Source organism: Cynocephalus volans, chromosome 3, assembly GCF_027409185.1.
Source record: "Cynocephalus volans isolate mCynVol1 chromosome 3, mCynVol1.pri, whole genome shotgun sequence".
Lineage (NCBI taxonomy): Eukaryota > Metazoa > Chordata > Mammalia > Dermoptera > Cynocephalidae > Cynocephalus > Cynocephalus volans.
Window position 1 is genome coordinate 67,672,344 of NC_084462.1, and position 139,331 is coordinate 67,811,674.

The following is a 139,331-nucleotide window of genomic DNA, read 5'->3' on the forward strand; positions in this document are numbered from 1 at the left end:
TCAGAAAATATTTCTGGAAGGATGTTCAAAATGCTAAGTGCTTACTTCTAAAGAGGAAGACTGGGTAACAGTGGGACAGTGAGGAGAAGACTTTTTACTCTACACCTTTTGTACAATTTCAATTTTGTGCTAAAAGGACGTGTTACCTATTTCAATAATAGAGAAAAATAAAATCAAATTAAAAGTACATTACTATATCACTAGAATTGTGGTAAATGCTAAGAAGGAGAAATATAGAATAATGAGAGCATACAACAGGGGGATCTAATTTAGACTTGTTTGGATAGGGAAGTTTTCCCTGGGTAAGAGATGTTTAAAATGAGACCTAAAGGATAAGGCATTAGCTTGGAGAAGAGGACAAGGAAGTGTGCAGGCCAGGGAAAAATTCTAAGGCAAAGGAAGAACTTGTGCAGAGGCCCTGAGGATGGAAGAAGCTTGGCCAGTCTGCAGTACAGAAAGAAGACCAGTGTGGCTGGTAAAGAGAAAAGGGGGGAAAAGATTGGTTGCAATAGGTGAAGAGGTAGGAGAAACTAGTGGTGCAGATCTGCAGAGACCATATAAGGAATTTGATTGTAAGGGCATTGGGAAGGCACTAAAAAGTTCTGAGCAAGGAATAGTTAGAATAAACTTTTAAGTGTTCATGACAGCTAATGAATGGAGAAGGAGTTGGGAGGGTGACAAGACATGATAATATAGAGGAGACTAAAAGATACTGCAAATAGATGATGAAACAGTTCACTTGGACTAGAATGATGGCAAAAAAAATGAAGAAAAAGTAAGTGAATTCTGAAGAAATGTAGGTGGTAGAACAAACCTCTTATGGTGTAGAACTGTATGTGGGGGAACGAGGGTAAGGGAGATAGATGTCAAAGGAAGATTGCCAGGTTTTTAACTTTAAAAGCAACTGGATGAACGGTACAGCCAATTACTGAGAAGGGCAGTCTTAGGGAAGATGTTTATAGAAAGCTGATGAGACTGTTTCCCAATGTATAAAATCTCCCTGAAAGGGGTCCTGTGAGGAGTAAATGACATTCTTTATTCAATAAATAGAAGCTGTTACGTTTTTAAATCTCTCCTTTGACCCCAGATCTTAGGAGGAAGATAGAGCATTTTCTGTGCAAGGGCCTTTTCATAAGAAAGCGCATTGGTTTTTCAAATTGCAACCATCAGACTTAATGTGCTTTAATTAAATAAGTAATTAGAAAAATCTCCTCAAAAAACCTACTATCTTCACAGGAAAATCCCAGAAGTTACATAGAGCCTGATTCCTGTGTCACACGAGTCTTCATTTCCCTTAGAAAACCTTGAACATGACTGATTATCAGGACCATTCAAATCATACAGCTGCTCAAGGCATTTCACACAAAATGGCATTTATCTATTTTTATACTGGGGGCTGAGGAGGAGGAAAGGAATCAGGTGTAACTTTATTTTTGTTTTTACTCTTTTTATTCTGCTCATTAATGCTCTGGAAAAGGAAGATAGTAGAAAGAGGGTACAACCACAAGCCTCCAAAGAACCAAGGGTGCTGGCTTCAGCAACTTTTTAACATCCCCAATATATGTATAAAGAAGGAGCTACTGTTGAGTATCTACATTTTTAGTATTTTAATATGTCATTGCTATTCTGTTAGTGTCTACAACCAGCTTTGTTCCGATGCCACCTGCTGGGCAAGTCTCTAGCATCTTATGCCTCTTTTGAAGTGTCCAGTCCTCCCAAAACCCATATCACAAACTCATGAGAGTCCAGCCTACACTTTGGGAAACATCACTTCAAAATAATATGAAGCTCCAGCGACCTTCATGAAGCATTATAAATATACTCATATTGCTCTTGATACTACAGATACACTCAATGGTTATCAGTGGTGAATGTGGGCAAAGGCATATATACTACATTGTTTGTGAGAAAAAATACCGGAAACATCCAAACATCCATCACCACGGACTGTTTAAATAAACCGAGTTACATCCATACTAAGACATCATGCAGCCTGTAAACATCCTCAAGATGGTAAAATAGTTATGTAAAAGAAGGAAAGTGTAGAAAATATAATATGCTTCATTTGTGTTTTAAAAAAAATAAGGGGAGATATTTACATATTTTATAAATACAAGTTGGAGAAGAAAACACAGAAACTGGTAAGATATTTGTCTCTGTGGAGGGAGTAGAGGGATTAAGGGACCTAGCTTGAAAATGTGTTGCTTTTCATTATTTATGATTCTATAAAATTTAACTTTTTATTATCCATGTAGTTTTGTTTGGTTGGTTGGTTGGTTTTATCCGCTGGCCAGTACAGGGATCACACTGTAGATCTTGGTGTTATCAGCACCACACTCTAACCATACATGTAGTTTTAATTTTAAAAACTACATAATAAAATATATAAATAAAACCATTTTTTAAATTCCCGTTTCCGGAATTCACTACTGATTTGTATATAAAAAGTCACAAGAGAATCTAGCTCCAACCCTAGCAAACAACAGAAAAAGGCCAGATTAGCTAGATAATCAAAAATATTTTTAACCCATCAGAAAGCTGAGGACACGAAGAAACCTAAATGAACCAAACTCTAGAAAGTGCCAAGTCCTTTACAGGAAAGTAGAGACCCATGGTTGCTCATATTTCTAGTTGAACTATGCAAGGAAGAGGAATCCACCATAGGGGGAGTATCGAGAAACCTCATGAAATTTAATGAAATTTTAACAGCCCCACAGAGGCTAGCATGACATTAGAATCTGGAGGACCCAAATCCACAAAGAAAGCCAGCACCCACCCACCAATCTTACTTCTCTGATCGTAGTACACCAAAAGTGGGAGGTGGGTAAATAATAGAAGGAAAGCTGAGCGAGATCCCCCACCCTGAAGTAAGTGCAGCCTCTCCCAAGTGCAAGATACCCTTTTAAAATGAGGGGGCGGGGTTGGCCAGTTAGCTCAGTTGGTTATAGCGTGGTGCTGATACCACCGTCAAGGGTTTGGATCCCCGTACTGGCCAGCCGCCAAAACACACACACACACAACACACACACACACACACACACACACACACACACACACACACACACACACACACACACACACACCACACACACACACAAAACTGGCCAGCCGCCAAAACACACACACACACACACACACACACACACACACACACACACAACACACACACACACACACACAAAACTAAAGCTGCAATAAAGTCCATATCCAGGTCAAATATACATCAGATTGACTGAGCCACTACTCAACTAGTTGCCTGAAAGATAAATGGGCATGCCCCATTTTGGATGTAAATAATATTACTTCAGTCTCTCTCTCTCTTTTTTTTTTTTTGTATAAAATGTCTATCACGCAAGACGTGCAAAAGCTAGAAAATGAGACCTATGGTATGAGAGAGGAAGAGTTCAATAGAAGGAAAATTAGAGAAGAAGATCTGTATATTGAATTATCGGTTGAGATCTTTTTTTCTTTTTCTTTTTTTTGAGATCTTTAAAATAACTCTGATTAAAATGCTAAAAAATCTAGTGGAAAGTATGAACAACAAATATGAAGAAATGTGAAATTTTAGCAGAAAATGGTAACTATAAAAACATAATGAAATAATAGAAATAAATGCTATATCAGAAATGAATAATTCATTAGATGAATTTAACAGGTTAGTATTAGAAAGCATCAAAGAACTTAAAGACAGTTAAATGGAAAGTATCAAAATTAAAAACAAGATGCAAAAAGAGTTGGGGAAAAATCATCTCAGATCTGTAGGATAATATCAGATCATCTAATTAATATTTTAATTATATAGAGTTGTAAAAATTATATTCTAATATAATATTGTATAATAATGTAACTGGAGTCTCGGAAGTAGAGAAGCAAGAGAGTACGGGTAAGAAATACTTGAAGAGATAGTGGACAAGAAATATCCAATATTAATGAAAGACATCAACACAGATCCAGGAAGTTCAGTAAACTACATACTAAGGAAAACATACCTCAACATGTCATAGTCAACCTGCTGAAAACTAAAACTAAAGAGCAGATGCAACCATTGGGAAAAAACAGTACAGACAGGGAAACAAAAATTAAAATGATGGAATACTTCTCACCAGAAACAAATGAGACCTGGGTACAGTTAAATAACTTATTTAAAGCACTAAAAGAAGAAGGGGGAAAAAAGTCAACATGGAATTCTATATCCACTAAAATACCTCTCAAAATTAAAAGTAAAATAAAGACATTCTCTGAGAGATAAAAGATGCAAGATTTCATTCATCTCTCGAAAAACTGCAATAGAAGAATGCTAAAAGAAGTTCTTCAGACTGAGGGGGATTTATATCAGATGAAAACTTATATTTGCTGGAAAATATGGAGAGCAATAATATAGAAGTATTGTGGGATTTATAACCTATATAAGGAAAATACAAAATAACAAGAGCACAATATGTACCAGGATACTTCAAAAAGTTTGTGGGAAAATAGAAATAAAAGGTAATTTGAATCTTTCCATGAACTTTTTTTTTTTTTTTTTTTTTGTCTTTTTCGTGACCGGCACTCAGCCAGTGAGTGCACCGGCCAGTCCTATATAGGATCCGGATCCGAACCCGCGGCGGGAGCGTCGCCACGCTCCCAGCGCCGCGCTCTCCCGAGTGTGCCACGGGCTCGGTCCTTTCCATGAACTTTTTAAAGTACCCTCGTGTATTGTCACTTCTAGTGCTGTGCTGTCCAATACAGTACCCTCTAGCCATAAGTGGATATTTAGATTTAAATTAATCAAATAAAATTTAAAATCCAGTTACACTAACCACATCCAAGTGCTCAATAACCACCTATTACTTACCATATTGTAGTTTAGATATGGGATATTTCTATTATAATAGAAAGTTCCACACCAAGCAACCACTACACACACACAGACACACACACAGACACACACATACACACACACACACACACACACACACACACACACACAGAGAGAGAGAGAGAGAGAGAGCGCCAGACAGACAGTAAATACTTCAGACTTTGTAGACTACATATGGTCTCTGCCTCTTCTTTTTCTTCTTCTTATTCCTACTCTTCCTCCTCCTTTTTATGACCTTCTTAAAATGTAAAAAATTCTTAGCCTAGTCCATGGGCTGAATTTGGCCCATGGGCCATAGTCTGCTAACCCCTTGTAATATACTATTGTAACAAAATAAGAGAGAGAAACTATATGACAATCATATTAGAAGCAGAAAAAGCATCTGACAAAATTTAACAATCTTCCTAATAAAAATTCTCAGCAAACTAGGAATGGAAGGAAACTTCTTCAGGCTGGTAAAGGGCATCTATAAAAAACTTACAGTTAACATTATACTTAGTGGTGAAATATTAAAATCTTTACTCCTAAGATTGAGAAACAAGGCAAGGATGTCTGTTTTCTCACCACATTTAATTATTGTGCTAGATGTAGCCAGTGCAGAAAGGCAAGACAACAAAATAAAAGGCATAAAAATCAGAAAATAAGTAAAAATGTTATTTGCACACCACATTGTGTATGTATAAAACTGTATGGAATCAACAAGAACTATTTCTAGAACTAATATATGAATTTAGCAAGGTGGCAAGATTCACGATCAATATCCAAAAATCAATTGTATTTCTATATATGAGCAACAAACAATTGGAAAAATAAAATTTTTAAATTAGTATAAAAGTATCAAATACCTAAGAAAAAAATCTAATGAAAGACATGCAGATCTTATACAAGAGAAGCTACAAAACATTGCTGAGAAAAAAATTTTAAAACCTACCATCTTCATGTATTAACTGACTAAATACTATTAAAATGTTCATTTTTTTCCTAAATTGACCTATTGATTCAACACAACCCTTATCAAGATTCCAGCAGCCATTTTTGAAAAACAAGACAAGCTAGTTCTAAAACTTATATGGCAATGCAAAGAATCTAGGATACCGAAAGAAATCTTGAAAAAAAAAAAGTGAAGAATTTACTAATTTCAAGACTTACTAGAAACCTCCAGTAATCCAGAGTGTGATTTTGATGTAAGGATATACAATGAGATTAATGGAAAAGAACCAAAAATGTAGAAATAGCCACACACATATGATCAATTGATTTTCAGCCAAAGTATGAAGTCAGTCTAATGGGTGAAGGAAAATCTTTCTAAAAAAATGTTGCTGGAACACCTATATATCTGTGTTGGAATAAAATAAACCTCATTCTGTTCTCAGAAATTAATGTGAGATGGATCACATACTCAAATGTAAAACTCCAAACCATAAAACTTGTAGAAGAAAACATGTTTTTGTGACTTTGAGGTAATAGAACCATAAAAGATAAAATTGATAAAGTGGACCTTATCCAAATAAAAATTTCTGCTCATCAAAAGATGTCAATAAGAAAGTGAATAGAGAAGCCATAGTCTTCTAAAAAAAATCATAGCATATATATCTGTCAAGGACTTGTATCCAGAATACAAAGAATAATACCTACAATAAAGAGACAACCCAATTTTAAAATGAGAAAAGACATGAAAGATATACAAATCAAAGATAAGTATGAGAAAAAGTGCTCAACATCATTAATCATCAGAGAAATGTAATATAAATTAAAGCCACAGAGTTATTTTGTACCCACCAAAACGGCTAATATAAAGAACACTGATAACAGGAAATGTAATGTGGAGAGAGATGTGGAGCAACTGGAACTCTCATACATCACTGATAGGAGTACAAAATGGTAAAACTACTTTGGAGAAAAAGATGGCAGTTTTTAATAAAACTACACTTACCATATGACCCAACAATTTTCAAATCTTACATATTAATCCTGAGAAGTAAAAACATGCAAGGATACTTCAAAAAGCTCATGGAAAAATAGAATTAAAATACAAATAGTACCATCAACTTTTTGAAGTATCCTCATCTATTCACAAAATAACCAAAACCCAAAAAACCTTATGTAAGAATATCCATAGCAAAAAAATAAAAGAATATCTATAGCAGCCTTATTCATAATTGCTCCAAACTGAAAACAACCTAAAAGTCCATAAACAGGAGAATAGATAAACAAATTGTGGTATATTTATAGAAATACTAATCAGCAATAAAGAACAATCTACTGATCATACAATGGATGAGTGTTTAAAGCTTAAGAAAGAAGCCAGATGCAAAAGAGTACATATTGTAGGAATTCACTTACATAAAATCTAAAAGCAGGCAAAACAAATCTTCAGTAATAAAAATCAGCAAGTCATCACTGGAGTGGCAAGGGGCTCAGGGATGATTTTAAATGTACACAACAGAACTTTCTGGGTTAATGGTAATGTTCTATATCTCTTTTTTGGGTGGTTGTTACATAGGCGTATACAACTGTCAAAACATCAAACTGAACATTTAAGTTGTGTGCATTTTATTATATATTAATTTCTATATGAATTTAAAATAAAGGTGAGTAGAAGATCCCTATTCCAGGAGCATGTCTACAACCTTTTACTGACCTACTTATCTGATCTGTTCATTTCAGTGTTATTTCGGTGCTCTAATCTGTTCAGGGCTAGGCCCTTGATTATGGAATTTATCTTAAAGGGCACACAATACAGTGTCCCAAAGAAATAGCATTTAGAATCTGTGAAGCAATTTTGTGGAAGCAACAGTCTTTTATTTCCATGGGTAGCAACCATTTGACCATTGTAAGTCACTGACTTGTACTACTTTGATTTTTACATTAATACATGGTGGAGTTCTTTACAAGTACAATACTTAACCTACTTTATTGAAAACTAGTCAAAATAATAGGGTAAAAATGAATTCTTCAAAGGCATGCAGAACACTAGTACCCTTCACTAAGCCCATTCTCTGGCATTTGCTGCCATGACCTTTGCAATGCAACAAATTAGTATCAGGATTTTGGGATACAAAATCATTTCCTATCCAAAGCAGGCATCTTTTCCAAAGCAGGTGGACACTCAAGTCCTCCCTTACTAGAATACTCTTTAGTATTTGCCCTAGTTAGGTAGAAATAAACCACAAGTCAGGGTTTGCGGTGGGAATGTATTAACAAGCAAACAACTTTGTTCATACCAAAAAGACCAGCAATTAGTTTATAAATAACTTGAGAGCAGGTGCAAGAACTTAACAATTTTAGCGCATTCTATAAGAATGTCTATTTGCCCAAATAGGCCCACTGAAGTGCTCCATAAATGTTGGTTATCATTTAATGCTGCACTCCCTCTGAGACAATGATGTGACCTGCAGAGATGGGAGTATACACAGCAAGGGAGTCTCCCTGCAAGAGGAAGCTGGGAAATTCAAGTAGCGGTGTTTTGGGATAGGGTCCCAAAGAAAACTTAGGACGAATTCCTGCTGTGAGTGTTCGCTCAATCCTCAGATATCCCAGTTTGGCCAACTGATTCCAAAGAACTAGATCCTCACTGCACAAGCTCCAGATTCATAATTCTAATAGCCATGTATTGTGCACTGAAGTGGCTTTTAGGGCAGTGCTTTGTTATTATGCATACAGAAACAAATTTTAGTCATCAGAAGGAAGTATAAAATCTATAGAAACAAGTTTTCAGCCTAAAGAGCTTTCCCAGGAATAAACTGCCTGCTATAGGGAACCAGTTTTATATTTTTATAATCACCCTCCAGATTCTCACTCTGAAAGCAACTTGAATACTGCATGGCAAAAGGCAGGCGGCTTGAAGATAAATTCCAAACTCTCATACAGTTGTAGTCAGTGAAGAAGGATTTACAAGTGCCAAATGTTACTCAGGAAATGTCACTTTATGTATATAAAGCTAATGTTATTAGTTCAAAATAGGTAAGATGGGCCTATACAGGGAAGGGTTTGGAAATAGAGGGCTTGCTTCCTAACTCATTAAAATGCCAGGGAGGCTCTCAAATCTAAGGGGGAAAAAGGATACTTTGGGTCCTTCTTAGTAGTATAACTGAGGTTACCAACAAGAGGCATCTGTTTTGAACAGAGAAGAGCCAAAAATAAGAACTGGTCATTGAGTTTCTAGGACAGTCTAAGGTTGGAAGCCCCCTTATCAGTCTATGTAATTTAGCAGGTGCTTTTGGTAAGGCTGTTTTGAGATGCAGCTACATTGTGGTGAAAATAATATAGTGATCTTATTTACAGAATGGGCATGGTAAATATCTCATAGGATTGTGAGTTTAAATCAGAAGGACATGAAGCATTCAGTAAACACTAGTCAGCCATAATTATTATATACTAATTCTTTACATGTATTTAAAAATTTCAGGGCACTTCAGTTTTGTTGAAGACACTTTTTATGATGCATATCCAGCCAACCATGATCTCCAACATCTGCCTTCCAATCCACTGGCATAAGCCCCCAAGAGCCACGTTTGTATTGATGATCCTGACCCATGGATCTGATTGGCTCTGTCTCCCTGTGTCTGGAGCAGTTAACATGTCACACCTGGAGCTACAGGGTAATTGGTAAGAAAAGCAGAAGCTGGCCCGGCCCCATGGCTCACTCGCAAGAGTGTGGCGCTGGTAGTGCCAAGGCTGCGGGTTCGGATCCTATATAGGGATGGCCGGTGCGCTCACTGGCTGAGCGTGGTGTAGGCAACACCAAGCCAAGGGTTGCGATCCCCTTACTGGTCAAAAAAGAAAAGCAGAAGCTGTTAAAGAGAATGATACGGATGTACAGATGGCAGACAATGCCAGTTTAGGGTCCAATCTGATCCTGCCTTTGGGAGTCTGAGACAGCTGTGTGTCATTTTTTGACTAAGTTAGCACTGGTTGGCTTCTAATTCGTAACTAAGCTTTGTTTTCCCATTTTCTTTGATTGTCACAATATTCCTACAAAACAAGCAACATATTGGAATGAACATATGGAATCAGACAAGCATGACCCTGCTATAAACTCAATGTGTAACTTTTGAGAGAGTCTGTTCCTCATTTTAAAAATGAGACTGGCTGCAAAAAAAAAAAAAAAAAAAAAAAAAAAAAGGATAGCAGGGCTGGTTGGTTAGCTCATTTGGTTAGAGCATGGTGCTGATAATGCCAAGGTCCAGGGTTTGATCCCTGTACTAGCCGCTGCCAACCAACAAAAAAGATAAGATAGCAATACCTACTTTGTTTTAGGGCTGCTTAGAAGATAATGCAAGTAAGGCATATGGCAAGAAGCACTCAATAAATTATAGTTCCTATTAGTATCTCCATTTTACAAAAGGGAAAACTAAGGCTGAGAAATATTTTTTTCTACTACACCATACTAGGAATACAAACAGGAAAATCCACGGTCTTAACTACAAGTTTATCAAAAGAATAAAAAGTGAGAAACTTGTGAACTCTGAACTTAACTCTAAGTGATTAAGTGGCATTGTGCCTTGACTTGATGGAAATTGCTTAATGACAGCTTTTATAACTGCTCAACTTCCTTTGCTCATACCCTAATTTATTTTCCCGATACATCCCCCCCCCCCAGGAAAAAATGTATTGCCAGTTGAATATTCTACTCTGCTTGTCAGTTCTACTTCTCTATAAGGCTTTTTTGGTTTTGTGAATTGAACTATTTTCCCCAAGGTGGACCACTTAACAGAAAATTGACAAAAAACAAATTGAGTAGTCTACACTATACCATTAAGGAAGTACCATTCAGCTAGGACCTACCCTTGAACCTGTGAATTTGCCTTGAATCCTTCTGTCTCTTATGACCTACAGTTGCTCACCTATACTCCCTCTTTGCAACTGTATGTCAGTCTAGATCAATGGTCTCAACCTTGTTTGCACATTAGAATCAATGGAGTTAGGGCCTGGGGATGGGGAAAGGGCTTTAAAAAATGATGCCCAGAACAGAACCCAAAGCAATTTAATAATAATCTCAGTGGAGCAGGACTCAGACACTAACTAGTAGGAAGGTACTTCAACAAGTTCATGGACAAATTGAATTAAAAGTTATACATATCTTTCCATGAACTTCTCAAAGTACTCTTTTTTTTTTTTGAAGGCTTCTCAGTGATTGCATTGCCCAGACAAGTCTGAAAACCGCTGGTCTAGATAATGTCAGATTGGCAGTAGCTTCAAGTTGCAATCCAAGATTAATATGAGCTGGAAAATGAGAGCCCACGAGCGGTTTTTCTTTGGCCCACATTTAAAACTTATCTTAGCCAAAAGGCCAAGAAGCAATTTGGGCCCACATTTAAAAATATTGTAAATTAATCACCAAACATTTCAAAATTAAGAGAATTCACATAAAAGTCTGGATTTCACAGGCTCCTTCTCAAAGCCCACCTAGCTCAGGGTAGTCTATTCCTAAAATATTTACCTGGCTCCCGTTGACATCTGAGTTTGAGACTCCTGTATTACTACAGTAATAAGATTGTGCTTTCGGCATTGTTACAGCTGCTACATATCAATGTGTGATTGATTAATTAATCAGCTCCCACCTTGAAAATGGCCCTATATCAGCATGTCTATGACCCTGAATAAGAACATCATGGCCTGAAAACTGCTTTTCATAAGAATCTTCATATTATTTTTCCTATCCTAAATGCTATTGCATAGAGAAAAATCAATTGCTGTCTTAAAAACAATCTAATTCCACAAAAAGCAAAAAAGGAAAACCCAAAAGTGGTCTGTTTACTACCACAGTAGGCACTATCTGATTTCGAATTGAACATTTCTGAGTTGGCTATTTCATCTTGGATAATTAAGTAGAGAGGCAAATTCTTTAAACCAGATATACACCAATTTTATCCCCAAGAAACATGAAAAACCTGAGGAGCCCACATATTTTACTGTTTCTGAAGAGCCAAGATTTTCCATAAGGCTCACTGTTTATCATCTTCCTGAAGCCTCAAAGGTCGTCTAGTTCCAAGGATAAATGCTGAGATCAAATAAAGGCTGTTCTGTACATTTCCAGTTATTAGTTCAAAAAACTAGGCCAACAACCGTAAATTACTTGGGCACTAATTACCAAATCAAATCATGCTCAACCATTTACTCTCAACTGTCACATGATAGGCTTTACATAAGGATTGACTGCCCTAGTCTGCAAGATGATAAGAGCTTACTCTTCTACCCATGGCTGGTTTCTAACAATTAGGCAAAACACAGGGCCACATTAGTTGCAAAACTCTGCAAAAACAAAGATCAGAGACAGTATATAGCAATCCTCTAACAGTAGCAACGACAGGCATTGATATAGTCTTTGATGTGGTTTAAAAGTACAACACTATAGTTAAGAACCACCTTTCCTGGTACTGAGTGCCAGGTCATTCTAAGACAAGAATAAGAAAATATGATACAAAGAGGTAGTATGATGTTATTTGAGCCCCAGATTTAAAAAACTGTGAAATCTTGGGGAAGTTACTTAACCTCACTGAGCCTCATTTTCCTCCTTTGTAAAGCAGAGCAGTTTCTACTCCACTTGTTTTACACGGTAATACAAGTATGTTAAAGTGCTTTGAAGATGAAAGTGATAAATGAAATCTCAAAATAACAGATCCAAATAATACTAAATTAAATTGTCCTAAAATCTGGACTTGGCTAGAATATCAATGACAAATATCTCCAACTTTGGGAACTTCAAGACAATTCTCCCTTCACCCCTATGCGAGATAGATATCAGCTTCTAAGATTGAGCTAAATGGGAGTGATGAGGAGTTTTGAAGTTAACTGAGAATGACTTAAAATATTTTATCTTAAAAAAACTGAAATTCAAAGACCTATTGAGCATCTAATATGTATCATGGTTACAACACAAACAGCATTCTAAATTCCATGTTGGAGACAGAGAAATTGGAAAGCTTTCAAAAAATGCACAGGCTTCATTAACCAAGTTAAGTGTTGGGGATGGTCTCATTCACAGTTCCCTGTAAAGAAACTGAACCAAATGTTCACATTTTACATTAAGTAGGAACAGTGAATAAGGCACATAATACAGGTGACTGTTAGCCACCTATAGCTCATCTTTTTAAACTATAAAAATAAACATAGTAACTAATGGAATAACAAAATAAAAGTTTATTTTATTAGAATTAGGAATGTTCTTTCCCTCTGGGCAACCTGAACAGTCCAGTTACAATGAAAATCTAAGAACAGTTATTTCCACAGCACAGGGTGCTCTATGCACAAAATTACAGGGTTAGGAGCATTTAATCAATTTATCGATCTGATTGTCTCACCAACCCGCCCCATCCCATCCCCCAAGTGCTCTATACCAGGATTTGTAGCTAAAAGAATTTGTTACATTAAGTCCTTTTCGCTCTTGTACTAAATTTCAGTTCCTAATCATGGCTGAACCACATATTACACTGCAGATTCAACCATTTCAAATCAAGTCAGGCAGTCTTGGCTCTGTCATACATGTGTGTATGTATACACATGTGTATTTAATATATTTATTTAAACACACATAAAACACATACAATCTGGGTTGCAGCAAATTACATAGAATTTAGAGTCTGATGATATTATATGCTACTCAATTTTACCACTGCAGTTTGTGTCCTGAGCTTTGGATCAAAATTTTATTGTAAATCATTGGAAGTCCATCTGCTGCTCAAAGAATTGTTCAAATGAAACATGCAATTTTCAAAAGACAATGTAACCAACCTCAAGAAGTCAGGGAGACCCTGGTGCTTACTGTGAATAGAGCCCTCTGATAGAAAGACTAGGGTGAAATAGGAAAACTGTCATAGAAAATGGCTTGCCTATACCAGCTGGGGGCACTCAAGCTACTAACAATGAAAGCAATTAACTGTGGGAATTCTGTCAAATATGGTGATAGCTGTTAAAAGCTTGGAAGTAGAAAAGGCCAGTTCATCTTGATCCATACAAATTAAGGAATGCACCCACAACTGCAATACCCTCACAGGCAGTAGGCCAATACTGCAACCAGAAAGCATCTCTAAAAAGCACTGTTCCTCAACGGGTGGGGGCTGATATTATGAAGTGCACACACTGTTTCTGGATACCTGTTGAAGGGGAGCATATAAAGAGGATTTATGACACCCAAACCTAGATACAGCAAAGTTAACTGGTAAGATTTTTTAAAAACACCACACATATACAAAGCATTTTAAGGGAGCCACATACATCTATATAGCAACTCTGGCTGCTTTTCAAAGTTACCAGGGAAAGGAACTTACTCAAGCTTTCTAAAAAAAATCTCCTTAGTTTCGATAAATGTCTTTTAAGATTGATGCAGTCATTTAAAGTAAAATAAAGTCAAATGGATGATGGGAAAAGGGGAGGAGAAGAGAATACGGAAGCAGACACTGAGTTCAGATCTGCACCTGAGGTGGCAAGTGAGGGAAGGAGAAAAGGTACAGGTAAAGTTGATCCTAAAGCGACAAGTGGCTTAAGGAAGCAGCATAATATACTCAGCAAACATTCACTGATTTTTTGATGGGAAAAGAATAGTTGCAAGTACATCTCATGTAACAACCTTTTCTAAAAGGAAAAGTAGGGTTGATTCAGCAAAGCCTAACTTAGGCAAAAGGCCAGAGGAAAGTGAACCTACTTCCCAATGGAGTAATAAGATGTACAACGCAAGAGCAGACAAAGCTGCCTCACAAATGGTAAACACTCCCTAGGCACAAGACATTAAAGGAAGACAAAGAGGTCCTCAGCCAAAACTGTTATTTAATATTTAGACCTCTTAATCTAGTTGCCTAGTTTACTCTGCACTCCTGTATAAAACTGACAGATTTAGGGATGCTGATCTGTTGAAAAACACCACAGCCAGAAGGGCCTAAACAGGTATACAGTTAATAAAACCACCACCATCCTTTACTTTTAACATAGCTCTTAGTAGAAATTTCATAAAAACTGACATTACAGCTAAAATGCATTATTAATTCTCCTATCTGCTGACAACAGAAAAGAAGCAAACTCAGTGATTTCCACTTAAATGCACTAGATGGGAATATCATTTTCTAGGGGTGTTCTCCTTCAAACTGAACCCACAGCAACACATACAAGCAATTTCAGTATCCACCATTTTAAGTTCACAATCTGAGACTAAGTGAATGGCTATTTATTTATGTTTAAAGCAAAAACATTCTATCTGACACCCTAATGTAGAGAAGGGGTGAGAGAGACGAGCCATAACTAAAATCTTAAAAGGCTCAAAGCAGCAATTAAGGGAAAACAAAAACAGAAAAGGAGATTTTGAAATGCTTCCTCTGGATGTGATAGGGAGCCTAGGAAGTCCACAGCTGTGTACATGACATGGGCACACAAGGGCTTGGGTAGAGGCATGAGGCCATGGAGGGGAACTAGGTTGAGGACAGGATCATTTATGAACTGCAGCAACAAAATTCCCTGTTGCAGCCCTTATCAGGCCACAGCATTTAGTGAGAGCTTGACCTCCTTGTCCCTGATCAAGAGCTGGGAATTCTAGGTGTGTGGCCCATGGCCAGCAGCAGACATATCAAAACCATAAAGGGCAAAGTAACCCCAGGAAAGGGAAATCAAAGAGCTCTAGTTAGGTCTTCCAGAGGTGCTAAACCAACACACCTTTTATCCCAACCCCAACCCTGGAAAGATAAAGCAAACTGAAAGAAAATGCACAGCAAATAGACATAATCTTGAAGATTTTTAAAGAATAAATATTTTTTTGTAATTAAACATTATGCAAACACGTGCCACGCTTGCTTTGTCCATGCATATGCGCTATATACAATTTTGAAAAATACTGTGTTGTCCTTTTGTTTTAAAAGTCATATACAAAGTTTTTTTGTTTTTTGTTGGTTTGTTTGTTTAATCCTCTTGCTGCCTACCCCCTTCCCAGTCCCAAGAATTTTCTTTACAAGAAACTAATCTTCATTCATTCATGACACTGGGGTATGAGAGAAAGAGTCAGTCTGTGTGTGTGGGTGTGTTTGTATGTGTAGGGGAGGAAGGGGAAGAGGTCCTTTACCAAAGTACAACAAAATGGCTCGTTTGGACATGAAAAGCAGTGTCAAGGAACTTTGAAATTTTAACTGTACTACACTCAGGAAAAGGAAAAAGAAAAAGAAAAAAGTCAGCTTTGAGAATGAAGCTACGTTACAAGTTAAGTTGGAGGGCTTTTAGTGTGTCTGTCACACTTTTGTTGGCGGCCTAGAATACTGTTGTACAATGGTTTATCTACCTTTTTTATTACAATATAATTTACTTAAACTTTCCGTTAACAAACAGAATTCTGGTACTACAGACCAGTGGTGTCAGAATAGGCTTAGTGCCTCCTTGTTTGTGTTTGTTTTGTTTGTTTTAATTGCATGAGCACTCTAGATGGTAAAGTTTTCAGAGTTCATTTTATGCAGGGCCATTCTCAGTCCTCAATGTACTCCCACAGATCTTTTTCATAGCCTTCATGCACATGCTGTAACAAAACCCTTCGTCGACTCTCACAGTATCTGTAATCAAAGAGAAAAAAAACTTGTCAGCCTCCAATAAAAAATTTTTTAAAAAGAGGCATTTGCTTTTTTTTTTTTTTTTTAAGACACCTCTATAGTTTATCCAGACTTGGAAGCAAGCAACTAATAGGCACATTTTCTGGTCTAGATGTACAGATACATCAAACTGCTCCTAATGTTAAAAGAGTATTTTTTGAAAGTCATGAATTAATTTTAGAGCAGTAAAGTATTACAAATTCTGATGAGCCTAAGAAATCATGATCCAATCCCGTAGTTCTACAGATAGGTAAAAAGTTTCAGATAGAAGTAATTTCATGGGTTATTTCATATCTATAAAATCTTTGTCAACTATAAAAATACTATAAACATGATGTAGCAGTTACAAGCTGGCTAAGGGAAGTGAAAATATTAGTCAGGACTAAACTCCAAGTCTTCCAAACTCCCAAAGTTTTCTAGTACTACTAAAAAGATTAGCATTTGCCAAGAGAACACGTCAGGGAAAAGAACTTCACGTTGAGAAATCAAACATTTTGCATCTTTAGCCTAAGAGGTGGCATATCTTGAAGTATGGTCTACCCCTTGAACAAAATAAATCTCCCATCAGAGATAAAAAATCTAATAAAAACTCTAAAAACAGAACTACCATATGATCCAGTAATCTCTCCCTGGGTATATACCTAGAGGAATTGAAATCAATTATGTAGCTCACTTGTCAAGCCATGAGATATGGGATTCCCAGGTTAAGATCAACATCTTATTCTCACCCTTCATTCTAATGGCCATTTTTTCCTTTTTAGACTCTTTCTTCCTCATAGCACAGCAATTAAAGAGTTAAAGATGGATAGAAACCGAATCAGCCAGAGAGATAAATGGCTGAATTCCTCCTCTATGCTTGACCACTACTATTTGCAATTCATTGCCCAATGGACAGAAGCAATCGGCAAGAAAAATGGCAGAAGCTCAGTTACTGGATAAAACTGATTCACTATCACTTAAATTCACCACTAAGGCATACCAGACCAACACTGGCAGAAACGTTTGCTGAAGAGTTATTGAAAAATAATCTTACCTGTACTTATCTTGTACTTTCTGCTTTATATCCTGCAGAGAATCTTGGGAAATATCTCGTTCAAGGTAGCCTGAAAGTACCTCTGTGGCATTCTCTAGATCTGCTTGGTTGTTCTGCAAAAAGAATATATAGTAAATTTTGACTTCAAAATAAAGCTAAAACATAAACCATTTTGGCTGCTTTGTTGACTACAAACTGCTCTCAACACTGACTCCATAATTTTCAGATGGGGGCCGAGCCCGTGGCGCACTCGGTAGCGTGCTGCGCTAGCAGCACGGCGACGCTCCCGCCGCGGGTTCGGATCCTATATAGGAATGGCCGGTGCACTCACTGGCTGAGTGCCGGTCACGAAAAAGACATAATTTTCAGATGGTTTAACAGCACCTTTAATGCTGTGTGTGGCTTTTATCTCTAACAACTTATTCTCTTTTCCAGAACAATTTTTAAAATGTTAAAACAGCTGAAGATTCACCCACTATCTTTGGAAGACTACTGAGGACAATTTGAAAGGACTTAAAAAGTATTTTCAAATTTTCTAGTTCTGAGAGCTGCTCTTGGCTAAAAACCCAAAGGGAAACTTGAGGAAAAAATAGAAATCTGTTTTTGCTAATATCTGCTAGCACCTGTTTCTGATAAGAGAACACTGTATAGAAGATTAAAATTTTGTTATTCTTTACTACTATGACTAGTTCTGTACATAGTACCCTTCTAAATTCCCATCTGCTAGTCTTATTGTCTAGTCATCTATAGACATCAATGTGTCTCGCATCATTCTTTTTCGGGGGGGTAAACCGATACAAGGACCAAACACCAGATCTAGGTGTTATCAGCACCACGCTCTATACTGAGCTAACCAGTCAGCCAACATGCACGAATTTTAAATGAAATTTTACTTGAAAAACTTTCATTGCTAAAAGCCCCCTTTTCAGTCAGTACTTCTCTACCAATGGTAAACAGCATATTAACTTCTAATACCATAGTTTTGCCCAAATAAAGGCTTTTACTGAGAACTTATAATGTGCCAGGTGCTATATAAGCAATTTACATAGAATGTCTCACTTAAACCTGATAACGTCTTAGAAAGGTAACATGCCCATTTTAAATAAGAGAAATAGGAGCTAGCCCGTTGGCTCAGTTGCTTAGAGCATGATGTTATAACACTAAGGCCAAGGGTTCATATATCCCTGTACCAGCCAGCTGCCAAGTAAATAAATAAATTAAATAAAATACACAAATGAGAGGTGAAGTAATTTGCTCCAAATCAACAGAGCTAAAAGTGATGAAGTCAAGATTAAAATCTAGGGCTGACCCCAGAGCCTGCATGGCCAAACCACATCACTTTGAATGTAGTTTAGGACAAAAAAAAAAAATCAAATTTTTAAAATTTTCCTAATAAATACTATGTTTACTCACATTTTCTGAATAGACAGGAAACTTTAAAACTCTATATATCTTATCTATGAAAAGCCCAGTTGTCCTATGACACAAGGTGTGCTTTCTCCCCACCCAGGAACTACTCCTACCTCAAAGATAATGGACTGGTTATTCTTTTTGAGGTAGAAAGCGAAGACATAAGTGTACATGAGTGTGGCACGACACTGGCAGAGGACATCAACTGCTTTCTTCAGGAACTGCACCTCAATCCAGGACATGTTGTGCTGTTGCATCTCCTCCATTTTCTGCTTCACCTGAGCATATAACTTGTGCTCAAAGCGTAGACTCTGCATGTGGTTCATATAGCGATTACAGTAGAACAGGTACCTCTGCAGGGCTGCCCTAGATCGCTGTTCCATTAAGAAAAATAAAGGTCATAAAACATTATAATTATAACACATATTACACACAAAAGCTGATATCAAATTAAAACCAAAATGAGATACCATTTCACACCTGTTGGAATGGCTTTTATCAGAAAGACGAAAGTTAAGTGTTGGCAAGGATGCAGAGAAAAGGAAACTCTTGTACATTGTGGGAATGTAAATTGGTACAGCCATTACGGAAAACAGTATGGAGGTTCCTTAAAAAACTAAAAATAGAACTACCATATGATCCAGTAATCTCTCCCTGGGTATATACCCAGAGGAATTGAAATCAATTATGTCAAAGGGATATCTGCACTCCCATGTTCATTTCAGCATTATTTATAATAGCAAACACACGGAATGAACCTAAGTGTCCATCAACAGATAACCATTATAACCATGGATTTAAAAAATATTATATACATAAACAATGGATTACTATTCAGCCTTAAAAAATAAGGAAATTCTGTCATTTGGGACAAATGAGTGAACCTGGAGAATACCATGCTAAGTGAAATAAGACAGGCACAAAAAGACAAATACCACATGATCTCACTTACATGTGAGATCTAAAAAAGTTGAACCTATAGACGCAGACAGTAGAATAATGGTTACCAGAGGCTGGGGGGGCAGGGTGGGGGTGGGGTAAGGTGTGGTGGTTGGGAGAGGGAATGGGGAATTGTTGATTAAAGGGTACAAAGTTCCAGATAGACAGGAGGAATAAGTTTTGAGATCTATTGCACAAAAGGGGTGACTACAGTCAATAATAATATACTGTATATTTCAAAATAACAAGAGTAAATTTCAAATGTCTCACCATAAAGAATAATAGGCAGGACAGGTGATGAATATGTTAATTAGCATGAATATGTTAATTAGCATGATATAATCATTCCACATTATATACATATATCAAAAAATCACATGTACCCCATAAGTGTATATATAGTTATGATTTAGCAATTAAAAATATTAATAATCAAAAAGCTCATATATTTAACTGATGAAAAAGTATAGTAATTTAGGCTAAAGTCAGGAACAGATACCTATTTTTGTTATTTAGTACTGTTTTCAATGTCCTATAACTGTACTTTCTAATACAGCAGTCACGAGCCAATGTAATTATTTAAATTTAAGTTAATTAAAATAAAAAATTCAGTTCCTCAGTGCTCAATAGTCATACGTGGTTAGTGGCTACCAAATTGGACAATGGTGATGAAGAATATTCCCATAATGACAAAAAAGTTCTACTACATAGCAGTATTCTGCTGTATGTAATAAGATGAAGCAGAAATATTTTTAAGTAGAAAACTATAGTCATCCAGACATATATAACTTCTAATATAATGCAATAGAAAGTATGCAGTAATCAATTAAGTGTTCTCTGTCCCTCTCCACCTGCTGCCCTCCACCCCAACCACTGAGTCTGAATTTGATCAAGTTTCTAGACTTAACCACCAGCTTCAGGAAATACAGGGACAGAAGAACTGTTAAATTCAGTGCAATCAGCAAAATCCATAATGTGGGAAATTCTACAGGACCAAATGACCTAGTTTCCACAACAAATAAATGGCAAGGAAAAAAAAGGAGGGGGGAAGACCTATAGATTAGAGGAGACTTAATAGATATCAATCAAATCCAACCTGTGGACCTGTATGAATCCTGATTTAAACCCATTTAAAAAGAAAACTTATGAACTGGGGACATTTGAGCACTAGATAGTTTATACTAACAAAGCACTGCTTTAAAATATATATGTATATATTTATATAAAAATATAATGGTGGTATCACAGTTCTATTAAGTGTCTGTCTTTTAGAAATATACAAAATATTACCAAAGAAAATATGATATCTAGTCTAGATATGTGATTATTATAACATTGCAAAAATAATTTACATAAGGCCTCTCCCATTAAACTATAAATCTCTAGAGGGGATGAATTTTTTAAAAAGTAGTCTTGGTATCTCCAGTACCCTATATTCAGAAAATGAATAATAAATGCTTGTTACATGCAAGCACTACCAAAGGCTTTCTTGTCACACATATTTATTTTCTTTTACTCTCACCTCTTCTTCCTCCCTCCATACTTTAAAAGGCTACGAATAACACAGACACTAGTTGACACTATGGTTGGTCTTGTGCTTAGAAACACTAATTCTTAACCACATAATTAGCCAATCACATGACCCACTATCACACAACACTAAAACACCTGAAAAACCCAACACAAACCATGTTATTTCAAGAGTCAGGAAGGTAGCAAACCAATGCTTACAAACTGGAAAATTATCAATATAAAAAGATAATATGTGGAAAATAATCTGCTTCACATTTTATCTTTCCAAAAAGCACTAATATTTTTAAGCCTGTAGCTATGGATTAAAAGTGTCCCCCAAAAGTTCATGAAATGGAAACATGATTCCCATTTTAACAGTATTAAGAGGGTGGGAAACCAATTACAGTATTTGAAAGGTTATTAGATTGTGAGGACTGTGCCCTCATGAATGGACTGACCCATTCGCAGAGTAACAGGCACAGTTCTGACAGCTTTAAAAGGAGAGCAAGTGAGAAGGTTAGCTCTCTTGCTCAGCTGATTCTTGCCATGTGACACCCCGGTCACCCCAGGACGCTGTAGAGAATTCCCACCAAGAAGGTCCTCACCAGATGTGTTCCCTGGACCTTGGAGTTCCCAGCCTCCAAACTGTAAGAAAAAATTTCACTTCCTTATAAATTGTCCAGTTTCAGGTATTCTATTATAAGCAACAGAAACAGACTAAAACACCTGTCAAATTCCCAAAATGGAATGGAGGACCTAAATTACAATACTGAAATATATAATGCTAGATGACTTGATTAAATCTGACCAATAATTCTAAAACAGCTTTTCACTAAAATTCAACATAAAAGATGAAAACTCATATGTCCCTGCAAATGAGACAAAATTTCTCACCAAATGCCAGATTCTGGAATGAGAAATAGAATCAGTTACCTGAAAACAAGACAAAACAAAAAAACCCCCAAATCCCCAAACCTGACTGCTGAGAACAGAAGTAGGCAAACTCTGGCCTGCAAGCAACTCCAGCTGTTGCCTGTTTTAATCCAGCTGCCTTCTGATTTTGTAAATAAAGTTTACTTAGAACACTGTCATACCCATTCATTTAGGTATATGACTGCTTTAGCATTACAAGGGCAGAGGCAGAGCTGAATAGTCACAACAGACCAAATAGCCTGTGCAAAGCTGAAAAAATTTATTATCTGGCCCTTCACAGAAAAAGTGTGCTGACTCCTAGTCTAGAAGATGAGAAGATTCAATGTCCACCACTGTTGGCACTGTGGCACAGTATGTTAAGTCAAAAACTTTCTACAACACAGGTATATCTTTCCAAGGCATTTAAAGTACTATCTAGATGTTTCTGGACTGTGTGCCAATCTACCAGTACTTTTTAAAGACAACTCCCAGAGCACGGGCGTAGAGAAAGTGGAGAAAGATGAGAAAGCCAGATGGGCATGCAATGAATGGTGTGCTTCATTCGGGGAGGTGTGGCTCTCACTAAATAAACAAATAAATAAAGTCAGTGATATGAAATCTTTCCCTGTACTCCCACTGGATCAAAAGATTCTAGTTTAGTCCAACAGATATGAACTAGAAAAATAAGACATTCTAGCATTTAAAATCAAACATTAGAAACTGGCTTAGAAGCTATGCACAATAACCACCTCCTTGTAGATCTCAGAAAGGGATTCTACCTGTACCCAAAGGAAGACAAGGTGAGGTCAAGAATAATTCACATACTTCCTCTGTTGGTAAATACCATACCTGGCTACATCTAGCTATGCTACTCTTCATTCAGGATTAGTAAAAACTAAAAGCCCACCATGGTAATTAGGAAAAATATAATGCAGCATAAGAGAAAAAGAACATTTCTCTGTGAACTTGAGAATTATTATCAAAATTAGAAGAAAATTTTAGAAAAATGTATGGCCTCTTTCTTCAGTAGGATTAAAGATGATCGTAATTGATCATCTTAAGTCACATGAGATCATCTTCAGATTGATCATCTTAAACAGAAGCACAAGGCCATAAGGAAGAAAAGGCTAAGATAAAGAAACTAACAAACAAAAAAACAGAAGGCTGGCAATAAGCTCACTTGAGAGACGTGGTGCTGGGAATACCAAGGTCAAAGGTTCAAATTCCATACAGGTTGGCCGCCAAAATTAAATAAATAAATAAAACTGAACTAATAAAGAATGCAATAGTAGAATCAAGTCCAAACAGGAGGTTGGAAAAATCATAAGTGTCACTTTAAAACTTTTGTACAAAAAATATATAGGGTGATGTATCTTAAATTGGAATGTAAAGACCACCACCATATGGGAGTGAGGAAACCAAATGACCTGATCTTAGCAGACCATGAAATTTTTAAATATCTGAAAGATTTTAAGTGTGCTTAAGTATCTGAAGATAATCTAAAGAAAAAAATACACAAACACTCTAGATCCTCTAAATGAACTCCTTATAACTGTGGACAAGAATTTAATTTCAGTTCTCACATTTGTTTAATAGCTAAAATTGGCATCAAATATTACTTAAGCTGTACAGGCTAATAAGAAAAATAAGTGATAAGAGAGTACATCAATAATAAATTCTGGGCAAACCAAATCATGACACACTGTAGGAATGAATATTTGCAATCACTGAAATATAGAAAACTGGCAGGAAAACAAGTTTATCACATGACACTTAGTAGTATAGTAATAATAAATTGAAAACTTCCCCCCATAGTAAACTATCAATAGTAATTTAATTTCAGCAAGTGACATATCTGCCAAATTAAATAAATGTTAACAAGTTTCACTGATGTTGCAGTTCTCTTGGCTTGGTTGTATAGTCACATAAGAGCATAAGAATTTACAGCTGGTCTTATGTTTAGACACATTTAAGTAATATAATGAATATAATTTAAATCAACATTGGAATTTGTAGAGATTTTTTTTCCCTTAAAAATTACCCAGATATTGTGGTATCCGTGAAACACTCATTTATAATTATAAAATATAATTTTCCAGTCTTTTAAAACAGAGAGACAGAATTTGTACTTCTAACAATATGACAGAGTATATATATACATATACATACATACACACACACACACACACACACATATATATATATATTCATTCTTTTGTATTTTTGGTATTTCTTATTAGAAATAAGTTTTAAAGAAATGTTAATAAGTAAAACAATAAGAAATAGGTGCAAACCATGTTTTGGATTGCATCCTGGCTAGGAAAACCATTTGAAAAGAGTACTTCTGGGACAACGGGATAATTTCAATACGGAATGGATTAATGTTAAGAAGTACTAAATTCCAGGGTTCTAAAATTATGATAGAATGACCAGACTGAAAGGAACTGAAAGAGCTGTAGAATCTAATCCACCCCAAGTGTTTGAATCCCTTCTGTAACAGTGGGTCATTTCTCTGTGCAGTAATAGGAAACTTTCCAGCTCCTGAGACAATTCATTCCAAATCAGCTTGCCTATAATCATTAGAACTTCTTGATGAACAATCAGGTTTAAAAAAAAATTTTTTTTAAATAGTGAGATATTGCCTATAAATAGCAGGAGGGCCATTTAACAAATGCTGTTTTCTATTCTCCTTGCTTGGTGCAGAGGGCAGGGAGGAGATCTTGAAACCAAGACTCTGCTGAACTAAAACCTGAAATCGTGCTATGTGACTAAATAATTAAAAGAAAGCAAACAAACTTAAAAATGTTCCTAAAAAGCATTTCAGATAAGATTCTTTTTTATAATATAAATGCAAATAGATATCCAATATTTACTGAGGTGTCTTTCCACAAATCTTTCAGAACTGAAAATTTCTGCTAAATTATTCCCTAACCAACTGTTCCCTAGTGAATATACAACATGCATTCCTATTCACCTCCTATCCTGTGTTAAATGTACTTACCTCCTGCGCATCTCTTGCTGCCTTTGCATCATCCTCATTATAGCGGTTACAGTTGTACCTTAAAGTAAATTAAGAGGATTCCATAAAGTCATAAATCAATGAAAAGGGAACAAATCACAGAATGTCAACTGGGATTTAGAGATTACCCAGGACCAACATTCTTTTTTACAATAGATAAACCAATATGTTTAAGTACCCAGAATTCTACTGTTACAATGATAGAATTACGAGGCTGAAAGGAACTGAAAGTGTTGTCAATTCTAATCCACACCCAGTGTTTGAATCCTCTCTATAACAGTGGATCAGTTCCCTATCCAGTAATAGGGAATTCCCCACCTCTTGAGGCAGTCCATTCCACATCAGCTCACCTATTATAATTAGAAAACACTGTCATTCTAGAACTTCCATTTACTGACTGTAGTTTGAACTTCTAACTCAATTTTTGAAGGAAAAAAAACCCATTTTATCTCCTAGGTCATGTTATTTAGGCCAAATATTCCCAATTTTCCAGAGTTACTCACCTTCTTACCTGCTCTTTTATGTATCAAAGAAAGCCTACCATGTAATAGACACTATGCTATATGCTTTACATGCTATTATAGTTTATGAGTCATTGAAAACTGGGGGGGGAAGGAGGAACATGCCCAGAGAAGCCAGCTCAGAGTAGAGATGAGTAAGACTGGCAATTCCCTTGTCCTGGTTCCTATACCTCTTTATGGGAACCTACACTATGGGAGCAGCTATTTACTGAGTGCTTACTAAATACCATGCCCTTGCTGAGTACTTTAAACGTACCTTCACATTTAACCCCCTCCAACACCTTATGAAATATGTATTACCATTCTCATTGAGCAGATGAAGAATTAGACTTAGAAAGCATAAGTAACATAGGTCACATAACCAGAGTTTCAAAGCTGGGAATGAAATTTATGCCTGTCTGCCAACTGAGGCTCATGCTCTTAATCAGTGTGTATACTGTTCACATGCTGTTGTCATGTCTGAGACTCTTTTAACAAGTGCTCTTTTCAGATTTACAGTAATTTTGAATTTAATTTAAATCTTGTCAAATAGGAGCCACTGTTCCAGCTGGTCAAGTTCTTCAGGACTTTATTTTATTTATTTATTTTGTGGCTGGTTAGTACAGGGATCCAAATCAGTGACCTTGGTGTTACCAGCACCACACTCTCCCAACTGAGTCTTCAGAATTTTAATAGTCAATATATATTCAATATCTCTCTTTGATATTACCCCAAAATACATGTAAGATTATTATATTAGTTCAAGCAAGCCATCAATAAAAACTGACCAGGAAAGCAGTATATATTTAATACATTAAAAAAGAAAAAAGATGAGGACAAAACCTTTCAGCAAGCCTTTAAAGCATTCCATAAGGAAGACACAAGTCCATTATCTCTACTTAAGAAATGGTCAATCAATTCCAAATATCCCTATCTAAATTTATTGCCTAGGCCACAAACTTCTCAGTCCACACTGAAATACCTTGCTGAAATCTTGAAAACACCCCTTAATCCATCATCCTAGTGATACCATTTGATCCTGGAATTTCACATAAGAGAAAATTTAAGTTATGTGGTTCACAGGAAGTTTGTGGAATCAATCACAAATTTTGGAAATTCCGGATTACGTTTTATCTGCTTCCAATGTTTGGTACTTCTCTATTTCCCATAATTACTCAGTAATAACCAGCAATGGCCCACTGATCTCATCTTCAAGTTTCTGATGTAACTCAGATATCAAGTGGACATTTATTATTAATTTCCCCCTAGCTTGGATTATAGTCCTCTTTCGGCAATAATTGTTCTACTTAACCTAACCCCCAAATCTCCTCCCCTTGGCCTCTAATAGTTGGTCAACAATTAACACCTCTTCTTCCTATCTAATATATCCTTAAAAACTTTCCTTTTGATATTTTTTACATATTTATAAGACTCCCCTCATCCTGGGCTTTACTTTGCCAACATTATTAAGAATTTTAAGGTCAGAAAGACAAATATTTAGAATTCATCTATACTTCTAACTCAGATGACTGACAGTTCTAGTTGGAATGCTATTTTGAGGATTCTGAGGCATTTTCAGAAATAAATAGGAAAGCATAGCATGATTCACTTGCAATGTCAGCATAGTAAAGGCAAGACACAGGCAGCAATTCTGACACACCTGGTCCTTGCCATTCTTCATTCTTTTGTATCCAAGTGTTGTTTATGGTTTTCAGGTTTCAAAATAGCTCATTTAAAATCTGAGTTGTGATTAGAAATGTCATTACACAAACACAATAACTCTTATTCCCTACCCTCTTTCCCCTTCACTAGGCTTGTTTACAAAAGTATATGGTGAATTTAGTTTCTGGGAACACTCTAATCTTCCAGTTTACCTTCTTAAAATCTAGAGTACCTGTCTGGCTATACACTTCCTTGGCACTGGCAATGGCACAATTTCTTTATTTCCATTTAACCAATCGATTTTCACCTGGCTGAGATTAATTTCAGAGAAGTAATCTCTCTTACTATTCCTCTCATTAATGCAACTAATGAAAGTTCCAAAGGAACTAAAGGGAAGACTTGCCACTGTCCTAAGTTCAGATCCTCCTCATCTTGTCTTGAACCTGTAATCTCTTCTCTCCCATCCCCTCTCTGCAAAGCAGCCAGAATCATGAGATAATGAATGTAAAACATATAGTACAGAGCCTTCTCATCTAAATTAAAGCTCTAACCATGTCACTCACTCAAAATTCTTGTGATAATATCCAAACTACTTTAGGCCCCACTCTAGTTTCTAACTATTTTCCTATTCCCCACAACTTAGTAGAGGCCACAAACTCAAATGCCAGTAGGAGACACAAATAAGTGAACTGGGCCATTTACATATCATAACACTCAAATACTTTCACTTTTATCAGGAAACGTGCTAGCTCACTTTTCTCAAAACTCAAAGAATCCTTAGTCTAACTTCCATTTTCCCAAACTAATAAGAAATATGCATAGAACAAAGGTATGCATTGCTGCTAAATGAAAAACAATGCTGTCGTGCGATACATGCAAATGACATTAAGCTTCAGTCTTGGGGAAATATATCAAACTAGAAAGTAAAGGCCCCATCTAAAGGGCTGCTACCCAGTTGGGGATGATTGTTACCAAACAGGAATGCAGGCCTAATTCCTAAGTTTCAAAGAGAAGCTAAATATGGATTTTGTTGGGCAATTTTCCATTTTTTAAAGTTTGGGACAGACTTTTTATCTAATGATGTGGTGCAGAGTAAATAAAACACATCTGCAGGTTGCGTTTTGCCAAAAACCTCTAAGTTTCCAACTTTTGACTAGAGAGATATATTAGACAACATGAGTCTTCTCTGAAAAAAGTCATATAGTTTTTCGCATCACTCTACCTTTGTTAATGTTGCTCCTTTTCAACATGTATTTCCTACTACTTTTGGAACTAATGAATTCTTAGTTGGCCTTAAAGTTCATCTCAACTGTTACCTCCTCTGTGAAATATGCCTAACTAATCTCTCTTTGTGGATATCTTGCATATAACTCTCTTAGAACACTGATCGTACATTGTATTTATTTACTTAGCTCCCATATTAGACGGTTGTGTATATGAGGTAGAAACCTTATTCATAATCCGTGGCACATATCACATACTTATGTGAACACATTCTTCCCTTAATTTCCCCAACCTACCAGGCAGATCCATGTGGTTCCCAAGGGCCAAGACACACCCAGCAAAACTCTGCTTTACAGTTCTGGTTACGACAGACCATGTGATTACAACCGCCATCCTTCTCAATTGTAACATGGCATTTGGGACATTCCTATGAAGAGAAACTATAAAGTTGGTGTCAATGCTACACTAGGTTGTATTACTAACATTGAGGAGAAGCCAGTTCTAGATTTACTTTACTTTGAAATACCGTATTTATTTTGGTTAATACATGTAAAGTACTTAGAACAGTGTCAAACACTTAATAAATACTATTAAAAATGAGCTGCTATCATTATTATTATTTTAAGTGGAGTTGAGAAACAAACATTTCAAGTACATTTAATCATACATATAGAGTAATAGTAGTTTATAAAAAGTAAAATATTTTGTTTACGTAAATGTAATATATTCTAGTGTCATCTACAAGTAATTATTGAGTACTTCCTATATACCATGGACTGTTCTCAGTGTGTTATATCCATCAACTCATAATCCTTATAGCAGTGCTATTTCTATTCCCATTTGTCAGGTGAATAAACTAAGGGACAGAAAAATCATTAAAAAAAATAAAAAAATAAAATAAAAAAACTAGTCCAAGGTCAGACAGGTAGCAAATGGTAGAACCAGAATCCAAACCCAAATAATCTGGCCTCAAGAGTTAGGCAAGCTAGATATCAGGCCTTTATTGGTAAATTCACTTAGTGGCTACTGACTGAATTTCCCAACTTTCTTCCGCCAAATATCCCTGTTTTGAATTCTTTTCCTTGTGACTCAGTAGCAACTAAGCTGTAGAGATTATATTAGACTGTTTTTCCAAGTCCATGTCATTTTCTTGGTTGCTAGTGAGCCAAAGTCACTGCCCTGCAGCACACACACCCCCCCCCTTTTTTGGCTTCTGAAAAATCTAAAAAAAAATCAACCTTACTCATTATTTTTTACTAAAACTATAAATAAGACATAAAGCTCGTATTCTTGCTATATTTACATTTGATGTCTGTAACCTCTACAAGGGAGGAGGCATCATCCATTATATTATTATTTGCACAATTTTGACTTTGTGAAATGGACTGCACTGCTCATAACTATAATAATTCTAAATAAGCCAATATGACAATTTTTTATTATATATTTTAAAGCAAATTTTTGAAATCACTCATAAGAAATTTTACATCTTCCCAATGAGGCATATTTCAGGTAGAAAATGTTTCATTCTACATTTCTTGATTATAATTAACCAACTAGTATTAAGCCCTCAAATGTTAGGAAACCATCGACAATTTGCAAATCTGTTTAAGGAGCTAATAACAATGATAAGTAAATAAGAGCGCCTAAAGCCTCTCAAGAGAAAAACTCTTCAGGTTTCATTTCAAAACTACCGAGTAGCTAAATTTGTGTTATTACAAACTGCCATTCTTTCTTGGCAATCTACCTTCTAAACAAAGCCAAATATATCCAAGCCTATATTCTCTATTTTAAACATCTTGAAGGCTTAGAGTATTTGGGGGTTTCTCTAAATGTAGAAAGAAGGTTACTATTTAACCAAACTATTTACTGAAAATATAACTGCTCTATTCTAAATACTAGTTTTACAAAGCATTTTAAAGGATCCTGGGACTTTTCTGGTGAGGAAATCTCCAAATAAAAAAAAAAAGTTTGGCTGGGAAATTTTTTAAATTAACAAAAGTAACCACTTCCTAACATTAAAGAATATTTAGCAAGGTTTTCTTGAGTGACATGGGTTATACTGTTTATGATGGTTTTAAGAGCACTCAAAAATAGTAATTTCTAACATTTATTCCTTAAAGACTCAGGCATTTGTTTTATGTGACAGGATTCATTGTTTTCATTGCTAATACCTCCTGGGAGATAGAAATGTATGCTTAGGTTTTACATATAAATATGTAAGATGTATACCTAAAATCGTGTGTTGGCCTTTATCGCTTAAGCACACCTTACTCTTATCATTGACGTGTGACTAAGTGAGGTAACAGTACAAAGCTATAACTAATATTGGTCAAACAATTCAGCATTTTTTAAAGCATCATCTTCACATGTGAAATATGTGAAATACTAAAAATAAATAGCCCATGAATTACCCTATCATTCGTTACTCAAGTCACCTACTATATGGATAAAATATAAGATTGAATTAAAGAATGTGTATGAGGGTACTTCAGAAAGTTCGTGGAAAATTACAATTAAAAGATAATACGAATCTTTCCACAAACTTTTTGAAGTACCTTCTTATATAATTTTCTATTAAGAGACTAGCCGGGTACACAATTGGGATTCAAATACTTGCTTATCATTTAGTGACAGAGAAGAAGGATACACAAGATTACTTGCATTTGTAAGATATTTGTCTGGGGCTAAGGACGTGGTTCATGGTAATAAAGAGATTAAATTCTGAAACTAGTATCATGAGCAATGTACTTCAAAACAAAAAATTCAGAACCAAAAAGAAAAAGGGACACCCATATCACCCCCAAATTTCTATTTCTCAGGAGTCAAATCTCTTAATGAATTAAATTTTAGAAGTTTAACACGAAGTAGATTTGAAGAAACTGTTTTGTTAAGCCCAGTTCAATTACATAACAAAAACTTAACCACTGCTCAGTCACTGTGCTCAAATCCCGCCCCAAAAGAATAACTACTAAAAAGTAAAACCCTGAGGATTTAGGCAAAAAAGTAAATTAGCCTAATAGAACCAAGCTAGATGGAGTAAACTCTACAATACATTTCTATACTAAAAAGCAGCCCAGACTTGAAAAATTCCATCTTTTTCTTCTATAGGAAACAAATGCTTTTCCCACAGAAGAAAACTAAATCAAGAGCACCGTGCATACTGCACTACAGTCCTCAATACTCTTAAATAAACTCAAATACTAAAACAAAGGAAAATTATTAATAGACAAGTATCCTGGGGAAAAAACAATCTTGAAGGAGAAAAAGGTGAAACAAGGCCCGTAACTAGGTAAACTTACTGCTTTTGTTAATGCTGATGCACCTATCCTTTATCAGCTTTGTTACCAAGAATTATTGAAGAAAAACACCAACCTTTGTATTGGCTGCAATCCAGTTGGAGGTCTCACTGTCATCATCACACTTTTTAATCCACTTCTTTAACCACTGTTTGAAAACAACAACTGTTAGGGTACAACAAAATACTTAAAAAGAATAGCAAATTATTTCAGCACTTAACTGCAGTCAAACTTAAATGTAAAAGCCAACAAATAAGATTATCGCTAGGCTTGCTTCCTCTTACACAAGGGGAATCTGTAGTTGTAAAATCGAGTATTTATAAAAATCAACCAAAGGAGGATTTTCTCTGGCTGAAGCTGAGTGGGGAAGCTAGAGATTGAAAAAAGCGCAACTACGAGGTGTGTTATCCCCCTAACTACAAAGCTTGCCAAGAGAGGTGGTTTTACCATGGTTATCCTAAGATAATCAGGAGCTGAATGCTCTCTGAATACCTGCAATGATCATCTGAAATAAAAAGGGCAGAATAAAATCTTCTAACTACTAATGGACAGATAACAAAACCATTGGCTGTGATTTTCAGTCAAGTCTTAGAAGTGTTCCCTCACATTATTGTAAAATGAAAATGCCAGACAAACTCACCTTACATTTAACAGGATCATGCCAATTTTCTCCACAGTTAAAGCTGTTAAGTGACATAAATAGTTAATAGAATTAAGTGCTACCTACTTTAAGTAAGTAAATAAACCAACCCTTTCATGCTTTATAGTTCCGCAGTATTATAACCAGTTTCTAGTGACTGACAAATACAAGGGCAAGAACCATGTCAGTTTTATAGTAAATTACCTAGAATTTAGTTTTAGGACTAGAATGTAGCAGGTACTCAATAAGTGTGAAATGAAGAATGACTATAAACATAGAGATACACTTTGATGACAGTTTCATAATTGGTGCTAGGATGTCTCAGAATGTACTGAGAAGTTTCAACCAATGCTTCATTGGTGCATATTCAATCTTTTACTTAACACCACCAAACGAAGAGTAAAGTCTGTAGGTTAATTATATAATTTAAAACTAATACACAGTAAACAACATATGGGAAGCAAACATGTCACATCTTTGCATAATTTATATAAATGAACCTCAGTCAGGCCTATAGAGAAAAATAGTACTAGCCGAGGTATAAAGCAAAAGACTAAATATTTTCTAAATATACAACTAGCTGATCAAATAATTTAGGAATGCCCAAAAAATCCTTTGCCAAAGACAGGAACAAAGTATTATTGGTTTAAATGAAGTCAGGATAATGATTATTTCTGGAAAGGAAGATGGGGACTGAGATGGAGCAGGGACCCAAAGAGCTTCAAATATATGTGTCATGTTTTATTTCTTAACAAAAACAAAATACTAATTTTGGTTAAGCCGGGTTGCAGCTACATAGGTACTCATATTCATTGTAGTTATTCTCTATACTTTATGTTTGAAATGTTTCATACTAAAATACATTTGAAAGTAGGTATGAAATCAGACTCCACCCTCTCTCTACAGGATAAACTCTGAAATAATGCACATTTAATCTTTACCAAAATAGCATGTATTTTACACATTTAATCTCTGTGCATTAACCTGCTCTCTTTAGAAAGATTTATTATTATGATGTATAAGTCTACTTCAACAGATGTTTGGAGAAAAAAAAATACGGAATAGTGATAAAATATTTATTATTTGCTAGCTCTAGAGCCCCTTGGCTAGACTGGCTTCTCACTCCTAAAAATCCTCAAAGGAATGGAAAATCATCTAACTTCTTGTTATAGTCTGAATGTTTGTGTCCTCCCCCACCACCCCACAATTCAATGGTGACACAAAATTATCAGTGTGATAGCATTAGGAGGTGGGGCCTTTGGGTGGTGATTAGTTTTTAATGGGGTTATAAAAGAGGCCTCAGAGAACTCCCTTGTCCTTTCCACCATGTGAGGAGACAGCAAGAATGTACTATCTATGAACCAGAAAGCAGGCCTTCATCAGACAATGAATCTACTGGTGCCTTGATCTTGGACTTCCCAGCCTCCAAAACTGTGAGAAATAAACTTCTGTGGTTTATAAGCCACCCAATGTATAGTATTTTGTTATAGCAGTGTAAATGAACAAAGACAGAAAACTAGTACTAAGAAGTGAGCATGCTGTTTTCACAAAAGCTAAAATATGGAAGCTGATTCAGAACTGGGTAGTGGGTAGAGAAAGAGTGGAAGAGTTTGGAAGTACATGCTAAAAAAAGCCTCCATTACCATGAAAGAACTATTAAGGACAATTTTGGTGAGGACTCAAAAAGAGGAGAAGAGATGCAGAGAAAGCCTCAATTATTTTAGAGAATACCCAAACACGTGTGAAAAGAATGTTGGTAGAAATATGGACAGCAAGGGCCATTCTGATAAGGTCTCAGATGAAAACGAGCAACATGTTATTGGAAACTGGAGGAAAGGCCATCCTTGCTACAAAGTGGCAAAGAACTTGGCTGAATTGTATTTGTGTTCTACTGTTTTGTGGAAGGTATAATGTGTGAGCAACAAAACTGGATACTTGGCTGAGGAAATTTCTAAGCAAAGCACTGAAGATGCAGCTTGGCCTCCCTTGATTATTTATAGTAAAATGCAAGAAGAGAGAAATGACCTAACGATTAATTGTTAATCAAAAATCTAGAAAATTCTCGTGTTATCTACATTGGAGAAAGAAAAAAAAAAAAAAAAAAAGCTTGTTAAGTAATCTAAATGGACTAAGAGACTCCCTAACATGTGGCATTGGAAACTTCCTAGTAAGTCAAATGTAAAATTCAGAGCCTGGAGAGTATGCTACAGAACTCCAAAGGTCCAAATAACCAAAAGAGCTGGCCCAAGAGGAGCCATAGGAAAATTCTTAGTTCAAAAGCATCCCTAATCAAATTTACCTGCCCATTTTCTTCTTAGAAGATTAAAACTTGTCAGAGTAAAGGAAAAAAATTTTTAAATCCCATGTAATTTATTTCCTAAGAGATAATCTGAAAGGTTATAATCTCAAACCTAATTCAACAAAATAAGCAACCAACCAGAAATGAAAAGAACTGAGTTCTTGTCACAAGATCTATAAGGTTGCTCTCATATAAGTTACAGTGGAGCATATAGGAAAAATGTCATTACAGCTGCATTTTTCCCCCATAAAAAAAATACATCTAAAAGTTACAGCATCAATGAAAGAGCAAAAATGATTTAAAATATAATTTTTTCACCCAATTCTTAACTTAAAAGAAATATACACTGTTGTCAACCAATATCACTTATCTCTCTGCCTAAGGTAAATATTTTTTTCTACTATTTTACTACCAAGAATAAATAGAAGAAATAGAAAAGCTATGTGCACAATTCCAATTAAGGAAACCATTCCTTTACCAAAACTGGCGCCCACATTTGCAGCGAACAGGCTTAGCATCAGGGTACTGGACTTTAACAACATGGTGGCAATCTGGGGCAGGACACCACTTTAACAGTCGATTGCACTGAAACACAAGTTAGAAAATAAAAAATAACAGCAAATTAAATCAGATGCAAGATTTCCTAGTACACCAAGCAATTATTTATATTGCTTCCCTAGTGCAAAGGCAAAGTAGGGATCATAACACCAACATGCAAAAACCTGCTGTAGTCTTCTACACAATGCACTGTTTTTCTGATATTATTGATCCCTTGAAGACTTGGTTTTATAAAGCATATGAACTATCTCTTATTCTATCTTCAAAATCTCAATGAGAAACTTTAAATAATTATCCATTGTGTGACCATTAACAAGGAATTTATTTATGGTTCTATTTCAGGGCAATTCTCTCAGATGCAAGGAAACCAGATATGCTCCTAATCAGAGAAGGTGCGTAGATACTACAGAATAGTTTGTGATAGGCTAAAGGATATACACGCAATCTCTCCCTATGACTATAAAAGCAAAAGCCAGTAACTAAACTGCAGGCAAAGACTGCACTTTAGTTCCTCAAAAGGAAATATAACTTTTGAAGTATTTTTATTATGGAATAAAAAATGGCTCAAGTAACACTCTGTACCAGAATTCAAAAGTCCATTGACCATTTCAAAAAAAAAAAAACAACTATTTCTAAAACATGCTGTTTTTCCAATTTACTCTCTGGCAGAAAAAAATTATTTTCTACAATTAAAGTACTGAGTTAAACTGATGCTTTCAAACAGGGTCTGGCAAACTCCTTCTGCAAAGAGCCAAAGAGGAAAGATTTCTGGTTTTGCAGGCCATAATGGTCTCTGTAGCAACTACTTAACTCTGCCATTGTAGCACAAAAGCAGTCACAGAACAAATGGACATGGACATGATCCAATAAGCCTTTATTTACAAAAACAGGCAGGCTGTAATGTGCTGACCTCTGCTCTAAGGAAGAAATATGATAAAAACAACTAACTATAGCATTCTTCATTAACAAGACTGACTAGTAACAGAACCTAAAACAAGCAGAGAAACAGCAAGGTTAGAATCCCAAACATGATTAAACATGACATGATTAATAATCTACTACAATTCTCTGTTAGGGATAAAGAGGAATAAAGGAAAAATACTGTAAAAGTAATTTTATTATCAAAGCTCAAGATACACAATGAGAGATCTAGTTATTGGTTTCTCATATTCCTATTTTTGGTATGCTTCATAAATATGGTAAAGATGTTTTTTACTTTCAATAGATAGTATTTTTTAAAAGAAAAATTTCTATTAATAAACAGAATTCCTTTCATTAAAAGAAGGAAAACTTAAATCACTTACCTCTACAAAGCTATTTGTTATTAAATGCTGATACTTTAATTTAACTTTTGAGTCTGTGATCAGGCGCCTGAAAACAAGAATAGTTTATTAGAAAGTTTTCAGCCAAGAGTATTCTCCACATTTATAAAATACAATTTCCCCCATGTTCCTTATTTTTTTATATTCCATTTATAATCAGTTTGTATTACAATCTAATGACTTACCAACTAATGCCAAATTTAGGCCACTTTCAGAGCCTTCTGACTCTGATATACTGCCTTAAATAGTGACTCTCAGCTACCTTCCTTCAGATCCCCACCCAAATTGTGTGTGAAATGAGACAGATGTTGTTGGCAGAATGTTAAGGAACGGATCCAGGTCTTGAGATACTTAAAAGTTTATATAATTTGAGGATTGCTGACTTATGACAGCTGTTGGCAGTTTACCAGAATTGCTTACTGATTGCAACCTGGCTTCTCTTCCACCTAGAATGCGTTATAATTCACAATTTCTAGAACTCACATGAGCCCACAGAAGTGAAGAACCCTAAAACTTAAGTTTCATTAGTTTTATGGTAAATACCCCTCTGGGTGTGTTATAAGAAAATAGTGTTAAAGCATAAAAAAAGAAAAGAAAAAAAAAAACCAAAAAAAAACCTACCACTGACAAAGTCAGGAAGAACATGTATATAGGTCAACTCCATTAATGTTTTATTTTTTGTTTTCTTAGTTTTTAATTTTTTTTTATTGGCATATTCATTGCCATTAAAGTCTTTTAAATGAACAAAACAGTTCTGTACAGTCTGGTCTCATCTAACTCTCGAGCTTCATATCTACCTCTCTCCTTCCATAAGATGACACATCCTGTCTTGTGCCACTTTCAGTGTATTCCTGTCACATCTGTATTCTTATATTTCCTCAAAAATGGCTTTCCTCAGAGAGACTGCATAAGGCTGTCTTCCCTCAGAAAGGAAAAAGAAGTAGAATATCATGATGAGGCTCTGAGGTGGACAGCCTAGGTTTGGTTACTGGCTTCGGAACTCACTAGCTATTAACTGAGGGTAAGTTCTTTGACCCCTCCGTTCCTTGGGTTACTAATCTGTAAAGTATGTAGCAGAAATAAAGAGTTTGAGACTAGAAAAGTGCCTGGCAAACAGTAAACACTCAATAAATATTAGATGCTATTATTATTATTACTTTACACAGTTAAAACATATTGTTACTCCCTCAAGGGAGCCATTCCTAACAATTCCCCACACCAGTCTACATGTAGATCCCCTCTCAGTTCTCAAACAGCTCCTTTATAGAATTTACCATAATTTTAATTAGACAGTTATCTATATAATTATTTGTTTAATATCTGTCTTCCTGCTCCACTATTCCCAAACAAACAATGAACTCCATGAAATAATCCCGTGTTCAGCACAGTGCCGGTAGAAAGTGTTCAATAAATATGTTTTAAATGAGTAAATCTCTATTTCACAAATGTTGAAACTGAGGTCTAAAAATAGTGCATTTGGCAGTTCCTCAAGAAGCTAAAAAACAGCATCACCATATGACCCAGTAATTCTCCCTCCTAGGTATATATACGAAAGAGAATTAAAAACTGGGATTCAATAAAAAAACTTGTATACAAATATTCATATGTTCAGCTAACAACACAAATGACTCCACAAAAAAAGTGGAAACATCCATATAATGGAACATTATTCAGCAATAAAAAGGAATGAAATCTGATAAGAGCTACGTGAATGAACCTTGAAAACATTACACACTAAGTAAAAGAAGCTAGTCACAAACGACCACGTATTATATGATCCTATTTATATGAAATGTCCAGAACAAGCAAATCCAGAGACAGAAAGCAGATGAATGGCTGCTAGGGTCTAAGGGAAGGAGGAAATGGGGAGTGACTGCTTAATGGGTACAGGGTGATAAAACATATTCCGGAATTAGGTAGTGGTGATTGTTGCGAAACATTAAAAGCCACTGAATTATATATTTTAAATAATTTAAATGGTGAATTTTATGTGGATTTTACATCAATTAAAAAAATAAGGAAAGCACCAGACTCAACATCAGATGCCCTGATTCCCAAATAAACATCTATGACCCATAATGCTTCTCTGATATGACAAGTCATATGATTTCTTATAGTTGACCCTAGCCTAATAAGCTATCTAAATCTGGCATAGCCCAGCAGGAGTGGTAAGAACAAAGGTCAGCCATAGTTCTTAGGCCAAGGCTTCTACCTTAGTTTGACCTGATAGGGAAGTAAAGAAAGTAACCTCCCATCAATGAGAACAGGTACTCTCAAGAAGGTGGCAAGTGTTCATTCTGGTCATTAATAAGACAATTCTCTTGACAAAGACCTGTTGCCATCACTTATGTTGAAAATAGTTATTATGAAAAAGTTATCAACTTTCCTAGAGGAAGGCAGCTGTCTAGGTAAACAAAATGACTTCTACTTAATGCCCACTATACATGATGAACACAGTGTCAGATGCATTTAACTACCTTTGAGTTTGAGGATAATACCCCGTTTTAACAAATGATATAACTGGAGAGCTGTTTTTTGAAACCAGGTGACTTTAAACACAACTTATTTTTATTTTTTTTATTGCCAATTGCTAAACCATGCCTTATGCTTATAAAGCAACCTGAGTTAACTAACAATATTACACTTCAATTTAGGACTAATGATAAAAATATTTTCCTTTCAAAAGGTTTTTTTCCCCAACATACAAATTATAGAGAAGCATAAAGAAGGAAATAAAAATCATGCACAACTCCATCACCCAGGAGGAGTAAGCATGTGACATTTTGGGGGAATCTGAACTTTTTTTTCCTTTTTTGGGTAAATGTATGCTAATTTGGGGGGGGGGGGCTAGCCAGTATGGGGATCAGAACCCTTGACCTTGGTGTTATAACAACATATTCTAACCAACTAAGCTAACCAGCCAGCCCCTAACTTACTATGTATAATTTTTTCTTAGTTTTTTTCACTAACTTTATGATAGGCATTTTTCAGTGCCATTAAAATACTTCACAAACCATTTTTCATGGCTGTATTACATTCCATCTTCCCCTAATGCTGGGCATTTGTAGAATTATGACAATGTGATTAACATCTTTATAATAAATCTTTGCCCAAATTTCTGCTTATAAAAATTAATATAACATTTATTAAATCAGAAAGGTCAAAATGATCTTGCAGTCATCCCCAACATCTAACTCAGACTCTATCAGGACAATATATCCCAAATTTAACAACTTCTCATCATCTCCTCTGCTACCCAATCACCACCATCTCTCACACTGACTGCTATAATGTCTCCCAACCAATCTCCCTGTTCCCACTTACAGTCTTTAAAAAAAAAAAAAAAAAAAAAAAAAACCCACAGCAGTCAAAGCATTCCTTTCTAACCATGTCACTCCTCTGTCTCTGTCTTAGAATAAAAGCAGACAACCCTATAATGGCCTATCAGGCAGTGCTTACTCCACCCTCCCCTGCTCTTCCCCTGCCTACCTTCAATCTGTAAGTTTATATTTATAAGTTCAGTAACACTTAAATTACTAATTACTTATCAGCAATTTTTCCCTATCTATATACTTAACCTTATCAACCACTGAAAGTTGACAAATTATTTCATTTTACATTTCAATGAGACTAGGAAATTAATTCAATACAAACTTCAGTTCTGATCTCTTAAGTATAATACATTCTAAAACAAATAGTATACTATACCTCTGGTGTTAATTTCCTACTTAGAATACTAAAGTGAGTGCTTTCTATATTTCCCTGTGGAGAAATGACAGGGGGCATTCAACTTATTCCATTATGAGACATACAACTCTACAGTCACATTTTTATCAAGGCATTCTCTATAAACTCTCTGTTTTAAAATAAATACAATTTGGGGTGAGCAAAGATTTCTTAAATAGCAATTATCATAAATTGGGAAAAATGATGAATTAGACACAATTAAAATGAAAACTTTTGTTCATCAAAAGAAATCAGCTCTCTTTCAGAGAGAAAAGGCAAGCCATGCATTGGGAAAAAATAGCTGTAATACATATATCTAACCAAAGACTTGCATCAGAATATTTAAAAAATTCTAACGAAGTAACTGACAGACAAAATAACGAAAGGGTGGCTGGCCAGTATGAACCCTTGACCTTGGTGTTATCGGCACCATGTTCTAACTGACTGAGCTAACTGGCCAGCCCCAAAGTAACCAAATTTTTAGAATGGGCAAGTGACTTGAATGGGCACTTCATAAAGGAATATTCAAATAGCTAATAAATGTATGGGCAGATGTTCTATAACATTATCCACCAGGAAATCACAAATTAAAACCACATTAAGATAACCCTACATGCCCACCAGAATGGCTAAAATTTAAAAAGATAGGTGATGAAAGTATAGGCAAGGACTAGAGCACTCACACATAGCTAGGATTGTAGGTACAAACACTTAAGAAAACCATTTGGTAATATCTATAAAAGCTAGAAATGTCACTCCTAAGTATATACCCTAAAGAAATCAGTGCATACCTAGCAAATGACACAGAGGGGTCTTCAAAAAGTTCATAGAAAGATTCATATTATCTTTTAATACCATTTTTCCACAAACTTTTTAAAGTACCCTCATATAGAAATACTCCTCGTAGTTTTTCACACTAGCCAAAACCAAACAAAACCAACCATCTACTATCAGAAAAATGAAATACTATATAGCAATAACAAAAGCCACCCAAAACACAAATTTATTTAACAACATGCATGAATCTCAAAGGCATTATGTCAACTGAAACAGACATACACACACAAAAGAATACATGCTACATTATTCCATTTAAATGATATTCAAGAACTGGCAAAATTAACTGATGGTGAAGTCAAGATAGGTAGCAGAGGCGAGATGGATACTGACTGAAAAGGGGCACAAGGATGAACATTCTGGGTACTGAGGAAGTTCTATATACCTTGATCTGGGTGGTAATAAAATAAATATACTTTTAAGGTTAATGTACTTTACACACTCTACTGACTATATTTTAGAAATTAAAAAAGTAAAATAAAAATCCAATACATAGCAAATCAAGCCTATAATAATAAGAATAACATTTTTGCACTGTAAAAGATGAGATGCTCTACTGTAATGCAATTAACATATTCAAGTTTAGTTTGTCTCTTGCCTCAGATGGTACAAACTGTATGACCTCACTTAATTACTAAGGATCTAGGAAGCATACAATCCTATTTGTGATTCTTAAGGTACTGACAGAATGTAAAACATAATCATCTGACTTGGATGCTTGGAACATACTTCTTGGAGCAGCACAGAAGAGGATTACATCTACTTCTCTCTGAGTCCATTCAACTACTTGGTTCTACAATTAATATTTACATAGTTATACTATAATTTGTTTACAATTTTCTGAATCAACCTTCTGGAAAAGATGAAGGTGAAAGAGTCACCAATTTCTTAACTTTACGTAGTAAGAAGTTTAAGATATACTGCTTAAAATTGATGGAACAGGAAATATCTATTAAAGATATATATATCTCTGCCATTTTCAGACAAAGAGGGAATCAGCCAATAGAGGTATGCAATATCTACACCACGATCCTATGAATCATTTTTTAAAAAATCAGATGTATCAGTTAAGGCTTTTAAAAAAGTATTGAGCATAATTGACTCCTATAAGTGAGTGGCAATTATTTCCTGCCATCACCTGTTTCTAAAACACTTATATGAAAATAAATCATACTAATTTTTAGGCAATTCCAGATGTGTCACTGATTAGTCAAGATGAGACTAAATACACTACTTCAAGGTCTTGAAAGACTTTATAGATGCAAGCTTACATTTATTATTCCTAAGAGTACTAGAGAAGTTATATGTAATAAAGGAAGTTTAAGCCCTAAACAATTACATGACAAAAATCAAAAAACTATTAAGATGAACAAAAACAGATGAATATTTATTTGGTCACAAGTAATACAGAAGTTAGAGAAATAATTTTCATTAATCTCATGAAAGCATCAAGGATAAACCTTGTGACTAAGTTTTCAAAGTATATCATTAACCTTCATGTCTTTGGAAGTATGCTATATGAGGTGATTATCCAGGATAGACCCACTTAGCCTAATAGCCTTGATGATATTACAGCACAAGTCAGTCACTGAATGTTGCAGTGAAGACATATGTTTATGAAGGCAAGGAAAAATAATATATTTCCAGTTACTTACTCAAAGATGCATGTCTATTAAATACCAGTTGCTAAGAAATAAAAGGTGAATCCATTGAATTACCACTATTAAGAATTTAAGAGTCTAAAAAGTGTTGAGGCATCAATAAATAAATACTTTCAGTGTAGGGTTGCTAAGGTTACAGCCATATATTCTGAATGGAAATAAGCAAAGGAGTCAGTAAACATAACTAGGGTACCTGGGGTCATACAGCTTATAGCTTAAGAAAGAATACAGGCAACTACAAAAGTGAATGGTATGCAAAATATGAGGGAGCTAAGAAAAGGAGCTCATAGGATATCTGACTAAATCAAAGTTAAAATCTAAACTGAGCCCTGAAGAACAACTACGAGGATGAATAGGTTAAGAGAATTGAAAAATAAAACCAGGAAGAGTTGTTGTGAGAAAGACAAGAGGCAGTAGAGAAAAAAGTAAACTTTCGAACCAAACTGAACACAAAACACATCGTACTTACAAGAAACCAAGTTCTACATGGCTACAACACAGAATGTGAGAAAAGACAAAGCTGCACAAATAAGCAATGTTGAACAATGGAAGCCAATGTTGAACAATGGAACAATTTGTGAAGAAGAAATAGAAGGTGATGAAACTAGGTATAAATAAATCACTTAGTAGCCAGCTGTAGATTTCCAAAGAAAAGAAGATGATGGCAGTAGAAACAGAGAAAAGGAGGGTTTGAGGGTTATTATGGATGCAAAATTGACAGAATTGGGTGCAAGGGTGACTATGAAACAGGCAGAAGAGAATGAACCAGAGGAGAAAAACAAACCAGGGATCTCATCAAGGTTTTCTTTCCTTTTTTTTTTTTTTTTTTTTTTTTTACTGGTAAGGGGATCACAACCCTTGGCTTGGTGTTGCCTGCACCACGCTCAGCCAGTGAGCGCACCGGCCATCCCTATATAGGATCCAAACCCACGGCCTCAGCGCTACCAGTGCCGCACTCTCCCTAGTGAGCCATGGGGCCGGCCCCTCATCAAAGTTTTTAATTCAGGCAAGTCTTTAACACCTAGTGGTGTCATTCTTTGATAATGAGAAGCAAAAACAATGAGTCAGTTTGGTGATGATGGAGATGGTAGAGAGGGTTCCATAAGATAACGCCGGTAGAATAAGTGCAGATGCCTTATAGGCAGTGGGATATATAGTAAGGCCCAAGCTCAAAATAAAGATTTGATTTGGAGATATAAGTTTGGGAATTTCCAATGTATGTCTAGGGAAAGTATATCAAGTATATAGAGTGAGAAGAAATAGGGGGTTGAACAGACCCCAAGGAGCAACATTTTGGGAACATGAAGAAAAAAAGATGATTTTGCAAAGTCAGAGCAGACCTGGAGTAGGCCTACGATGATGGCCATAAGAGTAGGAAGCTGGGGTGAAGGTGATTTTACTAGAATGAGTAGATTAGGGAATTGAAAGACTCTGGCAGTGATTCTTCAAACATGTATGTCTAATAACCACACCAAAAGAGTTTATTGTTCAGATTGCTGGACTCTACCTCCAGAGTTTCTGATTTAGTAAGTCTGGGGTGGGGCCTGAGAATGTGCATTCTTAACAAGTCCCTAGGTGATGCTGTTCTGTCAATGACACTTTGGACCATACACTTGGGCAATGAAATCACTTTATGACAACAAGCCTTGAAAAAGAGAAAAGACACTGAGTTAGGTGTTAACACTATGAATAATTAAGCGGGAGTAACCAAGAAGTCAAATAGATAATAGAACTGTGATATAGCTGGATAATGCAAGCCTCAAATGATCTACTGAATTAAACTGAAGAGGAGAAATGGTCTGAAAACAGCATTTGCGACTGAGGAAGACAATGACTCCACCTTCTGACCATGAGGTATTAGGGAGAAAACCTCGCCTCAATTTCAGAGGGCTATAGGGGAATGTCTTCAGAAACAAATTGGGTTTCAGTTTCAATTTAAGTTTCAAATGAGTTTAATTCCAATTAAAACAAGAAACCACTTTTTAATCTATCCAATTGGAAACTTAAAAAACGAACTTTTCAAATTCTAAAAGAAAGAAATTATTTAAAAGAAATAAAATGGAAGACATATACAAATAATATACAAATATGTAAAGGGAAAAGTAAAAATCCCTCTTCTTCCTAATCCCCAATTTCCCAGCTGAAATCACTATTAAAATTCTCTCATGGGTACTCTCAACATTTTCTGTGCATGTACCAGCAGACTGCAATATTTTCCCTTTGCCATACCACTGGACATCTCTCTATATCAGACCACACAGCTCTACCTAATTGTTTATAATAGTTACCATTATATGGGTGTGTCATAATTTAACCAGTTATTTATATTGCTTGGGTTGTTGCCAATTTTAAAAAATGCTATAGTGAGTATCCTTATACATGTCTCTGCACATTTGGGTGTATATTTATCAGAAAAATTCCAAAGAATTTAATTGCTGGATGAACTCCCCCTTGTGTCCCCATCCCCAGTTACAGCTGGTGAGAACTAGTTTTTCCAAATTGGGGTTAACTACGAAAAAGAAGTGAACTTGTTTGGGGATGGAGAGTGAGAAGCCATGGCTTCCCTGGCTAAAAGTGGCAGACTCTGTTGGGAACAGATGAGGAAACCCACAGATTCCACAGACTTCCTAACCCAAGACTGTAGTCCTAGTTGTGGGCAAGTAGTGAACCAGTCAGAAACTTAACTGGGAGATCCAGGAAATGAAAGAATCAATAGAAGGACTCTCTACACATCCCAGGATGATTGGGAAACTACGCATATAAAGGTGAGACACAAGAGTCCAGTAAACAATGAAAGCCAAGGGAGACTGCAACTTTGAATACATTCCCTAACTTCTACCTCAGGGTGATCTGCAGAGATTGGAAGACTTATGAACTAAATGCGTTTTGAGTATAACTTGTTTCATACAGACACAAGAGTGACCCTTAGGAAGCCAGGTTAAAAAAATTTTAACTGAGGAGAATCATTAGCAGCTACACACTGCATGGGGATAAAGATACCATAGTTTAAGCTAAAAAAACAAAAATCAACAAGCCCAGAAAACAATGGAGAGTTTCTTTATTAACTAAAATGTTTATTTTCCACTAGAAATTACTAGACATACAAGGAAACAGGAAAGTGTGACCCATACTTAGGTAAAAAGCAGTCAGTAGAAACTCTTTGTGTGTGGGCCCAGATATTGAAGTTAGCAAAGATTTCTAAGCAGCTATTATAAATATGTTTGAAGAATTAAAAGAAATCATGTTGATAACTACAGAAAAATATGCTAACAATGAATCATCAAACAGGTAATCTCAATAAATAGAAACTAGAGAAAAGAACCAAATGGAAATTCTCGAACTGAAAAACATAATAACCGAAGTAAAAAAACTGACAAGAAGGATTTTAAGATGGAAAAAAAAAATCATAATCATCATCATCATCATCATCTGTGAACTCAAAGCCATCAACAAAAATCACCCAGTGTGAAGAGAGAAAAAAATACTGATGAAAATGAACAGAGCCTCCAAGACTGGTGAAGCAATGTCAATGTCAATATATACAATGGGATTGTCAGAAGGAGAGGAAAGGACAGAAATATTTTAAGAAATAATGGACAAAAAGTTCTCAAATTTTATGAAAAACATTAACTTTCATATCCAGAGAGCTCAATGAATTCCACATAAGATAAACACAAAGAGAAACACATCTAGACAAATTATAGTCAAACTGCTATAAGCCAAAGACACAGAAAATCTTGAAAGTACCAAATAGGAGAGCAACAGTGATTAATAGCTGACTCCTAGGAAACAACAGAGACAAGAAGGCAGTGTAATAAATGTATCTAATATGCTGAAACTATTGAATCAAAGGCCAAAGAGCATATAAAGTTTTAGAAGTTACCCAAATGGCCTTCCAAAAAGGTTCCAGTAGTTTATACTCCAGAGAGTACTATATTCTCACTCACATTAGACATTACACCAAATTCTTTAATCTTTACCAATCTGAAATGCTAAAAAAGTTTAAGTTAGAGTATCTAATTTTGATTTTTTTTTTTTGGCTTAATCTAGTTTTATTTATGTTGAAGGACCATTCATTTTTTTTTTTTTTTTAATTTTATTTTGTCAATATACATTGTGGCTGACTATTGCTCCCCATCACCAAAACCTCCCTGCTTGTCGTATCAACTTCAAGTAATTGTGGTTGTTATATCTTCTTCCCCCCCCCGTTTTTGTGTGTGTGTGTGTGTGTGTGTGTGTGTGTGTGTGTGAGTGAATTTATATATTAATTTTTAGCTCCCACCAATAAGTGAGAACATGTGGTATTTCTCTTTCTGTGCGTGACTTGTTTCACTTAATATAATTCTCTCAAGGTCCATACATGTTGTTGCAAATGGCAGTATTTCATTCGTTTTTATAGCTGAGTAGTATTCCATTGTGTAGATGTACCACATTTTCCATATCCACTCATCTGATGATGGACATTTGGGCTGGTTCCAACTCTTGGCTATTGTAAAGAGTGCTGCGAAGAACATTGGGGAACAGGTATACCTTCGACTTGATGATTTCCATTCCTCTGGGTATATTCCCAACAGTGGGATAGCTGGGTCGTATGGTAGATCTATCTTCAATTGTTTGAGGAACCTCCATACCATTTTCCATAGAGGCTGCACCATTTTGCAGTCCCACCAACAATGTATGAGAGTTCCTTTTTCTCCGCAACCTCGCCAGCATTTATCGTTCAGAGTCTTTTGGATTTTAGCCATCCTAACTGGGGTTAGATGGTATCTCAATGTGGTTTTGATTTGCATTTCCCGGATGCTGAGTGATGTTGAGCATTTTTTCATGTCTGTTGGCCATTTGTATATCTTCCTTAGAGAAATGCCTACTTAGCTCTTTTGCCCATTTTTTAATTGGGTTGCTTGTTTTCTTCTTCTAAAGTTGTTTGAGTTCCTTATATATTCTGGATATTAATCCTTTGTCAGATGTATATTTTGCAAATATTTTCTCCCACTCTGTTGGTTGTCTTTTAACTCTGTTAATTGTTTCTTTTGCTGTGCAGAAGCTTTTTAGTTTGATATAATCCCATTTGTTTATTTTTCCTTTGGTTGCCCGTGCTTTTGGGGTCGTATTCATGAAGTCTGTGCCCAGTCCTATTTCCTGAAGTGTTTCTCCTATGTTTTCTTTAAGAAGTTTTATTGTTTCAGGGTGTATATTTAAATCCTTAATCCATTTTGAGTTCATTTTAGTATATGGTGAGAGGTATGGATCTAGTTTCATTCTCCTGCATATGGATATCCAGTTATCCCAGCACCATTTGCTGAAGAGGCAGTCCCTTCCCCAGTGAATAGGCTTGGTGCCTTTGTCAAAGATCAGATGGAAGTAAGTGTGTGGGTTGATTTCTGGATTCTCTATTCTATTCCATTGGACAGTGTGTCTGTTTTTATGCCAGTACCATACTGTTTTGGTTATTACAGCTTTGTAGTATAGCTTAAAGTCAGGTAGTGTTATGCCTCCAGCTTTATTTTTTTGCTCAGCATTTGCTTTAGCTATGCGTGGTCTTTTATTGTTCCATATAAATGTCTGGATAGTTTTTTCCATTTCTGAGAAAAATGTCTGGAATTTTGATGGGGATTGCATTGAATTTGTATATCACTTTGGGTAGTATGGACATTTTCACTATGTTGATTCTTCCAATCCAAGAGCATGGGATATCTTTCCATCTTCTTGTATCCTCTCTGATTTCTCTCAGCAGTGGTTTGTAGTTCTCATACAGAGATTTTTCACCTCCTTGGTTAACTCAATTCCTAATATCTAATTTTTATTTACATTTATTTAACTCAGTATGATAGCTTATGTTTATGGCTATTTATAAACTTCTTTCACTGTGAACTGCTTGTTCATGTCCTTTACATATAGGATTATCTTTTTCCTATTGACTTGTAAGGGCCCTGTGATATCAAGGAAATTGACAACATTTGTTTTATGTGTTGGAAATATTTTGTCTATTTCCCATCTAGTTTTCCCCCAAATAGAACCTTCTCCAGAAACCCACTATATATATAAGATAAATATGAAACAAGTTCCTCTGGTTGAACCCAGAGGAAGGAGTCCCCCAAAGATCTCCTAAGTACCTCCAGGAAATGTATGGTATCATTGTGTACAGTTTAAAAAATAGGCTTACCACACTGTCAAAAGAATGACCTAAGAACACCTGAGTAAATTGTAAAAGATGTTAAACCTAATAAGCAGTGACCATATTTATGGGCTCAACTCAAATCAATTCTTCTTTAATTTACAAAGATGTTCTAAGTATCTAAGATGATATAAGTCAATATGTAACCCATTGGGGGTATAATCAAGAATTTCCCTCTCCCTAAAATACCATACTATTCTCCATTTTCCATTCATGCCTGAACTCACTGCAATGACTTTGACTTTCACCATTCTAGTAAAATTGCTTTTATGATGGGGAAATCCAATAGTCTCTTTTCAATGCTATTCTCTTTCATATTTCTGCAGGAAGTGACACCACTAGTAACTTCTCTTGCTGATATTCTCGACTCCCTTGGTTCCTATATTATTCTCTTAAAACATCACCTAAATGTCTTTCATTGACTCTTCTTCTACTTTCTCCTTAAATGTTAGTTTCTAAAATCATAGTCTTTCTTTTCTTCTACATCTTTCCAAGAGGGATGGCTTCCTCTCCTATTATCTGCACTGTTACTTTCTGTTACTGAGTTCCAAACCTGAAGGGCACTAGTTTCAACCTAATGGATAAAATTAAAAATTGAAGATTCATACTGGAGTTGTTTTAATATCCCTCAATCAATCTGTCTACAATTCTGTTTATTCTACTGGCTCTCCATTGGAATCGTAACTAGCACATTATCATCTTTAACCTAGACTATAATAATAGCCTTCTAACCAAGTCTCACTGCTCAAATGTCTCCTCACTCTAAATCATCCTCCTCTGTACCACCAAGGTCATACTTCTAAAATGCAAATCCTATTATCATAGTCTAAACAACCTTTTATAACAAAACTCATTATAAACTATCAAACTCTTTTCACCCTCATCTGTAATAACTTCCCACTCTGTGCGTTAGCCACCACAGAATACTTAATAAAGAAGTTTAGGACTTATTTTTAAAATACTGACATTCTTTCTTTAATCAATATTACCCTCCACTCCCTCAACCCCAATTTTTACTCCTTTTACTTTATTCCCTAAGTAAAGTCTCCCTAAACTCTTCAGGTGAAATAATTTGCTTATTTCTAATAGTACTTTTTTATTTTCATGTTTTGCAGCTGACTGGTATGGAGATCCGAGCGCTGCTTAGCCATGCTCTAGCCAACTGAGGAAACCAGCCAGCCCTCTAACAGTACTTTTCATACACCTTTATTTATAAAACTTAAACTCTTCCATTGTAGTTGTTACTGTGAACCTCTTGGGGGAAGGCCCTGTATCTTAATTTTTTTTGTTCCCCTGTGCACAGTAAATGTTTGTGAAATGGATGAAAGGATACAATGAACTGTACTGATGAAATATACTGATGAATCTATATTGATGAAAATGATATACTGATGAAAGAATATAAGGATCCAGAAGGCATCAGTGGACAAGATAAAGACAACTGGAAGAATGATGCTACTTTAAGATGATACATGGTTTACTTCTGCTAGGCAGAAACAAAGGAAGTAAGATTTACTGAAAGAACCAGGATTAACACAGAGTTGATAACAGCAGCAAGTATGTTCCAAATAAACCAAAGTAGATTGAGATTAAGAAAGAAACAGTGAGCTTTATAAACAGTGTAGATCTAGTCAACTTGGCTTTACTAGTTGAAGAAATTTACTCATTAAAGCCTTTGGCTGCTTTTACTTCTTTTGGGTGTGTGTGGCTGGCTGATATGCGTATCTGAATCTTTGACCTTGGTATTAACAAGGCTGTGCTGTAACCAACTGAACTAACTGGCCAGCCCTAGCTTTTACTTTTATTACCTTTAAATCCCAGTGCTTAAATACAGACATGCCTTTCTGTATAGGCGATTATCCAACACTAATTAAACAATTTGTAGATCATTCAGGCCCTCAATCTGTTTATCCTCCTGCAGTAAAATCAATTAGGTAACTTGAGGTTATAAAAACAGCACAGACCCAGGAATTAAGCAAGCTGGAATTTAACCCCAGGCTCAGGAACTAACTATGCTTCTTTCTCCAGGTTTTTTCCTCCCTTTAAAAGAGAACCTTTCACAAGGAGAATAGTTAGCTGACAGCCACCAGGTGCAATGCCTCTGGAATCAGTAGAAGTGTCCCAGCCAATGACTGAGCATATCAAGGGTATCTAGTCCAGCCATTTCTGCTTACTTGGGCATTCCTCTACGGCACTCTGTGCACTGGAGTTCCCCACAGGGCTGCCAGAGACTCCTGCAGCTGCATCACAGTCTGAGTCTCTTCCTATTGAATCCTCCTCCCTTCTTGCTCTCCTTTAACAGATTTCAGATCTACACTGAGGTCTACTCCTGCTCCTTCTACCGACCTTTATCATGCACATATGCTATCCCACAATAAATCTCTTTCCCTTTACCTCTATTGGCATCTGCTTCTCTTAAGGCTCAAATGACACAATGACATATCCTATTCTCCAATTCCAAGGTTTACTAAAATCTAGCTATCACGTATTGCCAAGTTTACCAGAATAGTGACTGCATATTTAACACCAAGTGACAAATGGGCTTTTGCACTACAAAGGAATATAGATTAGAAAGTCTCCTCAGATGTTTAGAAGTTTTGCCTCCTTTGAGGTGCTGAGTGAAAATTAACTTGGTTTAATCAACTAACCAATATTCAACATGCAGAATCTATCAAAAATACTTACATAACTGTGTTGTCATCCACTAAGATATCACAACCATGAGCAGGACACGAAATAGTCTGAAAAAGATTGAAATTTAAACTATGTCTTCATTCAACAAATATTTACTGAATGCTTACCATTGCCAGGCACTTTGTTCGGTTCTGGGGACACCTAAACATTAATAAGATCTCAATCTTTCTCTATTTAAAGGAAATGTGTGTACGGGTGTGTTAATCACCATAAAGTAACTAGAATTGTTGACCGAAGTAACTGGTTTTAAAACACAAAACTTGAAAAAAGCAAAAGCAAGGTATCTGACAAAGTTGCTCAATTAGTTTAGCCTGATATATAATCATATTTATGCCCACTCAGAAAACTATTCCTGGATTGGATCTTTAACTGCAATGCTATATTGTAAATAGAAAAAAGCCTGTTATCTTTTAGTTGTTTAAATCTAAAAAAAAACGTTCCCCATGTGATTCACAATCCAGAAAGCTTCGCCTGTTTATATCTTGCAAGGCTCTAAACACTATAGGAAATTCAGCAAAAACTGAAAAACAAATTGTCATCTTTACCTGTCCCATGCCTTCCTCCATTATTTTGGTAGTTAAATACTCGCTCCAGCACTGCATACAAAACTTATGTCCACATTCAAGGCCAGTGAAATACTGCGATAAAAATAAAACATGAACTTTAACAAAGACATTATCAGAAAAACCACTATACACAATGACTCAATAAGGCTCTATTAGTCCCTCTGGCTCTATTAGCCCCTATGGGGCTAAAACGTCCAATTTGACAAAAATAGATGGGCTCCTAAAATGAACTTCTAGGTTATGAAATTTAGACATGTAAATACATTGAACACTAAAGTCTTAATTAATGAGAAATGCACCTATAGTCGATACTCACAAATTTTTGGAAAGGCAAGCAATAATGATAACTTTGTATTAAGCTTTAGAATATAATATACCAATAAGCATACGAAAAGATGCTTAGTATCATTAGCCATCATGGAAATGTAAATGAAAACCACACTGAGACACCACTTCATACTCACTAGGACAGCTATAATCAAAAAGACAGATAATCACAAGTGTTGATGAGGATGTGGAAAACTGGAACGTTCATACACTGTTGATGGGAATGTAAAATGGTGCAGCAACTTTGAAAAACAACCAAGCAGTTCCTCAAAATACTAAGCACAGAATTACTGTATGACCCAACACTTATAATCCTAGGTATATACTCAAAAAAAAAAAAAAAAAAAAAAACATATACCCACACAAAAACTTGTACACAAGTGTTCACAGCAACATTATTCATAACAGACAAAAAGTGGAAACGACTCAGATGTCCATTAACTGACAGATGGATACACAAAATATGGAATATCCACATAATGGATTATTATTCACCATAAAAAGGAATGAAATACTTATATACAACATGGACGAACCTTAAAAACATGCTAAGTGAAAGAAGCCAGTCACAAAAAAACCACATATTGCTTGATTCCATTTATATGAAGGTCCTAAATACATAAAGGAAACAGATGTGTAGTTGTCTAGGACTAGGGGACTTGAGGGGAAACATGGAGTGAATGTCAAAGAATATGAGGTTTTCGGGGGGAGGTTCCGAAAATGTTCTAAAATTAACCGTGGTAATGGTTAATTTTGTGGTGATGGTAACACAATTCTGTGAATACACTAAAAAACACTTTAAGCAAGAAAATTGGATAGTATGTGAAATCTATTTCAATAAGCCTTTTATTAAAAAAAAGTCAGGCCAATACAGGACTTTCATAGAACTGCACAGAATGTAGCTAACCTAGAACAATATAATAAAATCTTATGGCAAATCAAAAGATTTATTCACAATAGCTAAGAATAATAGCAACATTTTGTTCTTAGATTACAAGATTTGAAATGCTATTAACCTGAGAGATAGTTAAACGAAGTATACTGAATTTTGTAATGGGATATTAAACAACTACTTTAAATAATATTAGAGTGCCTGGAGGACTGGATTCAAAAAAAGACTCAAATAATGGTTATCTTATTTTAGTTTAAGAACATTTTTACAATATATCATACTAAATTATTTTTAATTGAGTAAGTAATATAGGCTCATGCTTCAAAACAATTTCTTTTAACAGTATGAGTTTATGTTGAAAATAAGTTTCCTTCATCCTCATCCCTGACCTCTGTTTTCTTCTACCCAGAAGCAATCATTATTTCCAATTTCTTACATATTCTTCCAAAGATGTTCTAACGTACACATACAGTTGCAATTTACACATTCTCTTCTGCATCTTGTTTTCTTAATAAAAAATTTAACAGATTTCTGATGTGGTTCCACATTGGTACATGTGGGATTATTTTTTAAAGTCTGTATGAAGGTACCACAATTTACAAGGCCATTTCAAAAAGTTTATGGAAAAATAGAATTGAAAGATAATACAAATCTTTCTACAAACTTACTGAAGTACCCTCATGTTTAAACAGTCCACTATTAATGAATATTTAGACTTTTTTATCTTTCCCACTATTCTACTGCCAATACTATACATACATTTTTGTGATCATATGAATGTATCTTAGGATAAATTTGTAGACGTAACATTACACAAGGTATACAATAAAATTTAATAGATACTAGCAGGCTTCCCTCCAAAGAGGGTGTAGTAATTTATACTGTGCAAGAGTCCTTGGTTTCTCACACCCAGGTCAATGTAGTGTATTATCCAACTACTTGATCTCTGACAATCTAATAGGTGAAAAACAAACTAACTTCATTAGTTTTGATTTCAACTTCTTTTATTATGAGTGAAGTTTTAACACTTGAAAAAGATTTAAGGCTGTTTCTTTCTTTTTCTGTGTACTCTCTTCACATATTTTGCCCACCTTCCACTGGGTTTTTTCTTAATAATTTAGGAGGGCTTTTTACTTATTTTGGAAATTGGCCATTTATAAGAATGAAAAATATTTTCTCCCAGTTTTAACTTAGAATGTTATTAATTTGTTGCCATGCAGAAGCTCTATTTATATACAGTGAAATGTAGCAGACTTTAAATTTATGGCCTCTGAATTAATCAACTTTGATGTAAGGAGCTAGGGAGAAATCTAATTTTCTACCCCAGATGGCTATCAAGTGGTTCCAACACCGTTTATTGAATAATCCACCATATCTGAAATGTCTCCTCCATAATAAATTCTCCTCATGCATACTTGACTCTATCCTGTTCTGGTGCTCTGCGTATTCTTCTTGTATCTGGTGGGACTAGTCCTCACCCTGCTATCCACTTGCCAATCTTTTCTTCTTTTTCAATATTTTCCTGACTAGTCTATCTTTCCAAATACTCAAGCCATCCTTTTATCCCCTTTAGTATTTAGTTTTCTTCATACAGATCCTTCACACTTCTTGTCAAGTTTATTCCTAGCTTTTATTTTTTTTCTAGCTCTTATAAGTGGTATTTTAAAAATTCCATAACACTTTCTAACTATTATTTGAAATATGCTTATAAAATTTTTGATGTTGCTCATATTAGATGCAAATAGGATAACAAATTCTATATACAGAATATAAACAATATTTTTAAAATGCATAGAAGCCATGAAAGGAAATGTATCAGAGTCCTGCAACTGGTTTCACAGACAGAATGACAAATAAAATATATATCAAGTTTTTAAAAGTCTGTTTCCATTACTCCCCGTCAGTGAAGGAGATTTGGTACTAACTTGTTACCCAATCACTAAATGGAGAGTCTGATTTTCATGGCTATATTGAGAAGGGGCATTCTGTAAAGTACAAATATGGTAAATATATCAACAACTCAAAAATGTTTTATTCAAAAGTTAAAAACACATACATATGTTCATGTGCTTTATTCTTTTTTCAAATAAGAATCCTAAGACTGAGAGATTACTGGTAGCAAAGGTTAGAGAGCAGTGACTGCAAGTCCTGATCTTTGCAACTTGTAGTGTGTAGGCCCTATTATAAGAGAACATAAAAGAACAAATTAAAAAATAAATTTTTTTTTTAAAAAAGCTTTCTATTCTTTAAAGGCTTCTTTTTCAACAACTTCTCTAAATAAGTAACAAGATTAAACAAGATAAAATAAAAAATAAATCATACATGCATGTCTAAATATAAAGCAAAAACTAACCTGTGGTCTAAAGACACATATTCATTGTGTTGTGTCATTATCGTGGATACGTCTGGGTATCTTCCCATCTGTCTTCCTTTTCCCTCCTCCTCTGACATGTTTGTTCCCTCACTATCTCACTATTTGGCTCCCTGTGCTTTCTCCTGACACAGGGGATCAGATTATTCACTAAAACTTATCCCTGTTTATATCATAAATAAATCTGATCAAGAAAGAATGCATTTAAAATATATAAAATTAATGGTCCCGAAGAAAGAAACTAAAAGGACAATTCACACTCAACATTTCATTAATCCTTGCCACTTTACATATACAGCAACTAATGTCAAATAGCACCAGGAACATTAAGAGTTATCTTTCATCCATCAGAAGTTGTCCATAAAGTTGAAGCCACTTTGTTTATAAAAACTGAATATAGGCATCAGTTCCCTTGCATGTAAAATGGAATGGATTAAAAAGGAAGATAGGGTTGGACCTAGATCAGACGTTTTCAAGCAGTGTTTCCAAGAGCACCAAGATTCCACAGTGAAGCTTCAGGGGTGGGGGATGGGAAGACGAACCACCCTACCTCACATCTTCAACTCTGCCTTTACCTATTTAACATATCTTATTCTTAGAAAATACAAATTTACTTCATAAAACTGAGATATTATAGCCCAAGCCACATTTCCTAGTAGAGTGATGGATTAGTACAGCTATATATTAAGTTACTTTAATTCAAAACATTATTATAAAGTGGGTAACTGCTGCCAGGGTTAAGAAATTCCTGAATTAGTCACAACACAGATGAGGGGAAGGGGCGGTCTATAAATTTACCAAGTGCTACAAAGTCATAGGAAATTGTTTTTAAAGGAAAGACCACCAAGGATAGTCAACTCCAAAGTTTTATAAACTAAGCTATCAAAAGCATTTATTAAAAAACCTGTTTTAATGTGGCACTGTATAAAGCTAAAATTACCTTCTATGAGGATAAAGAGAATGAAGATATATACAAATAAAAGGAAAGTTACTGTATAAATGTTTAAAGAGAGTAGCAGAAATGTAACACAGGAATCACACGATATAAGTAAAAAAAAAATCACTCATCCAATTAATAAAGTAAAGCTTCATGAAGAACTGCAGGAAACATTTACTTCCAAAACTGAAGAGATTAAAATTATTCTTCTATATCAGTCTAAAAATTATGAGAAGTCCTACTTTTCTCATGATTTATTTTTCATAATGCTTATTAGCACAGTTTCCATAACTCTCTAACTTACTTTGCCAACCCATGTTGCTCTTTTTGCTATCTTGTCCTGTCACACAGCCAAATTTCCTTTAAAAGAGTAATTTATTTACATTTATTGCTTCCACTTTCTTTCCCACCTTCACATCAATGACTCTTCAGCTCATACAGTCTGGTTTCCCCTCCTGCCATACTACTTAAAGTAACTTTCCAATGTCATCTGTAAACTTGTTAATTCCAAATTCACTTTTCAATTCTTTTCTCTGAAGCTTTTAGCACTGTTTACCATTCCCTGATTCTTGAAAGTACAAGGGTACTTCAAAAAATTCATAGAAAAATGGAACTGAAAGATAACATGAATCTTTCCATAAACTTTTTGAAGACTCTTCATACATTCTCTCACTTTGGCTTCTGTACTACTACATTTTCCTGGTTCACCTAACTACCATAGCTTCAGAGGTTAGCTCAGAGGTTAATTTCTGTGGAAAGTCTTGCTTGATCCAAAACTGGGTTGGGTGTACCTCTAACATGTTCCCATGGTATAGTATCTTGTGTATGCTCTCTCAAAGCACTTACCATTCTTTCTGACTATGCCATTTTACTTATCTGCTCAGCTAACCTGAAAATTTGAAGACAGGGATTATGCATTTATTCTCCATTATGTTTCTAACATTTAGAATAGTGCCTGGCATGTTAAATGAATAGTAGATTCTCCATCACCAGCTACAAGTACAAAGCAAAAATATACACGGCCAATCTCCACTCGTGATTTTCACTTCTAATTTGTTGAAACTGTTGGATAATACTAAGGACACAGAGAAAGTTACACTGAATATTTGTAAGTAGTTAGCTTCAGTATTCAAATAGAGTTAAGATTTAAATTAAGGAGGAAATGGATATAACAGAGAAAGAGGAAAAATGCAGGAATAAAAAAAACCTTGCATAACCTGGGACAAATAATTTGGGTCTTAGAATCACCTCACAGAGACATTTATAAACTGGAAGCACTACAGAAATGTCAACTGGCAATTAGAGTACGTTAAAGATAATAAAGCGGTCAAAGCCATGAATAGTGATTTTTTTTTTTTTTTTTTTGTCTTTTTTGTGACCGGCCGCACCACGCCAGCCATCCCTGTATAGGATCCGAACCCGCGGCGGGAGCGCTGCTGCGCTCCCAGCGCCGCACCCTCCCAAGTGCGCCACGGGGTCGGCCCATAGTGAATTTTTTTTTTATCTGCTCAAGTTAGGATTGTAATTTAAGGATTTGGAAATGATACAATTCTCAGGCTGAAAGAAGTTGAAAAAGTATCTTACTTAACTCATTTGAAAAATAAGAAACTGAAACCCAGTGAGATTAAATGACTTATCTACCCCCAAAGCTAAATATTTAGTGTTAGAGCTTATGATCAGAACTGGAGAACTGGGAAATTCAGTTCAGCAATATACCTACTAAATTGCTTTATCTCATTGATCATTCTGTTTCTCTAAGAGTATTCAATTAAGTTTCTTTTAAAACTTCTTTTGTAATCATTTGTACATGTGAACAAATTAGCTCCCTTCAAATGAGTCCCTTTAGTAATACACGTTTAATAAGACCTGAAACTATAAAACTTCTAGAAGAAAACACAGGGGAATGCTTCAGGATGTAGGACTGGGCAAAGACTTTATGAATAAGACCACAAAAGCACAGGCAACAAAAGAAAAAATAAACAAATGGGATTACATTGAACTAAAAAGCTTCTGCACAGCAAAGGAAACAATCAATAGAGCAAAAAGACAACCTAAAGAATGGAAGGAATATTTGCAAACTATACATCTAACAGGACATATTATATCCAGAATACAGAAGGCAAAAAGACAGATAATCCGATTAAAAAATAGGCAAAGGACCTTAACAGACATTTCTCAAAGGAAGACATACAAATAACCAACAAGTACATGGGAAAATGCTCAACATCACTAATCATCAGGAAAATGCAAATCAAAACCACACTGAGATATTATCTCATCCCAGTTAGACTGGCTATTATTAAAAAGACAGAGAATAACAAATGCTGACAAGGATGCAGAGAAGGGGGAACACTTCTACACTGTTCGTGGGGTTGTAAATTAGCACTGCCACTATGGAAAACAGAATGGAGGTTTCTCAATTAACCACAGACAGAACTACCATACGATCAGCAATCCCACTACTGAATATATACCCAAAGGAATGGAAATCATCATGTCAAAGGGATACCTGCATTCCCATGTCTATCGCAGCTCTATTTACCATAGCCAAGATGTGGAACCAACCTAAATGTCCATCAACAGACCACTGGATAAGGAAAATGTGGTATATATACACAATGGAATATTACTCAGCCATAAAAAAAAGAATGAAATTCTGCCATTCACAGCAATACAAATATGGAGAAAAATTATGGAGAAAATTATGTTAAGTGAAATAAGCCAGGCACAGAAACAGAAATACCAAACGTCCTCACCTATAAGTGGGAGCTAAAAAAAACAGAGAGAGAATGCACACACACGCAAGAGAGCACCAGAGAAAGAGAGAGAGACAGAGAGAAAACGAACAATCACAAGAGGTTGAACTTTCAGAATAAGAGAACAACACTACAATTACTAGAGATGGGAAATGGGGAGAGTTGAAGGGTTGGAGAGAAACTGGTTAATGGACACAAAGAATGCTTACATTTTATAATGATGAATATGCTAATTATCCTGATTTGATCATGGCATACTGTACACAGGTACTGATATTCAATGCTGTACCCCACAAACATGTCTAGTCAATTATGTTTCAATTAAAAAAAAGAAAGAAACATGCTTATATACAGTGGACCTTGAACAATACGGGTTTGAACTGTGCAGGTCAACTTACACACAAATTTTTTCAATTAAAAAATAAAAAAATACATATAAAAACTCGAAGACAAACAATGAAAAACCTTAAATATGCTAAAATATGAGGGTGCTTCAAAAGGTTCATGGAAAAATAGAAAAAATAGTATGACTCTCCATATTATCATATTATTTTTAATTCTATTTTTCCATGAACTTTTTGAAGTATCTTTGTATATAAATATAATACTGGTGCCAAAGACCTGGTATATAATAATTATTAGAAAATGCTCTTCAACTCCTAAAGCAGAGAATATGAACAAGATAGTTATAAATATCGCAGAATTAAGTCATTTCTCAGATATCCTGAAACACCTTAAAAACTGAATCCCAAGTACTGAGATACCTTTATGCCATAAATATAATTTTCCTATAGTTACTAATAAAATAAGACCTTTATAGGGAGATTATTTAAACCTAAAACTTCTTCACTAAACACTCCAAAGTAAATCATCTTAATTCAAGAAAATTTTAAGAGGGATACTTTTACTCAAGGGAAATACCAATTATTTGGTTCTCTTCTGTTCCAACTCTGCCCCAAATTGCCATATTTAAGAATCTCCATTAGAATGAATTTGTTTAAGTGAAAATCTTTTCTTATGAAGAATCCTGAAAGTTCCCTAGCAGATGTATTTTTTTTTTCTTAATTTTATTTTGTCGATATACAATGTGGTTGATTATTGTGGCCCATTACCGAAACCCCCCTCCTCCTCCCTCTCCCCCCTCCCCTCCAACAATGTCCTTTCTGTTTGCTTGTCGTATCAACTTCAAGGAATTGTAGTTGTTATGTCTTCTCCCCCCACCCCGTTTTTTGGTGTGTGTGTGAATTTATTTATTTATTTTTAGCTCCCACCAATAAGTGGGAACATGTGGTATTTCTCTTTCTGTGCCTGACTTGTTTCACTTAATATAATTCTCTCAAGGTCCATCCATGTTGTTGCAAATGGCAGTATTTCATTCGTTTTTATAGCTGAGTAGTATTCCATTGTGTAGATATACCACATTTTCCGTATCCACTCATCTGATGATGGACATTTAGGCTGGTTCCAACTCTTGGCTATTGTAAAGAGTGCTGCGATGAACATTGGGGAACAGGTATACCTTCGACTTGATGATTTCCATTCCTCTGGGTATATTCCCAGCAGTGGGATAGCTGGGTCATATGGCAGATCTATCTCTAGCAGATGTATTAAAGACATTTTATAAATGTTTTGGATATTAAAAAAAGTAAAGTTTTAAATTTATTTTAATTTGAATGAAAAATAATTCTACTGACTGCCTACCTATTACACAATTCTCCCTATGGAGGTAAAATAAACTCTAGAAAGATTTAGGTATGTAATGACAATTTGGACAAGAAGCTGCCTCAAAAAAACAAACGGGTTGGGCAAAGGTGAAACCAAGCTCTTAATCTTTCTCTTCCTTTCCTTATCCTCATATAGGTTACTGCTCATACGTTACTACTCCCAGACCCCCAGATTTTCCTTTCTTTAAATAATGAAAGTTGATTTACCCTCTGAAATACAGAGTCAGTGCTACCCTTAAACTACCAAATACTCACCGAGTTAGGGTAGTTCAAGTAGCAGATCTGACAAGGCATATCCTGTGCTGATGACCTTGTATTCATCTGGCGTGTTCGAGACTTTTTACTTGGATTAATTACATGACACTCAGCAAAGAGCTTCTCCAGGTTTCCATCAAAGTACCTGCATTATTTAAACAGAAAGGATGAGAGCCCAGCAATAGCACACTGTTCGAGCTCTCCAAAAGTCTGATTCTCTACAGGGAAAAGCAATTAACTGAATTAAAATAAACCAAGATCAAAACCTTTTTGCTCAGAGAAAATGAAGAGTTGTATGGCTACAAATTGTAGCAAATAGAGGTGTGTGTGTATCTATCTATATGTATGTATGTATGTATGTATATGTATGGATGTATGGGGGTGTGTGTGTGTGTGTGTAAAAGTAGGTTGAGTTTTTGTTGATCTTTTTTTTTTTTTTTTTTTTTTTTTTTTTTTTACTTTGTTTTTAAATAAGAGTCCTGGGAAGTTAAGACATTAGTATTTTAACAGTACTTCAACAAAAACTTCAGGATGAAAGTTGTGGTACTGCTAGTGGTACCTATGAAGAGTAATGGTATTTTAAAAGGCTAGGATGTACTTTATATAAATGAATTCATTTTATTATTAATTTGGGTAAATCAGTTTAAATATATTAGCTCTAGTAAACCACTTACAGAGCATACCTTACTCAACAAATAATTTTAAAAATTAAATTATCACATGTGCCTCATTCTACAAAATAGATTTGCCTTCTAAATACCTTTTGAAATATTTTTTAATTTACTGAGAAAGGGGAGGAAGGAAGAAGCAAACGAGTATATCTTAAAACATTTTTATATCAAATAAATTATTTACACATTAGCTTTTCACAAAATATGTACCTAAATATACAGAAATAGTTCTGGATCTGAGATATCAAGAGTATGATATGCCAAGTACTATCTAGTTTTAACTAAAATGTAAACTTCTTGACAGAAGATAGTGGTAAATACCTAGCACAGTATTTCCCACTAATCCACATGAGACATGGTCTTTGGTCACCTGAAATATCTTAATATTCAAAAGGAAAAAGCAATAAATAAAAAAATCTGTGAATCAATATAACCAGCAAAAATATTAAAGCAGAATCTGGTCAATTACTTTGTAGCTTGTAAAGCCCATGTTTCAACAACTACAATGTTCTTTACATACAAACAGTATGTAAACCGGAGGTTCTCAATTTAAAAATAAAACTCAAAAGATATTTCCAATATTTCCTACAAATTTTATCTGAGGAAGATGCCTAATTTTATCTGAAAAGTAGAAAACACAAAGACTAACATTAAATATAAATTCATCATCCAATTAAACATCTTATTTTATAAAAATATTCATGCTCACAAGAAAGGACAAACTTCTGTCATTCCAAACTTGGCTACTTGGAACTAATGACTCCACATAATTGGTTAACATTTTAGACAGCATTCTATGCATACAAAGCCACACAGACCTATGTCTATAATTTTATATAAATATCATACTCCAGATTTTAACCTAAACAATATTTAACAAGTTTGTCAGTTCTACTCCATCAACTTGCCTGCTCTTGTAGTTTTTGGTAAATTCTCAATATTTGATAAAAATCCTTTTTCAATCTTCCAGATCTCTATTTTCTCTAGTGTCTGCTCTTACTTCTTGCTGCTGCAAATGTGGTTTCAAGTTCTACAAGACTACTTGTCCCTTCATTTTTTTTCTTAGTTCTGTCAGCTTCCTTTTCACCTTGTTCTGTTGTTTTATAAGTTCTTCTTTGATCCCTCATCTCATAGAATCTATGTTCACTTTAATTTCCTTATGAGGACAAAGAAGCTGTTTTCTTCTAATTATGGTAGCTTTATTTAGGACTACTATGCTCAAGAGAATGGCTGGATTATTAACTACTCACACACTGTTTACCTGGGCACTGTTTCAAAGTTCCTTCAGTTAGCTGGCTTTTATATACATCCTGGCTTGTGAAAATCAGGCCAAAATGAAAAGGGACTGACTCACTGTGAAGCACCACAGTTCAGGCACCTTGTTTAACGAGTTAACAAATATTTCCCTCTGCTTCACTGACTTTGCTCAACAGCTGCAAAGCTTGTCCTAGGACATTGCTTCTCCTCTTTACTGTAATACTGTCCATCCTTTTGAGGAAATCATACTGATTTCCTCAAATAAAAACAGAATAGCAGTGTGATTTCTCCTTGGGCTCAGCCTTTCCTTAGGGAGAAAAGGGCACAAGCAGGGTATTCCTTACTTGCATGGCCTAGATTTCTCCAGATTAAGATTATTAATATATACGATTATTATCTGTCAATAAAAAAAGATTATTAAACTTTTGTGGTTTCTCAGTATATTGTAAATTCTCTTCTCTCTTCCAGGGTTCTTTGTTCATTCAAGTATGTTTACAGAAATACAGTTAAGCAAACTAACACTTAATCAGACAACTTTCCAGAATATCTAGATCTTAATTTGTCGTTTTCCTTTACTGCTAGGCAGCTACATACCTTTTAAGAATTAAAATTTCAAGGTAGTAAGAATTATAGCCTAAAAACTTGTGGAGAGAGGACGCAGGGCTGGTATGGAACACCACTGGCTAGTGTTTCATTTTTAATTCTGAGTGACTGTGGCATCACTGCTTGCCATTTTAACATTTAATTTTGCCCTTAGTGGTTTATCTTAAAAGCAACTAAGGCTACATATTTCATAAAGGCCACTGTTGAAGAAGTATTCTCACAATAAAATGGGAAAAGCAAAAATGTTAAGCTAATTTAAACATGTATAGTAGGCTTTTCTACTCTATATTCTTAGGCTATCAGAGCTCAATCCTACCAGTCTTCAATGCGCCCTTTACATACTCACAAGTCCAATAATCTACTGCTATAAGCCTGACAGCAAAAATGAACACACACACATACATGAAAATTTACAAAAATACATTATACATTATAAGTATCCATGTACAAACATGCATATACACATATATGTACTTCTAAATAACTAAATAATGCTTGTTTTCATGCAGCAATTTATGGGTATAAGACTTCAATTTCAAAAGACTATAAAACAGTCACAATTATTCTATACCTCAATTATAGTTCTGACATAAGAACTAAAAAAGATCCATGGCACCAACATTCCTCCTAAGAATTTTCATTTCAACTACCTCTCAGCCATGTTAACCTGCTTCTAATGGTGTAGGTTTTTTCCACTTTTAGAAAACGTATGTTTAAGCAAAAATGTCAAAGAAGCAAAGGAATAGCTTAAATTCATTCAAATAATATGGATGAATAAGAACTGCAATCAAACTTATAAAAAACAAAAATAATACATAAGGCATGAAAATGACAGTCTTAAACCAGCAATAAAGAATGAGTAGACACACGAGGAGAGAAGACTTTACAAATAATCTCAGACCTTAATCCTCATTTTCCATAGAAAGAAATCAGTGGATATAGTAGAGTACAGTAGTATAAGCAAGTTATTAAGAACTACTGAGGTAGGAGCTAAACAGTTAGCTCAGTTGGCAGAGCGCAGTGCCAACACCACCAAGTTCAAGTGTTTGGATCCCCATACTGGCCAGCTGCCAAAAAAAAAAAAAAAAAACTACTGAAGTAAATAGTTCTCTTCTGGGAATGGGATTGGGATTGTTTTGAGCACTACTTTTCATTTATAACCCTTGTAAAACTATTAAACTTTTAAAAAAACCGTAACTGTGTTATTCTGATAAAAATTTAAATTTAAAAAGGGCTCCTGGAGTAGAATGCAAGTTTTCATACAAATTAAAAGATATCAAGGCATTTTTTGTAGTTCTTAAAGGTATTTTTTCAAAAGAAGGACTAAAAACTAGAATGTGAGATGGCTGGCATACCTATGAACCTATACTAGGTAAAGTTCAGAATTCCAAAGAACCAAATCTGTCTAAGGACTTAGAACAGAAAACTATTTTTTCTAAGGAAGGCTTTTGGCCCCCATGAAAAAAGATTTAATGAGGACTTGCTTTAAAAGTTTTGAGTTTCTTATGCTAATCTCTAAAAAATAATTTAGTTCTTCTTTTAATATAAATGTATTCTATGTAGTTTTTATAGTTAAATAAACATACTGCTCATGTATTTTTAAGAAAAAGTAGAGTACTTTTTGAGGATATAAGATCTTTTTCCTACCGGGGAAAACTCAACCTAATAAAAACAGCATTATAATAAAATCTCCTGAAAGTGTTTACTGCTAAACAAAAGACTACTTGAGAAAGAAGTTACTAATTGATATTACTTGCAAGTTGCAGTACAAAAATCTTACTCAATAATTCTTTCTACCATACTGTATCCTTTTGGCTCTGAGCCACGTTGAAGGCAGGTGGCCTAAGGAACTAACCACACTAAAACAGATGTATAGTGACTCCTTATAGGTTTGAGTTAGGAAAATCACAACAGAAACACAATAAACTATGCCACAGTGAAACAGATGTAAGGTGACTCCTTATAGGTTTGAGTTAGGAAAATCATAACAGAAACACAATAAACTATGCTATCTTCCAAAAAGGTTCCCATCCCCATTTATTATAGAAAAATTTAAATATACAAAAGCCAATTGCACTCCCACACCCCCAATCAGTTTTAATAAACATTTTGCTAATCAAAAGGCTTTTCTGAATAAAAAAATTTTATTGATCCTCTTATAAACTTTCAAGGTAGATCTAAAACTACGCAGGACATTTTAAAAGAAGTGAATGACTATTATCTTTTGACCACAGAATAGAGAAGACCTCTACAAAAGAGGCTTCTAAAGGCACAGATGCTGGTTTCACAAGGTGTTCCACCATACTTAAAGATACATGGGTCACCTTCACTTGTGATCATCCATGTCTTCTGGCTTCACTGCAATTATCTGAATTTTGCCAAGTCCTTCTAATACAAGGATTCTAAACCTGAGGTCCCTGGAACTTCAACAACTGTGCAGTACTCAAAACATTATAACTTATTCACATATGTTCATGTTCCCCCAGCCCGACTAGAAGGTCCAAAGCTTTTACCACTTTCTCAAAAGAAACTATGGTCCTGATGGAGTTTGGATGTGTTGTCCTCTCCAAAACTCATGTGGAAATTTGATATCCAATGTGGCAGTGTTGGAAACTGATTGAGTCATGGGGGTGGATCCCTTATGAATGGATTATTACTATCCTTGGGGGAGAAAGAGTAATAAGTGAGCTCTTGTTCTATTAGTTCCCATGAGAGCTTGTTGTTTATAGGACCCTGGCATCTCCTCCCCCCCCCCTCGCTTCCTCTCGCCATGTGATCTGCTCATATCCACTGGCAGTCTGCCACTTTCCGCCATGAGTAGAAGCAGCCTGAGGCCCGTGCCAGATGCAACCATCCCAGAATCATAAGCCAAATAAACCTCTTTTCTTTATAAATAACCCAGTCTCAGGTATTCTGTTATAGCAACACAAAATGGACTAAAACAGGTCCCCAAAAGACAAGAACCAATATCACTTTTTAAAACTATTTCTTTACTTCAAAGAAAACAAAGACAGTGGCTTCTGTATCCTCTGCCCAAAACGTGCATTCAAGGGAAGTCTACACTCTCTGCTCAATGGTCTTTTCCTCCTGCTACACATTTTTATTTAGAAAATAAAAGGAAACACTATTTGTAATCCATGCAAGAGTGGATCTGATTCCAATTAAAGAAAAAAATGGTTTCTCCTAGTAAAAGAAATATTCTTTTATTATTTTGATAATGGTTTTTCAATATATGTAATGGAAGACCTAGGGTTATAAATGTTGAAAGCCTATATACACCAAACCAGTATGCTTAAAATCTACCTAGGCTAAAATTAGAAACAGCCAATCAAAACAATATAGTATATAATTAAGTTCCGTGTACATATTTCTTCATGTTAAACAATTGTACGTAGGAATTTTGCTAGTTAGTGGCTGTTAATTGTTTTGAAGGAAAGAGATGAACACCTTATTTGTAATATGACATACTCCTTACCATACAAATGGTGGGCAGAAGAATCCTAAGAAAGTACAGAAAACAGCAACTTCAAGAAGTCAAAATAACTTAATAAATGTAATAAGACTTCAGAGAATAAGGAGATCCAGAAGGCATCATACAAGCTGTATGTGATGCATGGAATTGTATATAACGTCTGTGAGCACCACAGAATGAAACACTGATGCTCTCTGAATTTGTACAAAGCTATAAAGCTCTTGAGGAGATCACTGCCTGAATAGTAGAGGGTATGCCAAGGCAGTGTAGAGTTAGAAGTATAGACAAAGAGAATGGAGTGAAAGTATGGAAGGTTTTCAAGGTTGGAGAATATAGCTTTAATGTGGTAGGATTCACAAAAGTAGCAGAGGTTTATAACATGAAATGACATAAAAATAAATTTAGGACAGATTTGATACTAAAGCCTAAGAGGGCAGAGAGGAAACTGTCTTGGCAAAATGTTTATTTACTTGTAGATACCAAAGGCACTATTAATCCAACACATCCAAAAACAAGCTGAACCTTCCTTTTAAGGTTGCTCCTTTTCTTATCTCTGTGTATGTGTATATTAAATTTATTTTTATTGAGAAATAACACAATTCTAGAAGGGTGCATGAACAAAAATGAGCAGCTTGCAAATTGTTATAAAACAAGTACCAATATATAACCACCACCCAGGACAAGAAACAACACTGTTAGTACTCTACAAGGCCCCCAAAGTTCCTTTCTCAATAATAAGCTCCTCTTTCCCCAAGAGATAATCACTGCCCGTTTTTCTTCTTAGTTTCACCACCTAAATATGTATCCTTAAACAATATAGATTAGTTTCGCATGTTTTTGAATTTTATGCGAACAGAACCACATAGATAGGTATTCACTTGCATCTGTCTTCCTTTCACTCAATATGATGTTTTTAAGATTCACCTACATTGTCACTTCCGGCTCTAGTACGTTTACTTTTTGTTGCCAAATAGTTACTATATAAATATACCATAATCATCTATCTAGTCTAACAGTGATAGACATATGGATTGCTTATAGGTTGGAGCTATTATGAATAATGCTGCTATTAACATGCTTATATGTGACTTTCAATGTAGATGTGTACATATTTCTGTTGGGTTTACACCTGGGATTGAAAAACACTGTGTTATAGATATGCATGTAAAGAAATAAAATTTATTTTTGTTTTTCTTTCTAAAGTAATTCTAACAATTTACTGTAGACCCCTTTAGATTTTCTATGTACACAATCATATCATCAATGAACATTAACAGTTTAGCATTTCCCTTACAACCTTTATATTTTATTTTCCTACTGGCTAGAACCATTTCTAGTATAATGCCGAACAGAAGTAGAAGATAACAGATGTCCATGTCTTGAACCCCATCTAAACAGGAAATCTTTTCAACATTTCAGTATTAACTATGATATCTCCTACAGATGTTTTACAGGTTTATGAAATTAATAAAGTTCTCTTTCATGCCTAGATTATTAATACCTTCTTTTAAAAATCATGATAATTGTTAGTTTTTAGCAAATGCTCCTTTGCATTTATTGAGATGTTTTTCTCATTAATTTGTTCAAGTGACCAATCATATATTAAATTGTTTCAGATTAAACCCACCTAGCATTCCTGGGATAAGCCTGAGTTAGTCATGCTGGGTTATTATCCATTTTATGTATTGCTGAATTCAATTTGCTGATATTCTGAGATTTTTTTGCTGTTGTATTCTGCATCTATGTACATGAGAGAACTGTCATGTAATTTCTCTTTAGGTTTATTGCCAAGGTTAGGATATCCTCATGAGGGTGGGGGATCCTCTTCTTCTGTTCTTTAGAAGAATATAAGGTTGGGGTCACTGTCTCATTAAATGCTGGTACAACTTTCCAGTGTACCCATCTGGACTTGGACTTTTCTTTATAGAAAAGTTTTAAATTACAGATTTCATTTCTTTACCGTTATAGCCCCACACAGGTTCTCTTTTTTTTGGTGGCTGGCCAATATAGGGATCCAAACCCTTGACCTTAGTGTTGTAACATCATGCTCTAACCACATGAGCCAATTGGCCAGCCCTAGGTTTTCTATTTCTTATGTTGGTTTTGGTAAATTGCATATTTTTAACAATTTACCCATTTCATCTAAAATATCAAATCTGAACTGCTGTCCAAAATAAGAGTTATAAAAAAAAAACCAAAACACTGCAAGATTCATAGTAACATTCTTTTTCATTCCTGATACTGGTTATTTGGGTCACCTCCCTCTTTTTCTTGATCTCACCAATGTGTCAGTGTTATCAGTCTTTTTTTTGAAAAAGCATCTTTTGGCTTCTTGATCCCCTCTACTGTATGTTTTCTATTTTATTAAGTTCTGCTCTTTGTTATTTCCTACCTTATGTTTTCTCTATATTTATTTTACTGTTCTTTTTCTACCCTGAGACATCTAGCTCAAATACACTTAGACAAAGACTTAACTCATTAGTTTCCTTACATATGCATTTAAGGTTATAAATTCCACTGTAAGCACAACTTAGGCTACATTCCACAAGATTTGTCCCCCCTTAACAGTAAAATAGTTGCTTAAACCATTACAAGTTATCTGAAACTTCAATCAACACAGACAGAACTTAGAATAAAACGTTGTCTTAAAAAAGACAAAGGCTAGGTACAACATAAAACCATTTATATGAATTAAAACATAGTATTGTTTATGAATACATTTTCCATGAATACAGTATTCTAGGTTGGTGTTTTTTTTCTTTCAACCCACTGAGGTATCATCTTACTATGACTTTCGTTGTTGCTGTTGAGAAGTCAGCAATTCTCTACAAGAATATTATACTTAAATTTTCACTCTTGAAAGTCATCTTTCTTGTATCTCATTGCTTTTACAAATTTTTTCGTTTTTGCAGTTTTACTACAATGTTCTAAAAAATGTGTATTTATTTTCACCATATTTCATTAAATCTAAAATGTTTTGATACTGAAATTTCACGATCTTAACAGAAGATGAGATGGAAAAAATTTTCACATTGGTCAAAACATTTGTTGAAAGATGCATCTGGATTTCAGACATGTTAAAGTGCATGAGAACTATTAAGCTCCTTGAACCTGTGACACTTATGTCTTTTCTTACCCATTGTATCTTCAAATATTGCCTCTGCCCCATGTGCTCCTCCCTTTGTAAGACTCAATGAGACCTTCTCATTATATCCTCTACAGTATTTCTTAACACCTGTATTTTCTATCTTTCAGTGGATATGCTGAATGCTGGGTAGTTTTTTGATCTAATACACTAAACACTCTTTAGCTCTGTCCAATTTGTTGTTAATTCATTGAGTTAATTTCGCTTATTCTGTTTAGTCACAGAAATTCTATTTTCAGATCTGAATGACAGATCATATTTTCCAGTTCCCTGGTGATAGCATACTCATTTTAGTCCAGGTCTGACAATTCTAGTATCTTGAGTCCCAAAGGTTAGTATGTTTTAATTAGAAAAACAATTTAAGGAAATAGTTTGAGGCCTAGAATAGATAATATTTTTTCTACAGAAGATTTATATTTGATTCTGTAAAGTGCTTGGGGACATTAACTGTCTGGGACCATCTTAATTCAAGTTCAAAGCTTGAGATTTTCTGGGCCATCCAATTACATGAAGATCATCTTCAGTCTTACATTAGCTGATGTGCCCAATCCTCAGTCTCAGTGGGCCTAGTATTCCAACTTTTCCCCCCACTAACCAAAGGGCCAACAAATCTCACAGCTCCAGTGTCTTAACTTCCTTTTCTGGATCAGCATATACTTCTAGGGCAACACAGACTGGAAGGCTTGGCTCATTTCTCTAGATTCCCAGACTCTCTGAGGCCTTTACCATATAATTCCTATCTTTCTAATTCTTTGATTTAATTCTTAAAAAAAGACATTTCAGTACTTCATCTAGCCTTTTCTATTAGCTTTAGTGGAAGAATTGGCCCAAATTACCACAAATTTCTCAGACACTCCTATACTTTCTCTCAGTTAAAACTCCACTTTTACACCTCTTCCATCTACCCTCTGCTGTCAGTTCAGCTGTCATCATCCTAAGTCAGAACAATATTTTCCTTTTACCTAGATTACTGAAATGCCTTCCCAAGTGGTCTACCTGCCTCCAATTGGCTCATATCATGACTAGATTTTTTTTCCCTGAAATAATGCTCTTATGAGTACATCACATTTCTCCACAAAACAACCTTCAAGGCCTTCTCCATAAACAGAAAAAAATTCCAAATTCATTTGCTTAGAATTCAAGGCTCTCCAAAATGTGCTTCCTATTGAACATTTCAAACCATTTCCCCTCTGTTCTTCATGCTCTCCAGCCACTCAATCTCATTATTTCCTTAAACTTTCTCTTCCATGGGCTCTATTTTCTAAACCTGAAATGCCAGTGTTCCCATGTTCCCTGCCCTTCCTAGTCCAATAAAATGCTACCTTATCAATAAATCTTTTCCCACCTAAATCAGAAATAACCTTTTATGTATTACCATAAAACTTTATTTCTAAGTACTGTGGGAATAGAAACTATATCACACATTGTTATGTATACCCCTCATCACCAAACCCTTGCACAATGTCTACACATAGCTGGTATTAAAGAACGGATTTAAAAAAACACTTCAGATGAGGTAACTAATGGAGAAGACTACTCCAAGTTCATGCAGAAAATAAATGGTGGAGCAGGGATCCCATGTTCTTAACCACTGTACTATAATGACATGATTCATCTGCCTCTTTCTATACCTTGCTTTTCCAATAATACCTGAATTGTTTGAACAGGAAAAATCCCACTGTATTAGAGAAAAATAGTGATGAATGCCATCACAAAAGCGAGGCTTCTTAAAAAACAAATTTACTTTCACATCCCAGAAGTTAATTATGAAACAATATATTATTACTAATGTTGCTAACTAAGAAAGCTCCATGTTGTTATAATCACATACAAGAGCTAACTCTAGTACCTATTCATTAAATAGGTATTACAGTTTCAGAGTGAAAAATGGAAAGCTCTTTGCAACACAGTGCAGGAAAGACCAAAATCACTTTTCAGGATTCTTTGATTATACCTGTCCATTAAAAGTAGTAAGTTTTCAACCACCAGTATTTTTCCTCACCTCAACCATGCCTTTTAACTCATTAACACTCATCTTATATATTATAAACAGAGCTTTAAAAATTTATCAAAATAAACCTCTAAGAAAAGAAATAGATATATGAGTAGGAGAGAAGATACTGACTTTTTCACTTGTTACCAACTATAAAGGAGTTCCATTTTTGGTGCATTACTTCTAAATCCTACCAAAATGAAATCTGATGTACATTTGTGTCATAACTTCAATAAAATTCTATTGCAAAAAAGAAAACCTAGAAATAGGTGAATTTAATTAAAATACTTACTAAACACTGACTATATATTAGGAATTATGTTATGTGCAGGAATACAAGATAAGATAGTTCCTGCACAAAGATCCCAAAGAGAAGGAGTGGTGCAATAATCAAATGTACATTAAAGAGGTAATGATCTTGGGAAATAAGAAAAGCCATCTTAGAAGCTTAAGTTGAGTTTTGAAGGACAATTAGAAGACAATAAAGAAGGCAAGTCAGCACTGGGCCAATGATAGCACAATTCCAAAGATTCTCCCTAGAGTTAACAGCCTACATTGATATTCACAGAAGCTCTGTGCCAAAGAAAACACACTTGTGAAGTTGAGAGTGCAAAAATAAATTTGGTGACCACCTCAAAAGTTTTGCACTACTAAAATGTAATATGAGAACAGAAATAAAGATATAGAAATAAAGAGAAGATACCAGAAAGGTAGACAGAAGCTGGATTATTTTTTCAAGTCTTCCCTTGTCATAAAAAGAAGGGGAGGAAGGGGGACAACGCAGGTTCCCAATCTCTCCTGCTAGAAGGATTCATGTCCAGCAAGAACAGGGAGACCAACAGTTTATCAAAAACTTCATACTTGAAAAAGGTTCAATGAGGATTTGTTCTATCACAGGGGTAAGGAGATATCTAGCTTTCAGAAGCTGTAACAGCAGAGTTACGTACTAGTCTTGGTGTCACATGCCCATATGGATGATATGAGCTGAGATGCCTGTGCCCAATGGCAGCAGAAACAGCACCTCCACTAAAATAGCTTAACACTGTGATTTTGGCATTTTCCTGGTTGCACAGCCTTCACACCTGATTCTCTATCTGTAATGTCTTTTTAATTAACCTCTTAAAGTTTGTTTTACAACTAAAGGAAAGAAAGAAAAGGTTCAAGAGATGACAGATGAAACAATGCAAGCAATATGCCACAAAAACTTTGACAGTATCAAAGCCCAGATGGAAGGTTTGACAGATAGAGTTGTTGCTGCCGTTCTCTGCTGTTTTCCTTCATATGGAGGAGAATGGGAAGAAATCTAGTAAACAGAGAAAAGTCTACTTAATTTGTAAAACAGAAATTAATCCTCAGAGTTGGGGAGAGGGGGGAAAGCAGAAGACTGGGAAAGAAAGAAAATGGCAAAGGTCTGGAAAGCTGCTATTTAAAGAAGAGACCATAAAGTTAAAATTGTCCTTTTTCTACCAGCTCCCTGTCTTCACCCACAATTTATCTTTAAGAAGAATAAATCACATTCATTTTAAGGGTCAGGACAAATTTGCTTAAAGTGTGGACTAAGAAATAAAAGGGCAAATAAGAGGAATAACCAGCAAGGATCCATTTATACCTCTATTGCCCTCACTGGACTATGACCTCCTCCTGCAGGGTAGGAACCATGGCTAACTGATGAATAAAATAAAAAGAAACATTAATAAGCCTGGCATATGGAAATGAGGAAGGAAAATAAAGAGAAGAAGAAATTTAAAATACTTCATAATTTGACTAGCATAAGGTTTAAGTATGTCAAAATAAATAAAAATTATACCAATTAGGAAGCAAGATTTTTTTAAAATGCTATGTAACAAACTTTATTGATTATATTGTCTACTTTCTCTTGTAATTACTGGAGTCCTAAATAGTTATAGGATTACCATATGGGTGACCTTCATTTTTATACCTAAGAATGGGGGAAGGAAGGAAGCACAGTGTCACTGAATCTAACTCTATTTACATTCTAAGTTTCTTTTCATTTTCCAAGGGTATCGAGGGAGGGAGGGGGCCTGGGCACTTGAACTTTTTTTTAAAAAGTTCTCAGGTGGGCCAAGCCCGTGGCGCACTCGGGAGAATGCGGCGCTGGGAGCGCGGCGACGCTCCCGCCGTGGGTTCGGATCCTATATAGGAATGGCTGGTGCACTCACTGGCTGAGTACCGGTCACGAAAAAGACAAAAAAAAAAAAAAAAAAAAGTTCTCAGGTGACTCTAATGGGCAACCACTTCAATGGCTAATCAGCTGATTCTCTTGGGTTTCCTAGGTAGATGATTATATTATTTCCAGGTAATTTCTCTTCCTTTTTAGCCTTTATACCACTTATTTAATTCTCCATGTATTGTTTTATTTATCAGAACTTCCAATACATTCAAATGGTGGTGACAACCATTACCCTTGTTTGATTTTAATGAGGGTGATTCTAATGTTTCAACATTAAGTATAATTTTGCTGTAGATTATTAGTTGATACCCTTTAGCAAGCTGAGAAATTATCTTCTCAGTATGCTAAGAACTTTGTTTTTACTAAATCATGCATGAATGCACAATTTTATTAAATGCATAGCTGGCATTTACTATGATTACCTTTGATTTCTCATTAATCTTTTAATGTAGTAAATGCTATACATGAAAAATTTTTTCCCCAATGATGACCTACTCTTGCATTTTTAGGAGAAATACTACTAGACCATTAATTCATTCAATTCAATTAAGTATTATTTTATTTACGAATTCAGTAGTTATTTTCATAATAAAGATGGTTTTCTCATGCTGTCATTGTCAAAATGGAACCAGGGTTATTCTGATTTGTCTAACATAAATTAAGAATGTCCTACCTTTTCCTACATAAGATAATTTTCAATAGGAACTGGCAGTTTCTTGAAGGTTTATTAGATAGAACTTCCCCATAAAAAATCATTTAGTACTTTTCAGGGATGGAGGGAGGTCTTTTATTATATTCACTACACTTTTCCGTGGTTATTGGTTTATTCTATTTTTGTACTCCTTCTTAGGAAGAGACAATTTAAGTAATTTCCATTTCTAGCTTTTGAATGTATTGGTAAAAGTGGTACACAGTATTCATTTATAATTTTGAAGTATTTTCCCTACCTGTAATTATGCCTTATTATTCCCAATGTTGTTTATTTGTGCCTTCTCCCCCTTCTCCATCACATTTGCCAAAGTTTATTTCCCCCCTTTAAAAAAAAAAAGAAAGAAAACTATATTTTTGGAGCAATTTTAGGTTCACAACAAACCTGAGAAGCCACAGAGTTCCCACATACATCCACCCCAAAATACGCAAACCTCCCCCACTATTAACATCCCACACCAGAGTAGTGCATTTGTTACATTTGACTAACATACACTGACAAATCATTATCACCCAAAGTACATACATAGTTTACACTAGGGTTCACAGTTGGTGCTGTGTGTTCTATGGGTTTAAACAAATGTATAATAACATGTATCCACCATTATAGTATCATAGAGAATAGTTTCACTGCCCTAAAAAACCTCTTTGCTCTGACTATTCATCCTTACTCCCCTAAACCCTGGCAACCACTGGTCTTTTTATTGTCTCCACAGTTTCACTTTTTCTAGAATGTCATATAGTTGGAACCATAAAGTTTGTAGCCATTTCAGATTGGCTTCTCTCATTTAGTTATACGAAAGGTTCCTCCATGTTTTTTCATGACTTGATAGCACATTTCTTCATAGCACTGAATAATATTCCATTTCTGGATGTACCACAGTTTATTCATTCACTCACCTACTGAAAGAACATCTTGGTTGCTTCCAAGCTTTGGCAATTACGAGGAAAGCTTCAAGAAACATCCTGCAGGTTTTTGTGTGAACATAGTTTTCAACTCGTTTGGGTAAATATCAAGCAAAATTTGGTGGATCGTGTGGTAAGAATACCTTTTGTTTTGTAAGAAGCTGTCCACTTTCTTCCAAAGTGGCTATACCATTTCGCACTCCCACCAGTAATGAATTCCTATTGCTCCACATCTTCGCCCACATTTGGTGGTGTCAGTGTTTTGGATTTTGCCATTCTAGTTGTGTGTAGTACTATCTCATTATTTTAACTTGAATTTCCCTGATGTTGCAGGATGTGGACCATCTATTCACATGCTTATTTGCCATCTGTGTTCTTTTGTGAGGTGTGTGTTACATCTTTGGCCAATTTTTAAATTAGGTTGTTTGTTTTCTTATTGTTGAGTCTCAAAAGTTCTTTCTATATTTCAGATAACAGTCCTTATTAGATATGTCTTTTGCAAATATTTTCTCCCAATCTGTGGCCTGTCTTCTCATTCTCTTATTTCCCTTTTAAAAAATTCATTTCGAAGATCTATTTTTGTTTATTTGTCTTTTTTTTTGTTCTTTATTTAATTAATGTCTGCTTTTATCTTAAATACCCATTCCACTTTCTTCAGGTTTATTTTTCTAACTTCCTGTTTCAAAGGCTTGGTTGGTTTTTTACCTCATTCTCGTTTTCTAATAAAGACACTTAAGATTGTAAATCTCGCGGTACCTCTTTTCAGCCACATCTCACATTTGTACTCTCATTTAGTTCTAATTATATTAGTGTAAGAATAGTTAATATGCTGAGAGAGACAGAAAGAGATTGTACCCAAAAAATAAGAATAAAGCTATTAAAAAGAATAAGATGGACAGCGTTGAAATAAACAATTCAAGACAGCTAAAGAGCAGAATGGATATAGAAAGAAAAGCAAGTGAATTAAAAGATAAACATGAAGAATTTTCACAGAAAAGCATACAAAGAAAAGATGACAAGTACAGAAGTATTTTGAAAACAGAAGACATGAAAATCCAGAAGTTTCAAGATGTGACTAAACAAGAATTCCAGAAAGCATCAAGAGAATGGAGAAAAGATATACTGAAGAAATAACAGCTAAGAATGTCCCAAAACCAAAAACACGAGTCCTCAGACTTGAAGGGCTCAACTGGATGTTTTCAAAACTGTTACCTAGAAATATTACAGTAAATTTCAGAATATTAAGAATTTCTCATATAGGACTCAAAGTTTACCACCTATGAAATTTAACTTAAATGATTACAGGTTATATTTCAGAGGAAAAAAGTAAATATGGAAAAAACTGTGGAATGTAAGAAACAAACCAGGAAAAAAAAGTTAAATACTGTATGTAGACAGTAAAAAAGCTTAACATCAAATGAAAAATATGAGTATTAACTACTTATAAAGGTGACAGGAAAAGAGGAAAGGGTAGAGAAGAAAAGTTTGCTACAGTTTTTGCCTTGTGCAAGGGAAGGATATAAATACTTTACTAAAAATTGCTATAAACTTTTTAAGTACATATGTACAATTTATAAGAGTGACCGCAAGAGAAACTGAAATAGAATATATCACTTTGAAATTATTAGAGGAAAAAAAAAGGGAAAATTTGATGAGGTCAACAAAACAACCAAACAGAAAACACGGTAAGTACAAAGCACAACCTAAAATGGCAGTAGTTAAATCTAAACATTAGTTATCAAAAAAATGTGAATGTGTTAATCTCAGCTATTAAAAGATATACTTATGATTAGTTTTTTAGAATTTAGATTTTTAAAAAATCACCTACATGCTCTTTACAAAAGATACACTTAAAACCAAATAACACAGGAAGACTATTAGAAAGGAATAGATAAGCCAGTAAAATGCTAAAAAAACCAAAATAAAACCCAATGAGGCAGTGCTAATTAGTAGACAACATAGAATAATATGTAAAAATCATTAAATGAGATAAAAAGATAATGCATATTGATTTTAAAGACGCAATTTAAAGATTTAATTATAAATTTTTAGGTGCCTAATAGTTTATCTTCAGAATATATAAAAATAAAAACTGAAATTACAAGAAACTGAAGTTCATACACTCATAGAATTTCCCCAGAAGCCTAATTTTTAATTGATACTTGCCACATTTAAGTATAATATTTAAATGAAAAATGCGTTTAGCAGTGTTATAGGGCAGAATTCAGAATGTCTTTGGAGAAATACATAAATATGTGACAGACTGAGTAGGTAAGTCTAATTCACTAGAGGAGTTTCAGATGTAAACAATGAAAACTTTTTCCTAGCAGAAATATTATATAATAAATAAGCCTGAAAGTAAATGTTACCAAAATTATCAGAAACACTACTGACTTCAAAAAAGATGGTCAGATTCATGAAATGAAAAGGGGAAAAAAAAAAAATCAAACGAGTCAAGAAGTATTTTATCCTTCATGAACCCTGGGAAAGCTGTATATAGCATGCATTTAAGACATAAGCTGTGGAATACAACAAACCTATGTTTGAGTGCTAATCCTTGTGTCACAAAACTGAGATAAATAATTTAAGCCCCAAACTTCAGTTTCCACATCAATAAGTGGGGTTCAAAATTTCTAGCCCCATAGAACTATCAGGAGGGCAAAATGAAATAATGCCTGACACAGAAGGCTCGATAGTTGACAGCTATTACTGTCACTATTAAATTTTAGTTGGGGTGCATGGTGTGTGAAATGGGATAATACTCTTGGTATTATATAATATCTGTTTTATAAAGCCCTCTCTGAACTTTAAAACCAAACAGGAAATATTTTCCATTTATTTCTCACAATATTTGAGTTCTCAGTTCCCAACAATTACTTGTAATTTTTTAATTAAAAATTACTACTCTACTATCTTAACAAATGCCCCAAATTTCCAACCTAAGGAATAGAAAAAGACTAAGAATGGCATTAAATACTGTCATTCTCCAGTCCCAATAATATTTTCTCTTTTAAAACTAGAAAGATTTTCAGAGAAAATATAAAAAATAGCCAGTGGAACAGAATCCTGCCCTGCAACCAGAGAACCAGTCCAAGTAGCTAGTTTGGTGGGCCACGTAGCTAGTTTGGTGGGCCACGAAATCCTGAACAACTTCCCCAATTTTATTTTTACTGAATAAATGTCATTAATATGCCTAACATAGATTTAAAGGTTTAAGAGTAGGAAATCTTTTTAGGTAATTAAGGCCAATCCTATTCATGTGCTCTAAAAATGTATCAAGTGCTTTTTTTCCCCAACCTATTTTTAGTTCTTATTACTCAAGAGGATATATGTAGAAGAAATTGAAGCAGAGCTTTCAACTCACCTCTAAAATAAAGTAAGATTAAGCCAAAATTCCCATGTTTATTGCAAAATTTACAGATGGGCCATGCAAAAAATTAAAGTAGTTACTACCTTCACATTGGTTTGTTCACATACTGGTATATAAATCAATTCTTTGCTTCTTGTAAATTCAGTTCAACAGGTTTTCTGTGTTATTTCTAAATATAAAGCTGACAATGTAGTTCCTTACCTTTCCATTAGCTTCTCTTTATCCCAATTGAAGTGGCTAAGGAGTATTCTTGTGATAGTTGCTGGATTCTAAAGAAGGAGGGGGAAAAAAGTCATTTTGAGGTAATAGCACTTCATTGACATTTAGCAATTCTAGGTTAAATTTAAATTTCCATAATACACTTCCCAAATTTCCTTTCCTAGGATATTTTTGTATTTCCCTAAGGAAATACAAAATTTTAATTATAAGATTAAGATTATTTAAAAATAGTTTGCCATATTAATATGTCAGGTTTCTGTAGGATTCAAAGTAAGCCAAAAAGAAATTAAAAGAAAACTAAATTAATGTATTAACACAAACACTAATTAAAATTAGTTATTTTTTGCATTTAAAACTTAGACTGCCACATCAGCATACTACGTGTAATCAATAATAATTTCTAACACCTTATACATTGAGTAGTTCAAATAAGTCCAAATTATTTTTAAGTCAGAGGGTACCTCAAAGATATTTCATCAAAATGACAAAACATCTATACGATGTAATAATTTATAGTGTGTAATTTTAGGTTGCTATTTCATTTCTAGAAGGAAATGAAATAAAACCAAAGTTTACTACCCTATCATTCTGTGCTGTCACAAATATCTTCATTTCCCATAAAACTACCGAGCTTATTATTTGGGTACAGAATTTTAACTTAAAACACAATGGGGTATAAGAGATAATCAAAGCCTGATTCATTCAAAGATACTACAGCTAATCACGATGTTAGAGTGAAAATCAAACCTGAGTCTGCTTATTTGTATTTCATGTATAATTTTACTACATCAAATGACATTTTGAAAAAGATCTTTGTGGGGTAAAACTACTTTTATTTCACCATAGTTGGACCATGGTATTATTTAACTATTGATTTAGTTAGAGTAATCTTGTATAAAAGTATTGCCATGAAAGAAATGTCTACTAATTCTTCTCAACAATACCACTGGTCACAGAAAAATTCACATACACTCATGCCCCCTCTCCACCCCCCAAAAAAGGGAAGGATGCAAACACTCTTACCAGCCCACCCAGGCACATTTTGCTAACCTATCTAGGTATTCCTTACTTCTTGGACCCAGACCTCCCTCAAGAATCCTTCCTTAACACAGCATTCCAGATAGACACCTACAAGAGTTAAGATGTGAAAAAAAAAAAACTATTAACTGATCCTAAATTATAATATGTTTAGTTGTACAAAATATGTAGACATTGTCATCTCCAGCACTTTCTTAGAAATGTGATTAAACAATTTAAAATATCAGAGATTGCTAATAGGTTTTTGCAACAGGATGTGCCTACAAATGAAACAGTCATTAACTTAGATTCGACCATATTGTAAAATAAGAGCAATAATCCTGTCAATTAAGAGAATTAAGTATAATGAAATTCACTAGAATTGTTTGACTTTAACTTTGTGGCATCCAGTACATTATATCTGCCCCCCTTAGATAGGGTGCTTGGGGAAAAATGTTTCAGGAATTGTTAAAAGTCTTGCAAACAGGAAAAAAAAGAAAGGGGAAAGGGAATGACTTGATGTTGCCAGTGACTCTTCTATGTCTGAGTTCCAGTATCAAACATAGGATCCCAAACCTGTGACAGGTAAAAATCAAAAATCACTACAGAAAGTTTTCTTAAAACACAGATTCCTAGGTTCCACTCCATATTTTTATTTAATAGGTTTGGAACAGAACCTCCCCGAATGTGTTCATTGCCAAAAGGATTCAGAAAGTCAGATCAGTGGTCCCCAAAAGGTGAAGAAAATATGACAATTTCTTTCCTATATTTTAGTTCATCCTTTAAACATTTATGTGTATGTATATATATTTGTTAGATAATGTGCCCACTACATTGGCAATTCATGCTCAAAAATTTTCCCAACAAGATATTACTGAAAAATTTTTTGCAGACCACAGTGGCATGATAACACCAAAATATATTCTGCCAGGGCTCTAAGCTACACGGCAATATTTATTTCACAATACTAACAAGATAAATATATTTTGGCCACTATTTCAGTTTGGCTGGCTCAAGTCATTTATGTGCATGCATACAAGGAAAGGTGATGGGGAATAATACTTATGTATCTATTGTATAAGGGTGCTCCAAAAGGTTCATGAAAAAAATTAAATTAAAAGAAAATACAAATTCTTCCATGAGCTTTTTGAAGACTCTTTGCATACCAGGCCCTGTAGAAGGTACTTCATAAACTCAATTCTCAAAATACTCTGTAAGGTAAATATACTTATCTCCCTTTCTAAATAGAAGAAAACTATGACTTGGATCCAAAAGGTTAGAAAAATTACCCAATCTTATGCAAATGATAAACTGGAACAGTTTTGAATTCTAAACTAGGACAATCTGGATCTAATATTCCTTCCATTAGACCATGTAGTAGAAGAAATATTAAAGATCTTGTTTAAATACTCTCACAAAATCCTTTACATCCTCCACTAAAAGATAATTCAAGGTAGGATGGGAAGGTGAAGACAATGCAGAAGCACAAGGAAGCTTTTTGAGGGACTAAAAATGTTCTGTCTTGAGTGTGATGGTGGTTACATGAGGATATACATTTCTCAAAACTCAAACTACACACTTAAAGCCTACATGTAAATTATGTTGATTTATTTGAAAACAAATCAATCTAACTTGTGGTTCTAGCCCAGATGGAAGTAATAAGCCCACTGCAGTGTCTCTGCCTCCCATTGATTACAACTAAAAACTATGGACAAAATACCAAGTGCAACTAACAGAGCATCCGAAAATTAAAAAGTCAGCCCTCTGTATCTGTGGGTTCCACATCTGTGGATTCAACCAAGCACAGCTCAAAAATATTCAGGAAAAAAAAATTCCACAAAGTTCCAAAAAGCAAAACTTGAATTTGCCGCACACTGAGCACTACACTGAACCCAAGCAGATGAAATGGGTGTAGGCACTGTATCAGATATTATAAGTAATCTAGAGATGATTTAAAGTATACAGGAGCATGTGTGTAAATTATATGCAAATACTATGCCATTTTATACAAGGAACTTGAGCTTCTGCAGATTTTGGTATTCTGTTGGGGGCCCTGGAATTAATCCCCCAAGGCCAGAGAGGGATGACTGTAATAGCTGGCAAACTGGGGAGGGAACTGAAGAAGCACCAATAAGGTGGTAGTATCTTTTTATCTCCTTTATTTCCTGGCTTTGACTCAAGGATAGGCCAAACAGGGAAACTGTACAGTGGGTATGATCAGCAAAAACTGAAATAAGTGCATCTTTTTTGGCCCAGAGAATTAAGGTAAAAGGCTCCTAGATAATATGGAAAGAATATTCCATTTTTTTCCTCTTTTGTCTCTCCTGGCCCTGCCCTGAGTCCAGCCCCAGCCACAAAACTACATTGCTACAGAGTAGCCAAAGAAAACCACAAGAGCCCATCACTCTGGATACAAGAATCAGGAAAGGGACCCCTGTTGTGAAAAGAGTGTGGGAAGGGTGTCCCCATTATGAGAGAGAGAAAAGAGAGAAGTAGATCTCTGTCTGTATATAAACCAAGTCCTGGGCTCACCTGCAAGCTTTTATATGTGGAATACATCCAAAGAATTATACAGAAGAGGCTTTTAGAAGAGAACTATGAAATAAATCACTGCCCAAGTCCTACATCAACCTAAGTGGAAAGGAAGGAGGGGGGCAAATTCAAACATGATGAAGGCTTTGAAAACTGAACACATAATGGAACCATTGCCTATATGAGGTAAGAAAAAACTTGCAGTTATAACCTAACCAGGTTGACTTGTCTACTAAAAAAAAAATTAAAATTAAAAAAATCTTAAACATTCTCTAAAGGATTTTAACAGGACTCAGAATCTCACAACATAATACTCAAAATGTCCAGGATAGAATCCAAATTACCAGATACAACAAGAACAAAAAAATATGGATGATTCTCAGAGGAGATGATAATCCATAGATGCTGACCTCTAGATGAACCAGATATTAGAATTATCAAAGATTTTTAAAGCAGCTACTAAAACCATGATCCATTAGGTAAGGTGAACACCTTAAAAAAATTAAAGAAATTCTTAAGAGAGAAGTATAAGCTATAAAAAAAGAACCAAATGGAAATTTTGTAACTAAAACACAAAATTCACTGGATAGACTCACTATCAGAAAAAAAATGATAAAGGAGTCAGTGAACTTGAAGGTACGAGGAGACTTCAAAAGGTGTGTATAAAAATGGAATTAAAAGGTAAAAATAAGAAACATAAACTTTATTTCTTAATGTAAGCTCCATCAAGTTCAAGACAATTTTGTAAGCAATGATACCAGCCATTTAGTCCATCCCTAAAGTAACGGAGTGTCCTGGCAATTTAATCATGTCAATGCAGTCTTTTTTACATTATTAAATGAAGAGAAATAAGTGTCCTTTAAAGATTTTTTTTAAGATTAGGAAACAAAAATAAATGAGGAAGAGCCAAATCATGACTGTAAGGTGGATGCTTAATGATTTCCCATCGAAACTCTCCCCAAATTGCCCATGTTTGATGAGAGAAATGAGCAGTAGTACTGTCATGGTGGAGAAAGACTCTCTTTAGTAAAGCTTTCCCAGGCATTTTTCTGCTAAAGCTTTGGCTAACTTTTTCAAAACAATCTCATAAATAAGCAGATGTTAACATTCTTTGGCCCTCCAGAAAGTCAACAAGCAAAATGCCTTGAAAATCCTATAAAACTGGTGCCATGCCTTTTGCTCTTGACTGGTCTGCTTTTGCTTTAACTGGACCACTTCCACCTCTTGGTAGCCATGGCTTTAATGGTGCTTTGTCTTCAGGATTGTACTGGTAAAGCCATGTTTCATCTCCTGTTACAATTTTTTGAAGAAATACTTCAGGATCTTGATCCCACTTGTTTAAAATTTCAGTTGAAAGCCCTGCTCTTGTCTGCAGCTGATCTGGGTGCAACAGTTTTGGCCTCCATCAAGTAGAAAGTTTGTTCAACTGCAGTTTTTCAGTCAGAATTGTATAAGCTGACCCAACTGAGATGTCTATGGTGTTGGACACTGTTTCTGCTGTTAATCTTTGGTCCTTTTCAATTACAGCACAAACAAGATTAATTTTTTCCTTGCAAATCGATGTGGATGGTCTAACCGCCACAGGCTTCACCCTCAACATCGTCTCATCTCTTCTTAAAATGAGTTATCCACTTGTAAACTGCTAATTTCTTTGGGGCATTGTCCCCATCAAGTTTTCATAAAGCATCAATGATTTCACCATTCTTCCACCCAAGTTTCACCATAAATTTGATGTTTATTCTTCCTTCAATTTTAGCAGAATTTGTGTTGCTCTGATAGGGGCTCTTTTCAAACTGATATCTTATCCTTCTTAATGCCTCAAACTAGATCCTGTTCAAACATGTCATAACAAGATAGAATGGGTTTATTTTGGTGCAAAAAAATTTATAACCATGCATAGTTTTTTCATAATACACATTTTCCATGAACCTCTTGAAGACTCCTCATTATCAACAGAAATTATCCAATCTTAACAGAGTGGGAAAAAAAATTTTTTTAAATGAACATTCTCATCAGTCAGGAGGGTTGGGGGGAGGAAGAACATATCAAAAGGTGTCAACCTAGAATTCTATATTCAGTGAAAGTACAGTTCAGGAATAAAGACAAAGACATTCTCAGACAGACAAAAAGGAAAAAAAAAAATCCAAGAACTCACTGCAAGCACACTTGTGCTAAAAGTAATGCAAAGGGAAATTTGAGAGAAACCTCGAACTGCAGGAATGAAGGAAGAACAACAGAAATGGTAAATATCTAGAAAGTATTAAAGACTATTTTTCCCCTCTTAAATTCTTTAAAACATATGAAATTGTTGATGTCAAAACTTATAACATCATGGTGAGGGAAAGGGTTAAATGTATATAGATATAACACGTACAACAACTTTAATATAAAGGGGCCTTACTGGCCAGCCACCAAAAAAAAAAAGTGTATACACATATACACACTTGGGCTGGGAGAAAAGTAATAAGTTATAAGGCTTCTGGTTTTACTTGGAGTGGTAAAATATTAACTCTAAGTAGAATGTGAACTTAGATATTTATAGTACAATCCCAAGAGCAACCACTAAAAAAAAAAAAAAGACCAAGACACACAGCTTAAAAAGCCAATAGATATATGAAATGGAGTATTTGGAAATTTTCAAATAATCCAAATGAAGGCAGAAAAGGAAGAACAAAGACATAAGTCCAACCACATCAATAATTACACTATGTAAATATTCAAAACAAACTATTTAAAAGACAGATTGACAGCTTAGATTTTTTAATAAAAGGGCAAAACTATGCTGTCCATAACAACTCATTTTTCAATGTAATGATTATATATACAAATGAAAAGTAAAGGGATGGAAAAAGATATCATGCAAACACTAATCAAATGAAAGCTATGGTGGCTATATTTCTGTCAGACAAAGTAAACTTCAGAACAAGGAAAATTACCAAAGATAAAGAAAAACCTCACAATGATAAAAAGGTCAATTCACCAAGAACACAAAACAATCCTAAATGTATGTCCCTAATAATAAAGCTTTCAAAATAAAGAAAAAACTGATAGAAATAAAAGAAACATACACAAATCCACAGTTATTTGGAGATTTCAACACTCCTTTCTCAGTAGTACATTGAACAAGTAAACAGACTACTGGGAAATCAAGACATCTTCTACTAAGTAACCCAAGGGTCAAGGAGAAAATCTCAGAGAAAATTAGAAAATATTCTGAACTGAACAAAAATGAAAACACAACATATCAAAATTTGTGGGATGTAGATAACAGTGTTTACAGGGAAATTTATCACATCAAATGCCTATATAAGAAAAGGTCTCAAGTGTTTCTTAAAAAAAAAAAAGCAAATGAAACCCAAAGCAAGCAGAAGGAATGGAATAATAAAGAGCAAAATAAAATTTTCCATTGTTTGATCCCTGGACCTGTCAGCCTCCAAAAAAAAAAAGTCAACGAAATTGAAAACAGATAAACAAAAGAAAATAAACAAAACCAAAAGCTAGTACCAAAGATCAATAAAACTAAAAAAGAAATCTAGCAAGGACAATAAAAGAATGTTACAAACAACACTTTGTCCATTAATTCAACAACTTTCTTAAAGACTAAACTTCACTGAAGAAATAGTTAACATGGAGATCTCTACATCCACAAAACAAATTGAAAATGCAGTTAAAACCTTTCCACAAAGAAAACTCAAAGACCAAATGATATCACTGGTAAACTTTACCAATCATTCAAGGAAGAAAAAAAGAAATAAAACAATTCTACACAATCTCTTCCAGAAAACACAAGAGGAGGGAATACTTCCCAATTCCTATTATAAGATCAACACCACACGGATACCAAAATCAGACAAAGACATTACAAGAAAACTACTACATGCCTCGGCAAGATATTAGGAAATCAAATCTAGCAATATATAAAAAGGATAACTACATCATGACCAAGTAGGGTTTATTCCAGGATTGCAAGACTGCTTAAACATTCAAAAACAATATAAATGACCACACTAACTGCTTAAAGAAGGAAAATGACACAAGATCATATGAATGGGATGCATTTGACAACAGAAAAAAATTTTGACAAAATACAACATCCACTACTCATAAAAACTCTCAACAAACTAGGAACACAATAGGAACTTGCTCAATTTAGTAATCTACAAAAGAACTACAGCTAGCATCATAATTAATGGTGAAAGATTGTATGCTTTTCTCCTAAGATCTGAAACAAAGCAAGAATGCTCATTTTTGCCACTCCTATTCAATACTGTACTGAAGTCTTACAAATGCAATAAGGCAAGAAAAAGAAATAAAAGGCACAGAGACTGGAAAGAAAAAAAATTAAGTTGTCTCTAGTCACAGATGACTATGTCTGACTATGCAGAAAATCCCTGTATATACAAAAACATTCCTAGAATAAATGAGTTTAGCAAGGTCTAGAATTACAAGGCCAATATTAAAAACAAAACAAAACAAAATCTGTATTTTATACTAGAAATGAATAACTGGAAATTTTTTTAATTGAAGTACCACTTATAATAGCACCAAAATATGAAATATTTAGGTATAAATTTAACAAAATATATGAAGAATCTGTATGCTAAAAAGTGCAAAATACTGATGAACGAAACTTTAAAAAGATCTAAATAATAGAGAGATACACCTTCTTCATGAAATGGGAGACAACAATGTTAATTCTTCCCAAATTACCCTATAGATTTTCCACTCAATACCAATCAAAATCCCAGTAGGATTTTTTGAGTAGATATCAAAAGTAATTCTAAAATTTATATGAAATAGCAAGGGAACCAGAATAGCCAAATTTTGAAAAATTTTGGAAAAGAACATTACTACAATATTGGCAAAAGAACACATACACAGATCAAAGAAATAGACTAGAGACTAGAAATAGACCCACCTAAATATGGCAAACTGAGATTTTACTAAGACAAGAGAACAATTCAATAGGAACAAACATTCTTTTCAACAAACAGTACTGAAATAATTAAGACATCCATATATAAAAAATCTACTTTAACACACTTCACATCTTATACAAATTTCATAATGGATCGCACCAAAAGTAAATCAGACTATAAAACTGTTAGGAGAAAATCTTTGTTATCTTGGGTTAGGCAAATAGTTCTTAGACACAACATCAAAAGCACAATCCATAAGAGAAAACTGATAAATTGGAATTAATCAGAAATAAAGAAAGGGCCGACCCTGTGGCTCACTTGGGAGAGTGCGGCGCTAGGAGCGCAGCAGCACTCCCGCCACAGGTTCGGATCCGGTGCGCTCACTGGCTGAGCGTGGTGCGGACAACACCAAGCCAAGGGTTGCGATCCCCTTACCGGTCACAAAAAAAATAAAATAAAGAAAATGCTGTAAAAAAGTAACAATAAAGTAAAGAGACACTAGGAGAAAGTATCTGCAATCACATATCTGACAAAAGACTTATATCTAGAATGTTTTTAAAATCTCTCAAAACCTAACAATAGGAAAACAAAAACCCAATTAAAAATGGGTTTGTATGATTCCATTTATACGATACAGTGGAAAAGGCAAAATTATAAGGATTTAGTACAGATCCATGGTTGCCAGGGATTAAGGGTAGGGAACGACTTGACTGAACAAATGGGGTAGAAGGAGAGAATTTTAGGGATGGTGGTGAGGGAACTGTTCTGTAAGTTGATTTTTCTGGTGGCTATACAACTCTAGGCATTTGTCAAAACTCATAAAATTGTATACCCAAAAAGTGTAAATTTTATTGTATGTAACTTAAAACATAAATTTAAACTACTAAATTATAAAAGTAATCTAATATATATAAGAGCACATATAGTGGAGTTCTTTTAAAAAGAACAATGAGTGTCAAAAGGGAATGCTGAACAGGAGGAAGAACACAGATTTGGAATTATTTAATGCCAGGCACAAGGCTAGATATTTTATTTACATTATTATTTCATTTAATCCTCACATCAATACTTTATGCAAGGTAGACATTATTTGTATTTTACAGATGAGATTAGAGAGGTTAAGTCACTTGGCCAAAGATAAAATAGGCTAATAGCATCTTAACAGTAGGGAAATTTTTAAAATTTTATGTTTATAGCACTACTCTCTACAAGTAGTACTCAAAAGAGAGAAATTCACCTACATGTGCCACCAAAACTGATAACTAGTTTAGTGGAAAGCCAGTTCATGCTCTTATCTGAAATAAAGAGCTCTTTGTGTTTTTCTTACTGATTTTTGTCATTTTCAAAGATATAAACACTCAAACAAGAACAGTTTGAGCAAAATTATTATAACTAGAAAATTCATACTGGCACGAGTATATTTAACTTTATAACAATGAAGCAACCTAAAATCTCACACCTTGTCTATTTATAAGGTCTAAATCAGTGGCCTCCCCATTCTAGCTACGATTAGAATAGAATCTCCTGAGGAACTTTAAAAAATATCAGTACTTGGGGTTCGCCTTCAGCAACTCTGATTCAATTGTCTGGAGCAGGACACAGGTAAGTATAATTTCACCCAAAGTTTTTACTTGAAGTCCCCCCAGATGTTACTAATATAGAATAATAGAACTGAGGACTACTGCTGTAAACAATTTCCTACTACAGGGACTCTGAAAAAGTATATCTGTAGAAATTCTGTATGAATGTAACAGTGTAATATTTTACTAATTTGAAGAAAATTACAGTCCAGGGTTACAGCACCAGTGTTTGCTTTCAAAGTATCTCCAAAGTTCTGATTCTGCATTTTTTAAAAGTTGATTATTATGTGAATGTGCCAACTGTCCCCGCTGAAGTTTTAACATCAATTGCACCACCACCCTCTATCCTTTGACCAAGTGATTCTCAATTTTAGCAGCACCTTAGAATCATCTGGAAGTTTAAAAAACTGATGTGCAAACCATGCCCAGGCCCAATACATCAAAGTATTAGAGGAGGAAGGAGAGAAAACCTGGGTATTACCATGTTTCAAAAGCTCCCCGGTCATTCCAATAAACAGTTGAGGTACAGAACCACAGTTCTAGATGCACACATGTATGCAGACAGGCCCACACCCAAGTATGACACAATCTCCAGATAGAATCACCAAGTCGTTGAATGACATTTCTATGTTTAATGAGTAGGAGGCAACTGTTTGTCGAAACATCTCAATAGACTATCTTATTTCAAAAGAAAGCTAAATACTATATAAACAGGTTCCACAGAAAAATAGTGTAAGATGGAACAGCAAAACAACATTTTTTTAACCTCAATTAACATATACAGAAGGCATCCAAAGCCCAAAGCATCAGCAGTCCACATAGCTATTATGCCACACGCTGAAAATGTTCCAAACACACAAGCAAAGCATTTGAGTGACTTTAATACCCTCTCCACTTCTTCACCTAGCACAACCACTGGTCATCTCTAAACTACCTAGAGATGACATACAAAAGCTACCTCTTCCTCTGGAGGCAACTGATCCACTTAGAAAAAAAGATCCATATACATTCACAACTACTACTTAATAACAAGTTTTAACAGCATTTGCACAGTACTTTCCCAAACATTATCTTTTTACTAATATCCCTCCCTCCTCATCGTAGCAACTCAAAACACCTGTTGGTAAGTTGTAGGATTCTGAATAGCAATTCATTGATTATTACTTACTTATTCATACTATATATGTATATACAGTACATAAAATTTTGTACAATGACAAACATAAGTGAGATTACTTGAAAATCATAGTGCTTATTTTTAAAGAATGTGGGGTTTTTTTAAAAAAAATAAGTTTGTCACAAACTGTTTTCTATGAAAAGCCATTGTAGATTTCTTTAAAGCTCATAAAATAGTCATAAATCCAAATAATCTTGAATTATACATAAATAGACTCCTGTATCCTTTAAGGAAAGTTTACAACCAAGCCACAGAGGTCATGTAAAACTCCAGTATGTTCTCTTGCCAATTATTCTCAAAATACACAGCATTTGACAAATGTCTAAGAATCATGACAAAGAAACACGCGGCATATACAACTGGAATCAACCTCTCTTCGTGAAGGGCTTATAATGAATACTTAAACTAAGAATACATCTATATATATTTGCTGAGGGGATTTTAAAGAATGAAAATACACTAAATGTGGACCTCTGGGATGGGACTAAATCACTGTTTGAAATTATTTTATTTAATACATGTACATAGCTTTTATTAGTTCATGATACCGCAAGGTTTAACAGTCATCTTCTCCACCTCAGTCACTACTGATTTCCAGACCTCTGAGGTAACCATTTTAAACTCTTTTGGTTGTTTCTCCTAGTATTTACTTTTATCCTAAATAATATGCTTATGCTCCAAGAGTTATTTTTCCATTTTAGACAATTATCTACCACCTTCCTCACGTGAAAGTTGAGGATTCCGCACTGCTACATGCACCCTCCCCCCAATCTTTCTTGTATAATTTCATCATCATTTTTAAACTCTATCCATTGTTTTTAACATTTAACTAACAGAAATTCCAGAAGGAGAGGAGAAGGAAGAAAATCACCAAAAAAGTAGTAGATGTTAATTCCCCAAAGCTTTAAAAAGATACAAGTCTCCTAGCTGAAAGATTCCATTAAGGCCCAGCACAATGAACCAGAAGATTCACACTCACACATCTCTTCAGAACACCAAAGATAAAAAGTTTAAAACTTAAAAAATAAAGTCACAAAGAAATAAGAACTATACTGGAATCAGTCTTATCAGCAATACTGAATGCAGAAGGCAATGTCCTTCCTAAAGATTCCAACCTAGAGTTTCCCATCTAGAGAATAAAACAATCAAATTTGAAGGTAAATTATGCACCTTATCAGGGCCTCAATGAGTAATATCCTAAGAAAAATTGTGTGGGAGTTAAATTATGAAATATAGTACAGGAAAATGAGATTAAATCAAGAAAAAGACATGGATGTAAGAACCAGAGGCTTCAACACAGGAGAACAAAGTCCATAGTTGAGAGTTATATATCAGAGGCTTAAAGGTAAGGCCATCCTGAGTAGAAAAGCAGAATGAAGGGTTCCAAGAGGAGTGTAAATATAAGGGTACCTCAAAAAGTTCATGGAAAGATTCGTACTATCTTTTAATTCTACTTTTCCACAAACTCTCTGAAGTAGCCTCATAAATCCAAATGACCTTGATACCAGAACATTATTTTTAGGAAGGTCCAGAGCATTTAACATTAGGCTTGTAAAAAACAAAAACCTAACAATAATCATAACACTACTTGGAATGTCACTGAATGATATTTACAAATAATAACAAGAATTCAATGGTGTCACTTTTTAAAAAATCAAGCTATGAGCAAATTAATAAGACTTGCTCATGATCACAAGATTTTGATAAAAGTATAGCTGGCATAAGGCAGGCTTCTCAAGAAGGAGGAAGAAAGGAAGAGGAACAAGATAATGTCAAAAGGTAACGAAAAAAACAAAGACATTAAAGTTATGTAATCATTAGAAGACCTAATAACACTTTCATTTATTATCACCTACATGTATTACTTTTTTTTTTTTAAATAATAGATTGGAAAGAAGAGCTGTATTTACCATACATTAAGAACTCATTAAGAAAAGGTGAAAAGAATATGAAAAGGCAATTCTGAGAAATGTAAATTAAAACAACCACGTAACATTCTTCTTATCAGACTAATGAAAAATAGAAGATTCTTAATAGTTGTCAACAAGGGTATAGAGCAAATGATAGTTCACACACTGCTGGTTTAAAGATAAACTCATATAACATTTTTTTAAAACATTCAGTCATATTTATAAAAACCATAAGGGAAGAAGACACACAATACAGAATGAACTAAATGCCAACAATAGGGAAAATAACAAACATGGTCATATTAGAAAATACTGTACATTTGTTAAATACACAGTATACTTGCTGAAGGAAAAAAACAGCAACTTGCAGAATAAAGTGGAATTGGAACAGGAAGTAAGAAACAGCACAAACATGACGTTTTTCTTCCTTACTAAAACGTTCTAGTTGTAGATTTACTGACATACAGTTTACTGACATGAGAAAGCACTATTTTAAAAGACACTTCACTTCCTTACTAAGAATCCCTTTTAATAAAGTCATAGATATAACCAAATTTTTTAAAGTTGCCACCAACACACATTTTAAACAAGAGAAAACTGAGAAGCAGTAGTTAATTTTAAAATGTCAATACTGGTAGAGTCACGATTAGATCCGATGTCTCTAAAATTCAGAACTATTTTGCTTTACGTTGAGCTGGGCTGCTAAGTCTAACAGTTTTCAGGAAACTGATTCATGACTAATATTCACTTTAATATTGCTACACTATGAAAGGTAAAAAGTGATTTATTTAGCAGACCATGAAATTCCTAAAATACATATGGAAAAAGTACTAAATACCAAATATGAAAGCAAAAAAGGTTTCCAAAAACCAAAAGCAAAAAGGCCACCTTAAAATAAACCAAGCTCTTTTGGCTTCCAGTCAAGAAGGTGGAATAGACAGTCCCCAGTGTCACTCTCTCCCACAAATCAACCAATTTATAACTATTAAGACAGCCAAGCCAGGGCCACTAGAGATTAGGGGAAGAGGAGGAGAAACCTGTGGAATTCATGCAGGCAGGCAGAAGCCACAATGACAGAAAGGATCGCTCCCACCATTTCGAATCCTGACCACTTCAAAGCTGATGAGCACACAGAGCAAGAGCTGGCAAAAGCTGCTGTTGTGCCCTTCATATGAAGTTGCTTCGAGGCTGGAGAGAAGAGGGCCTTGGTACCACTCACAGGATTCCCATGGACGCACATAGGAGCAAGGAACCACAAATGAAAAAAGGAGCTGCTCAGAGGTTGGTGAGTCATCTCAAGGGACCCTGCCCATCCCATGATAAGTGTATGGAGTACAGGTGAGGGGGAGACGGGCCCACTGGGAGAACACTGGGGCATGTGCCTTCCAATCAGCTCAGGCCCACTCTGTGTAGACTGGTCAGAAATAGAGAACTGCAGGAGGAGTAGTTTGCTGAAAAGACTCAGGTCCAGACCAGATTATCTACACAACCCAGGTGTACCAGATCTCCCAAGACCTGGAAGTACCTACAAAGTCAACCATTAAAACTTGAGCTGCACAAAAAGCCTCCAGGGAATCAGCAGCAAAGCAGCAATTTAGCTCAACCACATGGCTTAAGTGCTGGTCCCCACAGGAAATTCCCCCATTTTAGAAGTAAGGAAAGGACAACAAATTAGTTCCAGTGCAGAGTTTAAGTAGTAGAAACAGCAAATAATCCAGCACAGAACTGAAAGAAAAAACAAAAAAATCCACAGACCAGAGACAAAGTTTGATGTTAACTGGTAAAGGTCTCACTTCACCAAAGAACACCTATAAAACCTAGAAGGACCAGAAGCCATCTGGGCTCACAAGCCAGAGAGAGGAGAGAACTGGGGGCCTCTGCCATCCCCCCAACACCCCCACCCAGCCCAGCAATGACCACTGAGCCACCATAGGAAGCTCCCTGGTTTCCCCAGCCAGGCAGTGGGAGGGGACTGAGGGCCTCGGCCACACACCACCCCTGACACCTGCGACCAGCCCAGTGATGACCACCAAGCTGCCGCAGGAAATACCCTGTGCTCCCAAGCCGGGGCAGTTTGGGGCAGAGGACTTTGGCCACAACTTTCTGACATCTGCATTCAGCCCAGCAAACACCAAACCACCACTGGAAGCCCCCTGGTCTCCTCTGCAGGAATGAGGGGGGTGCCAAGGACCTCAACCATGCCCCCCCTTCCTCCTTCTCCCACTCTTTCCTTTTCCCTTCCCCACTCCCCTCCCATCCAGGCACATTGCCACTGCCACAGGGCCCTCCTGGGGTCCTAAGGCATGGATCCAGGGACCAACCCCTCCTCCCACAACCAGGCAAGGAGCATTCCAAAAACACCACTTCCGTGTGGGGGGCCCACCACAGCCACCACAATAGCTACAGCTCCTGCAAAAGTGGCTAGACGCCACAACCACCACGCAGATGGCCAGCCAGCCACCCGAGTGCACTGACACAGGGAAAGTCACCAATGGAGGCCAAAGAAAAGGAGAGGATGTCTCTCTCCACAAACCCCACTCCAGAGTGACAGAAGAAGCATCTATTCTATATAACAGTGGGGGACCTGAACACATCTCTCCCAGCACTGGACAGATCATCTGGACAAATCAAGAGTAACCGCTACTCTTTGAGAAGGAGAGAAGAAATCTAGGGTTATGGGGGGGGGGGGGGATTGGATAAGGGGTATAAAGAATAAGTACAATTTGTAATAATATACATGCTAATAATATTGATTTCATAAACATATGCCAATGTTGAACCCCAAAACATGTATAATCAATTTCAATTCAATAAAACATATAAATAAATAAAATTAAACAAAAAAATACCATCTGTTTTCACAATGATTCAAAATTATAGTAAAGTATTAACTACTATCAGCCTTCTGAGCCAGAATTTAGGCTATATACTTAAGATCTTAGGTTTTACAGTCATTTTGAAAACCCAGCTATCTCATCAACAATAGCTACCAAAAAAATGAAATACCTAGTAAATTTAACCAAGGAGGTGAAAGACCTCTAAAACAAAAACTATAAAAACTGAAAAGGACACGAATAAATGGAAAGATATCCTATGTTCATGGGTTGGAAGAACTAATATCAAAACATCTATATCACCCAAGGCAATCTACACATTCAATGCAATCCCTATCAAAATACCAATGAAATTCTTCACAGAAATAGAAAAAACTGTCTTAAAATTTGTATGGAACCACAAAAGACTCCATACGGCTAAAGCAACCTTGAACAAAAACAGCAAAGTTGGAGGGATCATACTTACTGACTTCAAAATATATATACAGTTATAGTATCCAAAACAACATGGTACTGGCATAAAAACAAATAGACCAGTGGAACAGAATAGAGAGCCCAGAAATTAACCCACACGTTTATAGCCAACTTATTTTCTACAAAGGGGCTGAAAATACACACTGGGGAAAAGACAGCCTCTTCAATAAATGGTGTTAAGAAAACTGGATAGCCATGTGCAGAAGACTGAAACTAAACTCATATCTGTCACCATACACAAAAAATCAAGTCAAAATGGATTAAAGACCTAAATTTAAGACCCTAAACTATGAAAGAAACTACTAGAAGAAAACATGGGAAACATTACCCAAAATGGTAGTGGGCAAGTGCTTTTTTGAGCAAGACTACAAAGGCACCGGCAAATAAAAAGCAAAAATACACAAATGGGACTAAAACTTTGCACAGCAAGGGACACACTATCAACAAAGTGAAGAGATGAAGAGACACCTACAGAATGGGAAAAAGTTTGCAAACTACACATTAGACAAAGCGCTAAATCCAGAATATATAAGGAACTCAAACAACTGAACAGCAAAAAACCAAATAACCCAATTAAAAAATTGGCAAAGGATCTGAATAGACATTTCTCAAAAGAAGACATACAAATGGCGAACAGGCACATGAAAAAATGCTCAAAACCACTAATCATAAGGGAAATGCAAATTAAAACCACAATGAGACACCATCTCCCTCCATTTCAAATGGCTATTATCAACAAGACAGAAAATAAAAGATGCTGGTGAGGATGTGGAGAAAAAGGAACTCTCCTACATTGCTGGTGGGAATGTAAATTGGTATAGTCATTATGGAAAACAGTACGGAGGTTCCTTAGAGAACTAAAAATAGATCTTTTATAACCCAGCTATCCCACCACGGGGTATACACTCAAAGGAAAAGAAATCAATACATCAAAAAGACACCTGCACTCCCACATTCATCATAACACTATTCACAGTAGCCAAGAGATGGAATCAACCTAAATGTCCATCAATGGATGAACGGATTAAAACACTGGTATATGTACACAATGGAATACTACTCAGCTTTAAAAAGAAATGATATCCTATTATTTGCAGCAACGTGGATGGAACTGTAAACCATCACGTTAAGTGAAGCAAGTCAGGCACAGAAAAACAAATCCCACGTGATATCACTCATGTGGAATCTAAAAAAAAAAAAAGTGGTTCTCATACAAGTAGGGAGTGTAACAATGGTTAACAGAGACGGGGATAGGTGGAAGGGAAGGAAGGAGAAGTGGTAGACAAATGGATACAAAACTACGCTATCTACCCTAAGTGAACCACTGTGCAGTATATGCACGTACTGAAACAACACACAAATATGTACAAGTATTAAAATTCAGAAAAAAAAAGAAAATGCAACAATGTTCACTGAAGACCAAATACAAACTTCCATCTGCTCTTTCATTTGAGAAGCTTTAAGAAGCACTATTAACCTATTCAGAAAAACACAGCCCCTTCCTTTCAAAAGCATAACAGCAAAGAAAATGATGCAAATATCTGCATCACTCAGCTACTGCTATAGTACACCTCCACTTTACAGCCAACACTAGAATGATACAAGCAACTTAACACTTAACCTTATAAAAATAAGCCTTCCATCTCTTTGTTTCCATAGTATAGCTTAAGTTTTTAAAACTTGCCTGTAATTTAGTTTTAGGATCCAATATAAAAATGCTATTGCTCTACCATTCTAATCCAGCATTTTTTTTAAAAAAGCCAAGAACTACAATCATAGCTGCTATCATTTAGTAAGTAAATGGGTACAAATATTTAAATAGATGGTACAAACATTTAAATAGAAATCCTTAACCTTCCTTATAGAAGTCAACTAAAGAACAACCTGGAAGATTTAGATTATTTTCATCAAAATATCCCAGAATTAGGAATATAAACAGATATTAACATATTAATATACACACAGAGACAGATCAATCTATCTTTCCTGCTTCTCCACCCACAGTTTACAAAAACAGGATCCTTTTTCACCACTGTTTCTGAAAATCAAACAGGTCCATGAATCAACCTAGTAACATTAATATCCTCCACTTAATCATCTCTTCTATTATTCAGCATTTTAAACAAAGACAGTAGCAAACACCAATTTACTTTGTTGCCTAAGTGCCAAGTAGATTTCTGCTTTAAAAAATAATAAGAAAACTGTGGCCTTTACAACTAAATCAAATTTATCATGACAGAACAGATTTTCCCATACAGATTTACAGGATAAATGGTGTGCCCTTAAATCATGAGGTACTTGCTGCCAGTGTGTGTGTGTGCGTGTGCGTGTGCATGTGTTTAATGGTCCTTTAATGACTTGTCTTTGGAATGATTCTGTCCTACCTTTGCTGCTGCAGCCCGCCTGTCCTTTGCATCACTGAATTCATACTTCTGGAAGTACCCAATATGCACTGTAACAGACAGATGGACAGATCAATGGGCCACAGCGGCAAAGGCCAGAGAGACAAACTTGATAAAAATTAAAATCAAGGTATAAAAAGGGTTAAGGAAAACCAGAAGAAAACACATCTACCTGTATTCTACAGTAAAATACCTAAACTTGATGTCAGCAACCCTCCCATGCACATACTCAAATAAGCTATTTTTGATTGCATATTATTTCCTTCCTACAAGTAGAAACTTACCACCACAGCAAGCAAAACAAATTTATCAGTATTTTTAATACCACTGACAACTACGGATACAGCAGGTACTTTTGTAACCATGCCACATGGTTTCTTCAAATAGAGGTTCTTAGATACACAAGAAACTATCACATCCATGGAAGATTTTCTATGCCAAAATTAAAATGGTAATTATTACACAAAGAAAATTTCTACTGTAATGCTAAAGTTTGCAGGATTAGAGTACGGTAAGACTCACTGAACAAAACGCAATTTCAGCATTTTACATTTTCCTGTCTTCAACATAAGAACGATTGCTAGCACCACATTTAGATAAAACAATACATAATAGTGTCATTTAGACCACTTACCAAGCTATAGTAAAACATTTATGTGCAAAACTACTAACAATATTCTTAAAAGCTATGTAGAGTCCTCCTGTAACTTTAAATCTATTCAAATGAGTATTCACATTTCAAGAAACTACTTAAAGTTATCTTTAAAAAACAAACCTTAATATCTCAAAATGCTAGCTTAAGCCAGCATAAGTATTATACTTTGATAGAGAATTTTTTTTTTTTTTGTCCTTTTTTCGTGACCGGCACTCAGCCAGTGAGTGCACTGGTCATTCTAATATAGGATCCGAACCCGCGGCGGGAGCGTCGCCGCGCTCCCAGCGCAGCACTCTACCGAGTGTGCCACGGGCCCGGCCCGAGAGAGAAATTTTTTGAGACATTACTTCAAATGGCTTTGTTTAACCTGTCTTCACCAAAAGCTTACATTCATGCAATTTTAATTTAGTCAAAGATTTTAGTTTGCATGCATCTAAAATTTAATAGACCCATGCTACATGTTTAAGAAAGTTTGAGGAAAAATTACTTCCCTTTTATTTCTAGGGGATCTAACCATTTATATATTACTTATTATTGTAACCCATCAAAAGCTTGAGCAGGTAAAGAGACATGATAACCAAATACAATGCATGATCCTTGACTGAAAGAAGGAAAGTTATAAAAGACAGAATGGACAACTGGGGAAATGTGAATATGATATATATTTTTTCTATGACAATTTTATTGAGATATAATTCATATACTATTAACTCTCTAAGCAGTTCAGTGGTTTTGATTATATTTAGAGTTGTGACACATAGTTGTGTCAACCATTAATTTTAGAACATATTTCATCACCCCCAAAAGAAACCCTACACCGTTAGCAGTCACTCCCCATTCCCCGGACCCAACCTCTGACAACCACTGATGTACTTTCTATCTCTACAAATTGGCCTATTCTGGACATTTTGTATAAATGATATTATCCAGTACAAGGCCTATTGTGACTGGTTAATTATGCTACTTAGTTTTATTTATCTAGGTATGCCAATAAGCTGTGAGCTTGCCATGGACATCAAATAGGTCCATTTTACTGTGGGACTAGACAGCATCTCTTAATTCAGCAAGTTAGTTAAATGAAAGCTGCTTAAAGCTTCAGTTAACACTCACTTTACAGATGGGGAAACAGAATTTACTGAAATTAAATAACTGATACAAAGTCACACGGCTGGTAAAAAGGCAAAGCTGGAACTGAACTTAGTTCTGTAGGAAGCCAAAGACCTAGCCACTAAATAATTTTGTCTCTTAATAACTCACTATTTGTCACTGATTCTACCTCCTAATATCCTGCATGCCTCCCCTCCTGTCCATTTCAGCCTTGCTCACCTCACCACGTATTTCTTGTCCAGACTGTTCTAACAAACTTCTCACTACTCTCCCGGTTTCCTAATCTCATTCTGTTCTCATTTATTTCCTACACCGCCAACAGAGCGGTCTTTCTAAACACTAATTCCATATGAATTTAAAAGTATAAAGTTGTTTCATGTAGCCATAGGGGATAAGTCCATCTCAATAGCACTATGCTAAAGCATTTCATAAACCATTCACACTGTCTACCTGTTTAGCCCCATCTCCTACCACTCTACTCTCCAATAATTTCAGCAATATTCAATTCCTTATTGTTCATTCAACATACAAGACCATTAATAGCTTCTGCCCATGTACATTTTCTTTTTCCTTCTTGGTCTGGAATGCCATCTCCAACCCCATCTGCCTAGTGAGCTACTGTTCATTTTTCAAAACCCAGCTTACGACCCTACAAGGATTTGTCAATTCTTGCCAGAAAATAGCATTAAACATTTCTTTTCTAACCTTGTACTTCTGCTGTTAAGCATATCACTATATTAGAACTTACTAATAGATGCCTCCTTAAAGAGTTGTCCAGTATCTGTATTCCTCCAGCACAGTGTAACAGCTAAAGAAATATTAGTTGGTAAAAATCAATCACGTACTCAACTTACATACTGTTCTTAATTAAACCGAAGCATTATTTTTAGAGAAACATTAGACTCAGAAATTCATAAAATAATCATAATATAATATTTAGAATCTTATAAGATGTATAAAAATGGAGTTAGGAGAAGGGGGTGGTTCTACATTTAAGAGAAAAGTATTAAGAATTAAGACATTAATAATACTGGTTGCCTCTGAGGGAGGGAACCAGGTGGTTGAGGCATAAAGGTAAAAAGGTATTTTACTTTTTTAATCTTTTGTACTCTGAATTTTGAGTCAATAAAATATATGCACAAACAAAATTTTTTAAATACTAAAAAAAATTTATCAATAGTGTATCTTAGCACACTAAAGTTGTTTTAAAAAACTTTTTGTAATCAGAGTTTATGGAGGAGAGTTCAATCATACTCGCCTCAGCATTCAACTTACTTCTGTATTTTGTTTTGGTTACACAGAAAGAAGAAAAACCTGATGCACAAAAATAAGTTAGTACTGCAATTTCAATATTCTTCATTTAAACTGATCTAGTACCTTAAAAAAGGTAATAGAAAACATTTCATTCAGAGCTAACTAGTTAATATCGTCTAGCAACTGCTTTTACTTATAAATGCAGAGTCAGAGGAAATACACGGAACTCAAAACCTCAAAACTATTAACAATATAGTAACATCAAGACGAATTACTTATTCAACTGTTATTGCAAAACACACCAGTATCTGCAATTAGGGTATGAACTAACAGATCTGCCTTAACCTTGTCGTTTATTTAACTAAAAAGAATGCACATGTGCTGCTGTAGTGTTCTACCTTATGCAACTTTGCCTGAGCAGACATGCACAGGCCTGAATCCAAAATACCAGTGCAGAATAATCTTCCTAGTCAACAATCCATAAGAAGTAAAGCAGAAGCTTTATTCTGGATTCTACAAAAAAAAAAAAAAAGTGTTAGACTGGATATAGGTTAATGCATTGGTAGGCTCCAATTTGTTAAATAAGCCTTTTAAATTTATAGAAAGGCTATCAGGAGGAAGAGTTAGAACCAGGTAGGTTGAGGTAAAAAGCTACAGGGAGACAAATTGCGTGCGTGCGTGTGCGTGTACGTGTGTGTAAGAACTCTAAATCAGAGCTATCCAAATATGAAACGCGCTCACTTCTAGAAGTGGCTATGAAGGTTTAATCACAGCAGAGGTTTAAGAATAAACTCAGGGACCACTTAACAGGGAGGTAGTATTTAATAAACAGTTAGCCAGGATAACCTTTAAGATCCACTCCAAACTTGTTAATTTGACTCTATGTGAATCAAAAATTGTGTTGACTCTGGCATGAATCAAAGTTTTGGCAAGACTGTCATCTTTAATTCTTAAGCTATTTTTAAAACGTCATACTTTCATTCCTAAGGGTAATGAGAATATTTTGCGAATTTTAAAGTCCTACTTTCACGACTTTGGCTTTACACTTGGGTGGAATGTAACATTATAAATCAAGCTCCAGACATTGTCATATATCCCGAGGACCCAGCTATAACTATATTAAATGCAGTATGAGTTGAGATGATTATAAACAGACAAAATTCTTACAGCCAATGAAACGGAATTATTACAATTTAAAAGTCAGTAACCAGTGAGTAAAAAAACATACAAACTTTCTTTTCAAAGGAATATTATTTCCATATCAAATGACAAGTAATCTGAGGCCTACTCTGTAGTGTTCCCCTTCATAAGAGCTGAAGTAGGTTAAAAGGTAAACACATTTTCTTACATTTGAGGTTAAACAGTATCACTAAAAAGCTCATCTGAGAACTTCACTAAAGAATTATTTCATTATTGAGCCAAGTAAGTAAAGTCAGCTATTCTCCCTTTAAAACAAGCATTTGGGGCTGGCCAGTTAGCTCAGTTGGTTAGAGCACGGTGTTATAACACCAAGGTCAAGAGTTCAGATCCCAGTACAGGCCAGCCACCGTCCCCCCCCCCCAAAAAAATTTGTTATCTGGCACATCCATAACAATTTCACAATGTCACTCTTCCAGAATCTCTTGGTACTTCTGTCAGAGGGAGAATGCTGGGCTTTGTGAACCACTGGTCTAAGTTTGTAATTTCATAGACAAATCATAAATAAATTTTTACATAATATGAGGGTACTTCAAAAAGTTCATGGAAGGGCTGGCCAGTTAGTTCAGTTGGTTAGAGCAGTGTTATAACAACCAAGGTCAAGGGTTAAATCCCTACACCAGCCAGCTGCCAAAAAACAAAAAGTTTGTGGAAAACCAAATTAAAAGATAATACAAATCCTTCCATGAACTTTTTGAAGATTCCTCTTATATAGGCACTCTATAACTTTGGTTAAGTAGTGGAATTTTTTATATTAAACTTGTGTTTTAAAATACTTACATTAAACTAGAAAATAGTAAATGTTGTAATAGCAAATTTGGCTTGACATTTTCTTGAGGACGATACCTATGTAAGACTATAAAATCTTAAATGGGGTGTATAGTAGATTTCTGACTCTATTCCACTCGTTTTTTATTTGGATTCATGGGCCACAGCAACGAAGTCACAGTCAGAGCCTACTGACTCAGTACAAGTCAGTCTCCTGGGGCATAGAGCAGGACAGAGGAAGGTAGAGTAGTTCTGCAGAGGCAAACAGAAAATAAATACCCAGCACACAAGACAATAACATTCATGTTTGCTTATATTTAATGATATAAAATACTGAGTTCCAACCCCAGCTATGAAAACTTGGGCAAGTTATTTAATCCCTCTAAGCCTCAATTTATTTAGGCATAAAATAATAAAAACACCATCTACTTCACAGAATAGTTATGACAACTAAACTTACATGAGATAACTGATTTAGGGCAAAAAGACACTATGTCAAAGAATGAGAGAAGGGTTAATTCCGTGAAGTCAGCAGAAGAGGAATGTGAACAATTCTCTCTCTCTCTCTCTCTCTCTCTCTCTCTCTCTCTCTCACACACACACACACACACACACACACACACACACAAATAAGGATAAAACCAAGATTTATTTTTATCAATAACAAAACCAATAAGAAAACTTTGAACAAGTTTTGATTATTCAATCAATGTTTATCAGCTATGCTCCAGGAACTATGCTGGTTAATGGAAATACCCAAATTAATACATTGGTCCTACTCTCAAAGATTTCAGAGTCTATCTAGTGGGAGAATTAATAATAATAGAGACAAGAGCTTTTTTATAAAAATATGTACAAAATTCTGAGACCAACTAACAAAGAAGAAACGATGTTTAAGGTGGGTCTTGAAGTATGAATGAGTTTATCAGGGGAAAAGCATTCGAAGCAAATACACACCTTACAAAGTCACAGAGAAAAAAATTTTACAGGGAACATCATTATTTTGTTCTGCCACGATCAGCATCAAGAACAGCAGATAACGTAGACTGGGGCAAATTATGAAAAGCATGATCTAGCACGTTAAGGAATCTTTGATCCTAATGTGCATCTTTTAATTACTGGATCCCCAAGGCTCAGAAACTGTTCTGCTAAGCAGATTTCTTTTAAGTACCACTTCCTATCCCATTCCCCAACCCCCATACACCCACCCCTGATTATCATGAATGGTAAAGATTTGGTATACTTCCTCAGACCATAGACTTAGATCAAATATGAACATTTTTGACACTGTGACAAACTGAGTAAGATGACTAATCTGTAAAAAAAAAATAAAATTTCAGCATTCCCTGAAAAAAATCTGGTGACTATACGAGAATACTTTAAAAAGTTTGAGGAAAGAAAGAAGTAAAAGATAATACAAATCCTTCTATGAACTTTCTGAAAACCCCTCATATTATATTTACAAGCCTGCAAAGGCCCCATTTTCCATCAATATCAACCTTTTCACATTTAAAAAAATTTTCCAAAAAGAGCCTTCTAATAACTTCTAACAAGACTCTACTTATCCACAAAGGTCAATATTCTCCTCTTTCCTAAAAAACCAACTGGTTACTTTGGAGGAAAAGGCCTTCCTTAACCTAGCTGCAAAAAGGGATCAACACACAACAAAAGTGAACCACACCAGGGCTATATAAAAATAACATTCCAAAAGACAAATTGGTAGGAATTTTTTAGTAATGGCAATATATTAAGATTCTCAACTTTGGAAACCAGGCTGGGGCAAGTCCAGAAACAGGAAATAACTGAGATCAGCAACACATGGATAAAGATAGACAAGATGGGTCCTGAGTTAATGGCCTTTATAATGAAGTATTTATTTATGGGTTAGTTTGCCCTTCCTAGACCACAAGCCCTGGAAAGAAAAGGAATGTTCTCCACTTGTCTTTGTAGACCTACTGCCAAGCACATGTACCAGCGGGAGGCATATGGATGTAAAAGTTGAATACAGATTTGGTAGAACATGGTGCTGGGAAGGCATGTTAATTTCAGGGATAATAAAATCCAAGAGGACCAAGTTCAAGATAGAAAGTAACATTAGATAAGAAGGAAAGGAGGCTTTGTTTTTTCTGTTTTGTTTTGTTTTAATTGAAACATAATTGTACATATCTGTGGGGTACAACATTGAATGTCAATACCTCTGTGATCTTTTAGCTTCCTATCTTGAAAGCTGTCATGCTAATTATCCTTTGTCAGTACCTGAATTTTATAACTGGAAATCAAGTCCAAACCTTTCCCTTTGTAAGGGCAGATTCAGCCTAGAGACTGATTTAGTCTAAAGTCACAGAGTTAGTAATATAAGACGGGAACAGATTCTAGTCCTAGATTGTAGGGTACCATCATAGTTTTATAAAATTCTATGAAATGTGATACTTAAGAGTTTTACAAACACCTGTTGTCCCACATATACAAAAAGTTTTTTAAAATTAATTTTGGTAAACCTACTGTATTTTGCAAAAGGTAGCTGCCCTACACTTGGTTTGGAGAACTTTCAATTTTACATTTTGTTACTCATTAAGCATATATCAATTTTGTTTTAAACCGTGTGATCCTGGAAATAAAATCTAGTCTTACAGCCATCTGCCTGTATCTTATCTCTCCTTTCCACATGGTACCTGTGGGAGCCAACCTCCGAGATGGCCCCCAAGTGATCCCTACCCCCTGCAGACCTTTCCACAGTGAATAGAGCAGACTTGTGTATCCAATAGGATATGGCAGAAAAAACAAAGTATGACTTCCAAGGTTAAGTCATAAAAAGCACTACAGCATCTGTATTGCTCTCTTTCATTACTTGCTCTGGCGAAAGCCAGCTGCCATATAGTGAGGACAACCAAGGAGCCCTATGGAAAGGCCCATGTGATAAAAGATGTAAGGCCTCCTACCAATAGGCAGTACATGAGTCATCTTGAAAGCAGTTCCTTCACCCAAGTCAAGACCAAATAAATGCAGCCCCAGCTAACAGGATGACTGACCACATCAGAAACCCTGAGCCAGAATCACCCAGGTACACTGCTCAAAACTATGAGGTAATAAATGTTTGGTGTTTTAAGCCACTAAGTTTTAGGGTAATTTGTTATGTAGCAATAGATAACTAATGCCATGATGCATCTAAAATCAGAGTCAATTAGCTACAATGAAAGGCCATTTTAGTATTGCAAAGTTTTCAGCATACAAATACAAAGAAAACTTAAGTACAAGAATTTGGAGATCCCCATACTAGCCAGCTGCCAAAAGAAAAAAAAAAAGAATTTGGCTCAGTCTCAAAGGCCAACTAAAGTCTCAAAAAAGTCTTGTATAGCCGAGAGAGCTTGTACTTTAAAGTCAAAGAGACCTAGTTTCAATGACCTTCACTAGTTTCTAACAGAAATACTGAGCTTCTTTGAGAAACCCATTTCTCAGTTTCTCTAATTTCAATCTACTCGTTGTATAATAGAGATAATGCTATCTATTTCCCTGGGATTATATAACAAACCAAAACGCATTAAAAACAATTCCTGGTAACATATTCCACAGATTAACCATCTATTATTTCCACTTCTATATGTTTGTGAGTCTCTCCTTACATAAAAATGAGTGAAATATACCTTTTTTTCCTTCATCTTGTTATTTTCTTGAATCCCAGACAGAATGTTTACTCCAGTCTTTAAAATACCATACTGTCTAGCTGGATGCATTTCACAGTTCATAAAGTAGTTACTTGCTCCCATGGAATGCATGCTTCAAAAACCCTAAGACATGTCCCACAGACTAAGGGTATTTATTTTAAAAATATTTATTGTTCCCTTTACAGTTAAGATAGGGTATCTAAGAAACAAACTAGCATTTCCACCAAGAACAAGAAAAACCAAAGAATGTGCAGAAATCATCTGTCTAAAGGCAATAGAGAACTGCTGAGGTAACAAGAACTAAAGGAACTGGTCATCTTAAACGTGTAGTAGCCTTTACCCTTGAGGCACTTGACAGTTCTAGAAGCAAGCAGTTAATCTACCACAGAGGAGTGCTGCTGGGAGACAGTACGGTAGGTAGAAGAGTGTCCCCCAAAGATGCTGACATCCTAATACTTGGAATCTGTGAATATGCTACAGCCTCCCCAAAGATGTTTGCATTCTAATACTTGGAATCTACGAATACGTTATGTTACATGGCAAGAGGGAATAAATATTGCAGATGGAACTAAGGTTGATAATCTCCTGCCCTTAAAATAAGGAGATTATCCTATATAATCCAGGTCAGTCCTTTGAGGTGGAAGGAAAAGGCAAAGTTGGAGGTCCCAGTCAGAGATTTGAAGATGCCATGCTGCTGGCTTTGAAGATGAAGGTGCCACAAGCCAAGCAATGCAGGTGGCCTCTAGAAGAGGAAAAAGCAAGGAAACAGCTCCTTCCCTAGAGCCTCCAGAAGGAACACAGGCTGCCAAAACTTTGATTTTAGCCCAGTGAAATCCATTTCAGACTTCTGACTTTAAGAACTGTAAGATAGTAAATGTGTTGTTTTAAGCCACTACATTTGTGGCAACTTACTACAGCAAAAAACAGGAAACTAATGCACAGATTAACCAACAGAGCTTTTTTACTGAGGCTTGAATAGGTATCTCAAGGAAGGGTCCCTTTTTCCCCTCAGGATATATGCTGAACTGTGATTGCACAAGGCAAGAGACTAAAAATCTAAAGGTAAAGCCTCTGAAACAGAGTGATACGTTCAGTGGTCTAGAGAGACACTGATTAAAGTATGTGATACCTAGCAGAGGGACTGCTTGAAAACACATCAAGTTCTTACTGGAAGACCTTTTGGGCCAGGGGCAGATCAGAGACAGAATGAACAGGGAGGGCTACTCAGCCTTATTGATTAAGGTGATCATTCACCACTCTAACAAACAGAATGGAGAATGAAAATCCTCTCTGGAGGAATCTATCATCATCTAGAATCTCTAAATCACTTTATTTACAATATATGGCATGTAATTAGAATCTGTCAAATGACAGGAACACATGACCAAAAACCATGAGAAAGAAAAAGACAAAATGAAGAGACTTTCGCATGATTCAGATACTGTAGTTATAGCTGGCAAAGCTTTAAAAATAACTACATAAGTAATAGGATGGAGAAAATGGAGCGAAAGGTGGTAAATAGATGAAAGAAGGGATCACCAGAAAATTATAATCTACAAAAAAGAATCAAATGGAAACTCGAATTGAAAAGTACAATATCTGGAATTAAAAACTAATTAAGATGTGTTTAAAAGCAGACTAGACACAGAAGACAAATTTAGAGTCCTGGAAGGTAAGCCTATAGAAATTATACAAACTGAAGCACAGAGAAAACAGGATGGAAGGTACACAAAAGAGCATTGGACACATATGGAACATAATAAAAAGTTCTGATATATGTACAACTAAAAGCTTAAAAGGAAAGGAAATAAAAATTGAGGCAGAACTGAGAATTTCCAAAACTAATGAAAAGACATTGCCCCCACAGAATCAAAAAGATCCGAAAACCCAAGGATAAACACAAAGAAAACCATGACTAGACACATTATTGTTTTTTTATCAGTCTTTCAAAGACAAAGTAAAACATATCAAAAGCACCCAGATTAAAAATAACAAAAAGACTCCTTTCCTCCTCCCTCCCAAACAGAAACGATGTAAGCCCAAAAAACAACAGAATCCTTAAAATGCTGAAAAGAAAACTACCAAACTAGAATTATATACATGGCAAAAATATTTACCAAAAAAATGTTTACTAAGTGCTCACTATGTGCCAGGTACCGTTCTGGGCACTGGGACTACTGCCATGAATAAAACAAAGTCCCTGCTTTCATATGGCTTTCATTTTAATATAGGAAGTCAGAATATAAACAAATTGAAAAATGGAATATGTCAGGTAATCTGCTAACTCCTTCTTGAAAAAATTAAGCATCCCATCCCCAACCATCTTTCACCAACTAGTCACATCTTAAGATCCAATACATTTTATTACTTAAGTACAGTGTCTAATAGTTCTGTTAATAACTCTCATAACTTATATATAAATGTTTCTGATTAACCAGTAAATACCTCTTCTTAATTTGTAATTTATGACCCACTGGTAATTTAGAGTAAACTCATGCAGGGTGGTTAGTCATGTCTCCTGTTTGCAAGCCTACAACACATTTCCTAATGATTCAGAAATATATCAGAATGAGAGCAGCAGTTCTCAACCCATTTGATCTCAAAAATTATTGAGGAGGCCAAAGAGTTCTGTTTATATAACTATCAATCGTTATCATGTTCAGTATTAAAACAGAATTTTTAAAATATTTAATTCATTTAAAATAACACTAATAAATCCCATTATGTTAATACAAATAACATTTTTATGAAAAATAATTATGTTTTAAAACAAAAAATTTACTGAGAAAACACTATTTTACATGTTTGCAAGTCTTTAATATCTGGCTTAACAGAAAACAGCTGGATTCTTATGAATGCCTCTGCATTCGATCTCTTGGATATGTTGTTTTGTTTGAAGAATATAAGGATAATGTTGCCTCACAAATATGTACCTGGAAAAGGGAGTACTATTTTCATAGCCTTTTCAGATAATATGGATATTCTTTTTGATACTACACCAAAATTCAAAACATTGTAGTTTCTATTAAGGCTAGTTACAACATGGAATCTGAAACCATATCAAAGAACTTTTCATATTCTTGTTACATTAAAATCCAGTGGCCTATCTTGTACTTTGTATGGATCTTTTACCAATGCATGATTGTGAAACATCATGTACAGCAGAAAAGTTTTTAAGTACCAGGAAGCCATCAGTCTCAAAATGGAAGATGAAGTTTTCCAGAACTCTAATTTTCACTCAAAAACACAAATTTTGTCATTAGTAACAAACACTGTCAGCCGTTTTCCTTGAAATGACAGGTATGCATCATTCATTTGAAGAAACACCATGTTTGCCATATGTCTATATAACCATAGTTTGTCGTCATTCTTTCAAGTAAAAATGGTGTTCCATCAGTGTTCAGTTCACAAGTCAAAAGTGTGCACAAATGTTTTTTCTTTGAGATAAACACCATACTTCAGTATGCATAAGTGATTTATGCATATAATAAAACTAATAATTTTTACTTTTTCATTTAGGACAAATAAGTAAAACTGGTACTTTCCTATGAGTGTGTGGCAAATACAATGACTTAGTATAGTTTGGTACCACTGACCTGATTTGTGCTAAGTGCCACTGGTTTTACCCATCCATTGCTTCTGCACCATCAGTACACATGTCAGCACATTTAAAAAGGCTAATAATGTCTTACTTTTATTATCAAATAGTTTGGCTCTTGTTAGACCTACTGTATTAAAGTGACCCAATAGTTTTTTAACATCCCTATGTCAGTTCAGATAAAGTACCAGGGAACTACATGCAAATAACAGTTTCATCTAAAAGGGTTGCTATATACTCATAGTCAGGAGCCTTAAAAAGCTTGTCCTCTTGGAATTTAAACATTTTTTTCTTGCCATTTTCTTACACTATCACTTTGGCATTACCTAGAAATCAAAAAATAATTTATCTGTGCCAGAAAAAAATCTTGTCTGGCTCCCTTTAGTTTACAGATAAGGAAACTGAGGCAGTAAGCATTTACCAGACAAGGACAAACTTCAACAAGCATTTACTGAATTTCTACTATCAAGGACTGTGTTAGTGTGCTGTATCTATGGACACAAAGATGAAGGAGTTTTAGTTTGCACCCTCAAAACCTTCATATCTAACTAGCTACAGAGACTTAGGTATAAAGATGGCTATATTATAACTACTTGTAGGCTACACTAAATATGCACATGAAGTGCTATGCAAACATAGATAAGGAAGCATTATAGGAAAAGTAGAGGAGAAGGACCTGGAAAGAGATGATGTAATATCTGAGTAGGTTCTAAATAGGAGTACATCGGGCAGTTAAGAAGAGAAAGGGTATCACAAGAACAGGGACCAGTATGAACAAAGGTAGGAAAACACAAATGTGTGTTATACATTAAGGAATTCTAAGCAATGCAACTGGGGGTAGTGGGGGATGAGGAACAGCAGCAGAGGAGACTAAAAAAATTAGCTAAACTTTAAGATGGGGAAGCCATGAACGCCACAGTAAGGAGTCTGGACTAGACTTTTAATAGTCTCTTTTTAGCAGGAAAATGACTATTGTATTTGTGTTTGGTAGCAGTATGAAAGACTGGAAACCGAGAGAAAAGGAGGCAAAATAAAAAGGGGACCTAGGATAACCAGTTAGTAAAAAGGACAGCAATAACATGAAATAAATGTCAGAGGTAACTTGATCAGGGTTAACTAGTTGTGGGAAATGCAGGAAAAGAATCAAGAATGACAAGCATTCCAAGAACGGTTAGTGGATAAGTCAATCAAACGAAGATCATCATGGAGTGAAGGTATTAAATATGGGTGTCAAATGAGTTTCAGAAAAATATCTGTCCAAAATGTCATAAAGTCCAAGATAACTGCCCACATGAGAGGCTTTTACTTATAAATACTTGCTAAGAATCAGAAAATACTTCTCAGTCTCTAATTTATACTTAATCTCTAAAAAAAACTGTACAATTAAGAGAGAGGACATATTGCCAAGTTAATTGGAGTCAGTTAATATTTGAATCAGAAGTATGTAAGTTTCAAAGGAGACAGCAGAGCAACACTGGGGAGAAGTGTCAGGGATTATAGCTATTCTTAGCATTGTCTAAATAAATATCTCAGTAATAAGGAAATGTTACCTAATATTTCTTTATCTGCTATACTTTTTGCCAAAATGTAATAAGTATCAGGTCACTTCTGATACTTCTTTTAAACAAAACATAGCAAAAAGGAAAGAAAAAATGCTACAAGACCAATGTTTACACGAAAAAAAAAAAAATTATATGGGAAAACTCCCAGAACAATATTTGGCATTTCTCATTTAAATCCTCACAACTTTTGACCTTAATACCAGAATTCTTATTTTTAAAAATAAAAAAATGTAGGGGTCTGATAAGCTGATTTGACAGAACAAATGCTAGCTCAATAAGAACTTTTTAAGCTGCCTTCTGAAATACCATATTATTCATCAATTTAATTCAAACACTATTTGGGCATCTACTATGCACCAAGGTACATCAAACAAGACATTATTCAAGACCAAGCCAGATGACCACCTATCACTGGGTGAATAAAAATTTAGGAAAAAAGCAAAAATTTAGGAAGAAACTTAAAGCATATTATGACTGTAGAAATCTACTGACTCTATGAAGAGTGGCTTAGCTGAAAATAATTCAAGGACTGCGACTGCAACTACAATCTCCATAAGCCCCCAAAGATCCAGTCACCCCAAGTTAGAAGAAGTCTGATCATTCCCTCGACCAATAAGTAATGATCATCAAATGTCAGCGTAAATAAATTCTCATCTATCCCATCATTTAACGGGAAAAACTAAGCTATTTATAAAGTTACATAGTAACAAAGGATGAGCTGTACAAGTACTGTCAAGGACTTAGCAAAAATTATGGCCTGTGATACTAAATAGAGAAGTAGGCAACATGAACATGCATTATCAAAGATACAGGTTCACTACCATAAAAGTGAAGAATGGGGAATTGACTAACTTCAGTAAGAAAAGTTTTTCCTTCAGGCCTCCAAAATGATAGCTACATAACAAACAAAAAATTTGACCCTGGGGCTACCCTAGGAACAATGAGTAAAAGTTAACATGGAAGTATAATCTACATCCATTTAAAAATTTAAAGAAGAGTCAAACACTGGAATGAACTACATTATAAAATAGCTCATCATCATTTACTTATAGCTGAGACAGGAATGTAACAAAAAGGATTCAAACACTGGACAGAGTAGGGGCTCTTAATCTTGACTATGCATTAAAATAATCCAGGAAAGATTTCTGTTTAATGACAAAATCTGGCCCAAATCCCCAGAGACCCATTTACAGTTGGCCCTTTGACTCTATCCATGGGCTCTGCAGCTGTGGATTCAACCAACTCCAGATCGAAAATATTCGCCCAAAAAAAAAAAAAAAAATTGTACTGAATACGTACAGACTTTTTTTTGGTCATTATTCTCTAAACAATACAGTATATCAACTATTATAACTACTGTAAGTAATCTAGAGATGATTTTTTAAATGCTGGGAAGATGTGTGTAAGTTATGTAAATATTACACTATTTTAAACAAGGGACTTGAGCATCAGTGGATTCTGGTATCCACAGGAGGTCATGGAATCAACTCCCCACAGATACCAGATACCAAGGGATGACTGACTATACTTGGTCCGGGGTGGGGCCTGGGTGCCTGCATTTTAAAAAATCCCCAGGTAAGGAAATCTGAATAAGATCAATAGATTGCATCGATGTCAATATCCTGGCTGTGATACTATAAAAGATGTTTTTTGCAAGGTACTGTTTTGCAAGATGTTCCCATTATAGAAAAACTGCTAAAGAGTACACGAGATCTCTGCACTACTTCTGGCAACTGCAAGTGAATCTACAATATTCTCAAAAGATATAATAATAAAAAAAAAAAATCCCCAGGTGATTCCACTATGTAGCTAGGATTTAAAAAAAAATAAAATCAAGGGCCGGCCTGTGGCTCACTTGGGAGACAATGGTGCTGGTAACACCAAGGTCAAGGGTTCGGATCCCTTTGCCAACAGCCCCCCAAAAATAAATAAATAAATAAATAAATTAATTAATTAATTAAAAATCCACAGAGGGAGGGTAGGAATGGAAGGGAAACCAAGTGCTCCAATCTAGAATGTCAGACGTCACTAGTTTGGTTTGCACGTTTGAAGTAAATGAGTAAAGCCCATCTTAGCTGAAGTATAACAGCAATGACAAATCCCTTCCAACCCTATAATTAGCCCAGTTAAGTGTTGTCCAGGCTCTAGAAATTTTCCTTTTATTAGTTTCTTAAAGAATTTACCAGCCATCATTAATCCAACTCTGTAGTAATTTATCACTAAAAAGAATAAGCAGAGAACCACCGCTGTTAAATTCCAACTAGATCAATGGTTCTCAGATGTTGGCTTGCATCATCACGACCTGGAAGGCTTGTTAAATCATACTGCTGGACCCCAGCCCCAGAGTTTGATTCACAGGACTATTGTCATAAGCAATTCAACAAGTCTTAATGTAATTTAAAACTTACAGCTCAAAGAGATCAGATGGGATAAGATAAATGTTCAAGAGAAGTAAATCTAGGGCCAGCCATGGCTCACTCAGGAGAGTGTGGTATTGATAACACCAAGGCCACGGGTTCAGATCCCATATAGGGATGGCCAGTTCGCTCACTTCAGAGAGCGTGGTGCTGACAGCGCCAAATCAAGGGTTAAGATCCCCTTACCGGTCATCTTTTTAAAAAAAAAAATAGAGAAAGAAGTAAATCTAAACTATGCCATACACCTTAATAGCTCCAAAACACACACACACACACCCTCCTCCCTCTTTCTTCTTTCTCAATTAAGTTAATCAATTTAAATTAATCATGACATGCACACTTGAATTCAATTTCTTGGAAACAACGAACATCTGCAATTAACTGAGGTTTTTAAAAGAATGTTAAACAAACCAAACAATTAATGTAAAAAAGACCAATCTGGTAGTTCAACTCTAGAATTCACGCCCAGATTTAAAAAGCCCAAAGGGCGGGCCTGCAGCTCACTTGGGAGAGTGTGGTGCTGATAACACCAAGGGCACGGGTTCAGATCCCTATACAGGGATAGCTGGTTAGCTCACTTGGGAGAGCATGGTGCTGACAACACCAAGTCAAGGGTTAAGATCCCCTTACTAGTCATCTTTAAAAAAAAGAAGTTCTTAAATCTTTTACTTAACAAATACATGAAATAAAATTAAAGATTTCAAATCAAAAGCCAATAGAAAATTTCTTCAGGATTAGATTTCTTCAGTTTTTAAAATGGGGTATTTAGCATAATCAATCTTATAAAAGCAAAACCCTTACCACTTCTCTTTATAACTCCTCTCTGACCATTCACATCCAAAGGTCCCAGGTCCCTCTTCCTCAGCACACCCTTTAAATGTGGTATCCCAAAGAGCTGCTGCTCTTTTCACTCTACTCACTCTCCCTGAGTCAGAATCATGCCAATGATTCCAATGGTTCAGAACTATCACTGGTGTAGCTAAAATATATAGATGCTCAGGTTCCACCTCAGACTTAACTAATCTAATAACTAAGAATCTCTGGAAGTGGAGCCCAAAGACCTCTATGTTTCCCACCTCTACATGCTTCTTCAGCAAAAACCACATCCTCTTACAAGTGTTTGGCATACAAAGAATGCACAATCAACATTTGCTGAACATTGCTGTGGAAATACAAAACGGCAAGTTTAAACATCCTCCAATTGCACAACTGTGTAGGATTTAATAAAAGACGTAGCTATTTACGCAGTTACCTTAGAAATGCACCTGTTAATATTAGCAATACTAGTTAAATACAGTTCGTCAAGTTAAAGGCTTTAAGCACTTTGTCATTAGTATAGGTTAAAGAAAGTCACTGATTTTTTTCTTAAAAGTTTAAAAGGTAAGCCAGGTATCAACAAAAGATTTAAATAAAACAAGACCAAATTAAACTAACTAGGGAGGAGTTAAAGAAAGCCAGAAAACCAAGAGTTTTCTAAAAGAAAAGAAGTGTTGACTTATTTGAAGACCAGAACTAACCTGCAGATATCTGCAAATAACAGTCTTGTTGCCCAGAATTCTTCTCCCAGAAAAAGTATTAAATTAACTTGACAAAAAAGATTAACTTGATGATCTTCTCACATTTTAAACTTTTTCTCCTGCGAATGTATTTTCAAATTCACTAACAACATACCTTAAAAGGTAGCATCAGGGAGCAGGGTATTAAAATTTTTTAGTTAACGATAAGTTCTCCAGTGTGAAGTAAACTATAATTTTTTAAAATTTGCTAAAACCTGTTGACATATTAAACAAACATAAGTGGTTTTTTTTAACTGAAAAAAACCTCGACAATTGATATTTAAAACCTCTTTTAATATAAAGAGGTCTTATAAGCCAATTAGAGATAAATATGCCAAAAGAGGGTAAAATGAGCAAAAAGCAAAGGGCAATTTACAAAAATACCAAGCCAAATAAAGATGTAAATTCAATCTCATCAGTTTAAAAAAAAATTTTTTTTTAAATGACCATTTTATGCCAATCAGGCACCAATATGGTGGGGAAAACCAGTAAAACTTTTCTGAAATGGTATTATGAATCAAATGCCTTGAAAATGAGCAAATTCTTTGACTCAGCAATTCAACTAATCCCAAGAAAATAAGAAAACACTCAAAGACTGACTTATGGGAATATTCTCAATGATGTTTATAAAAGCCAGAAACTTGAAAATAAAAAGGAAGACCTTTTGGTTTAGACCTGTGATCATGTAAAGCTCTTAAAAAATACAGTAGTTACTTATTGGCAGGAGGAAGTTGTTCACAGATTCCTTGTTTTTGTAACCTGCTTTTTTCCCACTGAAAGCAGAAAGAGAACATATTCCACTGTGGAACATCAATCAGTGGAACATGATTCCACTGTTATTAAAAAATATGTATAGTTATACTGAGGTTTGTTAAGATAACTACAGTTCACATTTTGGTGTATCTCTCTGGGGGGCAGGCTTATTTTGTCTTTTAATTTTTTCTTGCCTAATCAAATTTTTCTTACAATGTGCATGAATTACTTGTGTAACTTTTCAAGGCTATGTCTATTAGGATAAATAACATGCAACATAACCAAAACATAGTTTAGACCTAGTAAGTATACCATCTGGAGAAAAGATGGTCTGGGATATATTCTACCCTTTTATTTTACTGGTATTTCTAAATATGAACTTTTAACAAGGGATACTTAAATGTTCCGGAATTCTATCTAGGAGCATCTTTACAATGAAGTAGACTGGGGAAAGAAGAGGTTTTTCACAAATGGACACATAGTAAAAGTAGGACACCTAAAATAATCCCTAGTTTTTTGCAGGCTTTATTAGTTCATTTCATCAGCATCTATTCTCTCACCTAAAATAACAAAGGAAGAATGATGTCATATGCATTAGCTACATTTCTGTTCCAGAAGAACATAAAGAACTTGTTTTTAGCCTCAGTGATTAAGACACACCTAAGAGCTGAGAAAGTCGGAGGAGATTTAACTATAGGGAAACAAACTATAAGTCAAAAAGCTAAATAATAAATACCCATGAGCTTTTTTAAACAGGCTAATTAAAAATCCCAGTAAACTAGGTAATAAATTTGACACCATCAGATTTTATATAGGTGTAGATAAATGAAGGGACTTCAAAGTTTTACTGCAAATTCTTTAACTAAGTTCCCTCTAAATAAAAAAGAAAGAAGAAAAGAAAATTTCTCAATTTAGTGGCCTAAGAACTCAACTGTCATATTTTCAGGATCAGAGAAAGAGCAGTAAAACGTATCTTACTTCTACAACCCTTTAATTTCCTTATTAGACTGCGTTATCCCTTTTAAAGATTGAGATTTCTACTGTTTAGTAACAGCACTAGATATTAGAGATTTTTCCTGTTATTCAAAACAGTCTTCAAATAGTGCCTAGATGGTTCAATTTTCAAAACTGTTGCTTTTTAGACAATACTATAAAAATCTGTTAATAATGAAAAGTCAAGAAGTAGGCAATGACATACTGCTAATTTGTCAGTGAATTTTTAGGTAATCAGTTTAAGTTAAAGAAAAAAAGGAATGACTCAATAATAAACTTGCTACTTATATATACAGCTTCCTTCCAGGTAACTAATGCTTTCTAAAAGTTGTACAGATCAAGACTTCACTTTTATTCTTCAACCATATCCCTGTACCCTCATGACAACTGTTTTTCCCCCCCAAAAATGGAAATTTCTGATTTCCTAAATTTCAAAAATACAAAATCTGAAGCAGGTTAAATGAGATGTGGTTATCAACTTAAACCAAGCCTAACTTCCTGACCACGAAATACAACTTATCAGAGAAAGGCGTTCAGAAGCAGAAAGCCTCTGCTTTCTAATTCACAATAGAGTTTTGTCCAATATTAGACAACACTGCGTTTTGTTTTTAACTGCAAGAATGGGTATGCAATCTGCAGTAACTATTCCAACAGCTCCAAGCAAGTCATATGCTATCACTGGATAAGAGGTCCCAAACAAACACCAAAGACGTAAAAAAAAGATGTAAGCAGAAGCCTCACCATCAGAAAAGGGCCATCAGCACCACTTCCGAGAAATAGTTCCCTTCCCCCACCTCTAAGTAGGCACTGAAGACTGCCGAGGAGATTCATTTCTTTATTAACTGGTGCCCACTTGAGGCAACCGTACACCATGCTGCTCTTCGGCCTACTCTAATCCCTTCTAAATGTGTGCAAGTCAGACTGAAGGCTGGGGTAACCCTCGTGGTGCCCAATTCTTCCTGACTCCTCTTTCCCATCCCCCCTCCGCCCCGCCCCTATAGGCACTCCTCCGGCCAGAGGAAGGACACCGGGCCCAGGGACCTGCAGCAACCGCCCGCAAGAGAGGGCTTAGGCGGCCGGAGGCCTCCGCCATAGCAGGACCTAGGAAGCACCGCCCCCAGCGCACCTCCACACACCCGGCTAACCGGCGAACGGCTGTTTTCAACACCCTCTATCCCCGACAGAAGCAGCGGTGAAGACACCGGGCTGGGCTGCGCACCAGGCCCAGGCCTGCCCCTCGGGGCCGCGCGGACCGTCCGAACCCACTCCCCCATCTGGCCGGGTCAAGACAGCGCAGCAGCCACCCTCACCTGGATGACCTCGTTGACCTCCCGGATACATTCCACCATGTGTTGTAGAATCTGCTCGGCCGTGAGCACTTCATAGCGGTAATCTTCCTCTTGATCGTGCCCCGGCCCGCCGCCGCCACCACCACCACCGCCTCCGCCGCCGCCGCCCGGCCCCAGAGCGCTGCCGCCGCCGCCGCCGCCCGTCTCCCCGCACAGCAGTCCGTCCCGCTCCCCGCCGACGCCCAACCCGGGCTCCACCAGCTCCACCTCGCCCAGATCCAGGTTATCATCGTCCGGCTCGTCCTCGTCCTCGTCCTCTTCCTCCTCGGCGCCGCTGTCCTCCTCACTGCACTCCTCGTCCTCGTCGAACTCGTAGTTGTAGCCCTCGTCCGAGTCCATGGCGCGACGTGCAGGGGCCTGGCGGACGCTGGCCGAGACGGGGAGAGGGCGGGGACGCTGAGGCCCCGGCTCTCGCTCCGGCTCCGGGTGATGTCCGGACGCAGGCCTGGCTCCGGCCCCGAGGGCCGCGGCTCCTCCCCGGCTGCAGCGGTTGGCGGTTGGCGGCTGGTGGCGGCGGGGAGGGCGCGGAGGAGGGAGGGAGGGAGCGAGGGGGCCGCTTGCTGCCCGCCTCAGTCAGACACGGCTCCGCTCCGGCCTGGAGAGAAAACAGTCCCCAGCGCCACCTCCACCGCCTCTGCTACCGCTACTGAGCCAACAAAGGGGCGTGCGTCACCGCGTCGCGCTGCGTCCTCGCGTCACTCCTCTTTGCGTCATTGCGCCCCGCCCCGCCGCCCCTGCGTGGAGTGCGAGGAGACCCCACGGCCCAGCCCGCCAGGGCCTGGGAACGCGGCGGCGTGGAGATCGCTCTCTGCGTTCGGTCTGTGGTCGTTCTTTGGGCCGGGCCGAGGCCGGTCGACCTTTTACAGGAAGAGGCTGCCCGCAGCTTTCTGGTCTCCGAGAGGGGGGCCCGCCCAGGAGGTAGCCTTTGCTGCAAACCGTAGGGATCCAGCCCCCTCAAGCAATCCCGTGGGAAGGCGGCTTTCCCACCCGGCCGGAAAGGCACCTCCCGCCCGCCCCAGGGTAATTCCCGGAAGCCTTCAGCTGTTGAGTTAAAATTCCTGTTGCCTGGGATACTGAATGGAAATCGGTTGTACGCGGAATCTCTAAACAGTGTGACAGGTGAACTACACTTTAAGTAGTTCGTGTGAATCTGTTCATTTGTACAGACGTGCAGTGGTTTTTAAGTCTTCTATAGTGACGTCATTTTAAAGAGGCTTTTCCTGAACTGAGCTCGATAAGCAGCCCTTGGGGGCCATAGACAATGTAAACAGCCATGGCTTGCTTTAATTGAGCATTGTGTAAGGGCTTTACGTACATTATCTCTCGTCTTCAAGGAGCCATAGTACCCATTTTATACCTGAGGTACCTGAGGCTCAGAAAGAGAAAGGGACTTAGCCAAGACCGCAGAACACGTGCCCTGTTTTAACGGCTGGGTGCCCTAAAACTTCAATCATAAAAGTGCTTTATAATGCATAATAAGTATTCTATACTGTACAGTATATGAAGTGTATTATACTGCAACACAGTACAGGCAATAATAGAAATAACTATAAGGACCAAATGTAGCAAGAGAGATAGAGCTTGTCTCTTTTCTGGAAGTGTGCAGTGTGAACTCAGTGTTGACGGATGGCGAGGAGTTCAACAGAGTAGGTAGGGAAGATGGTCTAGCATGAGAGAACAACGGAAGCAAAAGCACAAAAAGTGTAAAGTAGTTAATAGTTTGGGGAGCTTAAAGTGCAAGGAGAGTAAAATGGAAAAATATTAGGCAAGTTAATCAGGGGTCACGTCAGTAAAAGCATGAACATTCTAAGAGTGGGCTTAAATTCTTGTAAATAGAACAGGAGAGCCAGAAAGGTGTTCCGAAGGAAGAGTAAGCATAAGAAGGCTCCCTCTTGAGATAACTTGAAGGATTGGCCAGACTGAAAATCTTTAAAAATCTGAATCCCTAATTATTGGCAAGCGTTACTGTTCATCCTGTAGATTCCCTTTGGAAAATGATTTTGAAAAGTGAAGAATTCCTTATATGTAAATAAGCCTCTACCAATTTGCCCATTTTGTAATTTTTTAAACAATCAGATTTCTTAAAATCACCTCAGGATTTACAAATCAAAGCTTTTAACATCAGCGGCAGTAGATTAGATCCTTTGATTGCAACTGGGGCAAGCTATGGACACAAGCAGCCCTTCTCTCCACCTCATCCCTATTGTGGTATACCTACAGAAAAAAATTCAGTAACATTTAGTACCCTAAATTCCTTTGCCCTTTCTTTCTTTTCATAGTACCCTTACCTTGAATGAATACTACCATCCATATCCTCCCCCTTTGGTACTGGAGCAGCTGACCACTATTGGAGAAATATGTATAGCCATCGCACTCTATTATTAAATTTCAATCACCAAGCACAACTGATCCCTGAATACTACCCAGAAATCTTGTTCAATTTTTTGAATTGTTCTCCTACTCTAGGCAGCTCATTCGCACCTTTGCCAGTTTCCTTAAACCCTCAAACCCTGCCCTTTCAAATCCTCTCAGAGCTGATGACTTTATGTCACAGACAAATTTGAAAAATATCAGGACTGGACGTAACTGAAATATGCAGAGCAGAGAAGAGAGTGTTAAGGGATAAAGTGAGAGAGGCAGATCAAGGCAGGGGGCCAGTAGGACCTTGTAGGCCATCTTCAGAAGTGTACATTATTGTAATGGGAAGCATTAAAGGGTTTTAAGCAGAAGAGTGAAACGATATGATCTGTGTTTTTAAAAAGATAACTCTGACTGTGGAGAATGGACTGTGAAAGTAGATACCAATAATGAGGCTATCTCAGTAGTTCAAGTGAATAATGATAATAGCTTAAGTAGGGTTGTGGAAGTGGAGATGATAAGTGGTCAAATTCAGATATTTGAAAGCAGAGCCAACAGATTTGCTCATGGATTGCATGTGGGGTTGATGGAAGAATCAAAGGTGCTTACTAGATTTGGGGCCTGAGTAACTGGGTGAATGGCGGTGCCATTTACTGAAACATATTAAGTTTGAGGTGCTTGTTAGACTTCCAGGTGGAGGTGTTGAGAAGGCAGTTCCATATACTAAGGTACAAGACAAGTTCAGCAAAAGTTAGAGCTGTAGATAGAATTTTACCAGAGTTTATGTCAAAAGTGTTGAAAATCAGCACAGGATAAAGGTGAAGAGTTTAGGCCTTGAAGGAGACAGACCTGAATTTGCCTCAGTCCCTCCAGTTGCTGTCTGTAACCTTGAGCAAATTACTGAACCTCTCTGAGCTTTGCTTTGGAGGATTATAATTCTTATTTGTGAGTATCAAATGAAATAATGTATTTAAAGCACTTGGCACAGTACCTGGCACATAGTTAAGTGCTCACAAAATTAGAACTTTTAAAAAGCATCATAAGTCACCTTGCACCTTGTGGGAAAACTACAGCCAATTGGCTTTATAACCTTTTAATTGGTTTCATTTTAATTATGCTTATATGTACACAATCTGTGTCATCCCCATTTTCTAGGGAAGAAAAATCAGTCTGCTTTTTTCTGAGAAACCTTTTCCATAATCTCACGGGCAGTATCAGAGTGCTTCTGAATTTCTGGGTGTCCTATTCATGGATATACCTTCATAACCAGATTCTCAGCAACATTCATTCCATTCATAGTTTGGAAACTATCTTAGATTTGGGTTAGGTTATGGTGCTATTTAAGGAAAACCAGTAGAACAACTTCTCTCTGGCCCCAAATTGGCCAAGGGATGACCCACATACATTGTTTTTTCAAATGACTTGCTCTTAAAGGTATTGCCTGTGTTATTGCTTTCTCAGCTATGGTGGTGATTACCAGGTAGAAGTACAGTAGTCTGTAAACAACAGGACAAGGTCTTTGAAAAAGAAAATAGACAAGTTAATGCTTTCTTGGTGCCAAAATAATCATTGTTGGTAATTTGGTACTCCCATTGTCTCCATGTCCTACTAAGGTCAATATTAGGGCGTGTTTATTTAATATCTACTCATGAAGAAAAACTCAGTAAATATTTATATGCTCACCAAGTGGTTATGAACTAAATACCAACAGGAAGAATATTCAGGTGCTTTTCAGATAAATAGAAATTAAGATAGCACTGGAATATTTCTAAGGACAGAAAATAGAACTGCAAGATACAGAAAAATCCCTAGTAATGGCAGGGCACTAAGGTGACCAGCCATACCAGTCTGCTCAGGACAGAAATTTCTTAGGACATGGAATTTTCAGTGCTAAAATTGGAAAGTCCCAGGCAAACTGGGATGGTTTGGTCACCCTACAGAGCACCCAATCAAAAATTCTTGTATGTATGTAATTGTCTCCAAAATCAAATGGAAAGAAAATGCTTTTTGTCATTTTGTTTAAAGTTTTTGTTTTTATGCAGCATTTTTTGTTTTTGTTTTTTTAATGTTTTAGGTGTTCCTATGTTTTACCAGGCAGGAAGTAAGAAAATTAAAATTACATTTTAGTATAAATTTAATCTAAAATTAAAATTTAGCCAAAGCACAGACAGGTACTGATAAGCTAATTGAGTACTTTGCATTTCTTTAAAAACATCTGTCTGTGTACTTCAAGCTTCCTTACAAACACCAATTAAGTGTTGCACCATTGTTAAGAGGCAGATTTTATCACATCATTCTAAGTGGTAAATAATAATAAGGCATAGGGAAACTGAGGTTATATGCCTCATTAGAAGTCTGGTTGAGATAGTAACAACCAAAAGTGGAACCCGAGATTCCTGACTGCAGTCCTTTAAGATACCCTCCACCTCATCTTTCTTTTAGAATAGAGTCTATAGACTTTATTATTGAACTTGAGATTTTATAAAAGTAATTATCTACAGTGTTTGGTAAGATAATGCTGATTAGAAGCAGAGTACATAGTATCATGCTGTGAGGCAAATGGATAAAACCACAATGTCTGTGTTCACCATAATTGCAAGATGCATTTTTTTGGCTTTAAATGTGTGCTTACACTACAACAAAACAAATAATCATCCCCCAAAAGTGAACATATATTTGTCCTAATAAATTAAACACTTGAAGAAAAAAAGGTATTTTTACAACAAACGTTCACAAAAGAAACACTTTTCTGTGGTTCACAATATCTCCAGTTTATTTTGTTGCCTTATATTTGGCAACATATATATACTGGCAACAAGATATATTTGAGTGAATGGACAAATGAGAGGGCAAAAAGTGAGCAAATATATTATTAAGTCTGTATTATATGCCAGACTAGGTGAGTATTAATACTTAATTTATTCCTTATGATCTTGTGAAGTTAGAATTCTTAACTTCATTATATAGATGAGAAAAAAGACTCAAAGATGAGAAATAATTTGCCCAGGTGCACAACAGATGGCAGAACCTTGATTCAAATCCAAGTTTTCAGAGTTCAAGTCCACTGTTTTTTCCGTATAATTCTCAGTAATTGTAATAAGATCTTATTCCTTTTTTAAAATATGTCTTCAAATTTGTTATAATGCAATAATTGCCATCAACCCTACTGCTCTCCAGATTGGCAGCATAAACATTGACTGTATGTAATATTTGTTTCTTCTGGAAATAGGTAATAAAAATACAATAGTGAATAAATAAATGTGTTATCCTCTACTCACAAAGTCCTGCTTTATTCTTATAGATACTATTGTAGCATTTTTAATGAAAACTTAAAATACATAAGCCATGATTTTTTTGGTCAACCAATCAATAATTACTTATTAGTGTCTACTCAGTGCAAGCACCTTTCCACACATTCTGGAAAGATAAAAAGAAGGATTCTGCCATCTAAGAGATCGTAATTTGTTTTAGGGAAAGAGACATAAATAAAAAGAAAAGGTTAATTATAAAAAATGGTAACTGTGCAGTTGAAGAAATGTCACAAGCCAAGAAGAATGGCACAGATGGTTAATTGCTAAAGGAACTCAAAGGAGAAAAGAAGTCACTAGTCTGGGGCATTCTAAGAAAGCATAATATCCTAGACCTTCTCATGCCTCCAGCCTTTGTACCTGCTGTTCTCTGCCTGACATTCTTCTCACCTACTCTTTTTTCCCCCAACTAATCCATGTGCTTCAAAACTAGTGTTTTTTCTTTTCTTTTTTTTTTTTTTTTTTTTGTCTTTTTTTTTGTGTGTGTGTGACCGGTAAGGGGATCGCAACCCTTGGTTTGGTGTCGCCCGCACTGCGCTCAGCCAGTGAGCGCACTGGCCATTCCTATATAGGATCCGAACCCGCGGTGGGAGCACCGCTGCGCTCCCAAGTGCGGCACTCTCCCGAGTGCGCCATGGGGCCGGTCCAAAACTAGTGTTTTTTCAAATCACTTCAAACCTGGCACTTGATAACTACAATGTGAGTTATCTATGTATCTCTCATTCCCAACAAACTTCCAACCTTTTGATAATGTTGGAATGAATTAATATAAACCTAAAGCTGTAAACAAATAGAAGTTTATTGTCTTCTTACTTCAAAATATGTTGAATCTTGGCAGACTACATTAAATCAACGCTGGCATTCTTACCTGTTAATTCTACGTCTCCATGAAAACTTGAAGGTTGTGTGGAGTAAGAGAAGGAGATCCAGTCTCACCTCCTACATCCCCAGTAGTACCTCAGTTTTTAATACTCCATGGCAAGATAGGATGATGTTGGAATCCAACTAGATTGGACACAAATGATGCAATGCAGGGCCGACCCCGTGGCTTACTCGGGAGAGTGCGGCGCTGGGAGTGTCCTGCCGCGGGTTCGGATCCTATATAGGGATGGCCGGTGCGCTCACTGGCTGAGCGCGGTGTGGGCGACACCAAGCCAAGGGTTGCGATCCCCTTACTGGTCACGAAAAATGACAAAAAAAAGAAAAAAGTGATGCAATGCAGCTTGGTTACAAATGAGTAAAGGACTGCAGTGAGGAGCAAAAATCTCAGGGACCTGAAGATTGGAGTAGCTGTGGGAACCCAGAAACAGCAGCACCTGACAGGTCCACATAGCCCCAAAGCATTCAGAAATGAAAAAGTTTTTTTTTTTTTTTTTAAGTCTTTTTCTTTTTTTGATTTATCTCTTGGTTTTTCGGTTCTTTTGGTTTATTTTGTTTGAGACAATACTATGATTTAAAAGGCATAATCACCTCTTCCAACTCCAGGAACCAAGTGCCACTCCTTACAGTTATTTTGCAATGTGGCAAGAACCGGTTTTTCAATTCCGTCTTTCTAGCTATACCCTCACAGAAATCATCAGTAAAATAATAATGGAGGGCTTGTGATATATGACTTGTCCAGAATTCTTTATGAGCTCTTCACATTTTGCTTTCATGAAAAGATAATTTAACATGTTGGATTCATGGTTGATTTGACACACTTAAATGCTGAAACACTGAGCAGAATTCTCATTTTTAAAGAGTTTGAAAGCATGATAAAATAATTAAAACCATTTCAGTATATCTGAATGTTATGAAAATGATAAAGTCGCAAAGGCTTATATCATAGTTATTGATTGGTATATTTGTTTACATAAATCAAAACCAGGTATGTGTAGACACACATTTGTGAACAAGCTGCATGTATGAGCTATGAGCCTTTGTTTTCTTCTGAGTACATGTGGAAGGTTGCAGGTGAAGAGGGTCAGACAGAGGGATGTTGGGCAAAAGTGAATATTCTTACTCAGTTAACTTTGCGAGGCACTGCAATGTGGTAGTTGGTGCCATAGGCCCCAAAGCTAGAAACCCCATTTATTAAGTATGTGACCTTAAGCAAACTACTTAACTTCTTATGAACCTGTTTTATCAAAAAAAAAAAAAAAAAAAAAAAAAGGAGGGGGGGCCAGCCCGTGGCTCACTTGGGAGAGTGTGGTGCTGAAACCGCCAAGGCAAGGGGTTTGGATCCCTATGTAGGGATGACTGGTTAGCTCACTTGGGAGAGCATGGTGCTGATACCACCAAGTCAAGGATTAAGATCCCTTTACCAGTCATCTTTAAAAAAAAAAAGGGAATAATAATATTTTCCTCAGTGGATTGTAATGATTGACTAAGTTAATGTAAAGGACTCATATTATTATTGGGCACAGAAAATGCACAATGCTTTGTTTTAGGCCTGAGTATATACAAAGATATTCAGTCCATTTTGAAGCATGGCCCTTTGAAGAATACAAAGCATTGTTCTTATGACAATTTGTTGAAAATGCTGCTGTGCTCTTCTTCTATGCCTGTATTTTTATTAGTTAATTCAACAATTCAGTTGTTCACCAACATTATGTCAAGCACTGTGATAGATGTTGAGATTAAGAAGATAAATAAAACCATTTCAGCTCATAAGATGTTCACAGACTAGTGAGAGAAGCAGACATGTAAACCATTAATTACATTTTAATATAAGCACTATAATGGATGATCTGAATGTTAAGGAAGCAAGAAGATAGGCATCTAACTCAGTGTGGGAGGCAGACAAGGGTGTCATGGATGGCTGCATTGGGGAGGTGTGGCTTTAGCTGAGTACTGAAGGAAAAATAAGTGAAGTTCTGGAAAGAGGGAGTACGAATGTACATATGAGAGAATATGACATGTATGAGCCACAGCCTGTCTGGGGAACTACCAGTAGTTCAACATGCCTGAAATTTAGGGTGTATTTAAACAATTAGAAATGGCCTTGTCTTTTCTCTGTACCCTTCCCATGTTCCTTTTCCCTTTCCTTTCTCTCTCTCTTTTTTTTTTTTTTTTTTTTTAGAAAATGGGGTCTTCTTGTTACAAAAAGCAGTTAACATTATATAAAGATATAAAAATACAGGGACTCTGAACTTCCTGAGGAATTTCCTGACAGTCTGAACTAAGGAGAAGAGATCTCTGGGAAATCAAGGTCAGGGCCTGAGCCTCTGACCCCTGCCCTGGGCCTGGGCCCCCTCCTCTTTCTCATGAGCCCGTGCTCCAGGGGCCTGCTGCAGGACCAGCCAGAGACAAGGGCTCTTCCCAATCCCAGGCTTCAGCTCAGCACCTTTCAGGGAGGACCATACAATCTAAAGTGGCTCATCCCAGGGACTGAGGATGCGGAGCCTGCAGAGAAGCCACTGCTGGGTGTGGCCTGGAGCTGGTGTCCCTGTCCTTCAGCTCTGCCACCCTACTCCTCCTCACCCCCACCCCAGCTCTGGGGACCCTGATGGACCACGCCTGGGTGGGTTGTGCTGGAAAGGAGGTCCCTCTCCTGCCTCCGGTATGGGGCTGTTCTCCAGGATGCTGCTCTTTCACATCCTCTTTAGGTAACTTAGTGAAAAGTTCCTCAGCTTGCAAATGATAGAGCTAGAAATCAAAACCCTGATTCGTCTCTCTGCCTCCTGTATGTTCTGCTGTGCTACTTTGAAAACATTTCATTCTTTTAATGAAGTTTGTCATTGTTTTACTGGGATTTCTATGAGGGAGACTAACACAGGTTGCTTTCTTTACTAAATTAATTTCAATCATTGCATTTAGATTATATAGAGCAATAGAATTGGTACAAGGAGGGACGATGTGTTCATATTAATTCAATTAAATATACATTTAGTGAATACAATTGGACATAAACTGTTGTGTTCAGTATTATTGAAAATACAAATCAGGTTACATTTTCTGCGCTCAGGAAGCTTACAATCTAATACAGGAAGTGATATTTACAGGGAAAAAAACTACCACAGAACAATTCGTCTAACAGCTGTCTATCAGGCTTAGCACTAGGGCTGTGTTTCTCAACTTTTTTTTTTTATTATTATCCCCCTAAGGAATCTTTTTAGACCTTTTTTTCCTATTCACACTACATACCCCCCACCGTGAAATGTCAGTGTCACAGATATACTGTATATCTGTTTATGTACTGCATATATGTGTTTTATACATAAAAACAGTAAAAAATTTTTATACCACTGCCAAGCACTAATTTTTGCTCCCTTGGAGGCAATATGGCCCATGTTGAAAATATATGCCCTAAACTAGGGCTATCACTTTCAAAGTCTAAAATCGAGAAAATAGAAAAAAAAAAAAGATTAAAAACCTAAAACTCCAAGTCTAAATTTGGCAGTCAAATTCTATTTTCAGAATTTTAGAAAACATCTAACCAAAGACTAAATGTAATTTAGAAGTTAAATTTCCTGGGCCAGCCCTGTGGCTCACTTGGGAGAGCGTGGCGCTGGTAGCGCCGAGGCCGCGGGTTTGGATCCTATACAGGGATGGCCGGGTGCGCTCACTGGCTGAGTGTGGTGCAGACCACATTGTGCCGCGGGTTGCGATCCCCTTACCGGTCAGGAAAAAAAAAAAAAGAAGTTAAATTTCCTCCTGAGTTAAAACCCACAGCACTATCAACATCAAATCAAGAAAAATAAAATAATTGTGCATACACATACTTGTGTGGCTGAGCTCAGGGCTGTCACGTTGTGAAACTCCAGGAGAGTATATTCACAATATAGTCTGCATCATGGAAAGGAGGGAATGAAAAATAATTTGGAGCAGTAACCATGATGTGGCTGAAAGAAAAACTCAAGTTCATAGATTACTTCAACTTCAGCCCATTGTAATCATCTTAAACATTTCCTAACATTCCTATCGTATACAGTATTATGTGTTTGTCCTATGCAATATGCAATTAATTCTCTGTGAATGCTTAATTAACGCACATATTAATTTATATGCAGGCCAGAAATGTATACCAACCAGAATACAGATGGTCTCCAACCAGAGATGGTTCAACTTGATTTTTCAACTTTATATAATAGTGTGAAAGCAATACACATTCAGTAGAAACCCTACTTTGAGTACCCATGCAACCATTCTGTTTTTCGTTTTTAGTACAGTATTCAGTAAATTACATGACATATGTTAGATGATTTTGCCCAACTGTGGGCTAACTGTAAGTGTTCTGAGCATGTTTAGGTTAGGTTAAGCTATGATGTTCAATAGGGTAGGTGTATTAAATGCATTTTTGACAGGATATTTTCAACTTACAATGGGTTTATCAGGACGTAACCCCATCATAAGTTGAGGAGCATCTGTATTCACAGTGTGCACACATTCATTTTATTCTTGAATGTAGATCTAAGAATATGAATGCTGTGCTAATTTTTACTCCATGAAGACATTTTTTATAAATCAGTCTTTCAAAGCTTGAGTACCTACCTCAGGACAAAAGTGAATTCTCCTAGCCTATATGCCAAGGAACTGAAGGAAGTATTTAGCCAACAAACAACTTCCAAGGAATTGAATTCTTACCAAAGAACTGAAGGCCTTGGTTCAACAGCCTATGAGGAGCTAAATCCTGTCAACAACCATGACAGCAAGCTTGGAAGTGAATCTTCTGCAGTCAAGCATTCAGGTGCAATTGCAGCCCTGGCCAACATCTTGTTTGCATCCTTGTGAGAGATCCTGAGACAGGTGATCCAGCTAAGCCACACCCAGGTTCTGACCCATAGATACTCTGAGATAATAAATGCTTGTAATTGTTGTTGTTTATTTGAATTCTCCTTCACTCCAAAATATCTCCTTTTAAATGATCAACTGTTCAATAAGTACCAGAATAACTGGATAGATTGCACCTACTATACACTACCATAGAACTTAGCACTTCACAGCATTCATCAAACTTACACTTGCATAATATCTGTCCTCTGAGTTGGAAAGTTACATAAGGACAGACACATATATAACACAGTTTTTGATACTTAGAAGGCATACAATAAATAAGATTTAATTTGTATCCCCATTTGTTCTTTCTACCAAGTTAGATCTTTGCCGTGTCATGTACTAAAATAAAATCCAAATAAATCAAATATTTAAGTATAAAGAAAGAAAACATAAAGTTAGCAAAAGAAATACATTTGAATATTTAAATATCTGGGAGTGGGAAAAGCCTTCTCGAGGATAGTACTAAAAACAGTATTTATAAAGCAAATGACTGATAAGTAATACTACATAATTTGAAGTTTGCTTCTGCAAAAACAACACTATAAATAAAAGACAGTGGGAAAAATATTTGCAACATATATGACAAAGGATTATTCATCTTTAATGTATAAAAGTCTTGTATGAATTAGTGAGAAACACAAATATATGCACATATTAGTGTGTTTGGAGATGGACAGAGAACATAAACTGAAATACAAATGTCCAATAAGTGACAAAAAAGGCCGACTTTATTAGTAATTGAAATGGAAATTAATAAGAAGCTATGATTTTCACCTGTCAAAATAGTAGAGACTTTATAAAATGCTAATACTAAGTTTGGATGGAAGAAAAGCAGGGACAGAGTGACTACTCATAGGAGTACAAATTGGTACAGTTTTTTTTAGAGGGCAATTTGTAAATAAGAATAACCTTAAAATGAGCATGACCTTTGATCCAGCAATAATTCTTTTAGTGATTTAACCTAACAAAATTTCCAAAGTTTAGCTCCAGAAGTGTTCAGGGAATGAATTGGTGAAACAACATAAAACTTAACATAAAATTTAAAACTATGTCACCATTTAAAAGGATATTGTAGAAATTAGCTTGGAAAGATTGTCATGATACAGGATTAAGCAGAGAAAACCTCTTTATTGTATGAATGAGAAAATCAGAAAGATTATGATTTGCTCATAGTGATATTATTAGCTAGTCAAAAAACTTAAATGAAAACTCTCGTCTCCTTCTTCTTAATCTTAAAGTTTTTTCCTTTAATCCTTGCTTTTATAGAAAGTGATAAGAGTAGAGGCTCTGGAGTCTTAAGTGCTTGATTTCAAATCCTGGGTCACCACCTGGTATGGATTGAATTGTGTCCCCCAAGTTTTATGTATTAGAGGTTTGGTCCTCACTGTGACAGTGTTAAGAGGGTGGAAAATCCTTTTATGGTAACTGAAAAGTGGGGCCTTGAAGAGGTGATTAGATTCTGAGGAACATGCCCTAATGAATGGATTAACAATGGTGGTCATGGGTGTGGTTCTAAGGGCTTTAAAAAGAGAGCACATGAGAGTCTTTCTCTCTTCTTCTGCCATCTTGCAATGTGATACCCTGTGTCTCTGAAGCCACCATCAAGGAAGACCCTCACCAGCTGTGTTCCCTGGACTTTGGACTTTCCAGCCACTGAAACTGTAAGCAGTAAATTTCGTTTTCTTACAAATTACCCAGTTTCGGGTATTTGTTTTAATCGGCAGAAATGGACTAATACACCACCTAACTAGCTATGTAATCTTGGGCAAGTTACTTAATCTTTCTGGGTCTTCTTTGTAAGGTAAGGAACTAATAGTACTTCACAGGAGTGTGTAAACATTAACTGAGATATTGTACATAAAATGCTTAATATAGTGCCTGGCACAGAGTAAGCATTCAATAAACATTAGCAACTTACTATTCAGTGTAAACGAAGTGTTGAAATGATAGCATGATGGGCAGGAGTGTTACTAAAAATATGTAGAATAAGAGGTCAAAAAAGTTGCATTTGTGTGTGGAGGCAGAGAGAGAAGGGCATGGGGTGGAGAGGGAAAGTATGAGTCAGGAACAAACTAGAATTGAGTTAGTTAAAGCAAGATAACCAGAAGGAAACTCGACATAGGAGAATTTTAAATAAATAATTGGCCAAAATCTCTGTAGATTAGGGGATATGGTGGAATTGTGGGATATGGTGGAATTGTGTTCTTTAGAATCTTAGTAGGAATAGGCTTCAAAGACAATGTTTCCTGAGTCAAGACTAAAGAGAGGGAAAGCCTTATATATTTGTTTGCCCAGGGCAACTGGGGAAAAGAACTGAAATCTGAAGTGTGGATAGAAATAGCAAGGGATTAAGAAGACATATCAGGTAGTCCAGGAAAAAGAGACAGGTGCAGGAAAGGAGTGAAGCCAGGACATTGGATAGTAAGTGTAGGGAACCATGCAACACTCTAAGGCAAATCTTGTAATAATATTAGTTATTTTAAAAACTAGTTTCTTATATTCTTAAAAAGCTGTTTATGTATGATGTATAACGTGATTTATAACACACTACCAGACAGTTAATGGCCAGAAAGTTTGGACCTGGAGTCAGGGCCAAAACAGTTGAAGGTGGTAGCTGCAGGCATACTCATTAACCATTGGTAACACAAAAAGACTTTTTGTCCACATGTTTATGGCATTTTGTCCTCATTTTTTTCCAGGGAGATTTGTTCAGTTACCAAAATGAAGGTAGCATTCCTAAGAGTTCTATGGAACCCATCTTGAACTTTTCCTCTGAAATGACAGTGCTCCAATATTGGAAATTAGAGTCTTTATAATAAACAACACTTGTTTCCTCAGATTGCCCCCAAAAGTTGAATTCATTGGATTTAGAGCTTTGAAGGGACTTTAGAAGTCCCTAATTTTTCAGAAGGAGAGCTGAAGCTCAACAGAGTAAACTGACTTGCCTGTTGTCAAAGTGACCAATAGCAGAAGTGCACTAGAATTTCAGTTACCTAATTTCTAGTGCAATGCTCTTTCCACTGTCATGGGTTATTAAATTGTATGAACTGGTCTTTTAAAAAATCCAGTCCAGTGTTTCCTAAATAATTTCCTAGGAACTGGTGCTAGATTAGCTGTTAAAAAAAAAAAAAATTAGTAGTGCTTCTTAGAGTTACATATCTTGGGCTCCATACGCTGAGATTCTGACTAAGTATGGTCAGAATATAGAATCTAAGGGCCAGCCTGTGACTCACTTGGGAGAGTGTGGTGCTGATAACACCAAGGCCACGGGTTTGGATCCCTATATAGGGATGGCCGGTTAGCTCACTTTGGGAGAGCATGGTGCTGACAACGCCAAGACAAGGATTAAGATCCCATTACCAGTCATCTTAAAAAAAAAAAAAAAAAAAGAATATGGAATCTATATTATAAAAAAATACCCAGTTCATTCTCTTCATCAGCCAGACCTAGGAAGCATTCTCCAGGCCAGTCTTTGATCAGATGTACCAGTAAAGCCTCTGCTTGAATACCTCTAATATGAAGTGTATTATGTAAATAAGCCCTTGATAGCAAGGTCTAAGCAGAGGAGGATGAAGATGGGGTTTAGGTTCTGTTTTAAACTTTAGAAAACTCTACTCAAGTTTAAGCAGAGAAACAGAATTTTTCCATGTCTTAACAACCAACTGGACACAGATGTCAGTTTTCATATAATTTGGGCTGTATTAATGGAAACATAGAAAGAGGCAAAAGATCTGAGTTCAATGGCAGAGCTCAAAAAGCTGGATTCAATGATACTTTTCCATAAATTAAGACTGTCCAGAATCAGCTGAGTCCATACTCCTTGGCACTTCAATAGTTAAGGTTTCACTATCAAATATATCAATGTATACATCACTCTGAGAATGCAACAAATTTATTATAAAAGCTATCATTCTATTGCAATTAATCTAATTTAGTTAATTTCAGAATTCATATCTCCCATCTCATCCCTAAAGAACCTTGTTTTTGTTCCACTATCCCCCTCTCTCCCATGAATTTTATATGATTCTTTGAAGCTCACTAACCCCTAGTCCTAGTTGCTTTATTTTGACTAGTGCAAACATGATAATCCTACTCCCAAGCCTGTGTTAGTTCTTGGCAGTTTCCTCTGCTCAACAATGTCATTGAGGACTTAAGGTTTTTCTGTATTTCTCCTCTGCCAATTTAGTATGTTGGCTCTTGACTTCATGTTGTTGTTTCATGTTTCCACGATTACTGTTGCAGCTGTAGACATCACAATGGCATTTAAGGCTAAAGGACCATTAGTGTTTGAAGCATAAGAACAGAACCATTAGTGTTTGCAAAGCAAATACATGTTTTTCATAACTCCACAACATATTTCCTCTGATGTCTCATTGGACAGATTTATTTCACACGGTCATCTCTAGCTGTAGAGGAGTCTGGAAAGTGATTAATTAGGTGGTATATCACTATTTAAATAGGTCTTCTGTTATGTCCCATAGGAAAGTTTTGTGGTTTTCTTCATATTTAGTTTCACATTTAATTTTGTTTATTCTTGGAAATTTTATTATTCTTTACTATTTTGAATGTATTTTACTGTTGCATTTTCCAATTGGTTATATTGCTAATTTTTTAATTAGCTGATGATTTTTGAATGTGGATTATTTTGCTCTTTTATTCATCCATATAACTAAAGTTTCTTATTGGTTCTGATGGTAAGTTGGGGTAGTAAGGGTAGAAGAGGAGGATGGAACAACTGACACCCTGGAATGAGGCATCAGTACTTTTTCCTTAGACTTTATTCTAGATGCAGGCTCTTTGAACTAGCTTTGTCACACAGGAAGACCTAGGGAGAAACCAAAGTCACACCTTTAAGAGGAGAGCAGTAGAGCAAATACCCGCTCTGAAGGATAGAAACCCTACAGTAATTTCCCGAAACAGAAAGATGAGAAACAAAAGTATTGTTGTGTGTTGTCTTTTTTTCAGTCAACTCTTGGACAGAGAATTTGTGGAGCGGCTTTGCAAGATACCACAAAGAGAAAATATAACTGAGGAAACCAAATAAACCCCTCCTCTAATACTAGGAGAGAGGGATCTTTCTTAAAGACTCATTTTAAACACATTTTTCAATAATTAGCTGAGCTCTTGGATCTCCATAGGGAGAGTTGATATTGGGGGTGAGGACTGGAGAAAGGTGAAATTGCTATGTGTAAGAAAATGTGAGTAAACTAGATTTTGCTCCAAAAAAGAATGGGGCAGCAAAAAGTAAAAGAGGATAAAGGAAAGAAGGAAGATAGGAAAGCCAAGCATTTATAACAAGAGGCTAGAGTCTAAGGAGTAAAAATGGCTGAGGAAGTTTTACTTTTGTTTTTACTTTTTTGTTGTTGGCAGCTGGCTGGTATGGGGATCCAAACCCTTGACCTTGGCATTACAACACCATCCTCTAAACAACTGAGCTAACCTGTCAGCCCCTTGTTTTTAGTTTTTAAGAACAAGTTTATTTATTGTTGTGTTATTAAAGTATTCTCTCTGTTTCCCAAAACCTGTAGGAAAGTCAGCTTCATGGTAAAGATTTGTTGAATAAATTTACTCCTAGATGAAGTCTATGCTACCATTTCTTTAAAAAGAATGGTCTCATTTATATTCTACTAACTCTGAGCAGCTTTCCCTCAAGCCCCTAGACTGAATTGGGTGTGATGTTTGTATTGTGTGCTGTTCAAATTTCTGATATCTATATTCTGCCCTTCACTCTTATTGCTTTTTAATCTCCCACCACAAAATGAAATACTTTTTAATGTTCAATAAATCTTTGTTAAAATTTTGATGGATGGACTATGCATGGGAATTCGGGTACAAATAAGAGAATATGGCAGTTACAGGTTTCCAAACTAGTCAAATGTCTGATGCCTCCATGGTTTTAGGCAAAATTAAATGGGAGGTGAAGTTTGTCTTTATCAGTCTCCCTCATCCCTTTCTATTTTTTCAGTATCCCTGCCCTCCAGGTAATTAGCCCCTTCATCCTGCCTGAAAGCTCTCAAAATTCTCCTCCCATCTAGACCTTCCCTTTGCAAAGTTTCTTCTTCCTTCTCCTCTCTCAACTATCAGAGCATCTGCTTAGTAGTATTTGGCTATACAATTTTCTGATTGATTTAAATAATCTAGTAAGGTATGACTAAAATTTTAACTATCCCCTTAGATAATTTTTACTTTTTTTTTTTTTTTAAAGATGACCGGTAAGGGGATCTTAACCCTTGATTTGGTGTTGTTAGCACCATGCTCACCCAGTGAGCTAACTGGCCATCCCTATATGGGATCCGAACCCGGGGCCTTGGTGTTATCAGCACCACACTCTCCCGAGTGAGCCACAGGCCGGCCCGATAATTTTTACTTTAAAAGTGACATTTGTTAATTCAATTTACCAGGAGGAATGTCTTCTAATGTTTCCTTCCCTGTCTATCCTCTGCTCTCTCTCCTTGTTCCTTAGAAAGTAAAATATGTAGAAAGGGGATGATATCACTTGTTGAAGCCACTTTTAAGGATGATACAATTAAGAGTCAGAGAATTTTGTTAACTAACAAGAGGTACAGACAGGCAGCAGTAGTGAAATAGTGACCATTTGCTGAGTTAAGAGTGAATTTTCATGGTGAACTACTAACATTTCCAACCAAAAAACTCAAAGGCTACAGTCACTTTTGTGAAACTATTTAAGGCCTTAAGGAAATTCTGTGAGTCAAGATGGCACGCTGTGTCTCCGAAAGTCTGGGTCCATTTACCTTTGTCTTTTTCCTTCCTTTCTAGTTCTTACAAATAGATGGAAAAAAGTTTCTTTTATGAGACAACTAAATTTTAAAAAGAAGCAATTTGTCAGAAGTAGCTTTGGAAGGGAGAACTGAATTTAATTACTCTGACTAGACTAAGTTAACTACTAAAATAACCTGGGGTTGTATGGGCCAACAGGAATAACTTCTGTATTGTTTATCATTTAGGGCCATAAAAAGTTAGCAGTGGAAGGAATCTCAGAATCTAGCTGACCAATGAAGGAACTTAGGCTCAAGGAAGTTAAACCTTTGCCAAAAGTCATCCTAACTAATTAGAGAAGTGAAAACCAAAAATGAGAGTTTTGAATTTCCAAACTGAATGCTCTTTCCATTCTGCTGAGGTATTTCATTGTGTGGTCATAGAAACCTGGACATCTTGGTGGCCTGGGTACCCCATCTATAGCCAGCCTTTCCTAGTCATGGCACACAACACTAACATGGAATCTTTCTTTAATGAGCTTTTTATCACTTTCTTTATGATTCTTAAGTTGTTTTTACTTTTGACCTAAACCATACAAATGACCTTCTTTCATCTAAAATATCGACTTCTTCAGTAAATAAAGCATAATCTACGGAGAGTTCACCAGGGTCATTGTGCTGTCATCTCAGAATTACCTGTGGTGCCCCTACCACTCTCACATGGACCCCCCCCAAACATCTTCAACCCTGAAGGGAAAAGTCTCTGCCAGGTATTTTTTTAAAAATATCTCTGTCATCTACTACCTTATATCTGAGATTAAATTTTTGTTCTGTCATTATCATTTTTCTCAGCCGAATCTCTGTCCTTACCACCCTTGTCTTTGGTCATTTTCTCTTCATTACCCTCAAGTCTACTGCTTGACTTATCACTAGCTACATTTACTATTGTTGTCTCTGCCTCAGGCTCTGGCTTTATTGTGCCACTTGGTTCTATCTCAGTAGCTAACCTAACCTGGGTCACTAACCCATTCTTTATTACTGATTTATTTCCTATATGTGGCTCTGTCTGGGTCTCTCCCTCTGATTGGGTTCTTGGTTGTGCCACTGGCCTTGAATGCACTTTTGGTGTTTGATACATCCTTGGAGAAACACACGCATTTGTCTCAGTTATGCTGAATCCCAGTGTGGTCATAGGTCCTATCCTTGCCCTGGTTCTAGGGATCACAAGGTGATTTTGATCTGGAAGAGAAACCCGAGAACTTATGTGATTGAGTC

The 139,331-nt window shown here is 35.9% G+C and overlaps 1 protein-coding gene across 1 annotated transcript; it reads right to left on the reverse strand.

Moving 5' to 3' along the window:
• Positions 1–12,980: 12,980 nt before the first annotated feature.
• ARIH1 (ariadne RBR E3 ubiquitin protein ligase 1) lies at positions 12,981–120,580 on the reverse strand. Its single transcript, XM_063089214.1, has 14 exons — positions 119,879–120,580; positions 80,184–80,251; positions 61,667–61,811; positions 52,384–52,476; positions 51,830–51,885; positions 36,728–36,794; positions 35,344–35,450; positions 32,567–32,609; positions 32,003–32,074; positions 28,924–29,054; positions 25,224–25,281; positions 18,973–19,233; positions 17,450–17,562; positions 12,981–16,380 (listed from the first exon to the last, which is right to left on the reverse strand). The coding sequence occupies exons 1-14, from the start codon at positions 120,254–120,256 to the stop codon at positions 16,296–16,298; spliced, it is 1,677 nt and encodes a 558-aa protein (XP_062945284.1). The 5' UTR covers positions 120,257–120,580; the 3' UTR covers positions 12,981–16,295.
• Positions 120,581–139,331: the final 18,751 nt, after the last annotated feature.

What these genes read in the sequence shown, in the direction of transcription:
- ARIH1 (XM_063089214.1), bottom strand. Translation starts at nt 120,256, where the DNA reads ATGGACTCGGACGAGGGCTACAACTACGAGTTCGACGAGGACGAGGAG. An exon ending in AGGTCAACGAGGTCATCCAG is followed by an intron (nt 80,252 to 119,878) that starts GTGAGGGTGGCT and finishes CTCCTTCTTTAG; the next exon opens with AATCCAGCAACTATCACAAG. An exon ending in TGGAGGAAGGCATGGGACAG is followed by an intron (nt 51,886 to 52,383) that starts GTAAAGATGACA and finishes AATCTTTTTCAG; the next exon opens with ACTATTTCGTGTCCTGCTCA.